General features: G+C 42.2%; 3 protein-coding genes across 7 annotated transcripts; 2 read left to right on the top strand and 1 right to left on the bottom strand.

The window, feature by feature from the left end:
- The first annotated feature begins 60,526 nt into the window (after positions 1–60,526).
- On the top strand, positions 60,527–92,851 carry col17a1a (collagen, type XVII, alpha 1a). Its single transcript, XM_034129472.1, has 50 exons — positions 60,527–60,628; positions 63,680–63,768; positions 64,092–64,133; positions 65,353–66,138; positions 66,288–66,335; positions 66,709–66,762; positions 66,905–66,952; positions 67,117–67,287; positions 67,530–67,628; positions 67,855–67,920; positions 68,018–68,098; positions 68,965–69,015; positions 69,276–69,437; positions 69,534–69,614; positions 69,718–69,762; positions 72,648–72,770; positions 73,311–73,613; positions 73,737–73,787; positions 73,870–73,896; positions 73,989–74,015; positions 74,116–74,178; positions 74,277–74,381; positions 74,462–74,524; positions 74,634–74,669; positions 74,757–74,810; positions 74,971–75,042; positions 76,022–76,084; positions 76,285–76,356; positions 76,675–76,710; positions 76,820–76,936; positions 77,070–77,186; positions 77,309–77,389; positions 77,493–77,543; positions 77,657–77,719; positions 77,841–77,891; positions 78,134–78,193; positions 78,443–78,514; positions 78,692–78,778; positions 78,984–79,100; positions 79,191–79,304; positions 79,403–79,498; positions 82,384–82,509; positions 82,603–82,668; positions 82,761–82,862; positions 82,962–83,102; positions 83,284–83,445; positions 83,576–83,722; positions 88,651–88,800; positions 88,885–88,965; positions 91,722–92,851. Exons 2-50 carry the CDS (start codon positions 63,690–63,692, stop codon positions 91,769–91,771), a joined length of 4,959 nt encoding a protein of 1,652 aa, XP_033985363.1. The 5' UTR covers positions 60,527–60,628; positions 63,680–63,689; the 3' UTR covers positions 91,772–92,851.
- On the bottom strand, positions 92,116–127,167 carry slkb (STE20-like kinase b). The gene is made up of 18 exons (XM_034129487.1): positions 126,395–127,167; positions 123,117–123,281; positions 120,479–120,527; positions 119,881–120,030; positions 111,622–111,694; positions 110,803–110,997; positions 109,358–109,439; positions 107,840–107,971; positions 105,110–105,823; positions 104,412–104,542; positions 104,132–104,255; positions 100,752–100,931; positions 98,162–98,291; positions 97,436–97,560; positions 96,102–96,293; positions 95,888–96,013; positions 95,625–95,738; positions 92,116–93,960 (listed from the first exon to the last, which is right to left on the bottom strand). Exons 1-18 carry the CDS (start codon positions 126,542–126,544, stop codon positions 93,814–93,816), a joined length of 2,979 nt encoding a protein of 992 aa, XP_033985378.1. The 5' UTR covers positions 126,545–127,167; the 3' UTR covers positions 92,116–93,813.
- Positions 125,514–143,557, top strand: stn1 (STN1 subunit of CST complex). 5 transcript variants are annotated; one of them, XM_034129526.1, is made up of 10 exons: positions 125,514–125,551; positions 128,652–128,778; positions 129,019–129,114; positions 131,842–131,919; positions 132,712–132,876; positions 135,044–135,155; positions 141,673–141,823; positions 142,027–142,149; positions 142,256–142,328; positions 143,298–143,557. In XM_034129526.1, the coding sequence occupies exons 2-10, from the start codon at positions 128,661–128,663 to the stop codon at positions 143,453–143,455; spliced, it is 1,074 nt and encodes a 357-aa protein (XP_033985417.1). In that variant the 5' UTR covers positions 125,514–125,551; positions 128,652–128,660; the 3' UTR covers positions 143,456–143,557. The 5 variants fall into 5 exon arrangements, with proteins under 5 accessions (XP_033985417.1, XP_033985400.1, XP_033985408.1 ...); XM_034129509.1 differs by lacking the exon at positions 125,514–125,551 and adding an exon at positions 128,533–128,547 and having other exon boundaries at positions 132,715–132,876; XM_034129517.1 differs by lacking the exon at positions 125,514–125,551 and adding an exon at positions 128,533–128,547 and having other exon boundaries at positions 135,050–135,155.
- Positions 143,558–144,179: the final 622 nt, after the last annotated feature.

Here is a 144,179-nt window from a genome sequence, read left to right as displayed (position 1 = left end):
AGTATATGTTAGATCCCTAGTTTGACTTAATGTAGCATGCCTCCCCCCTTTACTGGCCTCAGCAGCCCACTTGAGGTTTGGTTTCTTTTTCCCACATACATAAACGTTTAATATTTGATTTTAAGAACATATTTTAAACACACTTTGTAATAAAGAGACATTTAATTGAATATTTCTTGTTGTTTCCTAACTAACAAATGTATCTTTTTTTTTTATCTTATCTTTAATTTAATAAAATGTATATTTTGAATCACGTCTCTGTGTGTACCAAGGGATTTGGTAAATGTTAAAGCATTGCCTTGTTTATTTCCTTGGGTGCAGGTCCCCAGGTCCCTTATATCCTTAAACTAATTTAATATAAATAATATTTAAACACACCACCCTGCCACACTTATTATATATGATTATACATTATGAACTTTTTAAAGAACTTCCATAAACATTCATCTGTTTGCATCTTGCAAATTATTTTCTGTAATATATCGTATTCCATGTACTTGTATATAGACTCTTCTTGCACTATTTCAATTTTATTTGTATTTACTTGCACATCTCAAAACATTCTCTTGCACTATTGTATCTGTTTTATTTGTTCTATGTCCTATATATTCATGTTGCGCTTTGGAGGAGCCTGTGACTTAAAGGGCCCATGTCATGGCCATTTCCACTGATCATAATTCCATTGTTGAGGTATACTAGAATAGATTTATACTGTGCAATTTTCCAAACTCACATTGGTTTCTCATACAGCATCTCTGTAAACTACGTGTATTCACTGAATCTCACTCTCTACCTTTAACGGCTCGTTGTAGCTCCAAAAGCTCCAGCCCCCACCCTCCCTGTGAGCACAGTGTGCTCTGATTGGTCGGGACGTTGTGAATCGCGCTGAGCTCCGTGGAGGTGTTGTTTCCTTGTTTAGGATACACAGCGAAACACAGCCAAACTCATCCTGAGCACACACAAAGTCACAGCCGGATTAAAAACAATAAGTGTGGCTTGATATTGAGTAAGAAAAAGGTTGATAAACGCTGTGAGAATGGGTCTGCAGAGAGAATTTCGCCGCGATCCCAACTGTCTGTTATCAGCAGAGCTGCTGCCTGCACATAGAGTGTGTGTGTGAGGAAGTCCGTGGATTGGTCAATTTGAACCAATCAGCGGGGGCTTAACGTAACGGCTCCGCGGACGTAACGTAACGGCTCCACGGATTGGTCCATTTCGTTCCGGGTACGGCATGACATCATGCCGTACCCGGAACGAAATGGAAGAATCAAATGGACAATGACGTATCTCCAACGAGGCGTTTTGGGGAGGTATTTTCTGTGTTAGAGTTTTACTCGCTACAGGGTGTACTTTGAGGGTTTTGACTCTGCACACCGTTTACATGCATAAAAACCTTCATAACACACAAGGGGACGGGTAATAACCGGAAAAGCATGACATGGGCCCTTTAAGTTTTGCATTGCCATATCTACACTGTAGCTAATGTGCACATGACAATAAAGCCTTGAAGATATTTCAAGGTTGTAATGAAGAGCTGAGGGGTCAGCATATGGGGCCTCTAGGTGCTGCAGTAGTGCCTCCTAGTGGCAGCTGTAGCAGGTCAAGCCAAGGACCCTGACCAAATCAAACTTTATTTATATAGCACTTTTCAAACATTCCTTTACTGGAACAACCTGATGTGCTTATTCTTGAACACTGCTATAGTTAATGTAAAAGAACAAGACAAGAGAAATGTCTTAAAGATATCAGACCCTTTTTATTGTTGCACCATCTCATCTCAGAATACCCATAAATCAATGTGAGACTAACACTGTATCATATCAAAAATATCAAAAGGCACATGGAAAGAATATCCAGTTCAGGAATATTATTCACTGAACTAGAAAGGCTTACTAAAAAAGTATAAATATCATGATTTAAATAAATGAATTGTTTCACTGACTTATCTTAAACACATCAAACATAAACACTTAAAACATTTTTTATATAAGATAAGATAAGATGGACCTTTATTAATCCCGGTGAGGAAATTCAGTAGTTTAACAGCAACAGGCTAAGAATGAAAAACAGGACAGCGCATATTTACACAGATTAGAGATTACAATGACATGGTAATAAATACATTAATAATACATTAAAGGTAATTACTGCTTCAATGATTTCTTAAAGAAGCTATGTTGTTGTCTCTGTGGTGATGTGTAAGTTATCACATTAAAAGTGCTTTGTGTGTTATTGTGATTTATTTATTAAATGTAGCATCCTGGTTCTGGCTGGAGGAGGCAGCTAGTAGAGCAGCTCGAGGGTCCTCATGTTGATCAGAGGCATGTTCCTCTGTGAAAGCTGCCCCCCCACACTGCCACAGTCTGCCTCGCTGCCTCTGAGGAGTAAAGTGCTGTCAGACACTGCTTCTTTGCAGGTGCCGACGCTGTAACAAATAAACACTGATCAGTCTTCTTAAACTTTAAACACTTTGAAAACAAGTTCTTAAATCTGCATTAAACAGAACTTTAGTAAGTATAGTCAATCCAAAGAGTTTTCTGGGATTCATTTTGTAAAGGAACACAATTCAGTCTTTAGTTTAACCCTCGCTCCAGAATATGTTGAACTCGTGTAAATGTCCAATACAAAAGTGTTAAGTTAATTTAACTGTTTGATAAATGCTTACATCTGTTTATGTGTTTGTAAAATCAATGTGATTTTGGAATCAGTGATCTAATCTCGTCACGTGGTCCAGTGTGGTCACATGTCATCTTGTTTTCTTCACATTTCACATAAAAACATTGTCTCCTCTTCCTCATCTTCCTGCCCTAAACACCAATAAAAGCTGTATATATGTGTGAGTTACAGTAGAAGACTTTTTAAAAGCTTGCCTGTTGAAAATATTTAAGTGTATCTGACTTCAAAATATGGAGCAAACACACTTACCCTCATGCCCAGGATTTCATTCACGGCCGCTGCCCCCCGTCCTTGGAGTCAACCTCCGCCTTCACGAGGGCCCTCTGCTCCTTCTTGTACAGCATGAAGGCGTTCAGGGGCTTCCTGACGTACGGCCGGTTGCTGTCCTGCTGCTCATTATGCCTTCTCTTTCTACGGGAAAAACAAAGAGAAAAATGTATGTTAGAAAGGAACTTTAGTATAAATATAGAACATATGTGTTGTTACATGAAACCCCTTTAAAATACATGTATTATAATAAAGTTCATGTAGGCATTTGCTGGATAACACTGATGCTCTCCTCAGGAAGGGACAGAGATGTTCTTCCTGAGGAGGCTCAGGTCATTCAACGTGTGCACGAGGCTGCTGCAGATGTTCTAGCAGTCTGTGGTGGCCAGTGGGCTCTTCTTTGCCGTGGTGTGCTCGAGGGGAAACAAAAACACTAGGGACACTGGCAGGCTGAACAAGCTCGTGAGGAAGGCTAGCTCTGTAGTTGGAGTACAACTGGACAATCTGGAGGAGGGGGCAGAGGGGAGGACGAGGAGGAAGCTGGACTGCATCCTGGAGAACCACTCCCACCCCCTCCATGCAGAGTTAGTGAAGATGAGGAGCACGTTCAGCCACAGACTCATCCCTCCACGACACAGCACCAAGCGCCTCGGACAGTCCTTTGTGCCGGTAGCCATCAGGCTGCACAACAAGGGCCAAACCCTGTAACCCGCAAATAGTAACCAGGACTGTTCAAACATAAAACCTGCACTGTTTTACAAGACTTTAACTTGCAGTCACATCTGACCACTTATGTAAATATATTTAAAGGTCCCATGTCATGGCCATTTCTACTGATCATAATTCCATTGTTGAGGTCTACTAGAATAGATTTATACTGTGCAATTTTCCAAAATCACATTGGTTTCTCATACAGCATCTCTGTATAGTATGTGTATTCACCGGTATTCACTCTCTGTCCTAAACGGCTTGTTGGAGCTCCTGCCCCCCCCTCCCTGTGAGCCCAGTGTGCTCTGATTGGTCGGGAAGTTGCGAGGCTCGTTGCTGCGATCTGCTGCGAGGAGCGGACAGGCTTCCGGGTCGGCGATACAGCGAGAACAAGCGAAACTCATCCTGAGCACACACAAACACTCACAGCCGAAGTAAAAACAATAAGTGTGGCTTGATATTGAGTAAGAAAAAGGTTTACAACGCTGTGAGGATGGGTCTGCGGAGAGCATTTCTCCGCGATCCCAACTTAGCAGCCCGAAAAACGTTTACCCATTTAAACAGTCGTGGTAGATACCTTGTTTGTTTTAAACATCATAAATACACAAACAACAATGCGTACTTACAGGTTGTGTACCCGAATCTCCCGCTGGTCCAAACAAAGTAGGAACAGCATCGTTCTTCAGTGCCCTACGCTGTGCATATCCGGCATGAATCGCTGAAAGGTTTGGGAAGCTTTGTTTCGTGAAAGGCTGGCAGAGGGTGTGGCCTCTGGGTATCCCCACGTCAGAGTACCCAGGAAGTAAACATTGGAAAATGAGAAATCTCCAACGAGGCGTTTTGGGGAGGTCTTTTCTGTGTTAGAGTTTTACTCGCTACAGGGTGTACTTTGAGGGTTTTTGACTCTGCAGACCGTTTACATGCATAAAAACCTTCATAACACACAAGGGGACGGGTAATAACCGGAAAAGCATGACATGGGACCTTTAACATGTTCATACAAATGCTCAACTTTTTACTGTCATATCTTGTTTCAATAGTTACTTTATCACTTTTGCTGTATTATTATTTTAGGATGTGTGAATCCTGTTTTTCATTCTGACACTGTTGCTGCTACAAACGCCTGAATTTCCCCAAGGAGATAAATAAAGTTACATCTCATCTTATCTTATCTCAAATGACTGCTTAAATCAAACAGATAGAGGATTCTGGTTTGAGAATGAGTCTGGCTCATGTACAGTATGGCCACAGATCATAAAAGTTTAAAAAGAAAGAAAACTTACTTTGAGTTGTAGCTTAGTGACGGAGCAGCAGGGACGGGAGGAGGGAAGTAGGGAGGAGGGACCTCTGCAGGTAGCACCTGGTACAACTCCTGTCCATTACTACACAAATACAGGAGGACGGATACACACATTAGATAATAGAAAGAGTGTGTGATGATACAAGCAGACTATCATTGGCACTTTGTTCGTGAACATTATTGTGTGTGTTACTTACATACTCCCTACACACCGAAGGCGCGCGCTGGCCAACGAGCTCCACTGTTGGATCCATATTGATCATATTGGTCTGTTGAGAGATATATATTTTTGATTGCTCTACTGAATATTGTTTTGATTTATCGGTGGTTGCTTTGGTCTTTAAGACATTGGAAAATAGTGAAACATCTTATCTTATGAACCTTTCAGACTAATTTGGATTTTCTCAAGTTACATTTAAAACAAAGTAAGCAGGGTCTTACTGGCTGTGGAGCGGAGGAGGAGGGGCAGGAGGAGGCAGGAGGGGGAGGTCCTCTCCACCCTATGCCTCCTCTTGTCTCCATGAGCGTAGAGAGCATCTCAGCCGGAGACATCTCTGAAAGAATCCACTCCAACTCTGCAGAGCAATCCATCATGTTTACTGTTAAAGAGAGAAACACTATACATTATACTCTTTAAAGGTAAAAGGTTTTTTTTGTTCACCATATTTATCTCAGCTATATTTACTTTGCAGGTATGGATTTCTTAAACAAAATATCTGATCGAATAGGAAAATGCAGATTAATGTCATACACACACAACTATAGCTGTTGAATCTTAAAAGAAAGTGAATAATATTAAGTATAATAGGAGAAATATGTCAGATTTAAACAGCAACATGCTTTAGATTAATATGTATCTAACGTTAGCTGTGTGTATGTTAGCTAATTATCACAGCTAGCATTACCATTGGTGTACTTATCTGTCACTGAATGTACAATTACTTCAGTTTATATTACTTAAAATATAGTAGCTTAAATAGTTACCTATAAGCTACTCCTTAGCTTAGGTTTATTAAAGGTTTGGTTTTTTACTTTGTGTTTCTGCTGCTGTTCTCCTTGAGAGTCTGAAGTGTAATGAAGTGTTTCTGCTCTCAGTCTTAGTTAGGTAGTTTTGACCGTTCTAAATGATGGCTGACCGGCCGTCAGCATCTGGAAGTTTCCCACAGACCACAGATACTGTAGTTCTGTGGAGAGAGAGAGAGGCAAGGTTAAGATAATAATACTCACTCTATTTAATTCTGTATTGACAAAGCTGCAACTAAAAATAAAGCGTTTTATTATTTATTAAACTGCCAGTCTATTAATCTGCCGGTCTTGATAGATTGACTGACGCTTTGGACTTAAAGACATTATTTATTAGTGAAAAATATTCACTAATTAACCTTTCGGACTAATTTAGAGCATTGTAAGGTGTTCTTGGGTTTCCTGAAAGAATATTAAATGCATTATTATTATTGTTGTTGTTGTTTTTTTAATGTGTATTATTATTGTTACTGTAATGCTGCGTTCACACCGGACGCGATGCGACTATTCGCTTCGCTCTAATCGCTCCTATCGCATCGCTCTAAACGCTGGAGGTTCACCGCGGCTGCCAGCTGTGTTTACTCGCATCATTCAAACAAGACGCGCTGGCTCGGGAGCTACAACTACAACAAATGAACATATTTTACCGTGATTAAATTGTAATACACGTTTCTAAATGATGCCGAAGTAACAACATACTGATACCGGTTAGTAACAACCATGAATTAATGCTTTGACAAGTCTGCAGACAAGACGGCAGGCAAAACACCTTTTAAAATGCTTGTTTTCTGAATGAAGATCGGATCGACCAGGCTAAGCTAACGTTGTCTATGCTCATTCCACACTCATAACAACGGCCTACAGACATAAATAAGCAGCGACTGTATTCACCATGACACAGACAGTCTGTGGTTTGTACTTGTTTAACTTTTGTCCAGTTTCTGAACGGATATGAGGAGCTGTGAGCTCTGTGTGCTAACTGCTAACAGCTAACGGTTGATGTTGTGTGGTTGAACGTCAGTGACGGCGGCTGAGATCCTCACCGCTGATTGGCTTCCGCGAGAACGCGTCACGTGAATTTGACGCTCGAGTTGAAAAAATTGAACTCTCGCGTTTAACGCGGCACCGTTCAATCGCCTCAATCGTGTGATTCGCGCTGCGTCCACCGCTTCATGCGCACCGTCGGAGCGAATTCGCGTCTGTCCACGTCTCTGCATTGACTTTACATGTAATCGCGCCGCCCCCAAACGTCGCATCGCGTCCGGTGTGAACACAGCATAATTGTTATTATGTTTTTGTATTATTTAATTTTGTGTATTATTATTTTTACCTTAATTGTCACTTTACTGTTGTTCTGACTTTATTTGAGGGGACAGTAGTACTTGAGTAAATGTACGTACTATGTTCTGACTGTATTTGTGGGGACAGCAGTACTTGAATAAATGTACGTACTATGTTCTGACTGTATTTGTGGGGACAGCAGTACTTGAATAAATGTACGTACTATGTTCTGACTGTATTTGTGGGGACAGCAGTACTTGAATAAATGTACTTAGTTACTGTTGTTCTCACTTCACTGTATTTTGGGGCTTTCACACCAACGCGGTTCCAGGGCCGGTTCGGAGCTAGAACCTGAAAAGCACCGGTTTTTCCTGTTCACACCGCAGCGGAGCCACCTCTAAGCTCCGGAATCCGGTTAGTTTCAAGCACCAACAAATTGTCGGTCTAGTAGAGCATACGTCACGCTTACGTCGGAGGGGGGCGAGATTAACCTGAGCTAACAGTTAAAGGCGAGTACGGCAAATAAAAGTTGTAACAAGCAGTAGTGCTGAGCAAAGTGATTAGAAGGCAACCACACACTTGTAAAAAAAACTTTATAAAGTCAGGCAACACTAACCAGGCTTCGTGTGATTCTGTTTATTTGTACCTTACTTTGACCATCCGTTCGCTGTTATTGATCATTGTGGAGAGCAGGCAGACGTTTTGTTTTGTATTATAGCAGCTATCGGATGGAATCAATACACGGGCTGCACAGGTTGTCATGTCCGACTATCACAAGTAGAATCATAATGAAAAATACGCTGGTAAAATGTGCCTGTAGAAAACGGCTTATGCCACAATAGGATAGCAACAACAAGTAGTCAAGATAGTCAGTTTAGCTTCGGTTGCTATGCTAACATCACCCATTTTATACCAGAGAAACTTTAATAACAGCGTTTGATGCCAAACAGCGTCAATTCAGACTGAAACACATTCACTTATGGGGAATTGGGGATATATATCAGCTGCTTGTGTGACAGTCAGACAGTGAATACTTTACAGCGGCCGCTGCCGTGTGAGCTAACCCGGAGCTAACGGGAGAATAAACTCCCGTGGAAGAGCAGCACTGCAGCGGTCGGTAAATGCTGCTGAAACACATTAATAAACAATGAACCACGGCACTCTGGAGAAAAGTATAAGGTTGGAGAAGTCGTTATTTAATTTAATCTGGCTTCGTATGATTAAAAGCAACACGACCCTTACCAAAAAACACTATAGTATTACTATTAAGAATTACTATAGAAATACCACAAAAAAACTATCAGTATTATTATAGTAATTCTATGTTTTTTTGGAACACACTATAGAGAATTACTTTAGTAAAACTATAGAGTTGGCTATGGTGATCTTATAGTGAAGTTACAGTTATACTATAGTGTTTGTATGGTATGACTATAGTGTTTCCTGTAGTATTTCTATGGTTTTTCGGCCATTATAGGAAATTACTATAGTTATACTATAGAGTTGTATGTCGTATCACTATAGTGTTTTCTATATTATTTCTATGGTTTTTTGGAACACACTATAGAAAATTACTATAGTAACGGAGCGTCCACACAGCAGCGTTAAATTGATTTTTTGCGAGCAACGCGACCAACAACCATGAATCTCCCGCCCCCGACATACAAAGCAAAAAAGGCCGAAGTAAACTGGATATAAACTCCCCAAACAGGCGAAAACCTACCACTGTTTCTGCCACCTCCCTCCATGCCTGGCTCCTCCGGTTTGTATCCCGGTAGGTAAATAGGGACTGGTCATAAAGCACCGGGTGATTCCCTACCGCTAACTAGAAAGACTACAAATCCCAGAGTCGCGTAAGTGATGTCACAATTGTTTTCCTCCACTAAAATAGAGATAGCTAAGATAAGATAACGCCATATAGATAGAATCTATCTATATGGCGCTGGCTAAGATAAGATAACTTTAACAAGATGCCTGTGTGCTTAGTACCAGGTTGTTATCATACCAGCAATGGGTCTTGCTCGTTCTTTCGCTTCCCGTCTGATGAAAGGACCAGGAGTGGCTTGATCAAGTTAGCTAACTAGCTAGTAGCTAGCATGTTAGTTAGCATTACAGCCTTGTCATTTTTATTAGCCTTAACATGAAGTAACATTAAGTAACCCAAAATGTTAAACAGTAAGAGTAGTAGTCATATTTCGTGAACCCTTTGAAGAGTACTGTCACCGGTGTGGTCATTCTATAATACACAATTTAAGCCCGGGGGAGAAATGCTAACGCTAACGCTAGCGATCTTTTCTACTTCATGCTATCTGCACAAATGGTTGACATTAAACATTAAAACGACCAGGCAGTTCAGAGAGAATCAAAGGAAGGCAGGCAGGCAGCTTTGCATGACATTCTTCAGGACGTGTTTCATTGTGGTGATAGTGAGGGTAGTCAATCGTTTTGTTGACAAGACAGTAGTGACGGCCATCTTGGTGACGTGTGTTGTTGACCAGAGATGTAGTTCATTGAGCGTTTCACACAAACAAATGTGTTACTTCACAGTTTTACGACACATTTTTTTTTTTTTGACTTGCAAAATTATCTTTTAAATTGACAAACATCATATGTGTAATTCGTGGCACAATTCAAACGGGATCGAAAGATAATCTTTCTCTCTCCATTGACTTCAATACATAATTTTTCCGAAATAAGGTCCCATGGAGGTCCACCGGAAGGGGAGGGACTTCGCCACTCTATAGTATATCTATAGTTAATTAGCTTTAATAATGATGTAGTCATCCCTATAGTAAGTATGGTATCAACAAATAAAAGTTAGCAAGCAGAGCAGTTTCAATTTGAAAGATAGGGACTTTATGTCACGGCCCAAACTGTGTCCCTGTGTGTCCCTGTTTGTTCCCCTGTGTGTGTGTGGAGGGGGTGTGGTTTCCCTTGCAGGCAGCAGCCTGATTGCACTCACCTGGCCGACCGGCTCAGCTGTCCCTCATCAATCCAATCAAGACACAGCATATCTACTCCAGTCTCCCAGCAACTCACCGCCAGATTGTTTTCTACACCAGTGTACGATCCCTCAGCCATCGGCCACCAGAGCTTCCAGCCAACCTGCCTGCTTCTTCCTTCACCATACCTGCCTGCCCTGTTCTCAGTCCAGCCTGAACTGCCTACCTCCACTCCGGACCTCCATAGTCTCCAAACCCGCCTGAGTCTCAGAACAATAAACCTTTTAAACATCTCCAGTCATTGCCTGCGCCTGGGTCCTGTTTAAAACATAATCCTAACAGAACAATCTGGCCACCATGGACCCAGCAGGCTCGGACCCAATTCGTGAGGCTCTCTCCAACCAAGGCGTCCTCGTGGGCCGGCATGACCAGATGCTCAGAGAGGTTATGGATAACCTTGCATCACTAGCTGCCAACGTAGCACAGATGGGACATCACCTCAACCTGGTTTCAACTCATCTTGCTCCGCCTGCTCCTGAAGATCCAGCTCCCCCACAAGAGTTAGCACCGGTTCCAGCCCAGCCCGCTCTCCCTTCACGTGAGCCTAATATTCCCACTCCAGAGCGGTACGCAGGTGCCTTAGGGACATGTAAGTCTTTCATAATGCAGTGTTCTCTTGTGTTTGAGCAGCAGCCGTCTACTTATGCTAACGACAGAGCTAAGATTTGTTATATGATAGGTTTACTTACAGGTAGCGCCCTAGCCTGGGCATCAGCTGTATGGGAGAGTCAGTCCAACCTTTGTAATTCTTATCCAGAGTTTGTAGAGGAAATGAAGAAAGTATTCCACCACCCCGTCAGCGGTAGGGACGCTACTAAACGCCTCCTCTCACTGCGACAGGGCTCCCGTAGTGTAGCCGAATACTCAGTGGAATTTAGGACCTTAGCTGCAGAGGCGGGTTGGAATGACACAGCGCTTCAAGGGGTTTTTCAAACAGGGCTAACTGATTCGGTTAAGGATGAGTTAGCAGTGAGGGACGAATCAGCTAACTTGGATGAGTTGGTCTCTCTAGCCATAAGACTGGATAATCGCCTTAGGGAGCGCCGTAGGGAAAGAGCCAGCCGATCTCCTGGGTCACTCCGGTCATTTCGTGGACACATGCCCCCAGCGCCCAAAAGAGGGTGCTCGCCAGTAAAGGTGGGGATACTGGTGAGCAAGGCTGTTTCTTCCTCAACCCCCCAGACCCGCAAGCCACTTGAAGCCACACTGTTGTTAAACCAACAGTCTCTCTCTCTGCCTGTCCTACTGGACTCTGGGGCTGATGAGAGCTTTTTGGATGCCCAACTGGTTGCCTCAGCCGGCATCTCAACTCAACCTCTGACAGCTCCTCTCAATGCTCGAGGTCTGAATGGGAAGCTCCTGGCACACGTTACCCATGTCACCGAACCCCTACATCTCGTCCTGTCCGGTAATCACCATGAAATGATTCAGTTCCACGTCATGTCCTCCCCTCACACACCCCTAGTTCTGGGCCAGCCATGGTTAAGACTGCATAACCCCCACATAGACTGGTCGGAGAATCAAGTAAGGAGTTGGAGTACCTTTTGTCACTCTTCATGCCTGCGGTCTGCAATTCCCCCAGCAGAGGTCGGTATTCCCCCAGTTCAGCAGGAGCCACTCAACTTGTCCGCTGTCCCTCCGGTTTATCATAGCCTGGGAGAGGTTTTCAGCAAGCAGCGAGCCCTTTTTCTGCCCCCTCATCGCCCTTACGACTGCACAATAGATCTTCTTCCTGGGGCATCTCTCCCATCCAGTCGCCTGTTTAACTTGTCCCGAACTGAGCGTGAGGCCATGGAGACATACATCAAAGACTCACTCGCTGCTGGCATCATAAGACCCTCTTCTTCCCCCGTCGGAGCAGGCTTCTTCTTTGTATCCAAGAAAGACCGCTCCCTGCGCCCCTGCATTGACTACCGGGGCCTTAACAACATCACCATCAAGAACAAGTATCCACTGCCCCTCATCAATTCAGCCTTCGAACCCCTACAGAAGGCCACCATTTTCTCGAAACTCGACCTCAGGAATGCTTACCACCTGGTCCGCATACGTCAAGGAGACGAGTGGAAGACCGCATTCAACACCCCACTAGGCCATTTCGAGTATCTAGTGATGCCCTTTGGACTCACTAATGCCCCAGCTGTCTTCCAGGCTCTTGTGAACGATGTCCTCCGTGACTTCCTGAACCGTTCAGTATTTGTGTATCTGGATGATATTCTGATATTCTCACAGACCATGGAGGAACACACCCAACATGTGCAGCAGGTTCTACAAAGGCTCCTCGAGAACAAGCTGTTTGTCAAAGTAGAGAAATGCAAATTTCACGTGGATTCAGTGGACTTCCTGGGCTACATCATTGAGCAAGGTCAGGTGAGAACAGACCCAGAGAAGGTACAAGCAGTGGCACAATGGCCCAAACCTTCCACCAGGAAGCAGCTCCAACGTTTTTTGGGCTTTGCAAATTTCTATCGCCGGTTCATCAGAGACTACAGTCGTGTTGCCGGTCCTCTCAACCAACTCACCTCCCCAGCAATCCCCTTCTCATGGACTACTCAGGCTGAGGCTGCCTTCTCTGAGCTGAAGAGACGTTTCACCTCGGCTCCTATTCTTATGAATCCTGACCCATCTCTTCAGTTTATTGTTGAGGTTGATGCATCCAACACCGGTGTGGGGGCTGTTCTATCACAACGCTCAGTCTCCGATCAAAAGCTTCACCCTTGTGCTTTTTTTTCCCGACGACTGACAACCTCTGAGCGCAACTATGATGTTGGCAACAGGGAGCTGCTTGCTGTAAAGCTTGCGCTGGAAGAATGGAGGCACTGGCTGGAAGGCTGTGAACATCCATTCATTGTGTGGACAGACCACAGGAACCTGGTCTACATACAAACTGCCAAACGACTAAACTCCCGTCAGGCACGCTGGGCATTGTTTTTTGGCAGGTTCAACTTCACCCTTACCTACCGACCTGGTTCTAAAAACCTTAAACCTGACGCATTGTCCCGGCAGTTTGCAGTGGATCAGGACCCCATAGTTCCTGACACCATAATCCCTGCTACCAGAGTGGTGGGCGCTGTGACATGGGAGATTGAGAACTCGGTGAGGAATGCACAGAGAGACCAGCCAGATCCAGGAAATGGTCCAGATAACCGTTTGTTTGTACCTGACTCTGTCTGCTCACAGGTTCTCCTATGGACCCATGCTTCCCGCTTTGCCTGCCACCCGGGTGTGAATCGGACCCTGTCCCTCCTGAGACGACACTTCTGGTGGCCTTCCATGGAAGCGGACTCTCGAGCCTTTGTGCTGGCCTGCACTGTCTGCGCCCGTAGCAAGTCTTCACACCAGGCTCCTATCGGTCTACTCCAGCCTCTCCCAGTCCCTAGTCGTCCCTGGAGTCACATCGGCCTAGACTTTGTTACCGGCCTCCCGGTTTCACAGGGTAACTCAACCATTCTCACTATTGTCGATCGCTTTTCCAAAGCGGTTCATTTTGTGCCTCTTCCTAAACTCCCCACAGCCTCTGGAACTGCTGACCTCCTAGTCAATCATGTGGTCCGGCTTCATGGCATTCCAACAGACATTGTTTCCGACCGAGGGCCACAGTTCATATCTCAGGTATGGAAAGCATTCTGTCGAGCACTTGGAGCATCTGTCAGTCTCTCCTCAGGCTATCATCCGCAGACTAACGGGCAGGCCGAAAGAGCCAATCAGGACCTTGGAGCTGCACTTCGCTGTGTCACCTCCCGGAATCCCACCTCCTGGAGTTTACATCTGCCCTGGATTGAATACGCTCATAACTCACTGTCTAGTGCTGCCACCGGTATGTCCCCATTTGAATGTTCTCTTGGATATCAACCCCCTTTGTTCCCAGCCCAAGAGGACGAGATCGCAGTTCCCTCTGTCCAAGCCCATCTCCGTCGTTGTCGGAGGATCTGGAAGGATGCCCGCTCTGCCCTTCTCCGCTCCGCTGAACGCAATCGGCATATTGCAAACCGCTACCGGACCGCAGCTCCCCAGTTCCAACCAGGTCAGAAAGTTTGGCTTTCATCTAAAAATATTTCTTTACAAGCTGAGTCTAAGAAGTTGAAACCACGCTTCATTGGTCCCTATGTGATCGAGCGCATAATCAATCCATCTGCTGTTAGACTCAAGCTGCCTCCCTCCATGAGAATTCACCCTACCTTTCATGTGTCCCAGTTGAAACCAGTGTTTTCCAGCCCTTTGTGCCCTCCAGCCATCTCCCCTCCACCCACCCTTGTTATTGATGACCACCCGGCCTACACGGTCCGGCGGCTGTTGGACATTCGCCGCCGGGGCCGTGGGTACCAGTATCTGGTCGATTGGGAGGGTTATGGTCCTGAGGAGAGGAGCTGGGTGTCCCGCAAGCTCATTCTAGGTCCCTCTCTCATTCGGGACTTTCACAGAGACCACCCAGACAAGCCTGGTGGTTCGCCTGGAGGCTCCCGTTGAGGGGGGGGTACTGTCACGGCCCAAACTGTGTCCCTGTGTGTCCCTGTTTGTTCCCCTGTGTGTGTGTGGAGGGGGTGTGGTTTCCCTTGCAGGCAGCAGCCTGATTGCACTCACCTGGCCGACCGGCTCAGCTGTCCCTCATCAATCCAATCAAGACACAGCATATCTACTCCAGTCTCCCAGCAACTCACCGCCAGATTGTTTTCTACACCAGTGTACGATCCCTCAGCCATCGGCCACCAGAGCTTCCAGCCAACCTGCCTGCTTCTTCCTTCACCATACCTGCCTGCCCTGTTCTCAGTCCAGCCTGAACTGCCTACCTCCACTCCGGACCTCCATAGTCTCCAAACCCGCCTGAGTCTCAGAACAATAAACCTTTTAAACATCTCCAGTCATTGCCTGCGCCTGGGTCCTGTTTAAAACATAATCCTAACACTTTATTAACAAAATAAAATACTTTGTTCACAGAATATGAATAACTTAAATGTCAAAAATTGACAAGAACAATTTCAGGCCCGAAACAGAAATGGTTGGGCAATGAAATTAAGGGAAAAAGTGTCCCAACCCCTATATATAAACACATTTCACATTCATATACTTACAACCCATGCCTCTCTACCAAGTTAGAGATGCAAACTTTGACAAGTTTGAGCCTGGTCTTCTCGGTAAGAATGCCATTAGTTTGCAGTTCATCAAATACTTCTGGAATGTTCTTCGATCAGTTAGGCCATTCAGAAGAGCTGGTTCTTGTGTAGGCTGAACAAAGCAATAAGAGCAAGCACAGCATAAAGTAAAGTTCTGGCCTGTGTGATTTTTTTAAACACAATTTAACAAGCATGGTAAATGTATACCTGAGTTTGACAGACTTCTCTATAGGACAGGCTGAAGATCAGTCAAAGTTACTTATGTTCTCACTTCTATCAATATCTATAAACTCTTGGAAGTCTGTGTTGTATTTTAAAATCCTATCAAAGACAAATCCAAATCCACCTGTTACTTCCAGGAGATGGTTTGTGCTTTGGACACTGTAGATTTTTCTTTTCTTTTAATTTCCTTTCCATTCTTAAATGAAATTGCAAGGACTTTAACAGATTCATGCTGCTCATTCCCGCTTCCTGTAATTATAAGAAAAAGACAAATTCATCCTGATGTTGACTAATCATATTATGCCAGATTAAATGAAATGCCATCATCTACAGTATCATCTTCTAGTTAAACACATTAATACACACCTTATAAGCAGTATGGTAGTTTTAAGTTAATTAACTTCTCCCATAAAGACAACTTCTAGAGAAGCTCCGCCTCCAGTGGCGTTTTCTTCTGGAGGCTGGGTATTTCTTTATATTTTTTATTTGTATTAAAGGAGAGGTGTCATGGCCATTTCCACTGATCATAATTACATTGTTGAGGTATACTAAAATAGATTTATACTGTGCAATTTTCCAAACTCACATTGGTTTCGCATACAGCATCTCTGTAAAGTATGTGTATTCAGCAGTATTCACTCTCTCCACTAAACGGCTCGTTGGAGCTCTTGCCCCCCCCTCCCTGTGAGCCTAGTGTGCTCCGATTGGTCAGCTAGGCCACTCTGTTCTGATTAGTCAACCACCAGAGAGGCTCCGCCCATGTCTAACAGTGCTTTTTTCGGCTCGCTCTCAGCGGAACAACAGTCTTATAATGGCCTCGGTACAGTCGTATATTTTATATGCTAACTAACCGAACTGTACCTACAACTGTTGTTATAGAAGAGTAAGTTATTTTTACCTGTAATAAACTACTACTGTTTGATGAGAAATCAAATCATGGTTTGCTATGAATGATATGTTATAGGAGCAAATAATTCAGGGAAGAAAGGATAGGCCTACCAAGTACCATCAAACTTTATTTTTAGAAATGTACAAAATGAACATGCGTAAATATACATATATACACTGTATATCATCCATTCCTCCCCTTATAGGCGTTTTCGGCATCTTGCCTATCGCAGCTTTGTAAGCGGCTGCCGGGGCTTTTTAGGACGAGGCATCAGAGTGGGTCATCCCGTGTGTGTTGTCCGCCAGATACGCCAGGAGTTTCCTGATCTGGCTGGACGAAATCAAATGCAAATCACAAAATATTAGAGAAACTTAGTTGTTTTAGATTCGTTAGTAGTAGTTGTGGTAGGAGTGTGTATCTATCTAATCTATCTATCTATCTAATCAACACAGTTAGCTTGCCAGCTAATATGCTAAGCTACGTTTGCTAGTTGTTCAGTGTAATATGCTATAGGCTACTATACTATACTATACTATGAACAACAGATAGTGGTTCATATTAGGCTATCAAGAACATGTTTACAATTGCAATCTTATACGGGTAGTCTGCTACATTCATTGTAGCTGGCATAACAACAATGTTTTCCCGAGCAAACTAATGTCTAGCTCCGTTTTTTAGCTCGGTAGCATACACGCTAGGAACGCCAGCTATAATGTAATTACGTTTCGCGACTGACCGTACGGTAAATCACCCGGAGTATACTGTCTATGAGTATTTCGTGTGTGAATGCAGACATTCTCCTGCTATGAGATACATGTATGTAAGGCCATCTGCTGATATTAGAGTTGATATATGGAAACGCTAGCAACTTAGTTAGCACAGTTAGCACTGTGTCAATGGCTTAGCAGTCCGACACACGTTTACACATTTAAACAGTCGTGGTAGATACCTTGTTTGGGAGACATTCCTAACGAAATTAAGTGCCAATCACAAAATATTATTGAAACGTAGTCGTTTTATGTTCGTCAGCTTGCCAGCTGGATTACAATGCTAACCTACGTTTGCTAGTTGTTCAGTGTAATATGCTATAGGCTACTATACTATACTATGAACAACAGATAGTGGTTCATATTAGGCTATCAAGAACATGTTTACAATTGCAATCTTATACGGGTAGTCTGCTACATTCATTGTAGCTGGCATAACAACAATGTTTTCCCGAGCAAACTCATGTCTAGTTCCATTGATTAGCTCGGTAGCATACACGCTAGGAACGCCAGCTATAATGTAATTACGTTTCCCGACTGACCGTACGGTAAATCACCCGGAGTATACTGTCTATGAGTATTTCGTGTGTGAATGCAGACATTCTCCTGCTATGAGATACATGTATGTAAGGCCATCTGCTGATATTAGAGTTGATATATGGAAACGCTAGCAACTTTTAGCACAGTTAGCACTGTGTCAATGGCTTAGCAGTCCGACACACGTTTACACATTTAAACAGTCGTGGTAGATACCTTGTTTGATAAATACACAAATAACAATGCAAACTTACAGGTTGTGTACCCGAATCTTCCCCTGCTCCAAACGGTCCAAACAAACTAGGAATAGCATCGTCCTTCAGTTTCAAATGATGTGCATATCCGACCTCAAACTGGGCAATGTTTTGGAAGCTTTCGTCTGTGAAATGCACACAGTAACGTTCTTCGAGCCTCTGAAGGAACAGTGTTAAACAGAAATTTCAACCACTGACTTCGTCGTGGTTCTTCCGTCGGTAGGACAAACAGCTCAGATTTCTCCTCACATTTCAGGAAACAGGTCCTTGGCATTGGCATGACTGGATCGATTGTGAACTGAACCAGAGCTTCCAACAGTAAATGTTAGGCTGGCAGAGGGTGCGGCCAGCGCCGCTGGGTGTGGCCATAGCTCTTCCGGATTGGTCCATTTTGTTCCGGGTACCGCATGACATCATGCCGTACCCGGAAGAATCAAATGGACAGTGACGTATCTCCAACGAGGCGTTTTGGGGAGGTATTTTCTGTGTTAGAGTTTTACTCGCTACAGGGTGTACTTTGAGGGTTTTGACTCTGCACACCGTTTACATGCATAAAAACCTTCATAACACACAAGGGGACGGGTAATAACCCGAAAAGCATGACACCTCTCCTTTAAAAAACATCTCTCCGCTGTTGTCAGTGAGTATTTTACAAAGACTGAAACAGCGCCCCTCTTAATTAATGTGTGGTGAAACACAATACTCACTATACTACACTCGCAGTGCGCTGTGTCAGGGACATGTCAAGGAAAGCCCGCCGGCCTTCCCTTCCAACGATTTGATTGGTCGGAAGGAAAGCCCGCCGGCCATTCCCCTCCGACCAATCAAATCATCGGAAGGGAAGGCCTGACGTGCCGAGCGTCACGTGACGCTACGTCTCACACAACTGCCGTTACCGTAGCGACAAGAGGCAGATATGAAATCTCCCTTCTACACAATATAATATTTGCAAGTATAGAGTAGTGGCTGATGTTTTTAGTCAGAAACAGGTAAACTGTGTACACTTACTACAAATAAATAACTTTAGTGCTGAGTTACTTATTTGCACTGTAAGAGACTGTATATTACTGCAGCCTCTGTCGGTCTTCTCACTCGCACTTTCCCGCCACATCTGGTCGAACAATGAAACGGTGGGTTACATATTGTAACCCTGGTTATATAAGCACAGGTGGAGCCCTCTACTGGACTCTATGGGTACTACCCTTAACCATGCTATGTGAGCATTCACATACTGAGTTGCATAAACGTAGCCGGCCAATCAGGGCGAGCCTACCTGACTGCGCACGCAGGCACACAGTATATAGTGGGTCAGATGCCTACTGACCCACAGCCCCCCCCCCCCCCCTCTCACCAGTCGTGTGTTGCCCCAGCAAGCACCGAGGATGAGAAGGAGTCAGACATGTCCAAGAGATAAGACCTGGCATAGACCAAGACGCCGCCCTGCATATGTCCTCCACACTCACGCCGTTGAACAAGGCTGTTGACAGGGCCATACCCCGTGTAGAGTGTGCACGGACCCCAGTGGGGAAGGCCCTCCCCGCCTGTCCGTAGGCATGTGAGATGCACTCGCAGAGCCATCCTGTCAGGTGTTTCTTGGACAGAGCTTTACCGGCCACACCCCCCCCAAAGCACAAAAACAGCTGTTCAGTGCGCCTAGTGGCAGCCGTGCGCTCCACATAACATGCCAGCGCACGCACCGGGCAGAGGAGGTGTAATTTAGCCTCCCTGGCCCCAATATGGGGTGGAAGACTAAAGCCGTCTAACTGTATAGCCCTCGACCTGAACGAACTCCTTAGGTTCTTAGGAACAAAGGAGGGGTTCGGTCTGAGTGTTGCCCCGCTATGGTCACCCCGGATCAAAAGGTAACTCGGGTGTACTGACAGAGCGGTCAGCTCGGACAGTCTTTTGGCTGAAGTCAAAGCAAGCAGCAGAGCTGCTTTCAATGACAGAGCTTTCAGGGAGGAGCGCTCCAGAGGCTCAAATGGTTCTGTGACCAGAGCCTTGAGCACCAATGGCAGGTCCCATTGCGGGGAGGAGGTGTGCACCACTGGGAGCTGTCTCCTGACCCCCAGCAAAAACCGCGCCATAAGCGGCTGATTGAAGGCTGACCTGCCTCCAAATCCCTCATGGCAGGATGAAATGGGTGCTGCATACACTTTAATTGTGGAATAAGCAAGCCCCCTGTCCACCAGTAACTGTAAGTAGGACAGAATAGAGCCCAGCGTACAAGACAGAGGCTCTAGACTCCTTTCTTCACACCATCGCTGGAATCCCAACCACTTTGGCCTGTAACAGGCAATGGCGGATTCTGTTATTGCTGCTTGGATAGTCTGAATAACCTCGTCAGACAGTCCCCCTGTCTCATCCTGTCCCTCTCAGGAGCCAAGCCTGGAGAGGTTGGCCCAGATTAGGTAACGCCCCTATTGCACCTGCCTCTTGAGACAGCGCCCCCCAGACCTGAGGCACCGTCCAGGGCTGGCCCACCATCGTCTGTGTCACCTCTGTATACCATGGCGCCAAACAGCCACCTGGGGCCACTAGGATGACTGACAGACGTTCCCGTCTCACCCTCTCCAGGAGGGGGAGAATGAGATGCAGCGGTGGAAAGGTGTAGAGCAGCTTTCTTGGCCATGGAAAATCACAGGGCACAGTGGCTGTTGCGCCGGTTGGCGAACAGGTCCACCTCCGCTCTACCCGAACTGGGCGTGAACACCGTGATTTAGGACATAACTCGCCCCAGTGGAGTTCCCCTCCGCAGATGTTTTGGGGACCCCCAGTATCGGAGGTTGCCCTCCACTGAGGGGGGGATGGTAACCAGACGTCGTTTGTGCCTCTTGGGATCTAAACGAAGACCGGCAAACCACCTCTGCAGGCGACGCATATGCAGTAATCCCAGTGATACCATGGAGTGCGCAGCCGCCATCAGACCCGGAGTCTGCATAATGGTCAAAGCTGACACTGTCGCCCCCTGTCGCAGTCTGCAAACTGCCCCAAGCAGGGATGCCTGTCTGCTCTCTGACAGGGTGGCCCGTAGTCTGCCTGCATCGAGCAGAACCCCCAGATACTGCACCTGCTGGTGAGGAATGGGGCTGCTCTTCTTCCAATTGACCACAATCCACTTGGATCAATTGGGCTGTGTTTGCCCCTTCCCTGGACCTGGCCATGACTATGAGGTCGTATTAGTAAACCCTCATGCCATGGTCGCGAAGCGGCTGAAGCGCTGTGGCCACACATCTGCTCAACGTGCGTGGGGATAGGGGTAGCCAAACGGTAGTCTGTTGTACTCGTAGGCTACCCCCCTGGAAGGCAAAACGCAAATACTTTTCTGTACCTTGGAGCAATTTTCGACAGGAACGTAAGCGTCCTTCAGGTCGACTCACAAGGTGAGCAGCCACCATGAGACCCAGAGTCTGCATAATGGTCAAAGCTGACACTGTCGCCCCCTGTCGCAGTCTGCAAACTGCCTGACGCAGGTGTGACAATAGTCTGTACCGTGGAAGGCAAAACGCAAATACTTTCTGTGCTTTGGAGCAATTTCAACATGAAAGTAAGCGTCCTTCAGGTCGATGGTTGTGAACCAATCGCCCGGCTGCACTAGTTCCAGTAATTGTTTTACATATGGAACTTTTTGCAGGCAATGTGCTGATTCAGGCTGCGAAGATCCAGAATGGGTCTGAACTCTCCTGTCTTCTTGGAAACCAGGAAGTACATGGAGTAAAGCCCCCTTTCTTTGTCCTGAACGCACCGCGGCGCGCCCCGTCATAATGCCGTCTTCACACAGACATTGAAATGCATCAATCGGAGCTATTAAACTAGGCGAGGTGTGTTTTCTGAACAACACGCCGGCCATAATGTCCCTGCACCCGCATAGCACTTTGACAGCACTTCCTGCGGTTTATCACACTCACATGCACGCGCCCACTGGCTGCCTCCTTTACCGGAGTTACAACTGGGGTGGCGAGTGGGGAATTGTGTCTCATAATGGGTGCAACATTGTATGAAACGGACATTATGGGGAAATGTGGAATTGTGGAGAGAGATGACTCTTACTCTGGGATGAATGCAATCGCTTTTATTGAATGCATTTTTCACACACACATCACTCTAGAACTAGGGTTACAATACGTAACCTGAATGGAGGAGGGACGCTGCAAAACTGGAGTGAGTAACCCAGTCTCAGTGTCCTGTCCATCCACTCTGTCAGTACACAGCTGAGCTTCCATTCCCCATAAAACTGTGTTAGGGGACATGCAAGCAGCTGTGGAGCCGCAGCTAAGAAGCTGTAGTACTCTCTGGTGGCCTACTCCGCTGCCAAACCTTCCATAAGAAGTTTGGCCCATGGGGGGCTGACACAGAAAGGGCCAATTTTCTACTGAGGTCCTTGAACGCACCGTCATAATGCCGTCTCTTTGAAACGAACATTATGGGGAAATGTGGAATTGTGGAGAGAGATGACTCTTACTCTGGGATAAATGCAATCGTTTTCACTGAATGCATTTCTCACACACACATCACTCTAGAACTAGGGTTACAATACGTAACCCACCGTTCTTCTGCGGAGGTCCCTGAACGCACCGCGGCCACTCTCACCGCGCGCCCTCGTATTAACGCTGTGTTTCACATTCAACGGTGAAACGCATTAATCTGAGCTATTATACCAGGCAAGGTGTGTTTTCTGACAACAGCACGCCATGCACAGTGCTTTGACAGCACTTTCTGCGGTTTATTCCCCTCACGTGCGCGTGAGCGGAGCAGAGGTTCTCTGCCCAGCCTGCTGCCTGCTGGGAGAAGATGGGTTGCCACGCTCCGCCGCCATGGCCATCACCAGGGGGAAGTCCTGGCGGACAGACCTGGCGGTGGACTTCCATGGACGCCGGACCCGGAAGTGCCCGACAACGATAAGTCCTCGTCATCCCCCTCCCCGGCAAACGGAGCCATCCGCCCCGCTGGAATGGCGAACATGAATGGCGAACATGAATGGCGAACATGAATGGAACCGCCTCGGCCATATTCTGGTCCCCCAAACACTCGAAGCAGAGGTGGTGGGGAACGGCGCCCGCTAATAAGCCAGGGCACGAAGGACCGGCCCGGGTCTCCAGAAGTGGCGACTCCATGAAGGTATGAACTTCTTCTTCTTCTTTCAAACATTTTTACTTTCTCTGCATCAGTTGTTGCTCGCTCGCTGAAGAGAAAAAGGATAACAGGATCAGGAGGCGTGGCCGCCTTATATACTGTGTGCCTGCGCGCGCATTCAGGTAGGCTCGCCCTGATTGGCCGGCTACGTTTATGCAACTCAGTATGTGAATGCTCGCATAGCATGGTTAAGGGTAGTACCCATAGAGTCCAGTAGAGGGCGGAGCCTGTGTGAAATATAACCTAGCCAAAGTAGCTGAATAGCATTAAACATATAGCTGCTAATGCTATCAATATAATGCCGATTGAAAAATGATGGTCACAGAAAAGAGTGTAAGCTACATTAAGTTAAAATAAAATAAAAAAGAAGATGGCCCTAAATGAAAATATTTGTCATCCAGGCAGCTAAACTCAAACAATAGTTAGCTGTTCAACATTGGCAAAACATATTTATTTAAGTTAAAAAATATTTATTTAGACCCCTAGCTTGCTCACATTATGACAATATATCTGCTCACTTTGTTAAAAATGTTTTGTTTCTGTATAACTTACCTAGTGTTAGACTCTCTGACACACGCTGACACATCCATCCTCCACAGCAGCCAGAGGTGAAAAGGGCAGTTTGGACATTTGATGGACTGTTGGACAGTTGAAAAATGATACATTTTAAATAACTCAACCGTGATTAGGCAGGACAGTGGACACACTAATGTGTTGACTATGTGCATTTTTATTTTACACATGTGTGTGTAAAATGGTTCAGAAATTACAGTGAATGTGTTGAATTGCCTTTGACACAGCAGTGTATTCAAAAAATGACACATTACTTCTAAGAGTGTAATACTTTTACAAACACTATAGTAATAATATGCATTCACTACGACAATATCATACTATTACTATAGGAGTGTTCTATAGTGTGTTCAAAAAACAACTACAGAAACACTATATATTATACTATAGTAGTACTATTTAAAATAATATAGGAATAATACGGAAACACCAAAAAAAAACACTATAGTAATACTTTTACAAACATTATAGTAATAATATGCATTCACTATGACAATATCATACTATTACTATAGGAGTGTTCTATAGTGTGTTCAAAAAACAACTACAGAAATACTATATATTATACTATTGTAATACTATTTAAAATAATATAGGAATACTACAAAGATGTAGATACATAGTATTACTATTGAAATATTATAGGGTGTAGTGCCGAGAGACGGGAGTCGGAGCCGGTGTATCGAAAGTACAAGCTAAACTTTTATTAAGCATCAAGACAACATGTAAACACTTCAAGCCCGGGAAGATATGACCGGCGGAAACAGCCAGTCCGGTTAACCCTAATGTCCGTGCGGAACAATACCCCAACCATAGTTCCGTGGGTGAATTATGTCAACCCACCACACAAGCCCCTCCCAGAATTCACCCATAGTCAAAATCCTCGCGTCCTCTTAAACAAGGCCCGGCCCCCCCGCTGATACTTTACCTCTGCCACATTATAGACTATATATGCATTACATTAATTCCTTTCTGCACATATTCTGATTTCACATTTCTTAGTTTATATGCAAAAATTCATTCATAGCATTCTATTTCCATGTAAACTACTGCTTTATTTATCTTATTGCTATTTAACTGTATTTTATTACGGTGTAAAAAAGATTTTGTGTTTTATATTAGATTTCTTCTTTTTTATATTTTATGTATGCACCATGACATCAAGTCAAATTCCTAGTATGTGTGAACCTACAGTACCTGGCAATAAACCTGTTTCTGATTCTGATTCTGATTCTGAAGTACCACCCGACCCCGGCGCGTACGGACCACATGGGCCGAGGAGGGCGGGGCCGCAGGCGAGGATAGGGGCAGGGGCGCCAACAAGGGCGCGGGCAACCCGGGGTGGGGGTCGGGTCATGGGAGGACGGCCCCGACGCGGGGGGCAGAGCCAACTCCAACGACCTGGAAACATCCACATGAGCAGGCTTAATCTGATCGACGGACACAGTCTCAGGCCTGCCACCAACGTCCACCACCAGGCTCTTGTCCACGTGTTGTATGACCCTGAACGGGCCGTCGTAAGGGGGCCGCAGGGGTCCGCGGTGGGCGTCGTGGCGAATGAAAACAAAATCCGCCGACCGTAGTCCGGGGGACACCCGGAAAGCTGGGTTGCTGTGCTGCGACGTGGGGACGGACGTGAATGTCCCGGCGGTCTCCAGCAGGGAGGAGCGCTGCCCGGCCGCAGACCAGGGCACAGTGGCGGCGGGAATGAATTCCCCGGGAAAACTTAAATTAATTTGATTACACACTTAAGTAATAATACTTCATTATACGAGTTAATGTCATAGCTGCCTTCTAATCGTGGCATATAACAGTTTTATAATATGTATACATTATAATATTAGAGTATTATTATTGATGCATTATCATGTTAGCAGCATATTTATGTCGTAGTTGGTCCAGGTGGTCCAACTTGTTGAATTGTTAAATCCAAGAAAAAACCTCACAACTTCTTATCGGATCATATATTTTGTTGTAGAAATCCATATCTGCAAAGTTACTCAAGCTGTTACACAAATGTGGTGAACAAAACAGACACTAATACCCTAAAAGAGTATAATATAACGTGTTACTTTCTTTGACAGTGTCTCCATCATGGAACATTTTACCAAGCTGGAGGAAGTAGTAGCAGGGATGAGTCCAGATGAGTTCCTCTCTACTCTCCTCAAGGCAGTGCAAGCCTGTGTTGGAGGGGCCCTCCCCCCCCCCCCCCCTGCCTCCTCCTGGGTTTCAGCACACAGCACATTCAGTAGCATGGATGTAGGAGAAGGAAATGCTGGAACAGTCACAGCTTTACAGGACAAACACAAATAAATGCTCTTCCAATTCAAGACTTCATTAGAAAGATGTTGAATTAAAGATGAATTAGATCAGTAAAACTCTAAAATGTAGGAGAATTTGTCGGAATGACTGGATATGAAACTATTCTGATTCAAGTGTTTGAAGGGGAAATCCTGCCACCTTGTGGACGGACAACACCATTGCAGCTTGTCTCATCTCTTTCCTGTGTGTGTTTGTGTCCCCAGATCATTGATGTGAAGTCGGGATGATGTAAGTAACACACACAATAATACTAACAAACACAGTGCCAATGATAGTCTGCTTGTATCATCACACACTCTTTCTATTATCTAATGTGTGTATCCGTCCTCCTGTATTTGTGTAGTAATGGACAGGAGTTGTACCAGGTGCTACCTGCAGAGGTCCCTCCTCCCTACTTCCCTCCTCCCGTCCCTGCTGCTCCGTCACTAAGCTACAACTCAAAGTAAGTTTTCTTTCTTTTTAAACTGTTATGATCTGTGGCCATACTGTACATGAGCCAGACTCATTATCAAACCAGAATCCTCTATTTGTTTGATTTAAGGAGTCATTTATCTAGCAAATGCCTACATGAACATTATTATAATACATGTATTTTAAAGGGTTTTAATGTAATAAGAGAGTGCCCATATGTTCTATATTTATACTAAAGTTTCTTTCTAACGTACATTTCTCTCTTTATTTTTCCCGTAGAAAGAGAAGGCATAATGAGCAGCAGGACAGCAACCGGCCGTACGTCAGGAAGCCTCTGAACGCATTCATGCTGCACATGAAGGCGCAGAGGGCCCTCGTGAAGGCGGAGGTTGACTCCGAGGGGCGAGGGACAGCGGCCGTGAATGAAATCCTGGGCCAGAGGGTAAGTGTGTTTTGCTCCGTATGTTTAAGTCGGATAAATATAAATATTTTCAACAGGCAAGCTTTTAAAAAGCTGTCTAATTGTAACTCATCACCAAAGATTTAGAGCTTTGTGTCTGCTGATGTTTTTATGCTTGTGTTTGTGCCTGTACACTATCTGTAGATGTGTCAGTGTGTGTTGGTGTATGCGAACAGTGTGTTTTCATGTGTCCACAGTGGAAGGCACTGACTGAAGAGGACAAGGAAAAGTACTTCAGTCAGGCGCAAGAGGAGAGACGGCTCCACGCCTAGCAGAATCCTCACTGGTCCACCAAGGACAATTATGTAAGTACACACCTCAAACATGTTTCTAGCAATAACAAGAGCTGATCAAACTCTGCAAAGACTTCATGTTTATTTATTTTGTTGTGTGTAGGGCAGGAAGATGAGGAAGAGGAGACATGCTCCCTTCAGTGATGAAGGTAAGACAATGTGACCACACTGGACCATGTGATCAGATTAGATCAGTGATTCATAAATCACATTGATTTAACAAACTACACATACACAGATGTAATCATTTATCAAACAGTTACATTAAAGGGGACCTATCATGCAAAATGCACTTTTGTACGTCTTTTATACATGAATATGTGTCCCCGGTGTTCCAGGGAACTCACCAAGTGTCAGAAAACACAACCCTCTCTATTTCCCTCCATACCCAAATCTCTAAAAAAGGGGCTGCAACGGATCTGATAAAAACGGATCCAGATTTGAACACTGTCCTGACGTCAGGGCGGTGGCGCTACGGCTATTGGGCCAACTCCACCAATCAGGAGGAGACAGCCACGGCCATTGCCGTTCGAAAGTGCTGGAGACGCTGTAGTACATATGCCAGGCCTGTAGGTGGTGCTGTTCTCACAGAATCAGCCCTTACAAAAACAGGGCTAAAAAAGTGCAAATTGAGCGAAATGATGCATGGCTAAAATGCATGATCTGTTTGGTATTTTGCAAAAAAAAAAGTATAAATATGCCTTATATACAGTAGGTATGGTCCTACACTATATTATTAAAATATAGCATGATAGGTCCACTTTAACTTAACACTTTTGAATTGGACATTTACACGAGTTCAACATATTCTGGAGCGAGGGTTAAACTAAAGACTGAATTGTGTTCCGTTCCAAAATGAATCCCAGAAAACTCTTTGGATTGACTATACTTACTAAAGTTCTGTTTAATGCAGATTTAAGAACTTGTTTTCAAAGTGTTTAAAGTTTAAGAAGACTGATCAGTGTTTATTTGTTACAGCGTCGGCACCTGCAAAGAAGCAGTGTCTGACAGCACTTTACTCCTCAGAGGCAGCGAGGCAGACTGTGGGGGGGCAGCTGCCCCACTCACAGAGGACGGTGACACTGTCTCTGATCACCATGGAGCAGCTGATCTAAACTGCCTCCTCCGGCCATAATCAGGATGCTTAGTTTACAAATCAATAAAATTGTTAAGAGCACTTTTAATGTGTAAAAAAGAATTGAAGCAGTTTTAAAAGCAGTCATGATGTTGGTTAAACTCAGGAAACCAGAATCAACACCAGACAGGTTTAGTTAGGGGAAGCTAATGAACTGGCAGCTGAGTGAATAAGTAACTCATTATTAATCGTTTGAGTCCTCCATGCCTCAGATATTTGAGATGATTTTGTGTCGCCTTATTACCATGTGAATGTTTTTATACTGCATCTTCCATTTGTATCAAATGTAATGTATTATTAATGTTTTTATTACCATGTTGTTGATTTCTTCTTGTTTGAATCTGAGTGTGATGTGTGTTTGTCAGTGATTCCCACAGTGGGGTCTGTGATACAATTAATTTTTTTAATTATCATGATATTTAAAGAATGTTACAAAATACTTTCTCATTCAGTTAATAACATGTCTGAAATACGTGTCTAGAAAGATGCCTTTTCATTAGATGTGCTTTTGGTATTTTGATATGATACAGACATGTACTCTCAGCTAACTGAATTGTATAATGGGTGTTCTGTGATGAGATGGAACAAAATAAAAGGTGTTTTATATCCTTCTATTTGATTTATCTTGTGTTGTTCTTTCACATTAAAGTAAACACTGTAAACAATAAGCGACGTGAAGTTGATCCAATAAAGGAGGGGTCCCGGGTATATTCTGTAGCTTTTGTACACAAAGATGAATGGTCGTCTAAAAACTATAAAATTAGTTGTGGTGTTCCCCAAGGCTCAAGTTTAGGTTGTCCACCTTTTAATATATACAGTACACTGTGTGCACAATTATTAGGCAAGTTGTATTTTGGGGGATTATTTTAATTATTGAACAACTACAGTGCTCTTGGTCAATCCAAAATGTTAATAAACCTCAAACCTGAATATATAAGACAGTAAAAGGGAGGTTTTGGTGTTCTTAGGAGAACATTTATGTGTGCACTATTGTTATGCAACTAAAGGAAAAACGAAAATGTTCCAATCTCTCTTCTTTATTTTCACCTTAAAGTGAGAACAAACAACTTCAAAATGTCTGAAGTAAAAAAAAAAAGACAAAAAGTACCAGGCAATATACCAATATTGCCACCCTTCTGTTCAATAACAGTCACAAGCCTTCCATTGAGTCTGTCCGTTTCTTGATCTGCTGACGATCAACTTTTTGTGCTGGAGCAACCACAGCCTCCCAGACACTGTTCAGAGAGGTCTTACGGTGTAAGAAGGGCCCACAAGTTCTCAATAGGGTTTAGGTCAGGTGAGGAAGGGGGCCATGTCATTATTCTTTCATCTTTAAGGCCTTTACTGGCTACCCAGCTAGCGGGGAACGTTCTCACAACTTTGGCTAACGTTACCTATTGGTTCTAATAAGGTTTTAAAGAAACGTTTTAATCTGATGTTCAAAGAACCTTTTTAGGATGTTTATTTTTTCAAATAATGTTCCTATAAGGTTTAAGGTTAACTAAGACATAACGTGTTAACTGCAACATTCAGAGGATGTTTTGAGGATGTTATTGAGGCCTGAGATGACAGAAAGTTTTTTTATAAAATGCTCCTTTAATGTGATATGTTAACAAAGGTGGAACATTTTGCCTGCAACATTCTAAGGATGTGTTTTGGATGTTGTTGGGTAACACATTAAATATGTTCTTTATAAAACGTTCCCTCAATGTTACATGATAACCAAAGAAGAACATTTTGAAAGCAACATTCTGAAAATGTTTTCAGGATGTTATTGAGGCCTGAGATGACAGAAAGGGTTTTATAAAATGTTCCTTTAATGTTACATGATAACAAATGAAGAACATTCTCCATGTCACAGTCTGCTCCATTATTCACCAGTAGTTTTCCATTCACCTGTCTCACCTGTTAACCACACCCACGTTTTTGCTCACTCTCTTTCTCTTCTGCACCCATTAGCTTTACTGCCAGTATTTAAACCCTCACCAGACACACACCCATTGCCAGATCGTACTTTGCCTTCATGCTAGTCTTTCACGCGTTTGTTACCAGATTGCCCACCCGGTTCCGACCCTGCCTGTCCCTGACCTGCCTGCTCTGCCTGTTCCCTGATCCTGCCTGTCCTTGGACTATCCTGCCTTACCTGCTGTCTGACCCTGCCTGTACCTACGTTGACCGCCTCGCCTGCTCCCTGACCCTCTGCCCGGCCCTGACTCACCTTCTGCCCGCTGTCCTCTGGTTCGTCGGCCTGCACATCATCCGGCTGATACTGTTCTGCTGGTATTCCTCTGCTCTGGTAGTATTACCAATAAAGTACATTACCAATACTCCTTGGTTTCTCGAGTGCTGCATTTGGGTCCTTCATAAGATTGTGACACTCCAAGCAACATTCTGAAAATGTTTTCAGGATGTTATTCTTTTTTTATAAAACGTTCCTGTTATGGCAAATATTAACACGGTCATGGTCAACGTCAGATTTATTTCTAGAGCGCTTTAAAAAACAAACTTGTTGCATTTGTTTGAAAAGGATGTTTTAAAAAAAATCTGATGTCACCATATTTTCCTTTTGAAAAAAACAAACAAGCACGTAATTCACGATAAACTGTAAGCAGATATTGCATGTTTGCGGTGGCATGTGTGAGTTCCCAGCTAGACATTTTTGTTACCATTCGTTGTTCTAGGAATGTTTTCAGCGGGACGTTTTATTTTGGTTCCCAGAATATTCTTCTGAAAGGTAGGATAACGTTCTTTAAAAACATTCTTGAAATGTTTGGTGATAACCTTAAGATGTTTTTGATAACCTTCTTAAGATGTTTTTGATAACATTGTTAGAACATTATGCCCTACTGTTCTTAAAACGTTTTCAGCAGGACGTTTTAGTTTGGTTCCCAGAATGTTCTTCTGAAAGGTAGGATAACGTTCTTTAAAAACATTCTGGAAATGTTTGGTGATAACCTTCTTAACCTGTTAAGCCCGAGAGACCCCGGTACTGGGGCACTGCCGCAACATCTTGCAGGAAACAGTGTCTGAGGGCATGTTCATTTAATAAACTATGAATGTTTTATATCCATGTAACGGGAAGAAACTCATCTAACTGATCATTTTTATTTATTTTTCAAAATAAAACCCACAATGCTAACGCTGAGCCTCTGAATTAGCAACGAGCGAAAAATGCTAACAGATTACTGCACTGAAATTCACTCACAAAACCTTATTATTTATCTTTTCTGCACATCCATGACATCGTTTCACATCGTGAGATGACACAGAATCTAAGGGTACCCTCATTATCACTCAATTATACGAAATCGCGACTTTATAAACAAAAACAGACATCAAAACATGTGGCGCTAGGTAGCTAAAAATGCTAACATGGTTTACCTGTGTCGTAGTCTGGTCAAACGTGGTCTTCAATGGCATTACAACGATAACAACGCTGCTGAAGTTAATCCATAGGTTAATCCAATGTGTCTGTGTCCCTTTGAAATGATTTCTGATAATCCATGAGCAATACAACTGCTTTTCCGTTTCTAGATGTCAGAGCTAGAGTGTAGGTTTGCTCTGATGCAAAACTACATGCGCGAAGCCCCCACCTTTTTGTTGTGCCATGTTAGTGAGAGGGGAGATTCCACTTCTATTCTATTGGCTCTAACGGTCATAAAGAGATGTCAATCACTAAAATCGACCAATGGGTTCCAGAGAAACGGTAAAACCCCCATTTCCACCCAAATCACCTCAGAGGTGGAGTTTATTTGGCTAAACCTCTCTAAAAAGGTCAAATGTCACTTGTTTTGCATCTATCTTGATACAGGGTACTTATTATATGTTGTACTTTGGATTCCTAAAGCTTTTAGTCTACCTTACCATCATCCAAGGGTAGTTTTCACTATAAGTAAAAAAAATATTTTGGACGGACACTATAATTTATTTATTTTTTACTATGTTCAATCTGAATTTTCTTTAAAATAAAAAACATCTATATTGTTCTGACTCTTCTACATCCAACTCACAGGTTTATCATTACTTTCAGGAAAAAGATTATTAATTGAACCCTTTTAGAAGGGAAGATATGGTCATTTGTTCAGGGAATGTCATTTTCGAGCCTGAGACCTGAAAAACAGGCTCAGGGCTAAACAGGTTAAGATGTTTTTGATAACCTTCTTAAGATGTTTTTGATAACCTTCTTAAGATGTTTTTGATAACATTGTTAGAACATTATGCCCTACTGTTCTTAAAACGTTTTCAGCGGGACGTTTTATTTTGGTTCCCAGAATGTTCTTCTGAAAGGTAGGATAACGTTCTCTAAAAACATTCTTAACATTTTTGGTGATAACTTTCTTAAGATGTATGAGCGCATTGAGACAATGAATAGGACGTATAAAAACGAATTTATGCATGCCAATATTCACTCACATGCACTTATAATCACACTAAGGTATGTAGGCCCACAGTATTCATAATATAATATGTGTAAAATATCCGAAAATAATCACACTTTTTTCTGACTATAAAGGTTGTGTCTCGTATGTAGGTTCTAACTGTTTGATAAGCTATCTGGCCGTGTGTGGTTTGTGAGGGCTGCGTATAAACAGTGTCCGCTGTTTATGCATATTGGATAAAAATCGTTATTGCACCCTTTAGATTTGAGACCGACAGACATATAGAGGAACGGACCGACTGTCACTGCCCGTCCCTGAAACCCCTGTTAGTGTTTGTATGTGTTTGTTTCTACTGTGTGTCTCTCTCTCTGCCTGCTGGTCTGCTCAACACGGCTGGGAGCAATCTCCAATCAACCACACCTGCAACCTGCTCATCAGCCACACTATGAAAGCCTGCAGCCTGCACTCATTCCCTGCCGGATTGTTGCCGTGAACGGTTTGTTGCGTGCCGCTCTAGCTTTTTACCAGCATATTCTTTGACAACTTTGCCTGCTTTTGCCTCACACTCATTTTATGTCTCTCCCAGGAGGAATCCAAGGCCTTCCACACTCCCAAGACCAGCCAGGCCTCTCCACCCACCCTGGAACAACTGTTTCCCACTGCTGCCATAACCAACCTCCACTCCCAGCTCCCCTTTTCTAATAAACAAATGTTACTTTCACCAGCTGATTCCGATTCATCCTTTTACGTGTTAATAGTCCAATTCCAAGAGTTAAGTAAACTATCAAAATCATCCTAATGACCACAGTGGTCAGTCCACTTACCCAGGAATTTTGAGTTGAACAATTACAGAAATATTATGTCTTTATGTTCTAATAATGTAAACATATTTTAGTAAATTGTTACCACAGAACATTTGCATAATGTTGTAAACATAAAGCATGTTATCCTTCTCTAAAATAATAACATTCTGGCAACATAAACAAATCTAACTTGCAGCTGAAAACATTTTAAGAACAGTAGGGCATAATGTTCTAACAATGTTATCAAAAACATTTTAGGAAGGTTATCACCAAACATTTTAAGAATGTTTTTAAAGAACGTTATCCTACCTTTCAGAAGAACATGCTGGAAACCAAAAAAAAAGCTTCTGCTGAAAACGTTTTGAGAATAGTAGGGCATAATGTTCTAACAATGTTATCAAAAACATTTTAGGAAGGTTATCACCAAACATTTTAAGAATGTTTTTAAAGAACGTTATCCTACCTTTCAGAAGAACATGCTGGGAACCAAAAAAAAAGCTTCTGCTGAAAACGTTTTAAGAATAGTAGGGCATAATGTTCTAACAATGTTATCAAAAACATTTTAGGAAGGTTATCACCAAACATTTTAAGAATGTTTTTAAAGAATGTTATGGTACCTTTCAGAAGAACATTCTGGGAACCAAAATAAAAGCTTCTGCTGAAAACGTTATAAGAATAGTAGGGCATAATGTTCTAACAATGTTATCAAAAACATTTTAAGAAGGTTATCACCAAACATTTTAAGAATGTTTTTAGAGAACTGAAGTTACCTACTGTAACTCCAGTTTATATGAGTATTGGCGTAGCCCTCTAAGGCTATCGCTATTGGGTAATCCCCCTGCGCACCCGCGCAGCACTGAAACACTTGCAGTCCACGCCCGCCCGCAAGGTGGGCCCCACCCTCGGGCTCCCTTCCGGTATAAATAGGAAGGAGGCCCGACAATCTGCTCCCACACAAAACAACTTTTCTTCAGCTATTCGTGGAGCCAGTGGGGCCCAGAACTTAGAGGGCTATGCCAATACTCATAGAAGCTGGAGTTACAGTAGGTAACTTCAGTTCTATTTCGTATATGGCTTCGCCCTCTAAGGCTATCGCTATCGGGTTAAGGGCGAAGCAAGATGTAGTCTGCGCCCCACTGGGCTCCCCCGGTACTAAGCACAGACACACCTGCTCAGATAATAACCCATGCCTATTGCACCATGCGAATGGCGCATCACAGTCCCCGGAACATAGCATAACATGAATATTTACCATGAGGGGACGAAGGCTGGGAATAATACATACCTGCCGCTGTGAGAAAGTAGAGACGAAGGTCACACTTTGCCCAGCGACAAAAAGAGGGGGAACAAGGGCAGCTCTCTGCGTGTAGACAGGCAGGAGAGAGGCGCACAGCTGGATCCCTGACGTCACTCACTCTGACAGGACACTCAGCACAGGGTGTGTCAGAGAGGAATGGGAGACATCCCTCAAATAAAATGTAATAAATGAACAGGGGGAAGACCAAGGTGCTGCAGTGCAAATGTCTTCCACTGACATTCCTCCGTGCAAAGCCGTGGAGGAGGAAATTCCTCTGGTGGAGTGCGCATTGATGTTCTCCGGGGGATCCACCCCAGAGGAGACATATGCCTGTGACACAGCCTCACACAGCCAGTGTGACAGCCGCTGTGCAGACAGAGGCTGCCCGATCGAGCGCTCTCTGTAATGCACAAACAGGCGCTGAGAACGGCGCAAGGCAGCCGTGCGCGCCACATAGCAGGACAGCGCGCGCACAGGACAGAGGAGATGAGACGTGGCTTCTTCCTCCGACCTGTGAGGAGGGGGAAAGAAGCCACCCAGGGTGATCACTCTTGACCTAAAAGAGCTTGTGATGACCTTTGGCATAAAAGCCGGGTTAGGGCGTAAAACAGCTGAACTGCCATCTCCTTGGATCCGGAGGCATGACGGAGCCACAGAGAGAGCAGACAAATCACTCACCCTTTTTGCTGATGTTAGAGCCAAAAGTAGTACTACTTTAGCTGAAACAGTTTAAGGGGAACCTGATCTAAAGGTTCAAATGGGGCTTTGCTTAGTGCGCGTAACACCAAAGCCAAATCCCACTTAGGCGCCAGTGCGCGTGACACAGGTCTGAGTCTCCGTACTCCTCGCAGAAAACGTTTCGTCAGGGGATGACTAAACACCGTCCCGACCCCGAAACCCACGTGACAAGATGATATGGCAGCAGCATATACCTTGATTGTGTTGAAAGCCAAATTCCTGTCCAACAACAGCTGGAGGAATGACAGCACGTGAGGCAGGGGGCACGTAATGGGGTCCAGGCATTTTCCTACACACCAACGCTGGAACGCTGTCCACTTGGCTGTGTAGGACGCTCTGGTAGACGCGGCCCTGGCTCCCTGAATGGTACGTACAACATCTTGAGAGAGGCCCAGCCCCTCTTAAGTGTTCCCGTTCAGGGGCCATGCCCATAAGTGCTGGCCTATCACAGGGTGACTGTTGATCGCTCCCTCCACCTGCGAGAGAGCGTCCCCGTGCCACGGAATTTCCCACGGTCTGCCTGACAGCATACGCTGTAGGCATGGAAACCAGGAAGCGCCCGTGCGCTCCGGGGCAATTAGGATCACTGACAGTCGCTCCTCCTGCACTCGGTCCAGGAACCGAGGGATCAGCGGGACTGGTGGGAAAGCGTACAACAGTCCCCTGGGCCACGGTCGATGTGCGAACGCGTCCACAACCAGGGGGGGGTGGTCCTGCGCTTTCAGGGAGAACCAGAGGGCGCATTGCGCGTTCCCACGTGCGTCGAACAGATCCACCTCTGCTCTCCCGAACCGGCTCCATACCTGGGAGACCAGCTCGGGATGGAGGCTCCAGTCCCCCTGGTGAGGACCTCCTCTGGACATGAGGTCTGCCCCTTTGTTCAGTTCGCCGGGAACATACATTGCTCTGATGGAGAGCAAGTGTGCGCGCGCCCAGATCAACAGCGGCCTGGCTGTGTTCAGAAGCTGCGCTGAGCGTACTCCGCCCTGGCGATTGATGTATGCTGCCGCGGCTTTGTTGTCTGTGCGAATCAACACATGCTGATTCCGCAGCAACGGGGCAAAATGCTGGATTACTCTCCGTACGGAGAGCAATTCTAGCACGTTTATGTGGAGGGACATGTGAGTCGGCCACTGTCCCCCCACTGCCTGCGACATACACGTTCCTTCCCACCCTGAGAGAGATGCGTCTGTGAACACCGAGATGTGTGACGTAACTCTGCCCAGGGGCACACCCGCTGACAGGACGTGGGGACTTTTCCAATAGGTTAAGTCTGAACCCACGGAAGGAGGGATGGCCACCATGCGCCTCTTCTGTCGCACGGGGTCGATGCGCAGGCGAATAAACCACCTCTGGAGTCTCCTCATGTGAAGGAGACCCAGGGGAATCACCACGTGACCAGCTGCCATCATGCCAAGCAGCTGCATCACGGAGAGGGCTGTCACCACGCTGCGAGGTGTGACGCGTCGGAGAAGAGCTGTCAGTGCCTCCACTCTCTGCTGTGAGAGTCGCGCTCTCATGAAACCCAGCTTTGACAGAGGTGATACGAGCTGTACCGTCTGTAAAGCAATGATGGGTACGTGGAAGTATGCATCCTTCAGGTCTATCGATGTGAACCAGTCTCCCTGGTGAACACACTCCAGTACCTGTCGGATCGTCAGCATGTGAAAAGGCCTTTTCATTATTGCCTTGTTGAAAACTGACAGATCGAGGATGGGTCTCATTAGGGCTGTGCAATTAATCGTATTTTAATCGCAATTACGATTTTGGCCTGCCGCAATTACGATTTTGGCCTGCCACAATTACGAAAACAACATAATCGGAAAAAACTATTATTTTGTTTTGCTAGGTTGTGACAGTGCACTACAACATATTTGATCTAATTAATTTTGGTCTAATTTATTTGTATTTATCATATTTATATATGTTTAGTAGCTTGTGGAAGTATGCTCCAAAATATTTGTTGATCTTGTTTATTGGTATTTATTATTTTGATATTATTTATTTATTTATTTGTTTTAAAGTTCAATAAATTGATTTTTTCAAAGTCAATGAATAATCGTATTTAATAATCGTGATATCAATTATTGACCCAAATAATCGTGATTATGATTTTTGCCATAATCGCACAGCCCTAGGTCTCATTCCCCCTGTCTTTTTCGGGACAAGAAAATAGCGGGAGTAATACCCCTGATTTTCTTCCCCTTGAGGAACCCTGGAAATAGCCTCTTTCAACAGGAGTTCCCGCAGCTCTGCCTAGAGCGCAAGACACTGTTCCTGGGATGACAGGAGTGTTTCCTGTATCCCATTGAACTGTGGGGGGGGAGAGGCGAACTGCAGGGTGTACCCTCTGCTGATCAGCCTGCTCATCCATCTGTCCATCAGACACACGCGCTGCCACTCTGAGAAATACTCTGAGAGCGGGCGCACATGCTCGAGATGTGTTGTGGTCGTCATGGCGACGAGCCACGTCAGAGCCCTCGCCGCCGCTGCCCGTAAGGCAACCCAAGGTGGGCCTGGAGCGAAAGGGCTGTGAGGGAGCCTCCACACGCTGCGTTTCACTCCGGCTCTCATCATGAGGCGTGTACACGCTCAGGGGATGAGTGGAGATGTATGCAGTGTTGACCACATGAGGCGTTATAACGGCGCTCATGGGTTTATTATGACCGTGTGTAGGAGGCGTATCTCGGACAGAGGAATGCCGCGAGCTCTGCGGTTTATTAACCGATAGGTTAAAACCAGCAGGCTTCTGCAGCGAGCCCTGCTGTCTACTAATCAACAGATTGGTGGCAGCTGGCTTAGTTGGCGAACTCTGCAGTTTATTAACCGATAGATTAAAAACTGCAGGCTTATGCAACGAGCCCTGCTGGCTACTAACCGATAGGTTATAGACAGCTGGTTTACACAGAGTGGAGGATATGTGAGAAACACTTGATACTGATGACTCAGACAAAAAGTTGGAAAATGAACCCATTTTATTTCTCTCACAATCCCCCCCAACACGTCAAAATCGGCTCTGCTTCCTTGGAGGCTCTCGTGGAGCAGACACAGAGCGGGAGTGCCTCACTCCCCGTTGACTCACCGCCGGGAGACCCCTTCGTCTCTGGGGTGGCGGGGGAGCGGAGACGCGGGGCGGAGCCCCTGCCGCCGCCGGGCGCTGACGCCGCGGCTGCGGTTGCTGTGTGTGTCTCTCCGCCTGCCGCTGTGGCCGGGTTGGACGCTGCGGCTGCTGCGGCTGCTGCGGGCGTTGGTGCCGCTGTGGCCGCCCAGCAGGCTGGAGCCAGCTGACGTGCTGGCGGATGTCGTCCTCCTGTTCTGCAGCCGCCTGGACTCCACCATGGCGTGGAACTGGGGTCCGAACAGCCCGTCCGGGCTGATTGGAGCGTCCAGTAGCACCTTCCTGGCCGTCTCCGTAACAGACGCCTGCTGCAGCCAGAGGTGGCGCTGGGTCTGCGTCACCCACGCGGCGATCCTTGCCTGGGAGACAGCGACGGACGCGCACAGTGTGAGCGCCGTGCTGGCCGCCTTGCCGATCTCCTCCGCTTCATCAGCGGCCAAGGTGGTGGACCGCTCCACCAGCGTCACCACCGAGTTGGAGAGCAGCGCGATGTTGTTCGCCGCCGCCGACGCTTGAAAGGCACACTGGTGCACCCGGTCGGCCTGGCGGGCGACATACTGGTCTCTGGGGGAGGCCAACACAAGCTGTTGACACCGTGACGTGTGATTCAAGTGACGTGATTCAAGATGGCGCCTGTGTCGGCTCGCCGCTCGCTAAGCTCTCTAACTTTAGCTGTCCTGTTTTTGTTTTATGTTTGTCAGAATGTCTCTGCTCTGCTCGTTGATGATCGCCAAGCTCTCCTCCACCTCAGACCCTCACTGGAGTTGATATTGCTGCCCAAACCGACATCTGGCAACCATAAATCGTCCCCCCCACCTCTACTGTCGGATATCCCCACTTACCTACGCCGGTCACACTGCATCCTGCCTCGCCGAAAGCGCTTTCGACGACGGGGAAAGCGTGGTGGTGCACTGGTCCATCTGAAGGCATACCTGACGGCTTCTTCTGTGAATTATCCACGCCTCGGATGTCACGGCCCTCCCGCTGCACGCCAAGTGAGAGATCGGTGGATTCGCCCCGTTTTTCCGGAGCTCCGGACTCTGAGGGGCCCGCTGGCAGCTCCTCCTGCCCGACTGACTGCTCCCGGCCCGCGCGGCGTTCATCTTCGTCAGCTGAGACGCACTACACCTTCGGCAAGCCCGGAGCGAAAACTTTGCATGGCTTTGCTAAATGCTAGGTCGATAGCAAACAAAACGTTCCTGCTAAACGACTTCTTCACCTCTCGTGAACTGGATTTTATGTTCCTGACGGAGACCTGGGCTCACGCTGGCGAGTATACACCGTTCTCTGAACTTCTTCCTCCTGACTGTACATTCTTCAGCTCCCCCGTGCCACTGGCCATGGTGGGGGCATAGCATCAGTGTTTAGAGCTAACCTCCAATGCCGATTGCTTCACCCTGTAGCTTTGAGTTGCAGCTTTTTGAACTGAACCCGGCCTCGCCTATACTCTGCGCAGTCGTGTATCGTCCGCCAAAGTGTAATAAGGATTTCATAAATGACTTTTCTGACTTTCTGTCCGGGATCATGGTGAAATATGATCGTGTTTTGATCTCCGGAGACTTCAATGTCCATGTGTGTTGCGAGTCCAAACCTCTGGTTAGGGACTTTTTAAATCTCCTTGATTCCTTTGGTCTCGTTCAGTCCGTGGCTGGCCCAACACATGAAAAAGGACACACTTTGGACTTAGTATTATCGTTTGGACTGTCTGTATCTGTGGATGAAATATGTGCAGCAACGCGTATCTCAGACCATTTACCGGTTCTGTTTACAACCTCCATCCCTTCCGCAGGAGTCGAATCACGTGCCCCTGCGCGTCGTCTGCGTTCGATTAACCCCTTGACTGCCTCACTGTTCTCTGATGCTTTTAATGCTTCTCCGATCTGTAAATTAGATGTGAACTGTGCTTTTAATGCTGATGAGCTTATCTCCATGTTTGATTTGACATGTACACTAATACTGGATTCTGTTGCTCCTTTTACGCTTAGACGCACCAAAGTTCTATCAGAGCCGTGGCTCAATGACTGTACTCGTGATCTCAGACGCGCTTGCAGGCGTGCAGAGAGAAAATGGAAAAAGGATAAACTCCATGTCTCCCTAGAAATCCTTCGTGCTTGCCTTTCTGACTACCAGACGGCAGTCAAAGCAGCCAAAACAGAGCACATTTCTCTGTTAATCTCCAAAAACAGCCATAAACCTCAGGTTCTTTTTAATGTCCTCAACTCTATCATTAATCCCTGTGATGTTTCTTCTATTGTCCCATCGACTACTCTCTGTGATAAGTTTCTTACATTTTTTATTGAAAAGGTATCTGCTCTTAGGCTAGCCCACACTAGTGCTACCCCAGATCCTGCTCCTTTTCTGTGCCCTGCTGTCCTCGACCACTTTGACCCTGTATCCCTCTCTTCTCTCTCGGATGTAGTCAAGCACCTGCGGCCGACAAACTGCACCTCAGACAGCATTCCCTCTCGCCTTCTCAGAGATGTTTTAGAATCAGTTGGAGCAAGTATTTTATTACTTTTAAACACCTCTCTTACCTCAGGATGTGTCCCAGCTGCCTTCAAACATGCCGTGGTTAAGCCACTCCTTAAAAAGAAAAATCTCGACCCCTCCAATCTCGCAAATTTTAGGCCCATCTCCCAGCTACCTTTTTTATCAAAAGCCCTGGAGCGAGTAGTCTACGCCCAGCTGCAGTCTTTTTTAACCACGCATGGAATCCATGAAAAGTTCCAGTCTGGCTTCAAACCCATGCACAGCACTGAAACAGCCCTTTTAAGAGTTTTTAATGATCTGCTCCTAGCCGCCGACTCAGGTAGCCCAGCTGTCTTGGTGCTGTTAGACCTGACAGCTGCCTTTGACACTGTGGACCATAGCATCCTGTTGTCACGGCTTGAACAGTCCGCTGGCATCACAGGCTCTGCCCTTGCATGGTTCAGGTCCTACCTGACAGACCGTAGCTTCTCAGTACAGCTAGGTGCCTTCTCCTCTGCCAAAGCCCCTCTTACCTGTGGGGTTCCCCAAGGCTCGATTCTGGGCCCCATCCTTTTTCTACTGTACATACTGCCCCTAGGTTCAATACTCACAAAACATAACATTCCCTTCCACTGCTACGCCGACGATGTACAGATATATCTGCCTCTCAAAGCAAATGTCAAACGCTCACTACAGCAGCTGATGGACTGCTTAGCAGAGATAAAATCCTGGCTGAGCAAAAACTTCCTCAACCTCAACGAGAGCAAGACCGAGGTCATCTTTTTTGGACCGCAACCTCCAGCCTCTACGGTTGATATTCTGGGCTCTATCAAAAAAAACATCCTCCCCTCGGTCATGAACCTTGGAGTGACATTCACCAGCACTTTTAAATTTGACAAGCAGGTCAGCGCCGTAGTAAAATCCTGCTTTTTTAAAATAAGACTATTGGCCAAAACCAAGTCGTATTTATCTTTTAAAGACTTAGAAAGGGTTATTAACGCCTTTGTAACCTCGAGACTGGACTATTGTAACGCTCTGTATGTGGGTATGGACCAGGCCTCAATCAAACGCTTACAGCTAGTCCAAAACGCTGCTGCACGTTTGCTGACTGGTCACAAAAAGCGCGACCACATCACCCCTATTCTGGCCTCACTACTGGCTTCCAGTTCGGTTCAGAATTGATTTTAAAATCCTTTTATTTGTTTTTAAAGCCCTAAATGGGCTGGCTCCGGCCTATATAACTGAACTGCTCCAGCGCTACACCCCAGCCAGAGCTTTAAGGTCTGCTGACCAGCTGCTGCTGGTAGTGCCCAAGACCAGGCTAAAAACCCGAGGGCACCGAGCATTCGCAGCAGCTGGCCCTAGGCTCTGGAACACTCTGCCCCTCCATGTGAGGTCGACCCAGACCCTAGGGGTTTTTAAATCAAAACTAAAAACACACTTCTTCTCTCTGGCTTTCTAGTTAGAGCGGAGCACGACTCCTGACTATTCCGTGTGTTTTATTCTTATTTTGTTTTTTAAGTTATATCTGTTGTAATTTATTGTCGTTTATTGTGTTTTGTAGTAATGTGTTTTTATTACATGTACAGCACTTTGGCTCGACCAAAAATCGCTTTTAAATGTGCTTTATAAATAAAACCTGATTTGATTTGATTTGATTTGAACGTAGGGCACAGTCCGGCGATCATGTTGGCCTGCCTTACCCCAAAAAACGCCGTCAGGCTCGGCTCCAGAGAAGGGGTGGCTGGGAATCCAGCATCTGTGAATCCCTCCACCTTGGTGAGGGGAACAAATGTGGCCACTGGAGCCTTCAGGGTCCTCGGGTTCGCCGCCGCCCCCTCCTGGTACCTCCTGATGGCGGGGAAGCGTGGCCAGATCGGATCACTCCTGACCGTCTGCACCCACGAAAAAACTCCGGCCATGTCGTCCGGAGCACACCTCTCCTGAGCTAGGGGAACGGGGAAACCTCTGCAGGCGGCCACCTTGCATATGATCCCCGGCAGTTCCCCCAAGATGCCACCTATCGCCGGCAGCGCCGTGGTGACGGAGAAGGGGACCGCGTGCTCGGCTGCCAAGCCGGCACCCTGCTCCGACTCTGTCTCCCCCGTTCGGGGGAGAGGAGGGAGGGGAGAACCGTACGGTGAACCGTGGAGGGAGGCGGGGTAGGAGTCGTCCGACTCCTGCCCGGCACTCGGCTCCAGGGACACGAGGCTGCCGTCCACGGGCTCGAAAGCCTGGACGGGCCAATCGTCCTCCTCGGCCGCAGCAGCGAGAGCGTCCACTCTTCGCTTCCTGTCGTCTGAGGGGAGACGGGCACGGTGTGTGCATGCGACCTGCTGGCTGAGAGCCGCGTACACGTGCTCTGACTCCAGGCAGGATTCGCATACCGTGTGCTGGTCGTAGCTCATGATATAACCAGATCCACATGAGGGACAATCTCTCACACAATTGTTGCTCATGTTCTCTGTTTTATCGAAGTGTCTCTTGTGCTTCAGTAACGGGGTGCTGAAGAAAAAGAGGGAGCAGATTGTCGGGCCTCCTTCCTATTTATACCGGAAGGGAGCCCGAGGGTGGGGCCCACCTTGCGGGCGGGCGTGGACTACAAGTGTTTCAGTGCTGCGCGGGTGCGCAGGGGGATTACCCAATAGCGATAGCCTTAGAGGACGAAGCCATATACGAAATAGAACGTTATCCTACCTTTCAGAAGAACATTCTGGGAACCAAACAAAAACTTCCCGCTGAAAACGTTTTAAGAATAGGAGGGCATAATGTTCTAACAATGTTATCACCAAACATTTTAAGAATGTTTTTAGAGAACGTTATCCTACCTTTCAGAAGAACGTTCTGGGAACCAAAAGAAAACTTCCCGCTGAAAACATTCCTAGAACAATGAATGTAACATTCTCAGAATGTTTTTAGAACCAAACATTTCTAGCTGGGTAACCACGCAGAGGTCCGATGGATCCGATGGAGCATTGTCCTTCATAAAATCAGTGTTCTTGAAAGATGCAGACTTTTTCCTGTACCACTAATGGAAAAGAGTCTTCTAAGAACTGGCAGTAGGTTCTGGAGTTGATTTTTAGTCCATCTCCAACCCGAAAAGGTCCAACTATGATGACAATTTACACATTAAATCTATTGCACGTCTGTCCGTCCGGTGAGAGGGATCCCTCCTCTGTTGCTCTCCCCTTGGTTTCTTCCATTTTCCCCCATTAACTGTGGGGTTTCTTTGGAAGTTTTTCCTTGTCCGATGCATTCATATTCTGTACAAACTGTTCCACTGAGACAAATGTCAAATGTGTGATATTGGGCTATATAAATACCAGAGGTGGGGACTCGAGTCACATGACTTGACTCGAGTCAGACTCGAGTCGCATATTTTTTGACTTGAGACTTGCTTGACTAACATTGATAAAAGACTTGACTTGACTTTGACTTGGTATTCATGACTTGAGACTTGACTTAAGCTTGAGACAGATGACTTGAAAGGACTTGACTGTTTAAAATTAAATATTTGCGTTTGTTTTTGTAGTGAGATATTACGTTTAGTTTTTTCGAAAAACGTGATTGGGTGATTATAGCGCCGTGCGCGCAAACCTGGCAACCCACTAGACGGCAGGAGTGTCAGTTAACATGGCAGCGGCTAGCGTTACTCCACAAATAATCAAGTTTGGATTCAAGGATTATGTTGTCGATGACGCTAATAAGAAGAGAACAGCGGTATGCAGGGTCTGCAGCATAAAGATCAGTGACACGACCACCACAACATCCAACTTCATTCGTCACTACAAAAAACCCCACAGAGAAAGGTGCGTGAATGTGTTGTGTTAGCTAGAAAGCTAACGTTAAGTTTAAGCTACGTTAGACTTGGTTTCAAATCGATTAAGCATTGCAAAGAGAAGACAAAACGGTAAATGAACACTAGAACCGCCAAGGGATTCATTTGTACTAACCCTGATACTGACGGGCTGTCAGGAGAGGGAGAGGGAGAGAGAGAGAGAGAGGAAAAGAGATGCCTCGTTTATTTCCCCTGTGTTATTATCAGAAGTTACTGTAAACTGTTGAATAATGTAGTTCATCTACTTTTAGTAGTTTGTTTAAATGTTTTAATTATGTTGTTTTTGTTTGTAGAAGTGCATCATTCCTTGATTTATTGTAAAATGAATCTGAACTTTTTTATCCGTTATGATGATAAACTGAAGCAATTTCTAAATTAACCCAATTAAGTGAGTTTTAAATCGTCCTACTTAGTTTATAAGGAAATGATGAAGAGGAACAAATTAAATGATTTGAAAATGATATCTATGTAGGTGCTGACGCTGTTGGCGGTTCTAGTGTTAACAGAAATTTAAATTAAATATGTGTAATGGCAAATGCCATATACGATTTTCTTACCTGGAATTCTGCCTTTTTGAACAGACTTTTTGATTGAGTCCTAGCTATATTGTCTGCAGTTCTAGGGTTAATATTGATCTAATATGATTGTCATTGGTCTAAATTAGATTTCAAATGATTAACTGTGTATTTAATGAAGATCATAGTGTGGGTTCAATCCATTTTCATAACCACTGTCTTTTAACTGATTTAAATGCGGAAACTGGGCTTATTCATCAGAATTTTGTATGACTTGACTTGACTTGACTTGACCTGAGCAATGACTTGACTTGACTTGCTTGACTCTCACCACAGTGACTTGGGACTTGCTTGATACTTGTAGGTCAAGACTTGAGACTTGCTCATGACTTGCACATGTAGGACTTACTCCCACCTCTGATAAATACACTTTGATTGATTCATTGAACTAGCTCATCTTTAATACTACCAACCAGAGTACTGATCCAGCCACGGGCCCATCAATCTTCTGGTCCCTCAACTCCTGTCAGCATTTTCATTTCAACGCTGGCCTGGGTCTTTTTATGACATTTATCGACAATAAGAAATATATAGAATTACACAATCCATTCAAAACAGTTCTGGAAAATGTCATTTGGAGACACCTGTATGACCTGCGGAACATTAAAAAAAGATTGTGTGGGAGGATTTATAGCACTGAGAAACCTGTCAAAATATGTCATAGAAAATATGTTTCAGGGGCACAGCTGCTATCAAACACCTTAGGCTGACTGCTGCCTGTACAAGAAAAAGAAGAAGAAGAAAGGATTCCTTAATATAAAATATGTGAAACTTTTAGTACTTTTGGCGCTATTTATTTATTACCAACCAATGTTAAAATGTTGACCGTATTAAATAGGTGAAATGGCGTCATCAAATTCTCATGAAGTGCTCGTGTTTGCAGTGTTTGTAGCAACATGTGTACTCCTTGTTGAAGCATTGCTATATCATGCTATTATTGCAGATGGCACATGTCCACAATATTTCATAGATAAAGTCATACACCTTTGATTTCATTTGAAAGTTTAAGCTGTTATTTTTGTACCCTGGAGCATGTAGGTCTAGAATCTTTTTTGGGTGCACTGACACATGCCTGACAAATAGCATTTAGCCGCCAGGAGTGCAGTTTTAAGTGTCACTCATTCATTTCTCCCTGAACTATGCCTTTTTAAGCAGTCTGAGGGTGGAAAACATGGCTGACTCAATATATCTTTATGCCAAAATCTCACATATAAACTTTCTTTGCCAATATAAAGAAAAAGACTGCGCCTAAAGTTGGAAGTGTCCATGAACAACATAGCACACACATCATGTAAGAGACAGAAAGAAGAACACAATGTGGTGCTTTTCATTTGATGGCTGTTAAATCAGACTTCTAACATGTCATTACCATGTCACTTAAGAATTTATTCTGGATTAGTTTTATTCAAGATCGTTTCAGACTTGTCCAAGCATCAGATTACATCCTATCTCACACCTCCATCACACCATCAGAACGAATGTTTCAAGCTATAGTTTCATGTTGTTTAAGGTGTCTCTCTCTATGAGGTGGGTCCTGTTTCTGTGTCCCTTGGTAACACTTAATATCAAACTTATGTTGACTGACATTTGCTCAAGATTCAGGCTCCAGAATACGTGTTTACCAATATAGAGTAAGTATGGGTCAGTCTCATCAACATTAAAACACCGTGCTGATAATTAAATACAAATAATTGTAATTAGAAAAATGTGTTATTGCACTCCTAAAGTGCAGAGGTGTAAGAAGTACACAGATCTTGTACTCGAGTAAAAGTAGAAGTATCAGAGTGTAGGAATACTCTGTAAGTAAAAGTCCTGCAGTCATAATGTTACTCAAATTAAAAGAACAAAATAAGCATCAAAATATACTTAAAGTATCAAAAGTAAAAGTAGTCATTGTGCAGATTGGTCCATTTCAGAATAATATATATGATATGTTTTATAATGATTGATCATTAGAGTGTTATCAAAGCTGGTAAAGTATGAAGGTAGATATGGTGCAAAATGCGAGAGCGTGTAAAACCTGACTTGCAGAAAAAAAATCTGAGCTTGTGTGCATACATTTACATTTGTATAAAATATCCACGTATCTGTGAACCACATTTGAAGTCACAGAAGAAAAAAAAAAGTTTTGTAGCTTGTAGAAAAAAAATGAACTTAGTGATGAAATGTTCACTTGCAGAAAAATATATTTTTTTTAAATATATTTTCCATTACAACTGCAACTTGGTTATTACAACCTCTCAAATCAGTCATTACAACTTCACGAATCTGCTCTGTGGCAGTATAAATCGACAAATCTGCGGCCTTGACTTTTGCTACACTTCTTGCGATGAATGTGTCGCAAAAGTAATTTTCACCTGTAGATGTGGGGGGAGGGAGGGGGGTTGGAGCAAAGGGGCGGAGCTATCACAACGACGAGGCTCGGGTCAGTCACACAGTCACAGCAGTCAGGTCGAACCAGATGACTGCGGGGCTAACGGTCCGTGTCGCTACCAGTCCGCTGACATGGCGCGTCAATCAACGGTAAATGTTGCCCATTACTTCCCCAGTATTACTTTGAATATTATTATTGTGATTGAGGATTAAATCCGCTATGAAGACCACCGTTTTATATCGTGCAGTTTAGCGGCAAAATAACGTCAGTTAGCCAGCTAATGCTAGCTTTGTTGAATTTATGCTAGCTAAACAAGTAGTGGTTGTACTGTAGTCTATACAGCAGTATAGTATATAATATATATATATAATAATAATATAATATACAATATATTATAGCCTACTGCTTTGGCACTAACGGTTGATAACCGTTTATGAAAATAAAACCAATTGAACTGTACTGAAATAATGACAAGTTTTATAATTGTCTTGGGCTCCTGATGTGTTTTTAAAGCCTTTGTAAATTATCCATGCTATTTTCTATTTAGAACGAAGACTTCAGAATCTTAAAATCTCTTGACGTTTGTATGCAATTGTGCTAAATTCAACACTGGAATCAAGCAAATATGAATATGTTTGCATGACATTAGTTATTTATATTTTGCCATCACTTAATTATACGTTTAATACATTTAAGTCAAGCTTAGGATGTCTCCTCCAAACAGCATAATAACCAGACTGTACCATTAAAACTAGAAGTACCAGTTCTAGATCCTTGACTTTAGACAAACAATTCAAAAGACAAAATGTATTTAGACCAATCTTTATTTGAAGGTGCCTCTTAACCTGGGATATTAGTTATACAGTAATAGTATTGACAATCTAAAAAAACGGAGCAACTCAACGGTTCACTTTTATATTTCTTATTGTCTAAAGCATTTATTATTTTCATTTTCCCCCTCTCATATTCAGTGTGGATGGATTGAGACAGCGTGGTGTCCAGAGAGCTGCAGAGACTTCAGGGAGAAACCTCCGTGTGATGGACGTCCTGTCTGTTGGTTTGGAGAGGACTGAGGGTCTTTCCTCTGCGAGGAGGACCAGGCCTGATGGAGGAGCCCATGCATAGCTGATACCACCTGATCAGGCCTAGTCTGTCACTTTATTTGACTAAATGTGTTTACTTATACATTTAATAGGTTTACACCTTCTGTCCATATGTGCTTTTTATTTAAAACATTTGATGAACTTTTGGTTCACATTTCAATAAATTGAATTTGTATTTGCACTCCTTTTGTCCATTATTCTTACTGAAAATGTTAGATTACACATTCACATCTGACTGAAGATTGGCCCCATTTATTTGTGACGTTGCAAACTCTGCGGTACAAGGTACAGGTGCTGTGAAGCTCATGAAGTGAGGCAAATAGAAATAATCAGCTGATGGAGTGTAGATGTGGAAATAGGTGCATCCGATCAGCTGACTGTGTTTTCACAATAAAAGTAGTTTCTTAGTGAATGTCCTGTACTGGTCTTAAAATCTCATAACATCAGCTTTTAATTTTCCTCTTGGATGTTCTTCTTGACCCTCAGAGAAGGAGAAAATGTTGAGTCGTGTCTTTCAGGCATGTCCTTTCCTAACAAAAATTACAGGAAACATAAAACATATTATTGCAGAACAAGTGTGTTATTTATGAAAGAGGTGTGTTTGTGTTTAGGGGCTGTAGATATAATTATTTTGTAATTGTAATGTTTTATTTTATTTCAACGGTGAGCTACAACAAAGACAATCAGATTATGAATGAACAGTATGAAATTCATCAACATTGAAATATATTTTATTATCAAAATAATATTTAACTGTTATCAAAACTTAGTGCAACTGTAGAAGCTTGCTCTGTTCTCTCACTGAAATCATAACTTTTACCACGTTTTTTAAAGACAATATTGAGAGATAAATAGTAGCAGTTCTCACTATGTGTTAAACAGCTGTGCCTTCAATACCTTAAATTAGAAAGCTGACAAAGTAATATTGCTTGTTAACATGTAACCCTTTGCATGGAAACACCCCTCAACTTCACTGATGTGTAGGTGATCTAGTATTTAGTATTGTTTAATGGAATGTATATCAGTGTATTAAAGTCAATACTTCATTTATTTAAACCAATATCTTTCTTGATTCTTTGTACAGTATGAAAAAAGAGTATTTGTACCTGTGCTGAAGTTCACTGCTGTGAGGAGTCCAGTGCTGTCTCTCACTCTCTGGTCCAGCCTGTCTGCATCACCTGGAAACTTTAAACAAACAGATATATATGTAAAGAACCATGTGTACAAACAATATAACTTATTCTCTTCTGTTGAACATGTTGGATTGTGTATTGCCCGAGTCAGGGTCCTTTTTATTTTACTGTAACTTTGGAAGTTGTGTTACCAATGCTTACTGTTTATTTGATACCAATTTGGTAATGCAATTAATAAAAACAACAAGATTTGGGTTCGTTCTTCAGATATGACTGACGTTAACGTGTAAGCTCAATAATGAACTCCAGCTCAACCAACCATATTGTAATATCCAAGTAATCATCTTGAAATATGACATTAATAATTGTAATATACACACATCTTATTGTGAGGTTGATTTCACATACACTACTTCGACGTTAGCTTGTCTACATACTTGAGCATAGCGGATTTAAATTAACATTAGCGATGCATACAGTTCCTACCTACATAATAAAATATCTCTCTAAGTTACAAGGATGACCTTATTTTATCAACCTCAAACAGAAGCCGTTTGTTCTACAGTATTATCCCACTTAACGCTTAACACTTGTCTATTTCGTTTTAACCTTCATATATATAGTCTATGGTTTTAACTTGCAGGCTACGATTAGCATCGTTAGCACAGATGTAGCTACCACTCGCTTACACGCTAACCCAAGCCTTAACATTCATTACGTAGCTGATTAAAATCATAAACACATAAATAAGTACTCGAATTTCACTTACCGCAAAACCGCATTCATGCACCGTCTGTTTTAACCGCAGAGCGAGTCACAATAGTCCGATATAAGCATGAAGACACGGACCGTTAGCCCCGCAGTCATCCGGTTCGACCTGACTATGGCTGTGACTGTGTGACTGACCCGAGCCTCGTCGTTCTGATAGTTCCGCCCCTTCGCTCCAACCCCCCTCCCTCCCTCCCTCCCCCCACATCTACAGGTGAAAATTACTTTTGCGACACATTCATCGCAAGAAGTGTAGCAAAAGTCAAGGCCGCAGATTCGTCGATGTATACTACCACAGAGCAGATTCGTGAAGTTGTAATGACTGATTTGAGAGGTTGTAATAACCAAGTTGCAGTTGTAATGGAAAATATATTTAAAAAAAATATATTTTTCTGCAAGTGAACATTTCATCACTAAGTTCATTTTTTTTCTACAAGCTACAAAACTTTTTTTTTAATTCTGTGACTTCAAATTTAGTTCACAGATACGTGGATATTTTATACAAGTGTAAATGTATGCACACAAGCTCAGATTTTTTTCTGCAAGTGCTCACATAAGGTTTTACACGCTCTCGCATTTTGCACCATATCTACCTTCATATAAAGGTGCAGCTAGTTTTAATGACTTTGTATACTGCAGGGTAGCTTGTGAATGTTATGTCAGGTTTAAATAAAGTTATTTTTTAATGTGTTGCTTATATTTCATATTATTAATACAAATCTGTAAAGTAACTAAAGGTACAAAATAAATGTGCTGGAGTAGAAGTACAAAGTAGCATCCCTGGAAGGCCCACTGTTGTAATTTTACAACATTATTTTAAGCTATCCTAAAAAAGTCAGTAAATGTTTAGTTTTTTTAAATACTACATTTACATAGTCAAAAGGTCCTTTTGTTCAGCCTCACAATGCTATTGGGTAGTAAATGTGTTTATAGGTCCTGCCCTCTGGCCATACACTCACACAACTTCCGAATCTTCAAACCAGCAACATCTCTTTGTTTTATTGGACTGGATTTGTCAGATTCAAGTAAGTAAAATGCCTCAAATATTTTTTTTGGGATTATTACAATGTCTAGATTAGAACATGTACATATTTAGTTATTGTGGAATACATTCATCAAATTAGATTTTGATCAGCTTATGTCTCTGTTGTAATATTACAACACTGGTCAGTGTGAAATTATATCTGTAGCAATATTTTAAACTCTACTTGTATCTTATCAGTTAATTAGTTACACAAATACATTTAACTCTGGTTCTGGCAGAAACAGTTTCTGAAATGTGTTGGGACACTTGGATGTATCCCTTTTAGTATGATAATTAGCCTGTTATCATTAGCCAGACAACATTGTGTGACTTGTTGAACTGGTTTACCTGCATGTGTCGGTGTAGGTATTCCTTTTATTATGATAATAGGCAGGATTGTGTGACTTGTTTAACTGGTTTACCTGCATGTATGGGTGTAGGTATTCCTTTTATTATGATAATAGGCTAAGCCAGGTAGTATTGCCTGAGTCAAGTGTACTGTACAATGTAAATAGGATTCAGATACTTGTTGCATCGGGACACCTGGAAGGGGGTGGTGCATGCATTCCTTTTAGTATGATAATAGGCTAAGCCAGACAGAATGAACACTTGTCCCACCACCCTATCTATTCCTTCAGGTAATCTATTACAATATAATAAGCATATGTGTTATTGATACATATTTATTAAGTACTTTTTCCATTTCAGAATGCCACCAGCAAAGAGAGGTCCTCGATTCAGTGTGCAGGATGTGATTGCTGCCATCCAAAACGGAGAAAGTGGGTGAGAACTGGAATCTCTGGAATGATCTGTGACTTTGATGTGTACCAAGGCAGTGTCAATGGGATACGAGCCAAGTCTGAACTTGGATTGTCAGGTGATGTTGTGATGAAGCTTGCCTCCACGCTTCCAGAAGGTCAGAACTACAAGATCTACGCAGACAACTACTTCACCTGTGTCCCATTGGTAGTGAAGCTCCTTGATCGTGGGATTCATTATGTGGGAACAGCCAGGCAGGTGCGCTTACCCAACTGTAACCTTGAAGAGGAGAAGAGCTTGAAGAAAAAAGGGAGAGGAAGCTTTGACATCCGAGTGGAGGCCAACCACAACATCTGTGCTGTCAAATGGTATGACAGCAGAGCGGTCACACTTGTGTCATCCTTTGCTGGACCAGACCCATGAAGTCCCATTGGTCCGGCAGTGGCTCAGTCAGTAGGGGCTTGGACTGGGAGCCGTAGGGTCGCTGGTTCAAGTCCCCGACCAGACCTAAATATGGAGTGTGGACTTCTACTTGGAGAGGTCCCAGTTCACCTCCTGCCCTGCCGTGGTGCCCTTGAGCAAGGCACCGGACACCCCCCTTCCCCCCCACTCCCATTGCTCCCCGGGCGCTGTACAATAGCTGCCCACTGCTCCTAGTACTAGACTCCTTGTACTAGGATGGGTTAAAAGCAGAGGCCAAATTTCACTGTGTGTGCTGTGTGCTCTGCATGTGTGACCATTAAAGAGGGTTTCATCCCTCCCTATTCTATTCTATTCTATTCTATTCCCGACGCTGATACGTGTACATCTTCTGGCACACCATCATCCTTGCTGTGATCAAGGCCTGCAAAGCTCTAAAGATGCCAAAGCAGGAGATCCTGACCAGGAGACAGTTTCAGGCAGATCTAGCATCCTCTCTCATCCTGGTAAGAATGCATTTCTGCTATTTGCTGTTTGTAATGTTTTTTTATATTTCACTGTAATATTTTGGACTTGTATCCTAATGTATTTTTTGACATGTATCTTGATTGATTCTGTTCTAATCAGGTGAACACAACTCCTCTGAAAACACCAAAGAGAGGACGACCATCTTCAGGCAACGGGAGCCCAGCACTGACGGTGACATCAAGGAGCCCGTTGAATGCTCAGAAGAGACCATCCTCAGGTGATGGGAGTCCACCAAACGGGGCCCCATCCAAGAGATCACAACCTCCACTGGATGTACGCATGGACCTAATGGAACATTTTCCAGTGAAGACAAAGAGAGGACGATGCAGACAATGCAGTAAAGGGTACACAAACACACAATGCACCAAGTGTGACGTCCGTCTCTGCTTTTCTGACGATAGGAACTGTTTTTGGGACTACCATATTCATATTTAATAAATGACTATTCATAACAAATATGACTGATGTGTGATTATTATTCATGCTATATACTGATATAGGGCTAAGTAAGCAATCAATCCTGCAAATCAACCCTTAGTTGTTCAATATATTTATTCAGACAATGTGAGTGTGATACAGGAATTCTAAGCCCAACGTTGCAATATTACAACATTTCCCTAAAAACGTACCAAAATGTAAAAACTCTTTCATTTCTGCTCCAGAGGCTCCCTACAACAACATCTGAAAGGTCAAAAAAAAAAGTCTAATGTTTTTCTATATTTGGGCTTTACAGGGATAACATTGGAAATACACAAGTAAATTACAAGTATTGCCAAATTGTACTTAAGTTCAGTACTTGAGTAAATGTATTCAGTTACTTTACTATACTAATCCAATCTCAGAGGGAGATATTTTTCTTTTTACTCAACTACATTTGCTGTATGTGAAAACAAGGTTTTTCAAAACTTGATGATAAACTGAAGGATAAAGTGTTTCTTATGTGTGTAGACATTAGAGTGGTGCTTTTGCGAACCTGAGAGTTAGTGTCGCAAGGGCTCCAGTGACCAAAAGCAATGGGACTTTTCCATTGGATTTCGGTACATTTCAAAAGATAAGCGCAAACACACACTTAACACGTTTTGTTCAGCAGGATAACCTCGACATATTACCGCAACTGATTTTGAAAGCATAAATGCAACTGGCATAAAATAACTAACCTGACGCCATAAACAAGTATGGCTGCGATCACATGCTATTTTTAGGCATATATTATGGGTCTCAGATATACAAATATATAAAAAACATGTCTATGATGTGTTTTGCTCAAAATACCAAACACAGATCATGCATTCTAGCATGCCTCATATCCCTCCTTTTCACTTCCTGTTTCAAAAGTGCAGATTTTATGTATAAAGCTTTTTATTTTTTTTAATTGCTAAAAAAGAGGGGCGGAGCTTATGCCTGCTCATGCAGGAGATTCGACCGGCAGATACTGCGGTGATGAAACGCCATATCATGGATTATCAAGGATTATTTCTGAAACAGTATGGAGCTCAAAGGCTTTCTCTCTTGCCTGTTATACCACAAGGTGAGTTCCTTTTTATTTCCTGCTTCTTCACACACATGCTCTCTCCAGTACAGGTTAGCTCTGAGTGTTAGCGATGCTAATGTAAACACCGACCATATTACGTCCAAAACAGTCGGGCATTGTTTCTGATAGCAACGTTTCTGATAGTGCTGTGGGTCCGCATTGCCGATATGACGTCAAATCGCCGCAAATCTGGATCAGCTCCGTTGTACCCCCGTTTTTAGAGATTTGGGTACGGAGGAAAAGAGAGAGGGTTTTATTTTCTGACGCTGCCTGAGTTCCCTGACACACCTGACACACATATTTATGTATAAAAGACACCAAAAAGTGCATTTTGCATGATAGGTCCCCTTTAAGTATTTTGGCCTGGGTGCCAATTCCACGGATATTCCACGTTACAATTTTAAAGGAAACCTATCATGCTATATTTAAATGATATATTGTAGGGCCATACCTATATAAGGTATATTTATACGTTTCTGTTTTCAAAATACCAAACAGATCATGCATTTTAGCCATGCCTCATTTCGCTCTATGTGCTGTTTGCTGTCTACGGGTCTGATTCTGCTGACCACGCCCCCCTGCAGGAGAGGTGAGCCGTGCTCTGATCAGCTGCTGGGCATTAAATAGGCAGTTAACTCCGCGAAGATGGAGCTCCCCACCCGGGTGCTCTGCTGTTGCGGAGCCTGCCTCGGTCGGGCAGCCCTTCCCCGTGACTGCCGGTATGCCGGTGCCACGGGGTGGGCCGTAGAGGTGGAGGGCGCCGCAGCTACGGGACCCCCGTGCCGGCGCCTCTCCCTCCGCTTCACTGTCGCACTACGCTCCCTCCCCTGCATGGCAACGCGAGGGGGGCACGTAGCGGGGCCTGAGGAGGAGCCAGCGATAGCATGCGGCTAAGCTGGACTCTCTCCTCCTCTAGGCGGCTGAAGCGCTGGGTGACCGAGGAGACCGACCCAAAGAGCCCCTCCGTGGACACGGGGGCTCCGAGGAGATCTTCTCGGTCCTTCTTAGATAGGGCCGTGAGCCCTAGCCACACGTGACGAGACGCCACTGTGGCCAGGGAAATCATCCGCCCTGCTGCGGTGGCCACGCCATAAATCAGATTACTCATCTGACTAACAGCGTGGTCCGAATAATCGCTCTCGTCCTGAGACGGGAGGGCGGGGGCGTCTGCCTGAGGGGTGATCAGGAAGACGCCAACATGCCAAGATTATCGCCCGCAGCCGCCATCTGCGTACCGAGCTTGAACAACTTATCCAGATATTCCAGGTGTCTCGGTCCCGGGGCAGCGGGGGCAGAGGACGTTTACCCTCCGCCCAACCAGCCGCGGAAGCAGATCATTGAGGGGGGGGGGCACACCTGGACATGTCCTGTCCGAGCGATCCACCACCTTAACGATACCCGCCATGGCGGCTATCGGGCCTTCGTTTTAAATGGCTGCTGCCATGTCGCCTCCACACACCGCCATACCTCTGGCAGCTGGGGCGAAACGAAGGTCGGCTGCGCCGGATGCACCGGGCCGTAAATCTCAGGCGGTTTACAGGCCTCGGTGGCAGCGGTGGGGGGAGCGGTAAGCCTACACGCTCCGCCGCCAGAGTCATCATCGCCGGGAAATCGATCCACGCAGACCTGAGAGTTGGACCTCTGGTCAGCGAGGCGTCCTCCTCGTCCCCCATCGGAAGAACCGGGACGACGTCACCTCGCTCCCCGAATCGCCTACGTCCACGACGTCGAGCTCCAGATCCACCGACTCCTCCTGCGGGGTAGCCCTCGCCAGGAAGTGCTGCCCACGATGCTCTCGTGTGAGCCGCGGGATCATCTGGCAGTCTGGGCATGTCAGCGTCGGGCCCATATTACCCACCGCGTGGTCAGGCCCCAAGGACGTGAAGCAGAAGGGTAATTAGATTCGGGCATTTCGGGCAGGTCCTACACTTTACTCTCTCTTTCTCAATCGTCTCGAAGCTCGTGGAATCACTTCCGCTGCTGAAGAGAAAAAGGATGATAGTCAGGAGGCGAGGCCTCCTTTTATACGGTGTGATGCGCGCGCATTCAGGTAGGCCCGCCCTGGGCCGGCTACATCTATAGAAGTCTCAGTGGGAGAATGCACGCGGGATAAGGTAGTACCCATAGAGTCCAGTAGAGGGCGGAGCCTGTGAGAGATATAACTGTCCCTGAGTCTGGTGGTTTTAGTCCTGATGCTGCAGTACTGCCTGCCAGACGGCAGCAGACAGAACAGTTTGTGGCTGGGGTGATGGGGGTCTTTTATAATCCTGAGGGCTTTCTTTGAGGTTAACCTGGTATTTTTACTCCACTACATTTATTTTAGTTACTTTACAGATTTGTATTAATGATGTGAAATATAAACAACCCTTGAATCAGACTTTAGTTACACATGAGTAAAATTCAGTGAAGGTGATTGTCAAGTGCCAACAATCAGGCAAGATATTTGATAGTTGGTGCTTGAAAAGACTAAACAAATGTATCTGCAGATCCCTATAAAGCATATTCATTACTCGTTATTTGCTAATCGTTCATTAAAAACTGTATATAATGGCTATTTTGCACATCCCTTTCCAGATTTCCAGATTTTCAAAGGTTTATTGACATATCATATACACAACTACGGTGTAGTTATGCAATGAACGAAAAACTTGTCTCGCAGGCTCCTCAACAGTGCATTACTAGACATCTATCAATATGCGTGTATACCTCCACCATTAAACTGTCGTATTATGCACATTTCTTATTCTATTTACATACATCTTATAAGAGTATAATAAATATGTATACTATCGGTTAAAATAAGTGCTTCAACATAGTTAACATTGCAGGAAAGTTGATTGTCAAGTCCCAAAACAAACCATGCAAGATATTAGACTTTAAGTACTTTGTCAGGCTTAATAATTATCTGTAGGTACCCCCAAAGCTTTTTGCTTACATGTATTTAAAAGAAGACCTTAACCTAAAGTATTATTTAATGTTTTAATAAAGTCTAATTAGTTTCTGTTTTGCACATCTTCCTATTAATATCTTTGTACATCCGGCACTAAACTGTTTTATTCTAGATATCATTTACAGTATCTTCTTGATATTTTTCTATGCTATATTTCTATCATCCCCCTATTTTGTATGTAGTCTTAATATTTAAATGTTTTCATAAAATATAACACATTCAACTAAACATGCAGAAGTTAATAAAAAACAATAATATCAAAACAAAATATGACTACTAACTTTATTGTGAAATTACAGAACGGTAAAAGAATAGTTTCCGGTCTATTCGGAGGCCCGATCTCTGTAGATAAATAAAGAACTACGACAGATGTGTCATATTTAATGCAGCCAAACCATTTATTACAATGCATTCATGTGATGACTTTCAAAGAGTAAAGCAAGCACTGCTGAATAAAGTATGATTTTATCTTTTACGAAACGTTTTTTTTCATATGGAATGCAGTTGGAGGTCAACCAATCGCAGAGCCTGAGGACTAATCACGGGGTTTGTCGAGCAAAGCGGAACGATAGCTGAGGGTTATGGGTAGTGTAGTGTCTTCGGACATCCTAAACTCCGAATCGAAGGGGAAAAACACAAAAGCATTGTACACAATTTAAACCAATCAATGTTGTGTAATTAACAAGGATAATCTGGTGTGTTTGAGTTGATGAGTAGTGCAGATATCACTGTAAAATCAATCGACAGTAAGGAGAATACTTACTTCCGGGTGTAAAATCCTCCGTTATCCAATGGGAATGGACGCTCACATTGCCTTTAACTGCCGCCGACATGGACCGATGCGGTGCTTCCCTGAGCGTCAAATACCGCCGCCGATGGGAATACATTGCAATCAGTTGAAAGCTCTTTGCGTCCGTTTATGAAGCTGAAGGAGACTCGGCGCGTCACAACTGCACGCCAAAGGACCTTGACCAAGCGTCGCTATTGGACTATCAGAGAGTGAGACTGTGTTGTCCCAGCAGCTTCTACTTCAACTGAAGCCTTCCGAGTAAATCGCCAGAAGCGGCGACACCTCCTCATCACTCCACCGCTCCCATGTTTTCTTTTGTGTTTCCATAAGTTAGTCTCTCTCCGTTTGTGCGCTGGGCTAATGCTAATGCTAATAATGCTAATGCGAGCAAATAAAATGGTGGCTTCACAAAACTTTTCGAGTTTTACGGGCCGTGGTTTGCAATTCGCCCAGCCAATCACAAATTGGAACCTTTTCCTCCCCAGGAAAGTACCACCTCTCTAGCAGGGACTGAAAAGGGGTGGAAGGTTCCCGAAAAAAAGTTGTAGTTCCAGATCTTTTTGGTGTGGACGCAAAATCCCAGGAACTATCGGAACTATTCCTGGGAAAAGTACTCCGGTGTGAAAGCGCCTATTGCCAAAAGGCCTGGTTCTCCGAAAACAAACACTCTTCTGCTGTGGAAACCCCACCTCTAATTGGCTAGTGCTCATTGGTCAAGGTCTCCACTGGTTTTTCTCTGCATTGTATTGTTTGTCTTGGTTTTCTATGCTCCTTCTCTGTTTATCTATTTATATGAAAAATAAGGGTATACTTTTTTTTATATATACTTTTAAACAACTCTATTTCAGTCAGTAGAAGTTTTGTTCCTAGGCTGTGACCTTGATAAGAATGCATTTCTTAGCTCTATTGATAATGAAAATAAATCCGCTTTTGGGATGTTTTGCCATGCTCAGCATGCGAGTCAGGCCTCACTGCTACTGTAAAGCTAAAAGCATGCAAATAAAGTCATCACATTCCCAACACAACTCACCCTGCTATAAGAAATGATTCCTGGATCCATTTATTCTGACAGGTAGTTGGCTCAAGTCTGCTGCCTATTAACGCTGACATTTAGATACACAGTGAGGAATCTGCTGCTGAATCATGGTATAAAAACAGGTAGAGGAAAGTGATTTGAACATGCTTCACTTTTGCTTTCAAATGTTATCAGGATCAGAAACAGGTTTATTACCACGTACGAGGAATTTGACTTGATGTCAGTGCCTTCAAAGTCAAGGTCACATTAATTTTATGTGAATGACTCACAAAGCACCTAATGTAATCCTCACACAAGTTGTAATTATAAAACAAAAGTAATTAGTAATGGACTAGTGCAACACATTGTTGAATCACTTTATACCAGGCTTGTACTCTTGCATTAAGAAGCCCAGGGCTATTTTTTTCTCTCCTGTCTGTCAGTGTGTAACGGCCCCTTTCACTCTGTTGGAACTTGTCGGCTGAAGCTATGAGTCAGACAAAGCTAATACATAAAGTCTCGAGGCACATGCAAAGTCCCTGGCACTGCACGATACACTGTGATGTGGTGAAGAACATACAACTGATAAGTGTTTTTCTGCAGGGAGACATACAGAAAAGAGGAGGGGGGATATTTCCGAACAAATTATCTAAAGGTAAGCGATGCTAACTATGGCTCTTTATCCAGGATAGATGTGTTTGGTAAAATTACTAAAAATGCAATAGCTATAGCTGTTATCCATGGTATTATTAAGGCAAGGTATGTATATGGCACATTACAACAACAAATCCATTCAAAGTGCTTTACAGTAAAAGTAAACTGTAAAAGTATTCAGACAAAAACACATTCTAAAAAATACATTTAAATAAGTCTAAAAACATTCATTAGAAAGTCAGGAAAATCCCATTTCTGACACGATAAAATGCAATAAGGCAGGTATAAAATACAAAACTAATAGTTACAGTGCAGTTTAAAGTAATATAATAAAGTAATATAATAATATTTGATTTAGTAAAAGGCAGCAACAAAACATTTGTATATGTAGTGAGAGTTGCAGCAGACCTGCAGTTGTTAACTATGGTTGTTGCTGAAAATAATAACATAAATCATAGTAATAATAGTTGTAACTAACAGTAATAACAATAATATAGTATTAAAAGACATTGCTTGCATAAATGTAGCATGAATAATAGAAACAAAGATTGTCTGTAAAGTGTACTGTAAAAGAATGTAACTTTGACAAAATGGCTTATGTCTTTTCAGATTTAGAGCAACTTTTATACACACAATATGATGATAAAAAATCATGCAACTGGAGGAATGCAAGTGGGTTATGGGTAAAATGTTTGTAGACCGCAGTGTCAGCCGCATGACATACAGTTATTGCATTTGCAGCAAATATTAGATCATCTTTTCACACTACTGTCTCCTCGGTCCAGGTGGGATGTTTGTTCTACAGTTACCTGTAATGCAGTTTAGAAATAAATGTAAACTATGCTCGTAATGCAATGCAAATATTTCCTGTGAAATGTTAAATGTGGGCTGTGTGTTTTTTCCCATTCATCTACCAGATAGCTATTATTGTTTTTTCCTGCTGGTAGCTTCATGTGGGTGCAGGCTGTGTGGGTTGGTTTGTGGGTGTTATTGTACAGAATTGCTGGGGGGCTTCACCCTTTACAGCTAAATACCCCAGACCCCCCCTGTTAGATTAAGCAATTATTTTTCATAAAGACAAGTTCAGGCAAAATATTGCTTTCATAGGAAATGCGACATTTAACAAGGGAACATTCCATAGTTTATCAAAAGGCCTGTGTTTTAGCTTTATGAACTTTGTGAGTGTTTGGGTCACAACATTTAAATAAATCAATATCTGGAAAATTCCTTTTAACAGCAGTAAATAAATATTAAAAATAGGAATACACAATTTCTTACCATTTGAATGGCAAAACAATTCTTAAAACTTAAAAATAAATATTAGATCAGATTACAAACATATAGAAAGTAACCGAAAGTAATAGTAGTCATTGTGAAGAATAATATATCTGATATGTTTTATAATGATTGATCATTAAAGTGTTCTCAAAGCTGGTAAAGGTGCAGCTAGTTTGAATGACTTTGTATACTGCAGGGTAGCTTGTGAATTTACTCCAGGTGGAACTAAAGTCTGATTTAAGAGTTGATTATATTTCACATCATTCATCCACATCTGTAAAGTAACTAAAGGTATTAAATAAATGTAGTGGAGTAAAAGTACATGATTTACCAATGAATTTTAGTGGAGTAACAGTACAAAGTAGCAACAAATATAAATACTCAAGTAAAGTACAAGTAACTCAAAATTGTACTTAATTACAGTACTTGAGTAAATGTACTTACAGTAGTGACTTTACACCACTAGATGTAGTGGTACACTGTGTACACTATATACCTACTCTTAATGTTCATTTTGCCATAGTACTGTAGAATTGCACACAGATATTCATTGGAATTGACAATAACTACCAACTAGTTAGTTAGTTAGTTAGTAAGCTCCAGTTCCTAGTTCTAAACACAACTTTCTGACTGTTATAAATGCACTGCATTGTGCCTGACCTTTCTGTTGAATGCTGTTTTTTAATCAAAACAAAGTAACGGTAAAGACATTAACCAAGGAACAGTGCCATTTTTTAAACAGCCCCTACTGTGGCCAAGGAACCATTATGGGATCCTGCTAAATGCTCAAATGTATTGTAAAGTAGCACAAGTGAAGAAGAGATATACATTCAGAGGAATATTTTCCTAAAGTTTCTTTAGCTCACATTAGCCACCATCATTTACTGGTCGACCAGTTAGGCTGCAGCAGCAATACCCCTGGATGTAATAAACTGAAAAGCTGTGCCTGTTGTTGCTTATAAAAAGGTACAAGTTCTTCTTTTGTGATTATGTTATATGAAAAGTATAATATATATGTATAAGCATTTTTGACGTTTCATGACTTCCTTTTCTTGACCATTGTAGTTTTTTAGCAGAAATGTAAAGCCATCATGTGTAAAATGTCGAGATCTTGAGGAAATACGGTGTCCTCTAGTCTAGAGGCAGTATGAGTAATTACACTGTAGCCCACTGCTGTGCGCCCTAACCCCCGGCCATACACAAACATGGGGGACACTGAGATACATTTAACCCAAAACACGTTAAAACAAGTTATTATCAAATGTTTCATTTTTTTTGTTGCTGTTATCTGACTATACTTGTGAACTCTTTTATATACAATTATTTATTTCTGCTGATCAAAGATTTAAGTTCCATTTCCTGCAGCTACAACTGAAACCTCATACCATTTTAGCTACGGTTCTGTAGTAATCTTCCTTTTTACTGTAGGTCCTTTTTGTTCAAAGGAAAGCCACATTCATCAAGTGAGCACCAACCTACGCCCTTTCTATACAGCACCTGGTGAACCCTTTAAATCAATGGCATGTTGAGTTCTAAAGAGCCCTTTCCACAGGGGACATCGATACAAAGGAAAGAAATATGACCGCATTCATGAAATGATATGACTTAGGGAAGGACTGTGTGTGCATATACTGCCTCAGGGTATGGTTTAATGTCATGTAAAACCACCTTTTCATGCTCATAGTCTTTGATATTAAACACAGCATAACATTCAGTCAAAAAACTTTGTATATAGTGTAAACTATCTTGTTTTTTGTTGTCTTTTTTGCAACAGATAGCGTTGGATGGACAATCTAAAAACATCCACGTCTGTCGGCTCTGGTGGAGGTGGGGTTGGCGGAGGTGTTAGAGGAAGTAGCAAAGGTAAAATCTGAGAGGCCTTCTATGCTGCATAAACTTTCTTTATTTTGTATTTTCAGCAAATGTATTATAACCTAACACAGGCTTAAATTAGCTGTAGAATGTCTTACTGTATGTTATTACAAATGGAGGACCAATAATTACACGCAATGAGGTATGTGTCTCAGAAATTTGGGTAGATAAATATCTTAGAACATGCTGTAGTTTCTCAAAACAAAAGACTATTTCCAATGAGAACTGTTCACAGTGAACACTTGAAATGCCAAATCAAAAACATAACTTTTCGTAAGTATTTATAATTAACCATTCTTTTATTCTTTTTACAGTGGTCACAAAATCAGTGACGACTACTAGACTGACATCGCAAAGTAAGCTGTGCCTTTCTTCGCATCTATCAAACACATCATGATTTATACACATATTGAACATTTAGATTATACACTGAATTGATTATTCATTGTAATGAAAGATAGATTGTACAGTTATAGCTACACTCAACACTTTCTTATATTACGAATTGACCAAAATGACTGTTTCTTTGTTATGTGAAAGGAGGGAAACCAAAAGAAAACGATCACTAAGCAGTGCATCCCAATTAGCTTTATTAGGATTTGAAGTGCCTTTAGGTTATTTTCTTTTAGTTTTTCCGGCTGTTACAGTTCAGTCTCACATCTCTTTTTGGCTTTGTTTCAAGATGCAGCAGGTGACTTTAATCAAGTTTAAAAAAACAAACATATCTATGATACTTTCTAGACAAAATAATCAGCTAGCTTTGGCGGATCCTTTAGCAGCTAGCTTGTTTACATTTTGATGATCTTTTTGCAGAGCTTGTGAACATTTAGCTGAACATTTAGCTGCTACAGTAGCTTGTGAAAATGTGGCTGATCATTTAGCCTGAAATATTTCTTTGTGGTAAATAGAAACTAAATCTGAGCTAAAGGAGATTACAGTTAATACATTTGGTAGCCAAAATCAAAATGTTGAATCTGCAGGATGTGTAAATAACCAATGTATTGCTTCAAGCTATACAGGTTGATCATAATGAAGCTATGTTTACAGATTGTTTTTATCCTTCCTTGTGGCCAAAACACTATAACATGTATGCAGCTTTAAAGTACCTTGTGGTTTGCCACTAGAGAGAGGCCGCCAAGCCTCTTGGCAAACAGCTTATTATTTATATTAGACATTAAATGTCATTACCTGCGGCAGCAGAAAGGATGTTTTATGTGCGTGTCAATCAATCTTATATAAGAGTGGAAGGATGTCATGGTTGAGAGTAATAGGGCATGTTCAGTCATGCCAGGCAAGCAGAGGTTTACTTTAGGAATGTTCTTTTATGAAACCACCAAAAAAAAGTAGAATAGTAGAATTTTCAAATATGGGCTTTGCCTGTGCAGTCTTGTATTTTAAACTGGATTGAGGCAAATAATAAATTAACCATCCTTAGCCCCTGCAGACATCTGAGTGCTTGATGATGCATTTGATAAGATCTAACCTTTTAGAGCTGAGATGAAAACCCAATGTACTATTTATGATGAAGTGGCAAATCATCTCCTCCTATTTTTTTTATTTCCTGTCTTCTCCTAGATGATCTCTCTATGAGCGCAGGAGAGTCAGGTGAGAAAGCTGCATCAGGAAGCTCCGGAGGAATCCTGATCGCATCCAGCAGCTACAACGCCGCTGGCTCAGGTGGATACGGCTCTAGTGGAACAAGCAGCTCAGGCCGGATCACATCCAGCAGCTCCAATGCCACCAGCTCAGGTGGATACGGCTCTGGCGGGACAAGCAACTCAGGGTTAATCACATCCAGCAGCTCCAATGCAGCCAGCACCGGTGGATATGCTTCTGGAGAAACAAGCAGTTCAGTCCTGACCACATCCAGCAGCTCCAGCGCTGCCAGCTCCGGTGGGTACGGCTCGGGAGGAACAAACAGCTCAGGCTTGACCACTTCTACCAGCTCCAATGCCACCAGCTCCGGTGGATACGGAACCAGCAAGGCCGCAGGAGGCATCAGTGTCACTACTCTAGGGGCATCCTGTGCTGTATCCTCAGGGGTTGTAAGTTCAGCAACTTCAGGGGGCTCAGGGGGCTCAGGGGCAGCAACAAAGGGAGCTGCTGGAGCGGTGGGGTTTAGGGCCACTGGAAAGGGATCCTCTGGCATGTCTTCTGGTTTCGTGAGTGGGGGCAGAGATGGAAAAAGAGACGGGGGTCTGGGAGCCGTCACAGTTTCAACAGTGACGAAGAACAGTTACAGTTCAGGAGGGTCTGGGGAGGCAAAGAGAGGATCGTCATCAGCAGTCACTTATTCACCTGTTCCAAAAGAGAAGAAGGGCACTACCACCATGGCAGCAGCTGTCTCAGATGTCTTCTACGGTTAGTCAAAAGTCAAGGGTCAATAAATGAATGCTGCTTTACTGAACCGTTGGGTTGTTTTCACATTGTTTGCTGTTTGAAACAAGGCCCTCACATAACTACTTCTGGAAGAAGGATAATATGGTCAATTCTTTCTCATTATGTTTCAGAAAGTTCAAGCACGAACTCCTCTCCAGAGTACAAAAGGAAGGAGTACGGTAAGATTCACTTAATTAAGCCCCGAGCCTGTTTTTCAGGCCTGAGGCTCGAAAATGACATTCCCAGAACAAATGACTATAACTTCACTTCTAAAAAGGGGTAAATTAATTATCTTTTTTCTCAAAGCAATGATACACCTGTGAGTTGGATGTAGAAAACTCAGAATCAATATAGATTTTTTTTATTTTAAAGTAAATTCAGATTGAACATAGTAAAAAAATGTAAATTATAGTGTCCGTCCAAAAAAAAAACATTACTTAGTGAAAACCACCCTTGAATGATGGGATAGTAGACTAAAAGCTTTAGGAATCCAAACTATAACATATAATAAGTACCCTGTATCAAGATGCTTGATATTTGTTTTTCTTTCAGGCACTTCAAGTCTAACTTCTAGCTCTGCCGCCAGAGGGAGAACTCAGAGCAGAGGTAAACTGGCTGCTCTGGCACATTAGTTCATAAAACATGCATAAAAATACACATTAATACAATTTCGTCCTCCAATTTACAGATTATTAAATTACATTAAAGTGCCAATGATTTTAGATCTACAACTGTTCTCTTTGTCTAGAGAGTGAAATCAGAGCAAGACTTCAGAGTGCTTCTCCTCCAGCAAGTTGTGAGTATGACTCTTTACTGTCATGCATATCCAATTTCTGATTCTAGAGAATGTCTTTATGACAGAACAATGTACTCAAGAAATATAGATTAAATTGTGTGTATAATGAAACTAGGCACAGGGTGGTTGTCTGTTTGAGGCTCACTGTTAGCTCGGCTGTACAGGGACGGAGCTGGATGACGTGAAGCGCCTGCTGAGAGGAAACCGCTCCACCAGCACCAGCCCCAGCCCCACCCGCTCCCCCAACAACACGCTGCCTATCCCCAAGAAGGCCAGCGTTGAAACTAGGACCATGTCTGACAGCGCCACCACAGGTTCAGCCAATCAGATGCCAGGTTTGTTATCTTTGAAGGGCTATTGTGTAGGGTTGAGTGTCATCTAGTGGTCAGGCTGCACGTTGCAACCAAATGAATACCATATTTCTGAAGAGGACCCGCTTACTATGAAGATAGAGAGGCTCCTTCTCAGTTAACAATAATAATGTCAGTTATTTTCAGGTGATTCATTTCACCTTTCATTCATTCATATTCATTTTTAGTACATGTTCTACATTCCTCTTTTTTCTTTTTCCTACCAGAGCACTATGGCAGCGTTTGGTCCGGAGGTGGGAGCAGTGGCTACGGTTACAACACTAACCCCAATAACCTGTCGGCTACCTCCACCCTTTACTCATCAGGTCAGTCTAATTACATCAGCCACCTGTTGCTAGATGTACCACTTTTGCATATCACCATTCACTTTAGCAGAGGTAAACTATGTGATTTATTACATAAATAGACTTGAACTGATGTCCAATATCCATTGGTCTATGTAAGATGGTAGTTATAGGTGAATAAGGCATGCATTTATGCTTTAGGTTTTAGCCAACTGTGATATATGTGTGATGTTTTCTGTCTGTGCAGGAGTTCAGAACAACCTGACCCTCAGCTCCCCATCAATGAACGGTGGACTCTCTGCTGGCAGCACTGGTAATTCTCTTCCTGTCATGTCAAAGCCCACTGTGGTTTCACATCCTGAGCTGGGCACTGACAGTAGATACATATGTTGTTTCTCTCTCTATCTCAGTTCCTATGTATGGTCTTCAGAATAACCTGGCCACTACCAGCCCCATGGTCTTCTCTGCCACTGGAGCCAACACACAAACAGGTAAAGTAGGGATTTCCTTCTAATTGTCATAACTGTTAAGGAATAATTCTTCTAGATATCTAACCTTTTGCTCTGTGACGTTTTATGATCTACTCTGACGTCTGTTATCTCCTTTAAGGAAAGGCCTTGGTGCCATATGTGTTGTTGTTACCAGTTTGTGACCGGTCAACTTGTCTGGCACGAATGGTACTTGTTGTGGGAACGCTGAGGCACTTCTTTATCGGTGTTTGTGGACTCTAAGATGTGAAATCTTTGAGGCCATGAGTGTTGGACGCAGGTGGCTCAGTGTTCCCAGCTGTTTAGTCTACTCCTTCAGAGATGTTGATTACTCTCTGTGAACCAGTTAAAAGGTCTAACATAGAGAGAGGCTCTTCAGAATTGATGTGGCAACTCTACCGTGAAGTCAGAACCTCTGACTCTTTGACTTGTGATGTGAATCCTCCGGCCGATACTCTGAATAAACCCATCAGTGTTTGACATCAAAGCTCCAACTCTCACCGTGTCTCCTTCCTGAGTCGGTGACTCCATGAATTGCTACACAGACGTTTCCTCCACAATAACCAGATAATATTGTACTGCCATGGATGGATTACTGAACAGGCCTACCACCCACAGGCCCAGGGGCCTTCATCTACAAAAACAAACTCAAATAGCCATGTCAATATTGAATCTTTTAATTACATCATGTGAGTTTCATGAAAATACTGTTGTATTAGCAAACAAAATGATTTCACAAAATACCACTCTGATAAGGAAACATAGCAGAGAGTCTCAGAGAAAAACAATGTGTTCTATATGCTTTGTTATTAGAACATTATTGAGCAAACGCGTTTTACTTTATACCGTGCCTGTTTGTCTCCTCACAGTTTATGGTGTCCAGAAAAATGTGTCTGGTACTGTAATCGGCACAACCACAGGTGAGGGATAGATATTAGTGTATTAATGGCTTTGTCTTTATACAACAGAGTTTACCCCTTTTGTTTGACCAAACATGCCCTTAACATATACTGTACATTAAATTCATTCAGAGTATAGTAAATACAATGATTTAGTATTAGGCATAGGAAAGTGACTATAATTGTTTTTTTGTTTGTTTCTAAATCACATGTAATTCAAAATGTCTGCACTCAATACGCCATCATATGAGTTTTAATGGTTGTTTCTTTGTTAATCACAGTGAGACCCAGCAGTCCCATTAATGATGAGAGCCCAGGCAAAGACTTTAAGTTTGTGCTGATAGAGAAGGAGAATGCTCCCGTGAAGAAGGAGACGGAGCGGCTGGTCATGACCAAAGACACAGGGAAGCAGTTCATGTCTACTGCACATGCTACTACTTCTGGTAATACTAAAAACTTAGTACTGATATATTAAAAAATCACCAAAGATGATAATTCTTCCTCTGTATTAAAACTGATAATGGACTGTTGTCTTTTAGCGTTCTTCTCTGGGGACTCCCTACAGAGAGAGAAACAGAAGTTATCATCCAGCACAATGGAGGAAGGAACAGATACTAAATGTAGACAAAAATACTTATTGTCCTTATGATTCATCACATACATTATATCTGTTGCTCGGCATGTAATTGTTTCCAATGTTTTTCATTTGTTTTCTTTTTAAAGCTGCAACCCTAAAAGTGGCCACAAAAGACAAAGCCACCTACGCAGGTACTGTAAAAAGTCCCACTTTAACTTTCCTTCTATATGGAAGATTACCTAATAATATTTTTTAAAGATCAAACATGATGTAGGTTGAATGTTTAGACATGGAAATTAAAAAAAAATAGATTTACATTGTAGAAAATACGAGTTGATGAGAAGATGCAACTCTGACATCTGTAGGCTGCGGTGGCTGAGAGGTGCAATCGACAATTACAAAGCTTGAGACAAATTTACATTTTATAAAACAAATTTACATTTTATAAAACAAATTTACATTTTATAAAACAAAATTACATTAGCGAGACACTTTTACCAAAGAAAAAACAATTTAACAAGATGAGAAACACTTTTACAAAGCTAGAGACTAATTAACCTTTTATAAAACAAATTTACATTTTATAAAACAAAATTACATTAGCTAAACACTTTTACAAGAACTGAGACAACACTTTAACATTTCCCGAAACCCTTTAACATTTCCCGAAACCCTTTAACATTTGCCGAAACACTTAAACAAACTAGAGAATCAAACCGGAAAGGGAATGCCCATCATACCAGAAGTGACGTGCAAGTGATTGACACAAACTTAAGTTTGTTTTGGCGGATAGACCGCCGGTACCTATGGACGGTACGAGTGTGTTTGAGTGTGTTTATGGTCGTTAAACATGTTTTGTCCGTTCTGTGGAAACCACCACCAGGCTGCATCGTTATAGCCACACACACTTCTACAAACACACACACACACACACACACACACACACACACACACACACACACACACACAGGGGCTAGAGGGGGACACTCTGGACCGAACTGCCCGATTATTACGCCTTATTATTCTATTTATGAAGGAGATGTCCAGTCACCAGGGCGTGTGTGTGTGTGTGTGTGACACTGGCATTTGTTTTCAGAAGATATTAAGATAGTGTCGTCCGTTCCGGTAATGCAGTCAACTCAGCCGTCTCTCGCAATTGCTTGGTCAAATCAGCAGCTCTTCATTTTTGAGTGCGCAATTAATCGGGCCTTTACGGTAATCGCCGAGAAGCGGCACTGACGCTACAAGAGTAAAATAATGCATGTTTTTTCTGCTTTATTTGCGATATAAATCATTTGCACCATAAGTTATTAATAAAACTGACACTGTTTGACTCAGTCCTAGTTTGACTGCTACCAACAATAAAATGAAGTACTTTTATTGTGTACTTTTGGGGTAATACTCTCTCAAAGTACCCTCCTGAGAACAAAATCATGTCACTTCTGCTATATTTGATGAGAGATTAAATGATTTTTAGCCATAAATTCTTAATAAAATTGGTACTGTTGGACTCAGTACTTGTTAGACTACTACCACAAATACAATGAGCTACTTTTACTGTGTACTTTTTGAGTAATACTCTGTCAAACTCCCGTCCTGAGTACAATAATTCATGTATTCTGCTATATTTGATGAGGGATAAAAAAAATTTTTTTGCAAAATGTTCTACATGAAATTGATACTGTTGGACTCAGTACTACTTGGACTACTAGTACAAGTACAATCAAGTACTTTTACTGTGTTCTTTTGGATTAATACTCGGTCAAACTCCCGTCCTGAGTACAATAATTCCTGTATTGTATATGAACTATGAATTATTGTACTCAGGACAGGAGTTTATCAAGTATTACTCAAAAAGTACACAGTAAAAGTACTTCATTGTATTGTTGGTAGCAGTCAAACAAGTACTGAGTCCAACAGTGTCAGTTTTATTAAGAACTTATTGTAAAACATATTTTTATCGCAAATATAGCACAAAAACATGCATTATTTTACTCTTGTAGCGTCAGTGCCGCTTCCCGCCGATTAACGTAAAGGCGCGATTAATCGCGCTCTCAAAAATGAAGAGCTGCTGATTTGACCAAGCAAAAGTGAGAGAAGGCTGAGTGTAAAAGGCACAGCTCCACTTCCTACTTGGCGAACCTGTAACTTTCTCATGTGCACGAGAACGTATCTCTTGCGAACGAGAAAGTATATCGTGATGAGCAAAACCATGTCACTTGGCCCAGGTGGTTTCCACAGAACGGACAAAACATGTTTAACGACCATAAACACACTCGTACCGTCCATAGGTACCGGCGGTCTATCCGCCAAAACAAACTTAAGTTTGTGTCAATCACTTGCACGTCACTTCTGGTATGATGGGCATTCCCTTTCCGGTTTGATTCTCTAGTTTGTTCAAGGGTTTCGGCAAATGTTAAAGGGTTTCGGGAAATGTTAAAGTGTTTCGACACTTTGTCTCAGTTTCACTAATGTAATTTTGTTTTTATAAAATGTAATTTTGTTTTTATAAAATGTAATTTTGTTTTATAAAATGTAAATTTGTCTCAAGCTTTGTTAAAGTGTTTCACACTTTGTAATTGTCGATTGCACTTCTCAGCCACCGTAGTAAACGTTCCTGTGTGAAGGAGGCCTCACACGGGTAGTATGAAGCTACAGCCAGGAGAGATGTAGCTTAGCTTAGCCTAACTGGAAACAAATGGGGGAACATCTAGTCTGACTGTGTCCAAAGCTAAGCAGCACCTCAAAAAACTCAATAATTAACATCTTATTTGTATAATATGTGCAGAGACTGAAAGTGTAAAGACAACTATGTCTTGGCTAATGTCTAGCTAATCTGTTCCTGGCTTAGCTTTATATTTAAGTTAATATAAGAGTGTTATTATCGATAATCTCATCTAACTCTCGCAATAAAGCAGAAATGATTTTATGCAAATATAAGATACAATAAGGGACCTACTGTATAAGCTTAGAAAATGTTGATAACTAATCATTACATATTTTTACTAAGGGGTCCTGTCTTCCAGAAACAATACAAAGAGGACAGAAAATGTGAACCTGTGTATCTGTTTCTCAGAGATCAGTGCGAGTGACTCGGTCTTCAGCTTCTGCTCCTGCTGCAGCTGGTGGAAGTGGCTGCTGGGCCTCCTGCTCAGCCTGCTCCTCCTCCTCGGCCTCCTCTTTGGACTCATCGCTTTGGGTAAGACGTGCATTCTCTCTTTGCATGACCTCCATGCATGTCAGTCAAAACCATTTACATATCTGTCGTGGCTTCCTTCCTTATTTTTCTATCAAGCCACTAAACGCCTTAAACAGACATTTTTTACTCGTTTTCTTTCCTTTATATTTGTGTTACTTACAGTTGATGAGTTGCTTGGCCTCCAATGGTGGGATGATATTATACAATGGGTTTGCTCAAAATAAAATAACAAACTTTTACACATTCAACAAAGAAAAGAGGCCTTTACAATAGTCAAAACAAAGAGGCAAAACTCAAATAAAATAACAAACAACTTAGGTATTCTTCTTTCTTTGTTAATGCTTAATAACTTGATAACTGAAAGGGTAATCGAAAAACGGTGTCTCGACGGGGTCTTTCTAACAGGGTTAGAGGAGGCGCTGTGGGAATTGTAGTCTTTTATACTAACGTTGACTATTGACGTGACGATTAGGTGGCTTCTCTTATAAAAAGAAAATACTGGCTCTAACAATATCAATAATCATCTCTCTGGCCTCACAGGTGAACAAGTGAAACGCCTGCAGAACCGTGTCGAAGCTCTGGAAGCCATCACTGGCACGGCCTCAGCCAGGTCCGGCCGCCTCTCGGCCGCCTCTGGCATCAACATCATCGACCCGCTGGACTCCATGTACATCGAGAGGAGTTCTGCTGGGTCTACCCTGACCCGCTCTGACAATGGGATCAACCTGGGGGCAGCTGGGCCTGCAGTAGGCGCTGGGAGTGGGCCAGGGCAGGACAGTGCCGCCCTGCAGAGAACCGTGCAGCATCTGGTCAGGACTGAACTCCGCTCTGATGCTCTGAGAGGTACAGAAATATAACACACTAATCAGTTATATTACCAACAAATCAACCCCTGTGTCAGTGAAACAACTTCTTGTTCATATACTGTATATTGATTCACATTAAAAAATGTTTTTCTATTTTCAGATTCACTTGCATACTCACTAAAAGGGGAGAGAGGAGACCCAGGACCTAAAGGCATGTTTGCACAAATGATTAAGTCATTTGGAAATGTATATTTTGTTGATATCCATCATAAAGGCTGGCTGTTTCTTCACAGGTGATCCAGGGATGCTTGGACAAAAAGGTAAGCTACTGAGAACATGTCATGAATTCTTAACTTCAGCAATAGGTGATATTCATTAAGCTGTATAATGGCTTTAACTCCGGCTTTTGCAGGTGACGGTGGCTTTCCTGGCCTGCCAGGTGAGACTGAAAACTAATGTGCTATTTCCTTGTGACAAACTCACTGCTTGATCCTGTCTACTCATATATCTTGTTCTACTCATATATCTTGTCTCTATAGGCCCTCCTGGGCAGTTAGGGCACCCCGGACAGGATGGACCGAGGGGACCAAAGGGAAGTGCAGGTAGCGTTCACTTCACAGATCGTTGACTTGGTTCTTTGAGAACAAAAAACACTGGCAATAAGAACACATGGGCTGAGTCTCTCCTGATTTGTGACCAGGTGAACAAGGTTCTGAGGGTCCACCAGGCCAGAGGGGCCGGGATGGACCAATGGGCTCCCGCGGAGAGGCTGGACCACCAGGTTTGGGAGAGAAAGGAGACAGAGGTAGGTCATTTTTAGTTGAATTATCGCAAGTTACTCTTTGGGTTCAATCTTTGATAATAACAAGACCTGGGTTTTGGCAGGAACTCAAGGCGAGGCGGGACGTCCCGGTCTTGCTGGCCCTCCTGGTCCTGTGGGGCCAAAAGGTAAGGTCATAAGTCATAGAGGGATCACATTTAAAGACAATAGCACAGTTATTGCATATTTTAGACCATGTACAAATCACTTCAACATTAATTTCTTTGTTTGATTTAGGTTCTACAGGAGAGCAGGGTACCCATGGAATTCCAGGTAAAAACTCTAGTTCCACATGGATATTTATCTGTTAAATCCTAAGAGTGGCAGTCATGTGTTGAATCTGTAATGATTTGTGTGCAGGTGCTCCAGGTCCAAAGGGTTTCCAGGGAGAAGCAGGAGCCCCAGGAGCGCCTGGTACCTTTTAGAGTTACATAAGATGATGAAGTGATGGTGTCTTTGCATGAGACTAATAGATAATGTAACTGCAGTATTAATCAATATTATACTGTATGTAATAATTTAGTTCAGATCGACTTTTTTAGAGCGCCTTTGACACGTATTGTTTTTAATGCAGGTGATCGAGGAACACCGGGTATATCAGGAATCAAAGGTGACCCAGGAGAGAGGGGAGCACGTGGAATATCAGGTGTGTTAATGAATATTCACAATCACGAATAAAGATTCGAACAGCAGCTATTGCTTTTTAAAGAGCCCTCATAACTTCGTTTTCTGATGTTCTATTTAAACTCAAACACAATTGGTTCAAAAGCAATGTATGTGCTTTTTGCACAGAATACAAATGTTATTACACATTTGTTTAGCTTTAAAGTATATTAGTATGTTCCGATTAAAAAAATGTATCTAGTGTCAACAGAATTTGAAACCTATGAATTACTGTATCTTACAAAGGAAATGTTCATTTAAAACGCAATTGAATTAAATCTTCCTTAATACCATGCTACGGTCTAAATCTTGTTATCAATGACACCGGTGGCCAATACACTGTAGACAGCATCCAGTTGCTCACGAATGCTCGCACTCTGTAGGAACAATCCAACCCAGTCTCACGGCATTTCGTGTTATAGTCACGAAATTAATCTATTGATTCGTGTTAACCAACACGATTTCCCCATTTTTTTCGTGTCACAAGGAACGATTTTCAAAGCAATGTAAATAATAACAAATTAGAAAGAAAAAAAGATTTTTAAAAATACAGATTTCAGTATTCTGAGGCTGAGCCCCATTTATTTTCCTAGCGGACGGCAAAAAAAGTCAGACATTATACGATTTAAAATAAAAACAATAATCGTGGCTTAATATTGAGTACGAACATGTTTTTATGAACCGCACAGCTTCCGGTCTTCCAAGACCCGACCGGACAAAAAGACATGGTGCAGGCACGAAACACACTACCAATAGAAATACATTGCTTTTAAAATCGTTCTGTGTGACACGAAAAAAAGGGGGAAATCGTGTTGGTGAACACGAATCAATAGATTAAATGTCGTGACTATAACACGAAATGCTGTGAGACTGGGTTGTAATAGTTACATAAAGTAGGCCTACCTTTAACTGTAACTAAAACTAACATTCTGTATTTGATGTTTTTACATTTATTGTTAAAGGTGAACCAGGACAACCTGGACCACAAGGCCCTGGAGGACCAAAGGGATCTAAAGGAAGTGGAGGTGAGAAGAGGGATTTTCAAATACATTAATGAGATGACAAGATTGGAGGGAAATATATTGTATTATCCTCACCAGCTGAGTTATTCTGTATTCACCAACTACTATGACATTCTATCATGGCTGCCAGAAAGAAGTCCAAGAATATCTAGAGTTGTTCTTGAGGTAGATATTGAGATGTAATCAAGACTCTCCCTATGCAGGTGAAGCAGGCTTAAATGGACTTCCTGGTGCTAGAGGACCACCTGGAATTCCTGGAGATGTTGGTCCCAGAGGTACTACCACACATTTTTATGCACAATTCAACTGAGATCAGAAGGTAAATTGCTGATTTATGACGCACCTAGTTTTTTTATTGGGGTTCAAATGACACCTGTTTATGAGAGTCAAGATAAACACTTAAACTAGCACACGCTCAGGCACGCATTCACAACCTTTTTTTTAATCACCACAAGCATCAAAAAGAAATGGCTGCAAAATGTCCTTGCCAACACTCCCGGGAACTAAGAACCTCATCAAACATCCAACTATTGACACACTGTATCTATAAAAGGAAGTTTCATGATGTGATGGAATATAACACTGTCTTTCAGGTGAACCAGGAGCACCTGGTAAAATCATTGCTTCAGGTAAGAACAGCGCCAAAGCAATACTTACTAATTAGACTGATTAGATTTAAACCTTAGGAAAACTCAAAGTCTTGTAAATTGTAACTGGTCTCTTGCATTTTGTTTCCAGCTGGCTCTAATGCTGTTGCCATCCCAGGACCACCAGGACCTTCCGGGCCTCCAGGTCCTGCTGGAACCCATGGTCTGTCTGGTCCCATCGGCCCCGCTGGTCTCCCAGGACGACCCGGTAAATCCAAACTCTTTGCCGATGTTAAGAGTCAAAATGTTTTTCGATGGGTCAAAAGCTGACAGATGGATGGCAGATACAAAAAACATGTTGACATTTGTTTTTGTGACGGTACATTGATATCATAATTTAGGAACTAAGGGAGATCAAGGAGATCAAGGAGATAAAGGACATAAGGGAGATAAGGGAGAGCAAGGGAAACCTGGCGAGCCTGGGTCTGTCACACGTTCAGAAACCCCCGGAACCGACAGTGAGTACCTTATTACGTCTTTCATTTTTTACCTTGGCACTATTTAGTGGGATTATCAAAAATAACAGTGGGATTGGCAGTAATATGGGCACCTTCACCATCTATGTTTTCATTTCTAACAGAACCTTCCTCAGCTGCTAGCCTGCCTGGCCCACCAGGTCCTCCAGGGCATGTTGGAGCAACTGGTCCTCCAGGTCCTTCTGGTAAGTGAAAGGCTATTTGTAAGATATGAGGGCCTTTCCAAATGATCAGGATTGGTGCTTGGTTGAAATGAATGATTATTCAAATAATGTAACTCTTGTTTAGGTGAGGGTAAACAGGGTCCTCCTGGACGCAGGGGTCCTGCAGGAGAGCCAGGTAAAAAGTGTTTTTCATTATGCAGACACACAAATAGATTACTAGATCTTCAGCATAAAGTACAATTTAAACAGTGTCAACATAAAACGTTTTTTTTTTTGCTTTCTTCCCAGGAGTTGGTCTTCCTGGATCTCCAGGAGATAAAGGAGAGCCGGGCAGTTTTGTTCCTACCTCAGGTTGGTGGAAGAAATCTAATTTCAGATGCTTTATACATCCTAAGACACATGGACATGTGTTTATGTTTAGCCCCTACTTTACTAGCTTAGCCTGTTTGATGTGTTCTTTTGTTTGTCTTAGGAACCTTTTTTGCTGGACCACCAGGAACCCCGGGCCCACTGGGTCCAGCAGGTATGTTGGGTAAATGAAATGCTTTTGAAAACAGAAGTCTCTTACAAACGTGTTGATAGGACGGCATGTATAATGGATTCACACATATGAAAATGTACAAAAGTAATTGGAGAATGAGGCAGGTCTGATATTCTGATTCACAGCAATGTTCTGTTATCGTATTGTTTCTGATAGTAGTATAGTCTCTATAAAGTAAAGACTTTTAAAACAAACATATCTTAATGTACTGGTGATTGTTTCAGGAGAACCAGGTCAACCAGGACTTCCAGGGAGTCCAGGAAGTGCAGGCAAACCAGGTCATGGTATGTGAACAACTTTTGGATCATAGGCTTGTTGAAAAGAAGATGACCAAGAAAGGGTTTGCAAAATAGATGGCAAGCTATAATTCATGCAAAAATGTCCACCTACCATACATTTTCCAGCATTATCAGATACATTGTGTGGCTTTCAACAACCAGGTGGTGTTCAAATGTTATGAAAATATTCTGTCAGTCAACATTCATTGTCAAAGCTGTTTAACCTGATGTTAAAATAGTGTTTTGGTTTTCCAGGTCAGCCTGGACCTAAGGGACCTGAGGGTCCACCAGGCCCCGAGGGGCCAGAGGGGATCGATGGAAATAAAGGTACACTAAGCCAAATATTTTGACTATTTTATACATCATACCTCAAATATATTGATCTATAGCATGACCTTTACATTTTCATACATCATGCAGTCATTTGACCTGGGGTTGCAGTTTCTTTTTTCAATTACAATTTTTTTCTTGACATTTTATTGTGGATTGGTGTTGTCATCCCAGGCCCACCTGGACCACCTGGACTATCTGGACCACCTGGAAGAGATGGAAGCGGACCAACAGATGTGTACCTTGCAGAGTACCTTCAGAGTAAGTTGTCTTGTAAAATAATTGCATTTACTTATCATCTTCATATTGGATGCTTAACTTTTTCACCCCAATTTATCTTGGATGAACTGCATTTTAAAGTTCTTTGAAAGCTACTTTGAATAATTAAACCGTGTTAATGTTAATATTTTTTTCTTCTTCTTTTTTAGTCTGACATTTTATTTGAGTGATTCTGTTGTCATTTCAGGTAGCTCATTCAGTCCAGGCGCCCCAGGGCCACCCGGACCACCAGGTGCTCCTGGAAGAGATGGAACTGGATCTGGATCACCTGATGTGGGCCAGTACATTGCAGAGTACATTCAGAGTAAGATATTTATTCATGTTACACTAAGATTGTATGAAACAGAGTGCAACGTCCATTGATCTACATGTGAAACCTTGTGTTGACATGCAGGTGATAGGATCAGGCAGTACCTGGCAGGACCCCCTGGGCCTCCTGGGCCTCCTGGTTCTACAGGGGACGGGCTGGTGGATGATGTGGCAAACAGAGTGATCGCCTACGTCCAGAGTATGACCAATTACATTAAAATGTGACCTGTATTGTGTGTTAACCTGCGGTATTTCTAACAGTAGTTAAAACGTATGTAACATGGTTCTCCTATCTAGGCCAAGGTAGAGGATATGACAGTAGTCCTGGCCCTCCTGGTCCTCCAGGTCCTCCTGGCTCCATCTCTATCAATGATGTCATCGACGTGTTACAACGTAAGTCTCATTTGAGGGTGGTTTAAATCCCCAATTGTATTGCAGATGGCAAAAATTATTATTTAAATGGCATTCAAGAGGTTTATTGCACTGCATATGTGAAGTGGACGTAGTCACAGTGACTTGACCTATTAGTTATAAGCCATAAACAGGGAGAACACTAGAGACCTGATCTAGTGCAGAAGCCTTTTATCGTATATTTTAATCTGGGACCATTATTGACAAATAAACATGCTCTACAAAAGAATACGTAAAATGTCACCTATTACGCAAAATGCATAATCCGCCCACGGCCCTATCGTCCCCTATCAGAAACGTTGCTATCAGAAACAATGTGCGACGTGTTTTACACGTAATATGGTTTGTTTTTACATAAGCAAGCATCGTTAACACTCAGAGCTAACGCTGTACTGGAGAGAATATGTGTAAAGAAGCAGGATATAAAAAGGTACTCACCTTGTGGTAAACCGACAAGAGAAAAAGCATTTGAGCTCCATACTGTTTCAGAAATAATCCTTGATGTGGTTTGGAACATACTATGGCATTTAATCACGGCAGCGTTTAGCTGAGTTTCAGCCATGGATGTATAATAAGAACTGGATACAGCGTCGGAGGCGGGGTCTCGTTCTTTCCTATGAGAGCTGCTCATTGGCGCATAAGGACAAAATGGCCCAACTTTTGAGAGAGCGAAACGTCACAGATTACCCGTCATGCCTGGCTGTCAGAGCAGAAGAACCCGTATGTGCGCTCACACAGCATGCGCCCCTTAAGCCCCTCCCCCTGAGCTCCCACTCTCGGCTCACTAGAATGAATGGAGAGAGAAAATAAATCTAGATTCGGCTTTTAGTGCATTTTACAACTTTAAAGGTCCCATGTCATGGCCATTTCTACTGATCATAATTCCATTGTTGAGGTATACTAAAATAGATTTATATTGTGCAATATTTCCAAACTCACATTGTTTCTCATACAGCATCTCTGTAAAGTATGTGTATTCACCGGTATTCACTCTCTGTCCTAAACGGCTTGTTCGAGCTCCTGCCCCCCCTCCCTGTGAGCCCAGTGTGCTCTGATTGGGTGGGACGTTGCGAGGCTCGCTGCTCAGTGAGCTGGCTTACTGGTGTGGTTTCCGGGTCGGCGATACAGCGGGACAGCGCGAAACTCATCCTGAGCACACACAAAAACTCATAACCGAAGTAAAAACAATAAGTGTGGCTTGATATTGAGTAAGAAAAAGGTTTATAAACGCTGTGAGAATGGGTCTGCGGAGAGCATTTCTCCGCGATCCCAACTCGTCTATTACCAACCAGGGAGCTCTATGCAAGTCAATGGGACTCCCTGTTAGTTGAAAATGTACGCTAAAGGTCCTGGTGTGTGAGGAGCTCCGCGGATTGGTCCATTTTGGTTCCGGGTACCACATGACGTCATGCGGTTCGCGGAAGAAACAAATGGAAAAAGAGAAATCTCCAACGAGGCGTTCTGGGGCAGCATAGACAGGTATTTTCTGTGTTAGAGTTTTACTCGCTACAGGGTGTACTTTGAGGGTTTTTGACTCTACACAAAGCCGTGGCAGCACATCACTCCCACCCTCATCCACCTACACTGGTTGCCGGTCAAGTCCCGCATATCCTACAAAGTACTCCTCCTTACCTACAAGTCCCTCCATGCCCTTGCCCCCCAGTACCTATCGGACATCCTTCACCCACATGCCCCACCCCGGAACCTGCGGTCCTCAGACTCTGGCCTGCTTACCACCCCCCGCACCAAACTGCGAACCTTCGGGGACAGAGCCTACAGTGTGGCAGCCCCCACCCTCTGGAACGCTCTCCCTGCGGAGATTCGCAACATCCCCACACTCGACGCCTTCAAAAGGGCCCTCAAGTCCCATCTGTTTGCCAAGGCTTTCGGCCCCTAATCGATCTGTTGTTTTGTCTGTCTGACTTTTGTTTTGTTATGTTTGTTTTTGCCCTATTACTTGTAAAGCGACCTTGGGTCCCTTGAAAGGCGCTATATAAAACCAAGCTATTATTATTATTATTTGCAGACCGTTTACACGCATAACAACCTTCATAACACACAAGGGGACGGGTAATAACCGGAAAAGCATGACATGGGACCTTTAAGGACCTAATGATTCTAATAAGGGCTATAAAATAGTTCATACTGGGTAGTTTATTTAGTTTAAAAAATATATATCTGCTGATTTACAGACGTCACATTTACAGACTTTCCCCATGTTAGTCAATGGGAAAAAGTATTTCTGGGCCCAGTGACGTCACGGACTGATACGGAAATGTTAGTACCGCCGTTTGGACACAACAGATTTTTTCGTCAGAGTCCGGAGCACTTCCTGGGGGCTTGGTTTCAGCTGGTAGACAGCCTTCTCTTCACAGAGCTCACTCCTTGCAGGCGCGCTCCAAAGGGGCGTGGCCAGCAGCAGCTCGGTTCCATTTAAAGCTACAGACCCAGAATCAGCACTTTTGTAACAGGTCTGAAATAGAGGGGTATGAGGCATGGCTAGAATGGGTGATCTGTTTGGTATTTTGAGCAAAACACTTCATAGACATGTTTTTTATATATCTGAGACCTGAAATATATGCCTAAAAATAGTTTAGTAGGAGACCTTTAAAACTAGAGATTGAGACCTTAAACTTTAGGTAAGTGTTAACTGAAATTATACATAAAGTGAGAAGTAGTGCCGTTTATTCGTAGACTTCTATAAAATCCAACTTCTATTTTTAAACCTATGGAGTCCCTCCCTGCTGTATATTAGAGATAATACAAGTTAAAGGTTACTCTGCCTTACCCGATCTCACTGAGGAACAATCAGCAGCTCTTTAGAGCGTAGCCTGGAAAATATTTGCCAAAATGTTATTTGTGTCCAGGAGAAGACGTGAGGAGATATGTTGCTGGTACCCCCGGTCCACCAGGACCCCCTGGTGCTCCGGGCCACGGCAGCTACAGAATCAACACCCAGGAGGTGGCTGAACATGTTCTCACCCTACTGAATGGTGAGGGTTTGATGGAACTGCAGGTTTACATTTAAGAGGTGTTATGATGAAAGAACCTGACTTTGATTGAATGTGGATCCTGTCTGTCTCTAGATAGGCAGGTGTTAGGTGTCCCCGGACCCCCTGGAACCCCTGGGCTACCTGGAGACTCATACCCAGGTAAGAAACACAATAAGAACCCATACAGTCATTCCATTTACTAGTTCTCTTAAGCGAATGGGTGTTCATTTTATTTTTTCAACTTCAATCAGTTGTGGGTCCTCAAGGGCCTCCAGGTGTCCCTGGTATCCCTGGTAGAGACGGTCAACCTGGACCACCAGGATTTAGCAACGACATTCGTGACTACCTGCACAGTAAGTCTGAGTAACAACATTAGTTTAAGCTATTTATGGGGGATGCATCGGAGTAATTCACATTTGTTCTGCCTCCACATCTGTACCATTATACCAAAGGTGTGGAGTTTAGAGGTTTACCAGGTCCCCCCGGTCCCCCTGGACCAGAGGGCCCCCCTAGTGGTCTCCACGGACTGGTTTCCTTTGCTGAGTATGCAAACAGAGAACCACCCACAGCAGAACAACAACAATACATCAACAGTGAGTTTAAAAGAATACTTACTCAAAACCTAAATGAGATTAATTAAGAGTACAATCTTTACATAGACCTCAACATAAATGTTACTTCATAAAGCTGTCTTCATCAAAGTCACATATTGTGACCCAATGTTTGCTGAGTCATTGCTCCTTATGCCATCATGTTATACTGTATTGTCTACAGGTGATGGTATGAGAGGAACTATGTTTGGACTTCCTGGTGCACCAGGCCCTCCTGGACCCCCAGGACACAAGGGAGAGCCAGGTGAATCTGGCACAAGGGACAGCATCCTGGATACTGGTGACTACTCCAGCATGGCTGTCAAAGTAACGGATTACATCAAATGTAGGTGATTTAGAGGAAGTTTAGTGTAAACCTCATCACTAAATGGTCAATACCTGAACCTTGCTTTTAATATAATACCATTTTAATAGTTACCTGAGCGCTACTGAACTTTACTGTCCCCTTCATGCAGCCCACGGTCTGCTCCGTGGTGTTGCTGGAAACTCTGAACGTTTTGTTCAAGGACCTCCAGGACCTCCTGGACTTCCTGGAATGCCTGGACAAAGCCAATTGGCTAGCTCCCGTGAAAATATCATGGATGTTGTGGAATACATCAAATGTAAGTCGATATGAGCTTTATGTGCTTTTCTTTTAAAAAGCCAGTAGCTTTTAAGAAATAATTGTACTGAGAAGTACCAAAAAGGTCGCTGAATCTAGCAAGACAATGGCCAAGTTGGCAACACTGTCTACTGCTGTCCACACGACTGTCACAGGATGTATTGAACATTTTAGGTCCCAAACACAGAACATAAGGAAAGCCGGTATATATAACTAAAGGTGTGATTAAGAAGATGTAAAGCTGGCAGGCAAAAACACAAGAGCAGCAGGGTTATTACACACCAACCCAGTCTCACGGCATTTCGTGTTATAGTCACAACATTTAATCTATTGATTCTTGTTCACCAACACGATTTTCCCCTTTTTTTCGTGTCACACAGAACGATTTTAAAAGCAATATATTTCTATTGGTAGTGTGTTTCGTGCCTGCACCACGTCTTTTTGTCCGGTCGGGTCTTGAAAGACCGGAAGCTGTGTGGTTCATAAAAACATGTTCTTACTCAATATCAAGCCACGATTATTGTTTTTATTTTAAATCGTATAATGTCGGACTTTTTTTGCCGTCCGTGAGGTAAAGAAATGGGGCTCAGAGCCTCAGAATACTGAAATCTGTATTTTTAAAATCTTTTTTTCCTTCTAATTTGTTATTCTTTTCTAAATAACACACTGTTATTTACTCAACAATAACACACAATTATCCTTGTTTTTATTTATTTGTTTAATTCTATAATCTCTGGCTTTTTTGGCGTCCGTCAGGAACTGAATTTCAAAATAAAATAACCGGAAACATACACACCCACTGAACTGATTACCCAAGATCCTCAGCTATGGTTTAAGCTCGGTGATTGGATTGTTTAGCCGCAATGCACGTTGGGATATGGTGTTTATGCAATATGAAATCCGAAAAACATACTTTAATCCGAGTGTGCTTGCTTTTCTCTTTGAAAGTCATCACATAACGGCATTGTAATACACGGTTCGGCTGCATTAAATATTACACATCTGCCGTAGTTCTTTATTTATAGAGCCCTGATTAGAAGACCTTTGGACAAACTGGAAGAAATGCCGCCGAAACTGAATACGTGACGTGGATCATAAATATATCAGCAATTAAACAACATCTTCAATTTCTCTTCACACAATACGTCTCCTTGCAGTATCAATACTAATTCGGCTGACTTTTATATTTGATCCAATTGGTAGATAGGTTATATTTACACCATAACGGTGCACAGCTGATATAAAAGGACTTGTCGTTTTTAAAGATATTACTGATTTTCTTTGAATTAAAGAATGTAAATACTGAGTTGAGAGCAGTGGCGTCGCCTGGCCTGGGCATCCGGGGCTTTAGCCCCGAATGTTTTTTCTGTAGCCCCGGACAATTCTCCCTCAATAATATAATACATTAACCGTGCTTTACGTGAACCTCATCATGACACAAGAGAGGATGGCAGGACTGTAATTTCCCGTGTTCAGTGAATGCAACAGAGGCATGACACCAGACCAATCAGAGAGTTGCATGGAAATAAACGTGTGCTTGTGTCATTCAAGCTCGGCTCTGTGTGTGTGTGGCAATAGCGCATTTAGTGTGATAGAGAGAGAGAGAGGGAGAGAGAGAGAGAGAGGGACCGGTGCCGGTGCCAGCAGGGACCGTGTTGTTAGCATCTGGTTAGCTAGCTGATAAACGGACATAAGGAGCTGTTTGTTCCACAACAAGCTGGAGGAGAGTCCTCTGCTGACAGACTGAGAGACTCAGGTGAGCTAAAGGACTCTCTGAGTGTTTAGATAGTTTACTTTAGTCTAAGTTATCTCAGTGGGTCTCAAACGGTTTGGTCACAAATGATTCAAAAGATTATTTCCGCGGCACACGTTTATATGATCATTATAGTTATAAAAAAATTAAAGAGAATAAAGGAAAAACAGTTATGAAATACTATATGGCAGTAAAACAAGAATAGAGTTTAAAAGGGGAGTGATTTGTAAAATATCCATAAAGAAAAAGTAAATCTGTTTACAGTTCTGTTTCAAATGGGTGTTGAGAGAGGTATCCATAGTTCTCTTAATGTTGCTCTCAAAGTGCACCAGATTGATGCTTTTAACTTCAATATTTAAAAAAAAATCTTCCCGGGGGAGCATCCCCACGGACCCCCTAGAGGAGGTTAGGTTCCCCCCCCACTCATAAAAAATAGCACTTTACCCCTGCCTAACTGATTATCGAGCCTTCATTGTAACAGTCGCGGGTATACTGTGTGTGTGCGTGTGGGGAGTGTTGCAGTAGAATATTCCACTGTAGCGCCGCCGCCACTGTGGGCTAAGCCCCGAATGTTTTCAGGTCCAGGCGACGCCCCTGGTTGAGAGAATAGTCAGGGGTTTTGGGTGATGGGAGGCACATCTAAGGATTCAGAATTTCAATAGCTTACCATTAAATGACGGATATACCTTTCTGTCTGTGATGTTTTACAAATCAGATATTAATGTGTAGAAGTAAAACATGTCAAATAATATAGCAATATCCTGTAAAATGATGTGAAAACATGAATAAAACTACACATCTTCAGATGTTATACATACATAAGTGTCCTACACTAATAATAAAAAGTATAATTTGTTGTGTTAACACTTTAAACTTGACAGTTTTTTAACCCTAGTGCTTTAACCTAGTGGTTAAAGCACGTTATTGAATTATTTTTTTAATATGTTATATTTTATGAAAAAAATATTAAGAGTACATACAAAATAGGGGGAAAGTAGTAGGTCAATGATAGAAATATAGAATATAAAAAATCAAGAAGATACTGTAAGTGATCTCTACAATAAAACAGTTTAGTGCCGGATGTATAAAGATATTAATATGAGGATGTGCAAAACAGACAAACTAATTAACCTTTATTAAAACATTAAAGAATAATTTAGGTTAAGGTCTTCTTTTAAATAAGAAAAAAGCTTTGGGGGTATCTACAGATAAATATTAAGCCTGACAAAGTACTTAACGTCTAATATATTGCTTTCCTGCAATGTTAACTATGTTGAAGCACTTATTTTAACTGATATTATACATATTAATTATACTCTTATAAGATGTATGTAGATAGTATAAGAAATGTGCAGAATATGACAGTTTAATGGTGGAGGTATACACACATATTGATAGATGTCTTGTTGAGGAACCTGCGATCAAGTTTTTCATTCATTGCATAACAACACCGTAGTTGTGTATAATATGATGTGTCAATAAACCTTTGAAAATCTTGAAATCTTGAAAGGGATATGCAAAATAGCCATTATATACAGTCTTTAATGAACTATTAGTAGAGAATAACGAGTAATGAATATACTTTATAGGGATCTGCAGATAAATGTTTAGTCTTCTCAAGCACCAACTATCAAATATCTCTCCTGATTGTTGGCACTTGACAATCACCTTCCCTGAATTTTACTCAGGTGTAACTAAAGTCTGATTTAAGGGTTGTTTATATTTCACATCATTAATCAGAATCTGCAAAGTAACTAAAATAAATGTAGTGGAGTAAAAATACCAGGTTAACCTCTGAATTGTAGTGGAGTAGAATTACAAAGTAACAATGAGCTGTCATGTGGGTATATATTAATGCTGCCCAATATGGACACAAGCAATTTTCACCCATGTATTAATTATATGTTTTAAATTTGATAACACCAATGTCTTTAATACTGGCAACTTCTAATTGTGGGAAAAACGAAAACGTTCCCAGTAGAGACGTCCCATAGAACATTTTGCGAAACACAATAGCCAGCATGTGTAGTTCTGTACTCGATTCCCGTTCGAGTCCAGTTTTGGATAGTCTGCCGCGGTTTCGTTCCATTTCAAAGAGCTGTTTGACGCTCGGCATAACCTTGGCGCAACATCCAATCTCAGAGTTTGAAGATTAATCACGGGGACTGTAGTCCCAAACGATAGCTGAGGATTATGGGTAGTGTAGTGTCTTCTGCCATCCTAAACTCCTAAATGTTTTTCGGATTTCATATCGCAATAACACCATATCCCAACGTGCATTGCGGCTAAAACATCCAATCATCGAGCTTAAACCATAGCTGAGGATCTTGGGTAATCAGTTCAGTGGGTGTGTATCGCAATGATGCTCGAAATGTCCCATATAGGCCTACGTCTGTTTCCGGTGACTTTATTTTGAAATTCAGTTCCTGACGGACGCCAAAAAAGCCAGAGATTATAGAATTAAACAAATAAATAAAAACAAGGATAATTGTGTGTTATTGTTGAGTAAATAACAGTGTTTTATTTAGAAAAGAATAACAAATTAGAAGGAAAAAAAGATTTAAAAAATACAGATTTCAGTATTCTGAGGCTCTGAGCCCCATTTCTTTTCCTCGCGGACGGCAAAAAAAGTCAGACATTATACGATTTAAAATAAAAACAATAATCGTGGCTTGATATTGAGTAAGAACATGTTTTTATGAACCACACAGCTTCCGGTCTTCCAAGACCCGACCGGACAAAAAGACGTGGTGCAGGCACGAAACATACTACCAATAGAAATACATTGCTTTTAAAATCGTTCTGTGTGACACGAGAAAAAGGGGAAAATCGTGTTGGTGAACACGAATCAATAGATTAAATGTTGTGACTATAACACGAAATGCCGTGAGACTGGGTTGTACACACAGGTAGAAAGAAGGCGGAGCAGGCAATCACAAAGGCCGGAAACATGAAGACAAGAAGTATAACCGGACAAGACACAAGGAGAGTGTAATACAAAATAAAACAGGAAACACAAAGGACAATATCATGACAGCGATGTTAAAACGTTATACCGCACCTCTGTTTAACTTTGATTGAATATCCAATGTTACAAATCTAAACAAACTACAATAAAACACAAGTAGTAAAAGAAGTGGTTGAAATGATTCCTTACTTTGTCTCTTATCTTCCAGCTCAGGGTCTGCTACGTGACATAGATCAAAACCACAATGAACGTGGCATCCAAGGTCCACAAGGACCACCGGGCCCTCCAGGTCTACCTGGACACAGCCAGTTGTTTGGGTCCCAAGAAAATGTCATTGATTTAGTGGAATACATAAAAAGTAAAGAATTATCTACCTAAAAATTGTAACAATTAGAAAAGCTGCTTAAAGACATAGGTATCCTAACTGAGTTTTCCTCCGCAGAAAATGGAGCCATTGTCGGACCGCCTGGGAGACCAGGACAGAAAGGGGACATTGGGTTCCCGGGGCCCAAAGGAGAGAGAGGTAGGTCTGTTATATCTCACACAGGCTCCGCCCTCTACTGGACTTTATGGGTACTACCTCTCAACCATACTATGCGAGCATTCATCAACTGAAATATCTATAACCGTAGCCGGCCCCCTGGGGCGGGCCTACCTGAATGCGCGCGCAAGCCCACCATATATAAGGCGGCCTCGCCTCCTGGCTGTCATCCTTTTATTTTCAGCGAGCAAGGAAACAACTGAACTAAGACGAGAAAAGACAGAAAGAAGAAGTTTTCCGGCGGTGATGACTATCCGTCTGGGCTTCTACGGCCCGGCTCGTCCGACGCAGCCGGCCTTTGTTTCGCCCCCCTTGCCAGACATCTGGCAGTGTGTGGAGGCGACATGGCGACAGCCACTTAGAACGAAGGCTCCAGTGGCAACGTGGGTGGGAATTCTCAGGGTGCAGGGCCGCTCGGACACGGAGTGTCCCGGTTTGCCCCGGTTTGCCCCCCCCTTGATGAGAGCCTGACGGCCCATCTGCTTCCGCAGGCAGCCGGGTGGGCAGAGGGGAGGAAGCCTCTGCCCCCGCTGCCGTGTGACCGTGAAATCCTAGAATATCTGGATAAGATGTTCAGGCTCGGGGCGTAGATGGCAGCAGCGGCCAGTAATCTCGGCGTGTTGGGTGTCTCGCTGAGTTGGGAGCGATTATTCGGACCGCTGCGTGGGCCAGATGAATAATCTGGTCCACGGTATGGCTACCGCAGCTGGACTTGTGATGTCCCTGGCCACAGTGGCGTCGCGTCACGTGTGGCTGGGTCTGACCGCACGGTCCAAAAAGGACCGGGATGATCTCCTTGGGGCCCCCGTATCCACGGAAGGGCTCTTCGGGTCGATCACCTCGGTCACCCAGCACTTCAGTTGCTTGGAGGAAGTGAGGGCGCAGCTCAGCCGCATGCTGCCGCTGGCTCATCCTCAGGCTCTTCCTCGGGGGAGAGAGCGCCCGGCGGTGGTAAGACGGAGAGAAAGGCGCCGGTATAGAGCCCCCGTGGCACCCGTTGCTCCCTCTGCCTCCGCGGTTCGTCCCGGAGAACCGGCTCAATACCGGCACTCGCGGGGACGGGCTGACCGACCCCGACAGGCTCCCGCTCCGCCTTAGCAAAGGGCTTCTGGGTGGGGTGCACCGTCCTCCAGAAGCTGACTGGCGGTGGGAGGAAGCGTCCCGGCGGAGAGAGTCACTTTCTCCACCCAGGACGCGAGGGCGAATCCCGCCTCCTCCCTGTATGATGCATCTGTTGTTACACGCTCTAATAAAAATGATTGCATGTATACCAGTCTAAGTGTCATTTCTCTCCACAAATCCACACTTCCACATAATGTTAACCATACAGATTCCCCACTCGCTGCCCCAGTTGTAACTCCAGTAAAGGAAGCAGCTAGTGGGCATGCGCATGTGAGAGTGATAAACCGCGCTATGCGGGTACAGGGGCATTATGGCAGGCGTGTTAGGGTTAGGAGACACACATCGCCGAGTGTAAAAACTCTGCTTGATGCATTTCACCGTCTGGGTGAATGCATCATGGCGGAGCGCTCCCTGTGGGTCAGCATGTATTTGACCCCCCCCCTGGACATAGTGCACTTATGTTTTCCCATGCTCCTTAGGGACCTGGGAAACATGGTGCGCAGTAAGCCCCATACAGGGCTGGAGGACTCTCCCTGCCTGCCTATGGGCCTATGGGCAGACAGGGAGAGCCCTCCTCACTGTTTTCCAGGCACACTATTCACGAGGTAAGCGTGTCTGAGTGTGCCCTACCAGCCAGGTAAACTGCGGCCCCCACTTCTCCACGGTCACAAGCGGGGAGAGGGGGTTGCGGTGCAGGGGCTGGTAACCAAAAGCCGGTCAGGGGCAGTGTGGTGACTCGATGTTGTTGGACGACAGGGCGTTTAGGCATCAGGGCTCCACCCACTGTACCCATAGAGTCCAGTAGAGGACGGAGCCTGTGTGAAATATAACGGTGGGTTACGTATTGTAACCCTGTTTATATAAGCACAGGCGGAGTCCTCTACTCGGGGCCCTGTCTTTCCTATGCTGCTTGCTGAAGAGAAGTGTAGGATGATAGCCAGGAGGCGAGGCCGCCTTATATACGGTGGGCTTGCACACGCATTCAGGTAGGCCCGCCCCAGGGGGCCGGCTACGGTTATAGATATTTCAGTTGATGAATGCTCGCATACTATGGTTGAGAGGTAGTACCCATAGAGTCCAGTAGAGGGCTCCGCCTGTGCTTATATAACTAGGGTTACAATACGTAACCCATTGTTCGTAGACCATGGTTTAAGTTAATTTGGGCACCGACCTGGCTAGTATTTAAGAAAAGACAGAAAAAACGGTCCTTCAAGGTGTGCTGCTGTCTGTAGCCGCCGTGTTCAGCCAAGTAATCATAGCTACAGCTCTACGATATAGCTAGCTAACAAGATTTTAGCAAATTATTGAGTGCTTATCTTATTTTTAACACTTAACATGTTGGCTTCATTTCCAGAAAACAAGTTATTCAAGATTACTTTACCTTCAATATGATAAACCAATAGACAGTGTGTGAAAAACAAAGCTAGCAGGATTAGCATGAACAGGCTAATGTTAGCTTGCTAACATGATTTTAGCCTGGATTAGTTTATTTGAAGCTTCAAATACTTTCTACGAATATTTTAGAATGTTTGATTCGACTTGCTTGGACAACTGGAAGGTGAATGTTTAAAGCACGTCACATCAAGCAACACTTTAATCAAACTTTTGTTTCACAGGAGAATCCACACTGACTGTTAAAAGAAGGAAGAGGAACGTTCGAGTGTAACTGTCGACTTGGTTGGTAAACGTTTTATGTGGAGTCTGGTGTGTATAAAGATGATGAATGTACACAGTTACAGTTGTTATGATAGTATTTTTGTATTTCTGAATGTCTTGTGTGTAATCAAAGACTGTATAGCTTTGAATTAGCTTGTTTGATACACTGTATTGAGGGGATATCTTATATTTGTGGGATTTCATGAAGTTGTCTTTCATCTGTTCATACTTTCTTATTCAACTTTTTTTTCTATCAGTGCTTTCTTTTTTTAAATCTACAATTGTTTATAGAAGATTTTTCTCACTGTCAGATAATTACATGTATTAATAGGCAGAAAGACTGGACAACTGTAGTACAGAGGAACATGTTTATTTACAGCAAAATGAAAATCTACATTACACAAGTATTCTAAAAACTATACATTTATTTAAAAAAATGCATAATGCTTTTGATATGGATAACATTGTTTCAGTCAACATTCAGAGTTTATTTTTAATTTTTTTTTGAAGAATAAAACAGACAACAGACCAACTGGTTATTTTGTAATGATATTGTTGTATTCTGCAAACCTCTTCTGAATGAATAAGCTACAGATGCTGCATTGTGGGGGTTGCAGTTTCAGCAGAGAAAGATTCGTAAAAGGTGCACAGCACTTTGATGCAATTTTTGTACATAAGAATTAAAATACCTTACCTCTCAATAGCCAATCATAAGGAAATTAGATGATAGAATGACCCAATCACAAGTTAGGATGGCCTAAACCAGTCAGGTCCATTTTTGTTTGTTTTCACAACCGCATCGAATATTACATTGCTTTGACATCATTCATAATACATCTGCCTTAATAAAAATAAGAAATGCTAAGCGCACCGTTTGTTTCTTTGAATACAGATGCAATCATTCAAAAATGTGCTTCAGAGCTGCACATTAAACCATAAGCCTTACCAAAATCTTTAAAGGCGATCACATCGGGTATACAGTATATCTATACAGCTGTTTTAAAGTATTAAGGCTATTAGCTAGCACGACAATGAAAACAGTATTTCAATAAGAAAAATCCGATATCAAGGACATGCTGGGCAGCAAAAACATTATGATGAGCCATATGAACCAAAGGAAATACACAGGATTCGTCATCATCAGATTATCGTTTAACTGAACAGAAATATGTTGGATTTTGTAAGGCAGGCTTTAGAAACTCTTACAAATGTCTTCACATTTTCTGAAGCGACATCAATGAAAAGTCCCTGAATTATGCTCCAATTTCTGCTTGACAACAATAAAGTGGTGTTACCTAAAAAACATAAAAACCAGAGCAACAAACAGGTACATAAATGCGGCAGTCTTTGTTTCTGCCCCACAGTGGTTTCCTAACAATGACCCTTTGTGTACTGTATGTAAACACCATCTCTACTGTATGCAACGCTAACTTTCTGCTGGATGCTAAAAACTCTCACGCTCGAGACAGGAAGGCATTCTGATAAAAAACCTGTAAAGAAGGAATCATTTCTGCTGGAAAAGATTCTTTGGAAGTTATGCATCATTTAACCTCAAATCAGCCTAGAAGAGATATGCAAGATACAAATATATCACCTTAAGAGAGTTAAATGTGTTTCCTATAGCAGAAGTACATCTATTTTATGATCAATTATAAATGATAAGGTTGCTATTTAGTATTTAGCCATATGAAATGTTAAATAAGTGGTATAAAAAGGCTATCCTTACTGAGAGCAAATGTCTACATGCGAGAAAAAGAGCAGCAAATACTCATTTGAAATTGCTTGGATTTAAAAGCCAAACAGATAACATTCTACAGGCACTGGATTATTTATTATAAAAACAGTTCAATCATGGAAGGAAGGTTGGGCAGAGAGATACTTCACTTTGAGGCGAGGATCGAAACACTGAATCTGAAAATCTCCTTCATATCTCCTGACATCCTCGAACTGTTTTCAGAGGATGAAGGCAAGGCAGCACGGGCTCTTTACTGTCGGTTTGTGTGTGTGTATGCTCATCACGTCCATGTCTGTGCACGTGTGCCAAGGTTTCATCTAGAAACCCGTGGAGTGGACGGAGGGGATGGGGTAGAACTTGGAGATGCGGCTCTGGGAGGAGGGGTTAAGGCACTCGGACTCCCCGCTCATCTTGAAGAACACTTCCTGTTCCTGCAGCTTCCTGGCAAACTCCTCCTCCAGGGCCTACAGGACGCACACAGGAAAACCAAAACGGTTATTCAGCAGTAGCCCTCAATTATGGGTCATTTAAACACTTTGGCAGAAATCCTTTTACGCTACCTGTCTTTTCAGTACTGAAACGTTAGAAAGGCTAACTCCAGTAGGTGACTTCCCATGCAACCAACATTAGTTAGCTAATTTCCTAACATTTCTTCACATGCAAAGCTCAGATCACTGTCTGTACGTTTGTATGCACTAATCTTAGCAGCATTATAAGGTATTAGGCATATTAAGTTAGCAATTTCTGTCTTTGAAGTGCTTCTCCATGAGGGACTACACTTTTTTAAATGATTGTACTTTAGCTGCTGGTGTCAATAGGAAACAGGTCCCAAAGAATTGCTGTTTGTTTAAATATTTGAGTTTTTCCGCTTTGAGAGGTGATCTGAACACGCGTGCGTTGTTAAAGATGGTCTGACAAGGTCCCAGTGTTAGACGCAGTGTTGGAACTGAGTTGGGCCCTCCAGGTTTTCATAATGGTCATGTGAATAAAAACTACAAATTGGACAAATGGCAATCGTGACAGCTAGATGAAAATATGTAGCTTTCATCCTATCACTTTGGGGTAGAGCAGAAAGGCTGTCTGACAGCAAAGGGGGCTATAATATGTTTTGCTGTTGACATACTCTAGCTTCTGTGTCTTTTTCTCCAAACTGCCATTTCCTGTATGTTATACACTGACTATATAGGTGTACTTCAAATAACCACACTTCAAAGTTATCCAAACTATCCTTTTAAAATAGCAATATATTCCGTTTACATCAGTTTGTATTAGTAATGGGGTAAAGTTTTGTGCGAGTACACTGCAGGCTGAGGGAACAGATACTCTACCTCAGGGATGGGCAAATGGCGGCCCGGGGGCGCGTTTGTGTGTATTGTGTTTGTTTCCCGGGGAAACACAAGAAACACCGGCTGTTGTTATGCCTGCTGTGACGTTAAGTTGCCGCTTGTAATTATGCCTTTACAAGCTTACAAGTTGTATTTATCATCTGAATTTGGCGAAACAAGTTTAATATTCTAAAAACCAAGACTTTGTTTATTTGAAATCAGATGAAAACAAACTGTCATGGACCCTGCCGTATATGATTAATAAATGCTATTCATTCATAATTTCAGCGGGAGGGAGGGGGAGCGGCGCTGAGGAACAGCAGAGTGCGGGTTGACAGGTGCCTGTGTTCATTCCCCTTATTGTGGAATAAGGGGAATGCAGAGTCAGGCTACAAGTGTCTTAGGTTCAAGTTAGACAACTAATGTCTGGGTTAGTGTTCATGACTTCATGTTTATGTCATCTTAATGGTTCATCTCAATGCACACACATTTTCCGTGCTTTCCAATAGTTTAAAATAGTTTTATTCCACTGTTAAATAACCTGTTCAATACAAACATGCCACTAGTAAACATTAAATAACATTTCTGTGAACTGATATTTGTTTAGTGAGCTTATTAGAGGATGTTCCTTGAAAGATTGTAAAATGTCAATGAAGATGTCAGACTTAGTATATTTGTTAATAATTACATACAATACATGGAATTTGTGTGTGTGTATTCCAAGTGAATCTGCGGCCCCCTGGTGGCCAGTACATAAATGATGTGGCCCCCACCACCATCCAAGTTGCCCATCCCTGCTCTACCTTCTTCCTGGGTCTTAGCTTCTCCCTCCACTCCTTCAGCTCCATGCTGTGCTCCTCGTCCAGTTCCTTCAGCTTCTGGGTCTCATGTTCGATGAGCAGGTGGCACTTCTCGTTCTGAAACACACATAGGGAGGAAGTATATAAAACAACTTACTGTTCTCTTGGATTCTAAACTGAAACAGTACTGCATGTTAATTGTTGATACAAAAATGACTGAATGATTAATAAAAGTGTGAAGTGAGTGTAGTCCTTTAAATCTCTACCTGCATCTGCTGCAGCTCCCGGATGTTGGCGTCACACTGCAGCTGCAGGTCTCTCATCTGGTTCTCATGCTTCTGATGCTGGTGGAGCCTCTCGTTCTTCTGCCTCTTCTCTTCCTGGGCTGCAAACTGGGAGACAGAGACACATTTGGGGTTTTAAAGGCTACTATTCTTTCTGTTGTATACAAGACAAAAGTCTATTAAATGTGCTGCTCACCTGTTTGACCTTCTCCCTCTCCTGCTCGGGGGTGATGGAGGCGCCGGTGATTCGGAGGCTCTTCTTGAACATGGCCATGCGCGTCTTGGCCTCGCTGCGCTGGATCTTGGGCAGCCGGGTTCTCTCCTGCGTCTGCTTGTTCTTCATCTCCTCGATCAGACGCTGGTTGTAGCGCTGCATCTGCTCCATCTCCTGTACAGGGAAACACACAGGCACACACACACACCATTGAAAGAGCTTCCAGAGCAACTTTTCAAACTTTCACTTTTAATGCTGACATTTGTACAGAAACAAAACTGAGGGGTTGTTTTGGAGGTTGTATGAGTTGTGTAAAAGAGCTACAATCACCGCTTCTCCACTGAAATGAGTTCTGTTCTAGTTCCGTGCTGGGGCTAGTTTGGTTTGCAGTGGAATTAACTTGCAAACCACTTAAGAACCAGTTTGCTTTTCCACTGACTAGAGCCTGAGAGGAACCACGTCAGGACGTCACCGTATACTTTGCTGCAACGCCAGTGTGAATATCCCTTACAACGACAACAACAATGGCAAGACTATGTTGGAGCTGTGCTCATGTTGTGATTTAAAACACAAAGCCATATTGAGTTGCAAGAGTGACTTCTCTTTTTCTCCAGAGTGAAATGGCTAATATTATGCCTCTAGGATTCAGCATTTGCCTTCACCAGCATATATCCTACCGTTTCCCTACTGCTCGAAAGAAGCAATTCAGTGTGACTAACTAACCAGTAGCATCCACTGATGCACATTTCCACATGAATTTAACTTATTTTCAGTTTTATTTGACAATGTTTTGCTACATTGCTCCATAATTAAAGGATTATATAATGTGAAGTGTCTCTCGTCTCACATGGATGATGGTAGCCCAGCCACGAAAGCCTGTCTGACAAATCAATAACAAGATTAAGAATCTAAATATTTGCTTGTTTTTCTTCCATGTTTAATGGCAGAATGCGATCACACATTATATAAAACTCACTTTTGCAGAACATTAAACGCACAGACGTATGGCATATTATTTGTTCGCCATAAATGTTTTGAATTAGGATGTATTCCTTGCTACAACAATGATAGCAAACGGGTTGTAATTCAAAGTCTTGTGAATAATAAATAATATGTCACATGTACGCCTGGTTAATGTTGCGTGACGATTATATATAGGTATGTGGTGTTGTTCTAGACACTTTTCCATCTTGGAGCTATTGCTTCTGCAACAACTTTCTACTGTCGCCATGAACTGCTGTCGCTGGTTAAACCAGTTTTCAGGGCTCTGAAGCGGCCCTGAAGGCGCCTCGGTGTGAAAAAGGTGAATATGGTACCTTCTCGTGTCTCTTCAGCAGCTGGTGCCTCTGCATGAAGTATTGGTCTTTGAGCTGCTGTTTGAACAGCTGGTGCTTCTCCTGCAGGTGGCGCTCCTCCAGCTCCCACATAGCAGCCTCACGAGCTGTACGCAGACACACAAGGGAACAAAAGACAAAGTGATCACACACAAGAGGCATTCACAGGCTTATTGGGGGGGATTTCTTTGCAACATTTCAACCCCGTTCAGTATGACTAGATGGTCTGCTGTGGAGAATAACAGGACGGCGCAGAACACATATGACAGTGGGCTGAAGTTACCTCATTAGAACAGCTGAATGCTTAATCAACAAACTTAAATGACATTCCTATTTTTACTTTCTGTGAAACGTCACTAAAGTAGCAGCCTCACGTTAGATTTCTGAGAAGTGTTGTTTGTGCAGCTCCTGGAATATTGCTAACTGCTAACAGGCTACAGTTGCCTGTGTGTTATTTATTTAATGTTATATTTACATACATTTCAAAATTAAATGATAATTTGTTTAGTTATTTTGTAGATCATCTTAAAATCATTTTGTGAAGCCGAGAAAATATATAGTATTATTAATCATAATATATCATAAACGTGCAACGACTTGTCAACTGATCGCTTAAACTGACGGCTACAGGTCGACTAACAGAGAATCTTTGGGTGAGAGCAGCCCTCGTCTGAACACAGCGACCCCTAACGACAGTAAATGTTTTACCTCGGAGGAGCTGCTGCTTGTGGTTGAGGCAGTCTCTCTCGATGGTGGCCAGCTCGTGTTTGTGCTGCTGGATGATCTTCTTCAGATCGCTGTCCAGATCCTGCTGCTGCTTCTGAAGGAACTCTTGTTCCTGGAAAAAGGGAGACGAGATTACAGGTCCAGGTGATAATCCACCGGGTCTGCAACACACAAGGAACCTGAGGAAGAGAACTCCTTAACCCCCACCCACAACGACCAATGATCTCAGCCTGATGAGCGATCGGCCTTCAGGCTCTCTTACAACTTCACCTCGGCTTGAGCTGACAAACAAGACAGTTACAATTAGTCTCATCAATACGACTAATTGGGTTCAGCTTAAACTGCAGAAGCTGACATTTCAGAATCTGATGAACTACTTAGTGTTATGCAGTATGTACTTTCATAAACGTTTATGAATGTCTACTTAAAGTAGGGCTGTACCGGATTTTTACATTTGAAGCTTCTATTAAGGCTTCCAAATGAAGCTTCAAATGTCCTATCTGCTGTATAGCTCACTGGACCATTGTTGACACGTGTCATCCCCTCTGTCTCCCCTTTCAGCTCTGTCACTTCAATGAAGGCATTGGTGGATCCATAATCTTTAAGAAATGAATTCTGTAATATTTTATAATGTTGTATCAAATATTTTGTGTTTGAAAAAATGTAACTAAATCTGAATATAAATTAAAGCTGCAAAATGTGATAAAATGATGTAGGAGGGATTGATCATTTATTTTCTCCTTATCATTGAAAGATATATTTGAAATGATCATGGTGTGAACATCTGTACCAAATAAAGATATTTAATTTTGTCTGTAGAATAGCTTGTAGGCGGGGACATCTCTGCAACACCACAATCTTTTATTCAGAATAATATAAACACATATTTCAGTTCCTGCAATTTAAGTCCATTCTGCGATATTAGTTCAATTGCAAATAATTGTGGAGCCCTATGAATATGATATTTCTTTTATAAACCAACTTAAATATATCTTCTCATAGCTTGCCTCTTTTTATGTGCAGCAAGTTGGAGAAAACGCCAACAAATATGGTTTGCAGCAAAATATGTAATTATATAAAACATTGTTAATTTGAATATAATTACATCTATCTTTTTTCAAATAATGTTGCCTTTACAATGCTCTGAAGTTATTGGTAATGTTTAGATAACATAAGTGTGAACCATTTCTACACAGCTACCACTGAAATCTACAAATAGTATAATACTAATAATATTTACCTAGTTCTTACCAGCAGGTGGCAGACATGGCTTTTAACACAGTGGATGGACAGGCAAAAACTTCAAGATACAAAGCATTTAAATTATGATTTAAAATTGAAATGTCATCGTTATTCCAGCAGGGGGAAGAAATGGTTGTTGTGTGACCAGAATGAAGCTTTGAGAGGGTCTAGCTGCACTTTACGCTTGCTGTTGGCATGCAACTCATATAGAGAGCTGAGCTCATTTCCAATTTGTCAAAGAATTGACTTCAAAATGCTACTATTAAATTGTAAATTGCTAAAGGGTATAGATGTCTGACATGCTGCTCTGTTAAGAATCGACCAGAACTCTCAGATCATCTGGAACAGGTTTACTCATTGTTCTCCGGATCAGAACCAAACACACAGATTTTAATTTTTTTAAGCTCTGCAGATCTGGAACAAACTTCCTGAACAGGTGATGACGGCTCCATGTTTTATTATTACACTTCTACACTTCTTGAAGCATTATCTGGATTCAGAATGTCTATTATATCTTTTTTTTTTTACCATTTATTTAATTTGTTTGTGAGTTGTGCGTTAATGCCAATGTAAAGCACTTTGAATTGCCTTTGTGTCTGAAATAAACGTATCTAGCCTAGGGTAAAAAACTATAGCGTTTTCTAGTCTAAAGAGTGATGAGTCATGCTTCAAGAGACACAACAAAAGCGCCATATCTGAGGAGGTATCCAGTGACAAACGCATGCACACACGAAAGGACTAAATCACAACAAGGGCTAGTGCCTGAGGATCCCAGTACAAAACCCTGCTAGATATCGCACTAAACACTGCGCACACACCGCAAATTCAGGTATGTGGAAGGTTACAAAAGGGGAAAAAAGTCCTGAAACTGCATCAAAACACTAAGTGAAAAACTGTTAGATGATACCCTCACACAGTCAGAAGTCTGTTCAACAGAGGGAACGAGCTGAAAGTGTGTGTCAAAGTTCAAAACCCACAGCAATCTGATCCCTCATTACCTCCTCAGGCGGGGTTTGGATAATATCCTCTTTAATACGTTTCATGATAGCGTTTGTCACATGCCTTTGAGAAAGTCCAAATTCCTGTTTGTGTCAGCCATGAGAAGAAAATAAAATGAGCTGTGGACAGATTAGCACTGCGTCACAAAATGAATGAGAGGTGGCAGCACTGACTGATTTAGCAGCTGGTTATGTAAACACTTATAGGAAAGATCAGAGAGGCTTGGGTGTGTCAAAGTATTAAAACAACTATAAAAAGAACTGTACAAGCTATGCCACCCTCATAAGAGAGGTGAAGGGGAATTAAAAGAAGACGTGGTTCACACACTGACCTCTTTCTTGCGGTTCTTCAGCATGTTCTGGTACTTGGACAGTTCTTTGTCCTGCTCGGCTTTGATGCGTTTGGCCTCGTCCCGGAGCCGGTTGGTGTGCTCCTGCTCCAGCCGCTCGATGGTCTGCTTCTGCTGCCGCTCCAGGTTCTCCACCTCCTGGTCGTACTGACGCTTCTTACTCTGCAGGACACACACAGTCATGTCAGTGAGAGGAATGATTCTGTTCTATTAGTGTGTCAAATCGGAGAGGCAATACCCTTTGTTATGTACGCTTTCAAAAAGTGCGCAATTTACACTTTTATATAATGCCAAGGCCTCCTTCCTTTGTTTCCTCAAGCCACTTCAGAATCAGAATACCTTTATTCGTCCCACAGAGGGGAAATGTACATTTGTTACATTAGAAAATAGCCAAAGAGAGCTTAATGTTAACTAAGAAGAATGCATAAAACAAATATTAAAGATAAACAAAATATTACACAATTTACAAAATGTACAAAAGATACATTTCTAACACTTTAGCTTTAAATGTATGAGCTCTAGTCATAGTTGTGAGGACTTCTCTGGCCTCTGATGATTGCTTGATGTTATGCAGCTCGTGGTCAATCAAATAAATGAAGTTCTTTCTACAAACACTCAACAAAGAAAATAGGCCTTTACAAAAGTCTTTCTTTGTATCATGTTGTACTTATTATCATTTAACGGTTAAAAACCGGGTCTGGACGGTGTCTTCCACAGAGGGAAGCCATATCTGTTTCTCTTGTAATGCTGCTGCTCATTCGTATTTATTTGATTCTTTTTAACCTTTGATGTGTAACTATTTGATTTAATAACGTGTACTTGCCTCTTTATTTAGTAAAGCTAACCTGGAAGTTAGCATTGCCCTGGTTCCCTTGACAAGCCATGGGATTTTCCATTGGATTATGGATTAATCGGAAAGTGAAAAATGCTGATTCATTGCTGGGTTTTAGGTCCTGCAGAATTCTATAGAAGGCATCAAACAGCTAGAGGCCTATTAAACCCTGCATGAGGAAATAATAAAGTCATCCTTCACACGGCAACATTAGTCATTCACAAACTGTCTGCATTCAGACTAACTCATAATGGCTCAAAACTCAGTAGGACCACCACCCGTAGATCTCTGTGCAGTTGGAGGAAGTATTGTATTGTTTTCTGTGTGTGTCTGGATCTTGAGTCGTGGCTGTCCCTGTCGCTGTGGTCCTGCCTGACGCTCACCTTACTACTTCTTTGATGGCACCCAGAGGATTGTTGACATCCACCTGGACCCATCTTTAACTTCTACTTATTTATAGACACATGCATTTTCAAGCATTTGGACTACCTATGTTGTAAATGTATTATCTTTTTAATTTACACACAACGTCTATTGCCGTCTGTCCGTCCTGGGAGAGGGATCCCTCCTCTGTGGCTCTCCACATTAATTGGGGGTTTCTTTGGAAGTTTTTCATTGTCCAATGTGATGGTCTAAGGACAGAGGGTGTCGTATTCATATTCTGTACAAAGTCCCCTGAGACAATTGTAACATTTGTCATATTAGGCTATATAAATAAACTTTGATTGATTGATTCTGTTTTTCGTACATCTGGATGAGTTTATGTTTGTGGAGGATCATGGCAACCTTCCATTTAACCACCACAGTAAGCTATTTCTATGCACATATTTGTCTTCTGCTTCCTAGTCTCCAAATCTTAAAATGACAGTGTCCTGTTGCACATAATGCAACTTCCAGAACACTTGTGTGGACGTCAGTATGAAGGGAAAAGCGCTGAGCCATCTTAAGAGAAAATAAACATCACTGACACTTTTTTTACCAACTGAAAAGTAAGTAAGCAAATGAGTAAGTGTGTATGTAAGAGAGAAAGTAAGCATGTATGCAAGTTAGGAAGTACGCAAGTAATTAAGTAAGTAAGGAAGTTAGAAACTAAGTAAGTAAATATGAAAGGATGTAAGTACGTAAGTAAGCAAGTAAGTGAGTACCAATCAATCAAATATTGCACATATTTTACATAAATTGCTTTATTTTTGTTCAGAAGTCACGTTTTTGAACTGATCCTTCAAACTTTTTAGGCTATGAATAAAAAAACTAAAATCACAGCTACATTCATTGCCAGGGTAAATTGAGGCCAGTCCTGAAGCTGGCAGTTGTTCCTAAATGGAATGCAGAGTCAAACTAAAGCTACATGCGTCCTTGCACATGAGTTTCCATAAAGAGACAAGGAGCCAGGAAGAGCCGCTGACGGAACAAATGGTCAAATTGTCACCACAGTAGAAACACACGATACTTCCTGCTTTTGGTAAATACATGAAACTAAATCTATGCCAAAAAAAAGTACTTTCTCCTGAAGGAAAAAATACCAATGGGCTTAGTAAGCAATACATAACAGAGTAACAGAATCATATTTTCACAAGATCCTTTTTTTTTTTAACTGCACAGCTAATTCTGGTTAACTGTACACATTTCATTTTTCAAAGTAATTTTTCATACTTGCTTTTTTGAATATATATAAATATATATATATATATATATATATATTTTCTCTTATTTCTTTTTTTATAGTATTAAAATTGTTATTTATTTGCTTCTTTTTATAACTAATTCCCTCTTAGTGTGTTTATGGATACCCGATTGGACACCAAGGAAAATTGCTTGTGTGTGAAAACCTGCTTGGCAGTAAACATGATTCTGATTAAGTTGTAAGGTTACGAGTGTGCTCTTGTACGTCTGTCTTTGTGGGGACTTGTTTTAGACCCTATGAGGTCACTCTTCAGGTCTTTAAGATTTCAGTTAAGGTTAATGTTAATTAAGGGCTGGAGTTACACCATGGACGTATAAGGAGTACTGGATACAGCGTTGAAGACGGGGTCCTGTTCAATCCTATGAAAGCTGCTCAGTGGCACATGAAGCCAAAAAGGACTGTCTCGAGAGCAAATGTAGTGGTATCAGGGCCCATGGAGGAAGCGTTTTCCCTAAGCCCCGCCTTCTATCCGCATGATGAGATGAGTTGAATTTCGCTGTCACCACATTTTCAACCTTCAGACTTTCAGGATTCAAATAAAGGCTATAAAAGTGTTTGTGCTTGGTAGTTGATTCATCTCGAAGAAAATATCTGTTTTTTTTACACACGTCTCTTTCCCAGTGTAAGTCATTGGGGAAGATATCTTTTGGGCCCAATGAGGTCACGGATTGACACGGAAGTTGTAGTACCAACTTTTGGCCACTACGAAAATTAGCTTCAATGCCCGAGGCACTTTCTGGGGTCTTGGATTACACTTGTAGTGGTGATGTAATGTGTAGGGGCGAGGTAATGCGTCATGTCAATGAGGGGTTTGACAACAATCTGAATGCCTGTTGTGGACCTCACCGTGGTCTCCTGCTCGAAGCGGCGATAGATCTGCTCCTTCTGCTGCTGCAGCTTGTTGCTGAGCTGCTGCTGGGCCCTCTGCTCCTCCTTCTGCAGGAAACGCAGCTCCCTCAGCTCCTGGCGCCTGGAGCGGGGGAGGAAGAGAGAGAAAGGGTGTTATCTCTCTGTCTTTCTTCAGCATTAAGCAGGCCACAGTGGTGAGGAAGAGATCAGCTACACACTATCAGGTTGTACACTAGTTTCTGGGCAGAATTGATATTTATTTAAAACTGATGAATACCTGAGGAATCTCATCTCCTCGTTCTTCGTATCATTGTCAGTGATGATCTTCGATGTAGTAACGCTAACTTCCACTCCGTCCACAATGAATTTGCGAGTCTTTTTCAGCGTCTTCTTATGCCGCTTGTTGTCCTTGGAACAAAGACAGAAAAAGTTTATATATACATATAAGAATGAATTAGAATCAGTATACTTTATTCCTCCCCGAAAAAAATGGGTTATTAATATAAACATAGGAAGAAATGATGTGAATTAAAGATGTAATGTAATGCGCAATAAAAAGACAAAATGAAATATTTATATACACATAAAAAAGGTATATATATAAAAAGGAAATATAGAAAAGAACAATTCTTGAATTAAACATAAGAAGTTAAATAATGAGCAATAAAAAGATAAAATGTAATATATACATATTAGTACAATTAAAACTATTTCTATAAACATAACAAACAAACAAATTCTTCGTATGTGTGAACCTACCTGGCAATAAACCCGTTTCTGATTCTGATATGGAGTTTAATAGTGTCAATAAAAATAATAAAGAAAAAAATATATACAAATATTTATAAAAACATAAAAAGTAAAAATGTGTACATTGTACTACAATGTATACAGTGGTGTCTTGGTAATAATAAGATATTAATGCTAAACAGCAAAGTTGAAGTCTCTGAAAGCCTGTAATGCAGCGTGAGTTACCTGTACGGAGACAGATCCAGGCTCTTTAGTTTTGGACAGGAAGCTTGAGATGGACAGATTGAGGTCCCCGCTGCTGTTATCTGCGGCAGATCCAGTCCCAGAGTCTGAATCCCTCTCTTTGTCGTCCTTAGCTCTGTCTGGAACCGTCTTCTCGTCTTCTGCGTTCTCCTTTTCTGAGGGCTTCTCTCCATTCTGTTCTTTTGGGACCACTTTATCTTGCTCTGGTAGTGTCAATGTCACTTTGAGGTTTTTGTACCGCTCCTCGTCGTCCTCCTCCTCTGCTGGTGTGATTGGTTCCTCCATGGTTTCCTCCTGAGGAGCCTCAGTGACCTCTGGACTTTGAGGAACCTCGGCTGTGTCCACTTCCTTCTCGTCCTCAGCGGCGATCTCCAGCTGCTGCATTTCCTTCGCAGGTGCCTCTGGTTCTGGCTCTGGTCCAGGGGAGGCAACATCTTCCTCCACTGCTTTCTCTTCCTCATCTTCAGCTGGAGTTTTTGGAGTCTCCTCCATGGGTTCCTCAGCTGCAGGGGCCGCAGGCTCCTCCACAAAGCTTATGTCCACCACATGGTTTTCCACAGGGAGCTCAGTGGGCCTGGGCAAGGGCACAACTGGCTCTACCTTTTCAGGGACGGATTCCAAGATGGAGGGAGAGAGGGGGATCTTCTCATCCTCCGAGCTGGCCACGCTCACATCCGAGGGGCCGCGTTTGTGGCCCTGAAGGAAGGGCACAAGTCTCAGTTAGATAGTTAAGGCTAAAGCTAGAACACAATGAGGGTGCACTGATGTAATGAGCAGTCACTAGAGTCATTAGAGCTGAAACAATCGACTAATTAATAAAAATAATTATCAGCAATCTGTCTAAATAATAGATGGTCATCATTTTGAGCCTTTTTCGAGCAACAATGTCAATAATTTCCTTTTCTTTGTTTTCCATATGGTATATTGAGTATCGTTTGGTTTGGGATTAGCCAAGAAAATGATTAGCAGTCTAAATCAATAAAAAACGAATTGTTAGCTGAAGCTCCAATTAATATAAATAAAAGACTGAGATGGTAAAACCGCTGGGTCAACAATGCACTAGGGCTGCAGCTAATTCATTGATTAACAATGATAAGAACAATCTGACTATTATTTTCTCAAAGTATGATTATAAAAATAACTATTTGAGTGAAACTAAATAAAAAATATTGTTATGTAAATTGTTTATTTCTATCAGGTTAATATTACTGCTAAGACTTGAAACGTTATTTTGATCTCTTTTAACATTTTATTTTGAAGATGAATTGTTCAAATGTTCAAACTTATTCCTAAATTCTTTTAAAATATATTTTAACATCTGTATAAGTGAGAATGCACTAAACTAAATGTCAGTTTGCTTGAATTGACTCAAATTGTTAATAAGTTATCCAAATAGTGGCTTAATTTACCATTTCATCTCTAGAATAAAGTAATAAGACGCACAAAGCCAAATTATAGCAGTTAGCGGAACAAGTGTAGAGAAAAATAAATAAAACGAGGCCACGTTTTATTAATTCGTGCGCACGAGATGTAATTCGTGGCCTCAATTTAAATAAAACGAGGCCACGCGTTATTAATTTGTGCGCACGATATACTTTCTTACGGTTAGACACATCGAACTGCCCGATTATTACGCCATATTATTAGTTTTATGAAGAAGATGTCCGGTCGCCAGGGCGTGTGTGTGTGCATGTTTGTGTGTGTGTGTATGTGTGGGTATTTGTTTTCAGAAGATATTATGATAGTGGCGTTCGTTCCGGTGCACTCCGACAGCATTTAGCACTAGCCTACATCGAGATTAAGATTAAACGAACTTCTTTCACTTGGGAATACACATAATGGAGTTAGCCAGATGTGTGTAAATTACTGTTCATGGTAATTTGAAAACAAATGCCGGTGTCGGACACACACATACACCGAACACACACACACACACATCATGTAGCATTTCACGTTTCCATAGCAACAACAACTTCCTGTCAACAGCGTAAACTCGCCTTCAAAATAAAAGCATCTCAATAAAACAGAAAGTTAACCTAAATTACATTTAAGACATATACAACTGCAACGAAAGTAACAAAAACAATGTCATATCCTTTTCAGTTTCACAGAACACAAATTGGGTTATTTACACATCAGGCGCCCTGGTGACCGGACATCTCCTTCATAAAACGAGTAATAGGGGGAATAATCGGGCAGTTTGATGTGTGTAGAGGTGTGTGTGTGCGTGTGTGTGTGGCTAAAACGTAGCAGCCTCGATCTTTATTCAGCTGTTCTAATGAAGGTAAACACAGTGAAGGCGCTGCGTAAAAGACACAGCTCTCTGCGCGCAGATAGCAGATACTGTGAGAGTCACGGACATGAATTCATAGATCAAGGCAGACTGGTTCACAGACTCTCCTGTTTTGCGAATCCGGTGCTTAAACAAATAGTTCTACACCCCTGGCCGAAATGTCCCTAAAATGAAGTCTGAGTTTGAAATATATCTCAAATAATGTATGCACTGTCATTTCCCCACATACACATAACAGTCTACAATGAAAGAGAGAGTTGTCTCCTGTGCGCTCCACTTCCTACTTGGCGCACCGGTAACTTTCTCGTGCGCACAAATTAATAAAACGTGGCCTGGTTTTATTTATTTTTCTCTCTATGAACCCTCCAGGGCTCCGTACAAATCCCTTTTGCAAACATATCTTGCATATGGTCACCCACCAGGTGTGCCTCTGGGTATTCCTCCTCCTCTTCCTCCTTGTGGTCTTCGATCTCCTCTGTGACTTCAGCCTTGGCCTCAGCGATGAGCTCCCTCACAGGCCGGCTGTCCTTCACACTGGACACGAATGGATGCTGTGGAGAAGCCAAACAGAAACAGCACGATTAGAAGCTTACAGGAATTCATTTGTGGTAGTAGTCTATTTGCTCATAGGAGAAGTACCCTAATATATATGTTATAAATGTTCCCAGCACATAGAAAACTGCCGGATGCTAATTTGCATATGTTAGGCAATTTGCACAATTAGCATACATTGTGTCAATCAGCAATAATTAGCATTATAGCCTATGTTGACAACAATTAAAACGGACCATTTTGTGGTTTTGGGGGTTATTTAGGATGCTGAGTCAATTTCTGACATGTTCAGGATCCAAAATGGCAGTGATTGTGCTTGGCATGATTTTGAATAACTTTTGGTAGATTTTAAAGTTTTTAAGAGGACTCTCTCCGATCATTTGGATTGGAGAGATTGCTTATCTATTTGAAAACATATTGTCCACAGTAGAGGTAATCATTTTCATCTTGTACTCTCTATATCGAATGGTCGCAACACTACTCATTGTAGTCAAATCAGCCCACCTAAAATACAAATATAGCCACCGCTGAAAATGTCAGAAATGGTTTCAGCATCCTCATTAACCCCCACAATAGTCCAAATCAGCCAAGCCATTTTTCTGAACTAGTATCTGCATAGGATGAAATTTATTTTATTAGTTATTGCTGATTTACGCAACTTATGCTAATTGCTCAACATATGCAAGTTAGCATCCGGCAGTTTCAAGTGCTGGCAACTAGACTATAGTGCAAAGCATTATGTTGTAGAAAGATGTGACCTGTTGCAGTAAAAGTAAGTAGACACCCCACAAACGACTAGTCCCAGAGTTTGATGTGGTCCTCACAGTATGACCATGTTGACAAAAAAGACACAATAAAGTACTTTCCGAAAACTGTGAGATTATTTCAATTCTTTTCCCTGCATCATTCTTTTGTAACTATCCCCACAGTGAAGGAGTTGATCTTTAATGCAAACAAAAGCACAATGCATTTTTTTACAACCTCACCTTCTTCGGGTTAGAAATCTGCTGAACATATTCTATCGCTGGCCTCAGAATGTAAAGCTTCTTCCATATCAAAATCTTCATCGGTGACAGAGCGCTATTTAGTATTGTTAAGCCCATCGAGTCTTCTTACAATACTTTATTTGATCTGTAAGTCCTGTGTTTGTGTATCAATGAGTCCTTACTGCTTCTCCGTAAACAAGTGGCTCTGACTTAGACCTTATGCAAGACGTAAAGCCTGTTCTGCTGACGTCATGAGTGTCAGTCTGGCCAGGTTCACTACCTGTCGTCACAGCGATCAGGTACACAGATGTCTGCTGCTTACACTCTGAATGACAGCTGGCACATGGGACGAGGATTATCGCAGGCTTTAAGTGAGCAGATAGTGAAAGAGAAACGAACCTGCAGCAGCTGTGTCGGAGTCCATCGGTTGTCCACATGCTTGTCCAGACAACGCTTTAAGAAATCACTGAACTCTGGGGACCTTTAAGGGTAGAAGTGGGACAGAAATACGCTTAGATATTGGACGTAATTGCTCTTCTATGTCAAAGACGCCTTCATCGTAAGTGTGCTAAAAACTTACACTCAGAAGTTATACATTTTGCCAAATTACTGCCATTCAAAACAGTGACCTTCTCCATATGAATACTTATATACCACTGTAAATGTTATATACACATTATTCATTTTAGTACAATTAGCCTATTTTTAACTGCTTAATAATTATCTTTATTTTATACTTTTATTGCAAACATTAAACTCTTATGTTTATATAATATTCTTATTACATTTTTTATATTATCTTTTTTATATACACATTTTTCCTATATTTTATTGGACATTTATTTGCTTATGTAATTATGAATATCTTAATTGTATTTAAACGTTGTATTGTACATTACAGTGGTGAACCGTCAGGGCCTTCAAGGTATTCAGAGAATACCCTGGAACACTCGGATAAAACAAACAAAAAATCGAATTAATTATATAAATAAAATGAATAAAATGTAAATAAAATGAATAAATAAGAATCGTATCTGTGTTGTTGATCTGTAATATTACAGTGGTACGTTGATTTGTTTGTCCTTCTCAGTCCATGCACTACGCATTTCAGTGGTTTTGTGTTTGAAAGAAAATGCAACCAATCAGATACTTTTCTGGGTCTCTGTAGCATATCCTTCAACCAAGGTATTCTATATCCTTGATAGAATGCCCTGGCTGTTGCACTGAATGAGAGCGTACCTTTGGATTGACAGTTTGATCAACCAATCATATATTGATTTGTAGCCAATGGGCGTGTTCTTTCAGAGTTCCCCTCGGTTCCAGGGTATTCTAGAAGGCCCGGTAGTTCACTGGCTCGAGACAGAGGATCTAGGTAAGTGCAACGTAGCAATTCATTTGAAGTTTTATTCGTTTTTTACGTCGAAATGGCAACAGGTGAAGATGATGTTGTTGTGGAATTGTTGTTAGTACCCTTTTCAAGACGATCGTTCAGTGAAAAGATGGATATTATAAAAAAAGGCCGTCCAACGCAAAGTGACTGCCGCCGTGACGTCCGTCTAACTAGAACCGCATTTTAGAATCCGGGGGGGGGTGTCTACAGAAGGTCCAGTTGTGATAGACACGGTTCGCCAATGGTACATTATTACTTTAACTTCTTATGTTTGTATACATATTTTATTCTATTTTTTATTGTACATTATAACTTTAACTTCTTCTATATACATTTTTCAATTTGATTTATACTTTACTTTTTCACTCTAAAACAGAGCAACTGTCACAAATCCCATTCCACTCTGGTATAAATAAAGTATTCTGAATCTGATGACCCCCCCGCTGAGCCTCACCAGCGGGACGGCTGCATCAGGGTTGGAGGATCGGCCTTGGCTATTTTCAACAGCACTCTCATGGGGTTCATCTCGTGATTGGGTGGCTCGATCTGTGCCAGCTCGATCAGGGTGACCCCGAGGGACCAGATGTCCGCCTTGTAGTCGTACGGACGGTCCTTGGACGTCTCGCACATCACCACCTCTGGAGCCATCCTGGGAGGAAAGAAGGGAATTCAAGTGAAATTATATAGAAACTACAAATATTTACCATCTTTTGCTGACTATGTTTGCAACTAAATACCAAGTAATCATATTAAGACAATAGTTGTATTTAACTACACTGGGGTATTCCCACAAACAGAATTAGGCAATGATATTCCCTCAATTGAATTTAATTGAAATTGAAAGATGATAAATCAAGTTATATTTAATTATTGCTCAGTCAAGGGATGGGATGATATAGATGTTTTATCGGCGATTACAACAAAAACATTACAATAATACGATTTAAAAAAAATTATTATAAAAAAACATAAATATTATAAATAATAAATAGAGCCTTCTTCAAAAATACAAGAGTTATCATTATAGATGTATTTGTATGGTACTATAGCCATTTCGTACCATTTAAAGAAATGTTGAGCATGTTATGATGATTATCGGGATAAAATCTTGAATCCTAATTATTATGGTAAGAACAATCGTCAAAATACATTTTCATATTTACCCATGGCTAAGATGGAGCATTTTTTACTTTCTTTTATTTATTTCATCGAATAAATTGGCAGGCTTTTTTTGTATTGGCCATGTCCATGCTTTGTTTTATATTCCACTCACCAGTAAGGCGTTCCAATGAAAGAGTCTCTCCTCTGGAAAGTTTTGGTGTTTTTGGCCGACACACCAAAGTCAGCTGGAAGACATGGGACAAGCCAGAAATTAACCAAAGGAAAACCACTGTCACCATTTATTTTTAAAACGCAAAAAAGTACAAAATAAAAATAACTGTCCCTATGTGCAGCACAAGCCCAACACTGCCTGAGAGACCATTTGCTGATGGAACATTCTTCCTACATTTGCATGCTGACATCATGCCTTATCTGTGTCGTGTGTGGGTAACAGCTCATCCGTGAACAGACACCTCTGTGTGTGTTATGTCACCAGACAAAATGCTTGTTGTGTGTTATTTCACTGAGCAGCAGTGACTCACACCCCTTAAGTAAACTACGATACTGAAACTGCTGTGTACACGTTTGTTTACACACCGAGCAGCAGGTCCAAACACTTGCCATAGTGCACAAGAGTCATTAATTTACATTTTGATAATGACAGTAAGACTGTGCAGTATACGAAACGGTGAATTTCCTTTTTACATTTTTTTTTTTTTAAAGGCATTCCACTGATTTGACTCACCAAGTTTAGATTTCTACTCAGCCAGGGAAATAAGTTGTATGTTGGTTTTATCTTATCTTCTTTGGGATGAACTGACAATGTCCCATTGTTCTTCACAGCAACAAATTCCTCTAGCTGTTCAAATACAGATACAGTATGTGTTCTTTACCAGTGGCGACTGGTCATTAGGGGCACCTAGTGTCAGCAGAAAGTATTAAAATAATAATTACAAAAAAGATGCAAACAAAATACATCTTAAAATATATTTTACGATCATGCGGCCCCCGGGCCGCCATTTGCCCATCCCTGGTCTACAGTGTGCCTATTGAGCCATTTTGAGCGACGTGGGTCAAGCCCCGATCAAGCCACTCTCTCTCACTGTCTAAGTCAGGGGTGGGGAACCTCCGGCCCCCGGGCCGTATACGGCCCGCGAGACCATTAGGTACAGCCCTCGAGGTAATTTATAAACACACGCAAAAAAGATACAAATTAAAGAAATCTAGGTCGCAAAAACAATTAAACAAGCGAATGCCTGTTTTTCCTGGCCAAGGTCAGGGTCCTTGAACACAACACGAGCCTAACGTGTCATCACGTGGTATATGTCTCATCTGAAAGGGGTGCAGTTCTGACGGAGAGCACCAGAACGTTGCTCCAGCCAAAAATTGCAGTAGGCCTACCCATAAGGAGCCGTACACATGCCGCAGTTTTTGCGTGGCTGTGTCTTTAGTTGAAAGCCCAGTGGCGATCTGTTCATCTGTCATACTGATCATACAGTCAATAACTTTGTTGTTATTAGCATCTGGTTAGCTAGCAATGCTAACGAATATAAGAAGCTTTTTCTCCAACCAGTGAGGTAAAGGCACATCTTTATATGATCATTATAGTTATAAAAAAACAAGAGAATAAAGTAAACAGGTATAACATACTATATGACAGTAAAAAAAAGTTGTTATTAATAAACAAGAATACAGTTTGAAAGGAGAGTGATTTGTAAAATATCCATAAAGAAAAATAAATCTGCTTACAGTTCTGTTTCATATGGGTGTTGAGAGATGTATCCATAGATCTCCTAATGTTGCTCTCAAAGTGCACCAGATTGATGCTTTTAACTTCAACATTTAAAAAAAAATCTTCCCGGGGGAGCATGCCCCCCGGACCCCCCTAGAGGAGGTTAGGTCCCCCCCCCCCCCACTTAAATCATGTCCACATGGATAGGAAACTAAATACATTTGCACACATCTTGTGTCCATATCTTTCTGTTTTGGTGGTCATGCCACAACCGTGCACGTGAATGCATGCGCGAGTCAAGGTAAGATATCTGGATTAAGAGGTTGCTTTTTCTTTGCACAGCATGAAAGAAAGGCAAAATGAATGGGCTGTGATTTTAGTATTTTTAAGCAGAGGTCAATAATTTGTACGGCCCTCGGAGGATGTTGAAAAAATTGAAATGGCCCTTGAGAGGAAAAAGGTTCCCCACCCCTGGTCTAAGTGAATGGGTGCTGTACAAACTACACTGCGCATGCTCAGAGTGTAGTGTGTGAAGAGGAGACGAGAGAGGTGCAGTGACGTGTCCTAAAACCCGGAAGTAAGCTGCGCATGGGTTCCCTCGACAAAAAAGAAAATATAACAATAATAATTTAGAAAATAGCTCGAAATAAGATCTGTGGGAAACGTACCTGTTAGTTAATGCACGTTTTGTTCAGCCGGATAATATCCACATGTCTACCCTACTTTTATAATTTTCTAATCATAAATCTATCGATCATAAATCTATCGCTGAGATTTATGATTCGACTTTTGAAACTACAAGAAGATAAGGAGGACTTTTACAAAAAAGTTATATAGATTTTTGTCCAGAAGGATAGGCAAATGGACTTAATCTTCAAGTCAAGGTAAAACCACAATTTTATTGAAAATGGGATCTTACTAAGAGAGAACAATCCAATATTTAAATGATAAAATTACATTTTTTGGGTATCCTTTTGTTGAACTGTCTGTTTAAAATTAATCTTTTTTAATATTTTGATTTAGGTCAAAATATAATATTTGTAAACCTGAAGAGTCAGTGCCAGTGCCTCACCAGCCATGAACCTCACTGCAGAAGCTTATATATAAACATATAAAAATACGTACACTTTTGTACGTATAAAAACGCCACTGTTCTTTACTAAAGAACCAATGGAGATATAGACATAAAAAAACCTCTTTAAACCTCTGAGGTAAGATTACCGAGTTGCATTATGGGAAATGGGTTAAGGGTCATCGGATCTGCTGTTTCAATTCTGTATACAAACTATTTTAAAACTATTTATTACATTTGTACCTAATTTTCTATAAGAAATTGGACATACAAGCTGCCACATTTACTTGAAATTATTTCCTCTGATTATTTTGGAAATCTTATGCAATAGAAAACCACATTCATTCTTCTGACTGTTTAACCTGTTAAGCCCTGAGCCTGTTTTTCAGGTCTCAGGCTCGAAAATGACATTCCCAGAACAAATGACCATATCTTCCCTTCTAAAAGGGTTAAATTAATAATCTTTTTTCTCAAAGTAATGATACACCTGTGAGTTGGATGTAGAAAAGTCAGAATCAATATAGATGTTTTTTATTTTAAAGACAATTCAGATTTTACATAGTAAACAAATGTAAATTATAGTGTCCGTCCAAAAATTATTTTGTACTTATAGTGAAAACTACCCTTGGATGATGGTAAGGTAGACTCAAAGCTTTAGGAATCCAAAGTACAACATATAATAAGTACCCTGTATCAGGATTGAAGCAAAACAAGTGACATTTGACCTTTCTAGAGAGATTTAGCAAAAATAAACCACTTCTGGGGTCATTTGGGTGGATTTTCCATATCTCTGGCCCCCCTTGGTCGATTTTGATGGTTGACACCTCTTTCTGACCGTTAGAGCCAATAGAATCGAAGGGGGAGTCCCCAATTTTTCGGTGCAGTAAGGTGTTAGCATTTTTCGCTCGTTGCTAATTCAGAGGCTCAGTGTTAGCATTGTGGGTTTTAAAAAAAAAAAAGATCAGTTAGATGAGTTTCTTCCCGTTACATGGATATAAAACATTCATAGTTTATTAAATGAACATGCCCTCAGACACTGTTTCCTGCAAGATGTTGCGGCAGTGCCCCGGTACCGGGGTCTCTCGGGCTTAACAGGTTAAAGAGCAACTTTACTACCTTTATGCTTAACCTTGCCTGAAAATTACAATTAAAAAAGTTAATGCAGGATTTCATATGTTTTACGAGACACAAGGGCAGGAATTCAGAGGGGAAAGTAGCCGTTTTGAGCTCTGCTACTAAAAACTGTTTTTTTTGTTGACGTCATACGTCAAACGCGTCATATTACGTCACATGGGGGAGCAACTTTCTCTGACTCCTTCTCTGCCCAATCCGCGGTAGTAGTTGGTAGTTGGTTTGAGCGGTTGTGATTTAGTGAGCTGGTATTTTTCCGGTAATTTAGTGGGAATGCTGATACAGCATTCCAACTACTTGTTATGCTACGCACGAAATTCTTTATTATTCCGCCGGGTTATTTTGCGCCTCTTCTTCTCCCACATTCCACATCCGTTCAAACATCAAAACGTTCAGCTCGGTCGGAAATCAATGGCTATTACTTTTCTTATTCATAACTTTCATAATTCCAGAGATACATCCCATAATTCATTACATTTGTTACATTGAAGTCAATGGAGAAACTCTTCAGACTTGAACAATCTTCATGCAACTTCAACTGCTAACTGCTCCTTCATACTTTCACTCAGAAACCTCATTCCAACTTTAAAATGTAACACATCTTTCTGACATTATTCGTGTTACACAACTTTTAAATCTGATTCGTACTTTTAGAGATATTAAACATTGTTCAGACCTTGGTAAAGAGGCCTTATTCAGATTTAGAGTGCGTGATGTCACAGCTAGAGTGGAGGACAGACTGAAATTCGCCTTCATATTTATTTTTAAACCTGCCATAATTCCAAAACCCTACATTCCTGAGACATAATTTTTCATGAGAAACGTAGGAAAACATCTCGTAGCTTGAAAAAATAAATAAAAATAAGCAAAACAAGTAAACAAAATGCCTCTTGAGGGCATGAAGTGACAAAAATGTTCAACATTTCTCCATTAAAGCCCATTGTAAATTCAGGCTTATCTTTCCTCACAGCAGCAGCCGCACACCTTTAGTTAATCTGCCAAAAAGGCCACATTATTAACCCGAAAGTACACAAAAAGCACACTTCAGATGCTCAGGGTTCTTCAGATGCTTCATGCGTTGAAATTTCACCGATATCTGTTATGGTTCTTCAACAAAACGCTCACATGTAAGAGATTTATCTCTCATTCAGAACAATGCAAATGCTCTCCTCTCACTGATTACTCACCATGGAAACTTTGATCTCTGGACACGTTGTTAGCTCAAATATAAACACCTGTGTCATGGAACACGATGATGTCATAACTTCAACTGACATGCTCAGAGCAGCAGACTTCAGATAATGGTTAACACAGCTCTACATCAAATCTGATGTTACGTAATGTGGTGTTACTATGGCAACGCATCCCTCGCCATAAAACAGCAGCAGACTTCAGATAATGGTTAACGGTCCTGCCCTCAACAGCTCTACGCCAAATCTGAGATCTCACCATATGCCGTTTCCATGGAACACCCATAAAACACGCCATAAAACACGATGTCGCTGTAACTCCAATGGACACGGTCCGATCGTCCCCCAAACTTCGCTTGTATATCACCGGTCCATGCCTCAACAGCTCTACGCCAAATCTGAGATCTCGCCATAGGCTGTTGCGATGGAGACGCATCCCTCGCCATAAAACACGATGTTGTCGTGATACCTATGCAAATGGTCTAAAACAGCACCAGACTTCAGATAATGGTTAATGGTCCGGCCCTCAACAGCTCTATGTCAATTATGGGGTGTCATCATATGCCGTTTCCATGGAAACGCATCCCTCGCCATGAAACACGATGTCACTGTAACTCCAATGGACACGGTCCGATCGTCCCCAAACTTCGCTTGTATATCACCGGTCCATGCCTCAACAGCTCTACGCCAAATCTGAGATCTCACCATAGGCTGTTTCCATGGAAACGCATCCCTCGCCAAAAAACACGATGTTGTCATAACTGATATGAAAATGGTCAAAACAACACCAGACTTCAGATGACAGTTAATGGTCCAGCCCTCAACATGTCTATGTGCCATTAGTGAGTTTTCCTCAAAAGCTGTTGCCATGGCAACGCATTCCTTGCAATAAAACACGATATTGCTATAACTCCTATGAAAATTGTCAAAAAGTGCTAAAACTTCACATGTGTGCTAACAGTCCAGCCTACGGGACAGTTTTTAGATTTCTTCAAATGCCGTTGCCATGGCAACACAATGCTCGCCATGAAACACGATTTTTTCATAACTTCAGTGAAAAGGCTCCAAACAGCCCAAAACTTCACAGGTTTGGTAACGATGCAGCCATCAACATATCTAAGCGTATTATGGGGTGTCATCAAATACCGTTGCCATGGCGACAGATCATTCCCCATCAAGTTAGTTCAATAGTTTGCAGTTCAAATATTCTGCTGCTTTTCCAAGCTTTTTTACTTTCTTTTCTTATCAAACATTCAAGCCCCCAGTGTTCATGTATCATTTCAATCTAAATTCTTCACTTTCTTCTTACACATTACATTTCAGCATAGCAATTCAGCGTCAGCTTTTCAGCATAAAGCATTCCCACTAGCAATTTCTTCAGGAATTGCATTCTCTAGTTTTACATTGCATTTCACAATTTTTAATCATGGTGAGCTATTGTGTTTGTGCAGGTTGCACAAACTCCAGCCTGTCAGGACATCGAGTCCACAGTTTCCCTAACAGGAAAAGGACCGGAGCTAGCTTTCGTTCCTGGGTGCGTTGTGCGAGGTGCATCCACCCCCCTGCAGCACATACTCTCTCCAGAGGCCATGGGCTGGCATTTCCCACACAAGCACCTACCAAACAAAACGTTTATCAGGAAACCGTATAACATCTCTCTCCCCCCCTTCGCTGCTCTCTCTCTCTCTCCCCCCCCTTCGCTCCTCTCTCTCTCCCCTCCGGTACACAGCACAGTAAGACGTAGTGTGGAGTTGCATTAGGTAACGCGAGATACGGCTGATACTTGCGCATTAGTTTCTGTTATGGATCAGTATCAACAGTCCTGCCAGTAACGTTACTATATTATCAATACTACTTTAGTTATAGCCCGATATATGACAGCTAACTTTACAATGTTGTGATGTGACCGACGTTAGCTAACATTAACTTAGCTAACGCCGGTCACTCACCAAGACAGCTGCCCAGTTCTCCACTGGTTCTCCTCACACCACAGCTCCATTTCTCTCCGATGGCCGTTATTTCTTCTAATCCTTGGCTGCTCCTGGTCTCTTAGACGCCTAGCAGGCTCATAATTATAAGGTTGTGGTCTGTCATATGCATACGAATATACATTTTCAACCTCTTCTGTGTCAAAACTAGCATTGTGAACCATGTTTATTAATACGTTAGACCGGCCGCTCTCCCTCATGTGACGTCACACACGGGTGGTCTTTTTTTATGCGGAAGTAAAAATGTCTTACAAAAACGCGCCAGATGCCACTGTAGTGTATATTTCTGTATATTTTTTTGAAAATCTAGAGTATACATCATTTTCCTACACATTTATTCACTGGGGTCTCTAACCTGCAAGTTGCTCTTTAATATACAAGGTGTACTAACATTAGAAGAGTCATGTGGATGTGTAAGCTTGCATAAAAAGAGACTGAGACTCGTGTCAGAGTGGCCAATTTCTGATCCATACGACACCACATGACACCTCGGTTTGACACAGTTTTTCTCATAGAGAGACCTGTGTGTGAAAGCCCTTAGGTAACTGAACCTAACCATGTGTTTGGCCTGCATGTGTGAAAAGGGCTATACATGGATGGCATCACTGCACAGTGCATTCCTGTTCAGTTTTCAGCTGTTAAATCTTGAGAAAACACAAGATAAATACATGGGGACTGTGGCCAAAGGCGCATTGCTAGACTGTGAATTCATTAATGATTTTTCCCCTAGAACAGGAAAAATGAATACACAAGTGAACCAGAAAAAATGGACTTCCACATTAGGACAATAGGGGTGCAGGAATGAGTCCTAAAACGGGGAAATTAGTTAGCATTGTAGAACTACCGGTTCCCTCATCTTGAATTCGACATTTTCTATAAACATGTTATAGTCTTATTTTATGCCTGAAATAAGATTTGTGATTAACATGGCAAACCTTAGCCACCTTTAGCTTAGCGGTGGTTATGCGTAAACTGCAGCCATTCCACAGTTATGTTGTTCCTTCATAACCTTCATAACGTTAGCTATTTACTTAATATAAAAGTAGGGTAAAACAGTATGTGTATTTTATCCTCCTGAACAAATTGTGTAAATATCCAAAATGTGTGTTTTGCACATATCTTATTTCTTGCTACATTCCGAAATCCCACTACTTTTAGTCGAGGGAGCCCTTGCGTTTCTAAATTCCGGGTCGGCTTAAAATAAAATAAATGTCATCACTGCACCACCCTATTCAGCCAAGTTTCCTCTACCCTGTCTGTTTTGCATTAATAATGTGTACTTTCTGGTGTTAGCAGCTGGATTTCACTTTGTCCTTACCCAGCTTGACGTCCCCGTCCAGTGTGAGGAGGATGTTGCCGGCCTTCAGGTCTCTGTGGATGATTTTGTTGTCGTGGAGATAGACGAGAGCCTCCAGAGTCTGCTTACACACTACCCGGATCTGCGGCTCTGTCAGGGGTCTCTCCAGCTCTAGAGGGGATCACACAGGCTTAGACATTCTGACCGTGGAGTTCTCTACAACCTGTGTACACCTGGCATTAACATGCGATCACAGGTGGACAGCTCTGAATACAAGTGCAAACAACCACCAAAAAGCATTGTCATCTGATCAGTTATATCCCTGGGAAGCATTCGACCACATACAATCATTTTAGTGTAAACGCTAATGTGTTCTGATATACCCTGACAAGGACACAACAGGATAATACGTCTTCAAATCAGCAGCTCTTGTTTTCTTCCTTCTTTTTCTTATCTCTAGTTGGCTCTAAAGTCTCTTATGGATAAGTTATTAATACAACCACACTTCCCAGAATCAGAAACGTCCCTTTAAATAGACGTTTTTTCATTCGGCTGTTTAATGCAGCTTTGCAGAGTTTCCTTTTTGAAACCTGTATACAAATTGGAAATGCTGACTTACCTAGCATGACTGCATCCACAGCCCCTCCTCCACAGAACTCAATGAGGATCTGCCAAAGAAGGGAAAAACGCAACAGAGTCAATGTGTTTTTCAACACTTGCAACAGGAATACGTACACGTACACATCAAAGCATTTATTGATCTTTATTTTGAGATTTACCTATGCAACAAAATGTTTAAACAGAGGCGCGTGGAGGCTATTCGGGAGGCTGCACCCGGTGACCTGGCAGATGTAGAAGGTCTGGAAGGTTCTCAAAGTCAGAGAAAAATGCTCAGCACCATGTCTTTAGACTGCTGGACATGAATTGTATACATAGGGGACAAAAACTTCTCATCATGTAGCCTTACATCCACCCAGCTTGCGAGGATGAAATGCTCTGAGCCCTTAAAGGCATTTAGGAGCTTTCAGTACGGCTGTTGCTCTAAGAGGATTGGCCCAGTTGGGGCCACATTGTAAAGGAGGTTTCACACAGCTGCTAGGTAGCTAGCTATATTGCCGGACCTCATGCTTATACCGTGAATAGGATTAAAGTTTGTATGGACTTCAGGCAGGGGGCGAGTATGATTAAGGTAAAGCATCTGGGGCAGAGGGTCTCCATAAAGCTTGAGGCTGTACATATAGAAAGATGCTGACTAGCTCCATTGCACTGGGAAAATGTTGGCCAAAAGTCAAACTTTATGAAGAGGAAGTAAAGCCGCAATCCTGCAGTTTTGCAACAATTGAGAACGTGCTTATGGTTGACACTTGGCTTAAGGACCTAGCTTATGTTTCAGGGATCTTTTAAATTGATAAATCATTTAAGACTCTGATTCCTACAAATAAATACTCCTCACTTTACACAGAGGTTCAATGGCATTCCATTATTTGAGTTGAGCTTTTCAAGACTGCTCTACTTACAAACACAAAGCCCTCACAAGACATACAATGGCTGGAGTCTCAGAACACAGTCTTGGCTATTCAACACGCACACCCTTCTAGTGTTCCTCAGTAGGCGTGCTGTTGTTTTAATGGCTCCGCTGTTGTACAATGGCCCTCACAGTGGTTTATCAGAGTGGCAGCAAGCAAAGAGGAACCAGGGGCCAGGGCTGTGGCTTCCTCTCCCACTTGTTTATTTGACACACACAAATACATGGAGAAGTGTGCACCCACATGCTTTCTAATCCATTCATGTGGCAGACAGAGGGAGGATGTGAGAGTGAATATAATCTATATATTTTTTTTTTCGAATATTCGATTAATCATTCCCATCCCTAGTCAATAGGTGACACAATTTAGTGAAAGTAAGTCACCTCCCATGTTGTGGGATAATGTGGAATAGAGCCTTTCATCTCCAGGATGAAATGTCATGGACACTCTTCTCTTTGCACGAACAGGTGCCACACAAGCCCAGATCAAAATCAAGAGACAGCTTCTAACAGGCTGAGGCCATTGTTCAGAGGACAATGGGGAGGAAAGGGGCTGAGCGCTCAATAAAATGCACTGACATTAAATACGTTGGTGATAATGACAGTTTATATTGACCTGTCTTTTTAGGTGATTATGTATAAAGTTGTGCAGCAAAGACGTTTTTTTTTGTTTTGTTTTTCGGGCCGACCGAGGAGTTAGCATATCAGGGGCTTCCTCGACTTAAAGCAATGTCTCCATTGGATTTTGGAATATTGCAGAAAATATAATAATATGATATGAACACATTTTGTTCAGCAGGATTATCCACATATTAACACCACTTTTATATTAGTAGAAACGTAAATGCATGACAGGAGCTTCACATTACATCAACATCGCTAAGCTAAAGGTGGCTAATGTTCCGATTGATCACGTTTAGCATTCTCATTTAGCCACTTGTTAGCAACCGCCGCTATTAAGATAAGTAAAAGCTTCAGACCACCAACAGTGGGGTATTTACTGATATATGTACTAACTCATTTCCAAGTTTAGGACTCATACCTGAACCACTTTATTGACTGACACAAGCATTTACAATTTGTTATTTGGTTGCATCCTGTGATCCACTTCACTCACTTTGTTCCTCACACACACACACAGTTCATCTATTCATAAACACTTCCCTTGTATTTAGGTTCTGCGTAATGAATATCTACTGACACAGGTTATATTAGTACTGTGTTGCAAGGAATAGACACATTTATTAAGGCCGAATATAGCTCATATAAAAAGTGGATGGGTTATGACCTGGTTTTGCTGTTTTGCTGCTCATGTGCACGTTGGCCTTATGACTATTTGATAAGAATACTACAGTAAGGAAGTTGCATTTACTTTAAATCTTACTATAGATAACAGTACAATTACGCAATGTAAAAGGCATTGATATAATTGAGAGGGCCCATTCTACGCACATGCCACATTATTATAACGAAATGTACAGAAAATACTTAATAAAACAGTATTTCTTCCGTGATTTTCAGTATTAGCACTCAATTTTGTACGAGTTTAGCGCACCCTAAGCATCAGGGCTTATGCATTTTTCGGATACTCTATCATACATCAAGATTGGACTCATTTGTATCTCAGAAGGGAGCTTGGCTAAATCAAAATGCAGCATTAGGTCAACATATTCCCCTCCTTCGGTGGTAATTCAGGGGAAACACTGAGGACATTTTCCCTTCCTCTACTTACCCAGAGTTTGCTCTCAAAATAGAAAGCGTCGAGCAGTTGGACGATGTTTTCGTGATCGCAGGAGGCCAGGATGTCGATCTCTACCATGTAGTCCTCCAACTCCTCCTCCGTTTTTGTGTCAATAACTTTGGCTGCGGCGAGAATTCCCGTCTGTTTGTTCTGAGCCTGTCGGATGAGAATGTTATTAGACCGTTGTACGGACGGATGAGTCATGCAGTTATCCGAGTCACTGTCAGAAAATGTGTGATTGTTCTCATTTCCTGCACACTCTATGTTAAAGTCTCATTAGGCCAAACTTACTTCATATTATTTGACTGCAAGCCGTCTTGAGCTCATTATTGCAACACACATCTCCCATAACCATTAAGTGGATGTAAAAACAACATTTAAATAAGGTCCCATTATGTTTTCCCTTCCCTGTAGTGTGTTTTAGGTTTCTGTGCATGTAAATGGTCTGCAAAGGCTAAAATCACTCAGTTCCCTGCAGAGGGAGTTTCTCTCACACACACTCCCCCCCTGCCTGAAACGCCTAGATGGAGTCCTTTGTTTACTTCCGAGCATTGTGACATCACTATGTAACATTCGCGCCGCTATTGGACAGCGCTCCAACCAGCGTTTCTGCCAGGGGGGCGTCTTGCCGTCATTTGACGCCCTTATTCAGCTCGGAACGCCCTGAACTCGAGCCGAGGGCGTCCAAAAAAATAAATAATTCGAGAGAAGATCGAGTTTTTATCGCTTGAAATGACGAAAAGGAAAAAGGACAAGGACATCCCTCTATTGGAGGGGGAAAGGAGTCTGGTGGGATTATTTTCGTCGCCAGCAAAGCGTGTTCCTGTGACGTAAAGTGTACTGCTGGCGAGCCTTGACGGGGGGTGCTAGTGGAGCACGCGCGTGAACTGCGAGCGCCGGAGCCTCGCAGCGGCGAAACTGAGGCTTCGTGGTAAACTGTGGTAAAATGAAGAGCCGTTTCAGAGCTGAAAGAGCCGGCTCTTGAGTGAGCCTTCCCTGCCCTGAAGAAGAAGTGATCCTTCGTTAGCGTGAAGAGTCTGCTTTATGCGCTCCGCAGTAGCCCCGCTGCGAGGCTCCGGTGAGTTCACAGTTCATGAGCGTGCTCCACTAGTCTAGCACCCAGCCCCCACGCCCCCGCTCAACAACTTCAAAATGCTGGCTAAGCCCCGGATCTCATACAATCCTAAATCCGCCTCTGCTAAGGGGCGGGACATTTCAACACATCTCTAAGAGGTTGACCAATCAAAACAGAGCTGGCGAGCTAACCAATCAGAGCAGACTGGGCTCTGGTTTCAGACAGAGGGTGAAAAGGGGTGCTGCAGCACAGGCAGTAGGAGAAAATAAGATCATTAAAGCATGTAAACATGTCAGAGTAGAGGCACACAAAACAAATATGAACCTGAAAATGTACATAATACATCTTCCTAGAAAACACTTATTTTCAGCTGTAGTTAATAGTTAGATTTGTCTTGTTAAAGTGGAAATGTCTCTCCTGTTTGTTTAGGCTTCTCTGCAGGCAGGATGTGCTCAATGAAGTCGCCGCTGCGATATGGGATGCAGCCACTTCCTGATGACCTGCCTGTGTTCCGCCGTCAGTCAAACACCAGTGTGGACCATCCCAGTGAGGCATCAGTGCAGTGGGACATTACAACTAGAATGGCCAAAATCCCATTCATATAAACATAACACTGTAATTTACTATTTGTAGATCTCCAACAGCTTGACTCTGGAATGCCAGTGCCAATTGGACAAACATGAACCGCTTTCATGGAATAACAATATTAAAGGGCGTTTTGATCCTTTTCCTTTCTTATATAATAAGTCTAGTTCACGTGAGCCTCGCTATTGGAATGCCCTGTGACCAAATCATTGTGCAAGAAGATTAGGCTTAATTTAAGTATGACACAAGGTAATACCAGCTTGAAATCTTGGGAAACTATTTCAAGTCCAAAAATAACATTTGGCAACCAAGAACAAAACATAACTGCGTTCATTAGCCACAGACTTCCTGGTATTAGACTTGGTAGAGCCCTCCTGTGTGATAAGATTTACTGTCACTCATGCAAACCAAGGTCCAGCTATGCATTAGGGTCAAAGCACACAATGGCACTTAGGGCTAAACGTGTAATCGATTTTAAATCGAAATCGCGATTTGAAATGATGCGATTATCAAATCGCAAAGCCTGCGATTTTTTTTTTTTTACATTTTTTGTTCTTCTTGTGTGTCAGTCATCCACACCAATCAGAAGTGATGTGCTCCACATGTACCAGCCATTGTTAACCAATCAGAAGTGGCCCATGATAGAAGGTGATAGACAGATTTATCCAATCACCTGCCAAGTATTTTTGAAAGTGCCTGCCCTTTTCCAAATGGCTTCCAATGGAGCTTTCCTAGATGGTTTGGTGAAACAAACCACCTGAGTCAGGTTAGTAATGCTCCATCACATGTTTTACATCTATTACAGGGTGAATCTTAAACTGAAGCTTGACTTTAAAGCAACCCAACGGAAGTTTCATGTACGTTTAGTTCTTTCACTCGTAGCTCCAGCTGCGGGGTGCTAGAGACGGGAGCACGTTGATACGACCTTCCTAGCCAGAGATATGGCCGCATTTTACAATAAACTTCCGTTGGGTCGCTTAAAAACAAATATCGCAAATCGAATCGCAATCGCAATATTTGTCAGAAAAATCGCAATTACATTTTTTCCCAAAATCGTGCAGCCCTAGGCACTATTAAAAAGATGACAAGGGAGTGGCTTTGGCATTCTGACCATGTAAAGGGGGTTTAAATATTTGGCTGCCTTGTTGGAGCCTAAAAACAGCTGATAGGCTAAAAAAACATCCACTCATAATAGTGCTGGTGCCAGCTATTGTTCTGTATCTGTATGTATACATAACAAAGATAGTGTAACTTGGTAAATCATTGTGACAGATTGGTAAAAAAGACAGTTTCCAGCAATGAAAGGATCTGATGAAATGTGGATATCTGTCACATGAACAACCTTCCAGTAAATTGGAGAACAGTGACGAGCAGCAGTCCAATTTGACACTTTGCCCACAGTGCTGGTTCCTTGTTTAATAAAAGGTGGGTGGGTCACGGAAATACACCGAGGTGCCACTGTTGGTACTTGTATTATGCTTTGAAAATAGGATTATTTGGTAAGGAGACTCAAGTTTCGTCTCATTTCATGACAACACAAGTCTGACACACACACTACAGCAAATAGAGGAAAAGCTACTCTCTGCATAAAGCATCTCTTATTTCATACCTTGAACACTTTTCCAAAGGCTCCATCTCCCAATTCGCCGATAATGTCCCATATTTCCTCAGGATTTTCATCCCTGCGCACGTGTTCATACTGTTTCTTCTTCTTCTCTGATCCCAATTTAAATATTTTACGGAAATTAAAAAATGACATATTGAATCCTCGGTCATTCAATTATGAAGATGACAAAGGAACTTTAAAACGCCAAACTAGTGTCGGTTTCCTCGGAGAGTTTACTGTAGCATAAGTATTTGGAGTAGTGTCCCATCAGTTATAAATATCCGCTTGGTCAACACTGAGTAGCTTTCATAATAGTTGGGACCAAAAGCTAGCCTAGCCTTTGACACTGTTTTGGCCAGTCCGGAGAATAGCCCTTTCTCTTTGGGTCATTGTTAACCGCTAAATGAATAGCTAACGGGTAACGTAGACGTGTCCTAGCATCTAATATCCCACTGAACAATACTTTATTTTAATGCAAAGTAGTGAGGGAAGCTCGTCGTTGTTCCAATTCCTAACGACCCACTGGCCCGACAACCCTGTGGGGCGGCTCAGTCTCAACAAAAAGAAAAAATAAGATGAGTAAGGCTTCCTCCCAAATAGTTGTATTCCACAGAATAGTTTAGTTTCCTTGAGACGAAAAGCGGGTAGAATTGGTCCGTGCAATAACATAAGCTAAAACGGTTGAAACCTTCATCTTTCCCTTAGTGTGAGACGGGTTTAGTAATCTAGCGGATTTAGTGTCTGAGCGCGTTCCCGTGTGCGCGCGTCTGCGGTTCTTTCTCTTCGTGCCCCTCGTGTTTGACAGTTGGCGCGGTAATTTCAGTCTTCTGCTGCCCTCGTCTGCATGGGAGACCAAACACAGAAAATGAGCTGGGTCCTCAAACCATCAACGAAGATACTGTAGCAGATTTTCATCCAGACACATAATCAATATGCTTTTTATTACATGTGTGTTGAAGTGTTTCTGTGCCAATCTGCCGCCATCGCCTCTAAAAACAGTCTTGTTCCTTTGTGTGCCTGAAACTACATGTCCCATACACCATTGCGAAACACGAACGCATCATAAAGACTGTAAAATACTTATACAAAGCTTTTAAGTGTGTTTTATTAATATTATGTAATTGAAACCTCCCTAACCTAACGTATGTGCATATTGCTGAACCACCGTAAATAAAGAATACTTATTTTATTAAACTGAGCGTCACGTGACCAATATTTTGGTTCCTGCCAAGACCCATGCAGGAAGCACGCAATAGCTAGCTTCTTCGCCGGTGTAGGCATAGATATATATATCTATGGGTGTAGGCAGCGCCATATAGATAGATTATATTATATGGCTCTGGGTGTAGGTACCAGGAAGGCTTCTCAATACTCTAATTTCCCCTCCTCGACTCCTATCCTCGTGTCTTAGTCCCGCCCACAGGAGATGCGACCGGAGGAGTCGAGGAAGGGAACCGAGGAGAGAGGAGGGGAAGCAGCATGCGTTTAGAGAAATGAGAAATCCTCTCCTCTGAGCGGTCATTTTAAAGAGACGTCCGTTAATGGTGACAGGAGGCACAGCCCTCTGTCTGATGGACAGAACTGTGTTCATGATGACTTATATGTTTACTTTTAATTCATTGACAGTGCGGTATAATGAGACAATACCAGGCTACAGATGCGGACATATACGACAGTACACACGTTCAGAGGATGAAGCTGTTAACGTGCTGCTACCATAAACTGGCTGTAGCCCACAAACTGAAATAGAATGATCAAGTTATAGTAACAAATTACAAATTCCAGTGTTATAATTCCATATTCATAAATAAAATGACACAAGCTCTTACGTTGAGTCTGGAGTTTCAATACATTCTAAATCATCAGTAAAGTCTACGACTGATTGATTGATTGAAAAGTTTATTAACAGCTTGTATATTGGGTACAGTACAGTACAGCTCAAAACACCATATTTCGGAGGGAAATGCTACATATTAACTTTTTATTTTATGCATTTCAGTTCTTCATTAACATTCCTTAATTAACACTTCACTTTCCTGACACAGTTCCACTAAAATACATTCACTGTCGATTGTTATTTTTTAATATTCTTTGCGGAATTTGGCCGTGTAAAATGTCCTCTTGGGCTGCCGTACAGCCAATGCATGACGTCATTGGTAAGCGTAACGGACCCCGAACAGATCTGGTAGGCCGAACACATACCTACACCGGTTCCACATAATAGGTAAATAATCTGTTTTGTTTTCATAATGAAATGCAGGCCCCTACAATGGATCCAGCGGAAGAGCCCCCATCGATGTTATGGGGTTTGGACCCGATCTTTTCTGCTTTCGCCAGGCTGTATGTCAGAGACATCCTGCAGATGACAGAGTCCACACAGGTGCCAGGTAACAACTGCTAACTGTCTCTAACTAACTATAGAAACCCACTGTGTCCTGACTCCTTGGTCTATCTATACATTATACATTTCACACGTAACATTACAGTTCTTAATACTTAACAACTTACAAACTAACGTCAGTTGCTGTAAATATGATATTAGCAAGTAAGCTAACTAATTATCATTCTGTAAGTTCATAGCCAACTTTATTTATTATTTTGATCCTGTATGCACCCATGTCCCACAGGTATTTACTTCTACAACTCCCATCCAATTTACAAGGTTGATGTACTTGGGACAGTGGTTTACCAGAGAGAAAGAGAAGACTTCTTCTGTTATGGAGGTAATCTTGTTATTCCCCTCACCAAAATAAAAATAAAATATATATTCACTGATATTATTATATTTTATTAAACACTATACATTATGTGTGTACTTGTGTATCATTGACATAAATAATTTATGAAGTATTTCAGCAACATTCTTAAATATTGTATTTAGGGATGGGAATTTGAAAGCAAATGTATATTCGAATATTCGACCCCCAAAAAACGGTTAACCGATTAACCGAAATGTATATATCCTATAAAAAATGTGGGAAAAATGTTGACAAAAAAATAAATAAATACATGTTGAAATAAGTATAGAAACCAAGTCGAATTTGTCAAATGTATTGAACTGGTGATCACAGTTTGAACAGTTGACAGCTATAGGCCTACAGCTTTCATGCTTAAAACATAACTTGGTTTTTAAATTAAAGAGGGATCATACACGAACAACATAACGGGTTAGGGTAACGTAACCCTATTACAACAGAGATCAACAACCTGTAACAGGGCCTATGCACAGAATGCAGCTATTCAATACTCATTCTTGGTTAAGAATATGAGCATGTCTACTCAGGGGAGAGGCGGGTGCGGAGACGATTCACAATCAGGCCAGCTGTAGAGAAGACCCTCTCAGCTGGAATTTGGGCATAAGATGAGGTTTGAGTCTGCGTGATCTGCGTGTAGGGAGGGGCAGCAGCCATATCATTAGCTAGAACTAGCTAGATCTGATGGATTTGGACATAAACGCGAGTGAAGTATAACCGGACGCGAGAGAGAGATCAGCACCTGCAGCTCTACCCGCTGTGAGGGACCGGTGAGCGGAGCAAAACACACCTTTATACCTAACACACTTAGCTATGGCACTGTCGTATACATTGAATTATTCCATTTGATAATATGTAATCAACTTAGACACCCTTCCCAAAAAAATATATTTATAACTCATATTCTCATATTCGAATACCTGAATAATTTCGAATATTCGATTAATCGTTCCCATCCCTAATTGTATTCCGCTTTTATCAGTATTATAATTCATAGTCGTTATTTATACTTGGGACGATGGGGACTTGTCACAACCATCTTTTGGAAATGGCCATTTTTCCCCACCACTCATTGGGATCATTAGTTAAAAAGGTTCTGAAAATAGCGTGCACAAAGAATTTCAGTAGGGCCTGGCTCATTTTGTGGCATCTGCAGGCAGTGGCAAGTACTTCCGGCATGTACTTCCGGCATCTGCCACCGATGCCACTACTTGCCGAGGCATCTGCCGCTGCTGAACGGGAGTTGCCACAAGATGCCAGAGTAAGAGAAGGTTTACAGTAGCTGCCACTCGCCTTCCGTGGCAAATGCTGCTATTTAAACCCGTATTTATTGTGTAAAATGTAATTAAACATTTTTATTTCAATTATTTAAATGATAGAAAATCCATTAATAGCGGATACTCATAATTTTGTATTGGCTATACTCTCTTACAGTTTGGCTAATCTGCATCACAAATAGAGTTTTTTGGGAGGGGCAGTATAAGAACTGTATGTGTTTAAATCTGGGATTTTTCATCAGCCTTTATATTTATTTCAGATTTCAAATCCTAACTGTATGGCACAAACAACAATTTCAATTTATTTCCCTCAGGTTTGTCTCAAAATCACAAGTTTTTGACTATTTGAGAAAGACATTAAGAATAACCAAATCCAAAAATAGTAGGCTATGCACGGCAACATTTCTCAATGCTTCAGATGATTCTTATTTGATATTGATATCAGTGAATCTAAACAAACCATGTTATTCCGTTTAGACAATCATGACAGTATAGTAAAAAAGCAAGACACAATTCATGTTTTTTTATCCAACCCTCTTATTGTTTTTCGAAACTGGCGAACAATTTGTTATGCTGGACATCAACTAGTTCTTTGCAGAACGTTTCATAGTCCTTTTTTTGGATTACACTGCATAACTGTATGAATGTCTTGCTTGAATAAACAGATAAAGAAGACCAAATAATTAACATTACGAAATATTAGCAATTAAGTAGTGGCATCTGTGGCAGATGCCGGAAGTACCTGCCACAGATGCCACGGAGTAGTGGCATCTGCAAATACGGGTTTAAACAGCAGCATTTGCCACGGAAGGCGAGTGGCAGCTACCGTAAACCTTCTCTTACTCTGGCATCTTGTGGCAACTCCCGTTCAGTGTGTGTGTGTGTGTGTGTGTGTGTGTGTGTGTGTGTGTGTGGTGTGTGTGTGTGGTGTGTGTTGGTGTGTGTGTGTGTGTGTGTGGTGTGTGTGTGTGTGTGTGTGTGTGTGTGTGGGTGTGTGTGTGTGTGTGTGTGTGTGTGTGTGTGTGTGTGTGTGGTGTGTGTGTGTGTGTGTGTGTGTGTGTGGTGTGTGTGTGTGTGTGTGTGTGTGTGTGGTGTGTGGTGTGTGTGTTGTGTGTGTGTGTGGGTGTGTGTGTGTGTGTGTGTGTGTGTTGTGTGTGTGTGTGTGTGTGTGTGTGTGTGTGTGTGTGTGTGTGTGTGTGTGTGTGTGTGTGTGTGTGTGTGTGTGTGTGTGTACTTAGCAATACAATGATGTTGTTGCATATTTTGGATGAAATGTTGAGATCACTATTCTTTATTTACATCTCACAAACTGACACACACACTCTCCTGTTGTACAATAGCTTACAGATTAAAGGAATTTGGCATCCTTAACTCCTCACAAGCTAAAACAGGTTTTGAGTGTCTCTTCTTCTGTTCACAGTGGATGATGGTACCGGCGTGATAAACTGCCTATGCTGGAAAAATGACCTGTTCAAAGAAGAGGAAAATTCTTCTAAATGTGAGTTTGATTTATGAATCTCAGTAATGCTTGTTTTGCTTTGTATTAGACTTCTAATGAAGCAGAAGTACACTAAAGTTGCCAAATCACTGCACATTGACTTCCAAAATAAAAGGATGAATGTACTGATTTTCATTTACATAATATCTGTAAATGTTGTCTCTATTTTGACCATGCTGCTTATCTCTCCATGAGAGTTAATTACAGATGTACCTCAATGTTGCAAATGACACACACAGAGTATATTGTCTGTAGCCAGTATACCTTTTTTTACTTCGTATTTTTGGTTTTGCCTACAGCTGTTACGTCAGAGCGTGTATTAAACATAGGGCAAATCTTCCATTTAAAAGACAATATAAAAAGCAACACTATGAATATTACTTAACTATTGTCAGTATTAGTAAATGTAGTTTTGTAACTGTATACGAGTTGTCTTAAAGGTACTCTTTAGAGCAGGGCTGTCCATTATAGTTCATGGGTCACAGTCATTGACCAAAGGCTGGACCAGCAAAATCATAGCTTAAAAACATGTAAATATCCCCGACTCCAAATGTTTCCCTTTCTTTTAGTGTCAAGTACATTTGGAAAATGTTCTCATTAAATAAATGTACAAAGCAGATCATTAGCAGTTGGAGATGAATTGAAATGACCTCTTTTACATTACTACCTTTACTTTAACTACATTTCAACTATTCCTTTATAAATTACACTTATTTATTACCACAAACCACCGTGTAATATCCTAATATCCTATACTCATTTCCTGTCATAAATGTCCTGTCGGTCCTCCAGCAGGGGTAAAACCCAGTGACGGGGGCTTTAACCCGGTGAGTGAGCTGAAGAAGCTGAGGCAGGCGCAGCAGAGCCGCTGCCGGCTGGAGATCGGAGAGCTGCTCCGGGTCAGAGGACCGGTGAAGACGTCCAGACAACAGAGAGAAATCATGGCGTCCTGCTTCTGTGAGTGCACAGGACTGCCATCTGCTATTTGCTATCAGAAATGTACTCACCAGCGATAATACTCAAACTTATTATGTTTATATAAATATTTGTATTCATTGGTTTTAATATTATTTTGTATTAGATATTTAACTTTAAATTTATGTTTATATAAATATTTTTATTTTATTTCACATTCTTATTTTAATATATTTTGTTGAATATAAACATCTTCCTTTTTATTTCCAATTTAATAACATATTTTATTCCAGGTTTTTAAAATAAAAATAAAAACCTGGAATTAAACTTTTATGTTTTTATAAATATATACATTTTATTATATTCCACATTCTTACTTTAACTTGTTATGTTTATATAAGTATCTTATTTAATTTATTTTAATCAGAATCAGAATACCTTTATTTGGGCACATTTACAATAGTTACAGCAAAGAGCCAAAGACAGCTTAATATCTCTCAACAAGCATGTATAAGAAAGAAATATGAATATTAAAGAAAAAATAATAATAATTACACAATATACAAAGATTCACATCCAGTAAAAGTTCAGCGATATAGCAGCCAGGTTTGTATGTACACATTCTGATTCTGATTAGAATAAGACTACCAATGACTAGGGATGGGTACCGAGCCCCAGTATTAAACGGGCCCCGGGGCTGAATTATTAAAGACCGTGGTACCGTTAAGCTCCGAAGTTATCGGTCTTTTTATCTGTACTGGAGACATGTAAAATATATGTCATATGTATTATTGTTACACAAACATTATATTGCAGTTTTAGTGTCGTCAACTCCGTTATCTAACATGCAAAAAGACTGCAAAATGCATCTATGATTTATTTTTAGTATTTTAGATCTTTCCAATCCAGACGAGAGATCTCTCTCCCCCGTCTGTGTGCGAGGGGGCGGGGCAGTTTACACACACGCGGCTGCTACATGCATGTAACACACACACACACACACACACACACACACACACACACACACACACACACACACACACACGGCGGAGATGGCGGAGAGAACTTGCTCCAAGGTGTGGTTAAACTTTACTTTACTCCATGTTGACAATGCTCGTTACCAAAAGTGCAATAAGAGTTTAGCATGTCAGGGCGGTAACACGAGCAATTTGTCTAAACATCTTGCAAAAGTGCACCACATTCAGACGGAGAAATGCACCGGGTTCGAATGTCTTTCTAGTTGCTCTGTAGCCCCATCCACAAGTAACGTTTCCACGTCAGGTGTTATGTATGCAAGCAGCAACACACAGAGCTAACTCAATTATATAAACATGGGTTAATGATTCGAGGTAACTGAGTTATTTATTTTGTTAAAGTTTCAGCTACAATGAAACAACCCTGGTGCTGTTTCTTTTGATGTGAAATATTATTTATTTAATTTAAATAAAAAGCAATGTTCATTTTGTTCACAATTTGTTTAGCTAGCTTACTGTACCTTATTTTTCTCTCCAAAAGAACCGATAAGAGTACCGTTAAAGGACCGGATCGATAAGCGGTATCGATAAAAGTAGTAGTACCGTTAAAACCTTAACGATGCCCATCCCTACCAATGACCTTAAATACCAACATTTAACCGTTGTATCAGAAACTACACATGCTGAAACATGAACATGCATTCTCACAGTGACCCACACTCTCTGAAAGTGCCTCGCAAGGACTTTCTTTATCCTATCACTGTGGTCTTGTTTAATGATGCCTTACATGTGTCTCTCTTTCTTACACAAACACACACAGTGCACATTCTTTATTAACACACCATCTATATCCTCTGCCCATTCATCGTGTGTGTGTGTGTGTGTGTGTGTGTGTGTGTGTGTGTGTGTGTGTGTGTGTGTGTGTGTGTGTGTGTGTGTGTGTGTGTGTGTGTGTGTGTGTGTGTGTGTGTGTGTGTGTGTGTGTGTGTGTGTGTGTGTGTGTGTGTGTGTGTGTGTGTGTGTGTGTGTGTGTGTGTGTGTGTGTGTGTGTGTGTGTGTGTGTGTGTGTGTGTGTGTGTGTGTGTGTGTGTGTGTGTGTGTGTGTGTGTGTGTGTGTGTGTGTGTGTGTGTGTGTGTGTGTGTGTGTGTGTGTGTGTGTGTGTGTGTGTGTGTGTGTGTGTGTGTGTGTGTGTGTGTGTGTGTGTGTGTGTGTGTGTGTGTGTGTGTGTTCCCAGATAAAGTGAACGACCCAGTGATGGCGGTCCAGATAGCGTGGATGATGGAGGTTCCTCAGCTCTACAGGCAGTGTTATGACAAACCACTTCAGCTGCAACCTACAGCAACCGGGTACGAACATCCATCCCTTATATCGCACCATCACAGCATATTACATCACTGGTGCCAGGATTCCATTCAATTATTGAACATTTGACCACATTTCTAGAAAAATGTCAAAAGGAATGACTATTACCATGTTTCTATTCACATTTAATGAGAATTAGTTCTCGGTTCAGCAAGAAGGGAAGAAGGGGAGAGTACGATATCTGCTCCTTACACATGTACACACTAAATAAACCAACAAATTGACAGAGAATCTGGTTTTAAAAATGAAGGTATTGCTTCTGCCAAAAAAAACATTGGCTCTTCCGCTCGAACCAATGGCTGGAATTGCAATAACTGCAGCATAACTTAAATGATTGCAGCACTGATGGAGGTTTTCTGTAACTGTCCAAGTCTCTTCACCTTGTTTTAAACACTGACAGAGTCCTCACCATGTTCCTGTTAGTGTTTACTTCCTGCCTCTCTTCTTCTGCTGTTCCTTTTAGTTTTTATTTCTCTGACGTCACTCTACTATTGCGTTTAACAGAAACCTGTTTTAGGTGATTTACTGTAAAAAATCACAACACACTTGGGCTGTGCAATTAATTGAATTATATCAACATTGCAATATGGAATAATGCAGTATTTAAATTGTAGGTATGTGTTAAAATGGTGTTGTGTATATATACAGTATCCCAAATGTGTTTGGTTCATATCCTCTTAAAAAAATCCCTTCATAAATGTTGTAATGAGAGACATAAGAAGAGACATTCTGTTTTTGTTCATGTCTCGAGAATGTCTCTCATAATGACAATTATGATAACAAAATTATCAATCCATCCATTATTGCGAATCATATCGCAATTGCAACACCAGTCAAAATACTAGCAATTCATTGTTTTTTTGAACACACACTGGCTGCTTCATTTAGCATGTAGCGTTTCTTAGATGTAAATTGTGCACACCATTCATACTTACCTTACAACAGAAAAAAGACTAGCAATGACGCACATGTGAAGACACTGAGAGTTTTGTGGGCTTAAACATAATACAAGTGTTGCCCTTTAAAAGGTTGCAAAAGCAAAGCACATTAAATATCCCAACAATAGATTGCACTAAGGTATAATTCATATGTTCATTTTATTAGAAAAACTAAAATAAATCAAATACATACTTTCCTAAAGAAATTGTAACTAGTTGTCGGAGTTTGATTTGACTCGAGGACTATCAGTTATCTGTAGATATACATTTAAGTGTAAGGCCCTGACACACCAAGCCGATTTCGGCCGTAGATAAATGTCTGGCCGCCAATGAGCGTCCTGTCGCCCTACTCAGATTGGTGTGTCCCGCCCCGTCGTGTCTTTTCGGCCGTGCCGACACCTTCCGCTGCCGATTGACCAAGTTGAATCGGCAGCGGAGGCTGTCGGCAAAATAAATCACTCTGATTGGATGTTCAGCTTAGCGAATCAGTGCATCAGAAGCGAAACGGAAGTGAGGTACGCAAACAAACGATTAGGCACACACGGGGGCCTTTCTCATTTCTCTAATTTCCCCTCCTCGAATCCTCGGTCCTCCGGTAGTGACCCGGAAATGGATTTCAGCGCGCCATGTTGAAGGACATCTAATTTCTTTAAATGCACTTCGAGGATCGAGCATCGAGGAGGCTCTCTGGAGGAGCTATAACCGAGTATACACTGATGGGTCCTCCGCAGATGTATTTCCGGCAACAGTGATGTCTAAAAGAGTCATGACGCACGGCCGGACTTATCTCAGCCAATGACAGCTCTGCATGCATCCTCTGGATATTATTTTATTAACTGCTTTAATCGCGACGCGATGTTTACAGTGAGAACAGCTGTGAGGTCCGTGCAGAAAGCAGAGCAGTGTGTATAATATATATCACTCAGTATAACAGGCCTACATTACACTCTTTATTTATAATTAATTTTACATCATAGCGATCTGGAATGAAGAAACCGAAGACCAACTCAGTTGCCACGTAATTTGCTGCCACACTTCCTGCATGAGGTGGACAATAGCTTCTTCAAGTAGTTAACGGACAGGACCCTGGACGATGTGGCTAATTTTCTTTTTATTGTATTACTTACTATTTTTATCTTATTGTATTTTAGTCGATTGTTTACATTGTGCAGTTCTACATTTGATAATAAACCACTTTTTACCGCTATTGCAAAATACAAAACTTTATTTCGTACCTTCATACTTCATACCATTAGATAACACAACATTAGAATGAGGATAAAATTAGCTATATTCAGTGGCGTAACTATCGACGGTGCAGCCGGTGCAATGCACCGGGGCCCAGAGCCGGGCAGGGGCCCATGCAAAAAAAAAAAGATTTATTTTTCATGGGGCCCCAATGGCATTGGCCGGTTCACGCAGACTTCAAAGTAACCAAGCAACCTAAATTAATTTGTAATTCGTCTGGCATCAGCAAGTTCGGCAGCATACAAAATTGAATAGCCTGCATTTATAATCAGGGTTCCCGCGGGGTCTTAAAAAGTCTTACATTTGATAATCAGAATTTAAGGCCTTAAAAAGTCTTAAATATGATCAAAAAAATAAGAAAGGTCTTAAATATGATTTAGAAGGTCTTAAAAATGATGGGATTTGAAAGGTACTTCTGTGTTGCGATCGCGTCTAAATGTGTTTTGGGGGAAATGTCCGGGCTGCAAAGTAACCAGTACGGTAAGAGCCTTCAGTTCCCCCCAACAATTTGTATTGAAATAAATCAACATGGAACCAGTAATCACTAACTTTGTTTCCCCCGGCCCCTTATCGGAGAACACCCAGCTAGTAACCTAGCAACCAACCAAGCTTCAGCTAGGTTCACCAAAACAATATTTGCACCGGGGCCAATCACAACCTTGTTACGCCACTGGCTATACTACAATAAAAGTCAGAAGATACAGATGTACATGATGATACATAATTTGCCTGTCAGTGTTATGATGTTGTATATTAATATAATCTTGGATTATAATTACTGATGCATGGAATGTGGTAGCAGCAGTACTTTAAGGTTGCCAGCCACAATGCTTAAATAGTTTCTTTCTGCGCGTTAACCGAATATTTAACAATGACGGAAAAATCTGAAAGCAGTCCGTCATTTTGACAGATTAAAACAAACTCGGAACAGCGCCAAAGTTTCCCCGCAACGAGGCTCCGGTGTTATGCCGTGTTATGCATGCCCTCAAAAAAAGGAAATGATACCGTTTCCAAACTTAACTTTGCCGTACAAATCATTGAAATGTCTGTGAGTTTTGGCTTTACGCTGCGCGCGCTCCCGCAAGGTGCAGTGGGCATGCATAAAGGCCCCTACACACCAAGCTGACACCAAAGAACACGTCCCGACGGAACACGACTGTTGTGTCGCCTCACGTCTCCTGCGTCTTGGCCAAGCGGCAAACTCTGGGGCAGAGCCGGGAGGCCAATAAGGAAGTGCCTCAAACTGCAGTTCATCTATTGGCCGATAGGCGATGACTGTAGAAAGGATGAATTTCCATAGACCCCCATGTTAAAATGCCCAACTTTACAGCAGAAATAAACATGTTTCTATCCCTGGATGCAATACAAAGTATTCGGGATATAGTTAGATTCCACCTTAATGATTATTAATTGTTGAGTGAATTGTTTTATAACGCAACCCTTTTATTTATATTAGGTCTTAAGGTTTTTGCATAAATTAGGGAGTGGTCACTTTGATGGACAGGTACGTGCCTCACTGTCAGCTAACAGCAACTTGTCCATTCTGCTAGGCTACAACGTTAGCTAGTTGTAGTTACTGTACTTGACCCTTTAGCCGCGTTCGTGGTGATTGTGCCTTTTAGCGAATGTTGTTACAAATACCAGACAATTAAAATGTCGTGCTGTGCGGTTGAATGTACTAACAGAACTTCCAAGAAGTCTAAAATGATAATATTATACATGTTAACCCCGTTAGCAGGTGTTTGTGTGCTTGTTAGCTTAGCTTGTTATATAGCTTATTAGCCAGCTAAGGACGTAACCCTTTATACATGTATATATATTAGGGCTGTCAGTCGATTAAAATATTTAATCGCGATTAATCGCATGATTGTCCATAGTTAATCGCGATTAATCGCAAATTAATCGCACATTTTGTATCTTTTCTAAATGTACCTTAGAGGGATATCTTTCAAGTTTTTAATACTCTTATCAACATATGAGTGGACAAATATGCTTTATATGTTTGTTTATTATCATTTGAACAATGACAAATATTCTCATGAATATTAAACACAACAACCTCTGAACATTACAAATATTCGCCTCAATTCAACCTGGAACCTCTCTCATACAATAATAGTGTGTGTGTGTGTGTGTGTGTGTGTGTGTGTGTGTGTGTGTGTGTGTGTGTGTGTGTGTGTGTGTGTGTGTGTGTGTGTGTGTGTGTGTGTGTGTGTGTGTGTGTGTGTGTGTGTGTGTGTGTGTGTGTGTGTGTGTGTGTGTGTGTGTGTGTGTGTGTGTGTGTGTGTGTGTGTGTGTGTGTGTGTGTGTGTGTGTGTGTGTGTGTGTGTGTGTGTGTGTGTGTGTGTGTGTGTGTGTGTGTGTGTGTGTGTGTGTGTGTGTGTGTGTGTGTGTGTGTGTGTGTGTGTGTGTGTGTGTGTGTGTGTGTGTGTGTGTGCGCTATGTGCAGCTCAAGGCATATATGCTCCAACGGGAGCTGCCTGGACGCTGCAATCATGTTGCGTGTGCTGACTTTTCGTACAATGTCCCACTGTCTGGCTACCTGCATAAAGTCCAGTGCTCGACGAAATGTCATTGAAACAGCTCCTTATATCCGTTAGCGCAGCTAGCTAGCACCAGATGCTAACAACAACACGTAAGGTGTGCCTCGCTCGCGCGAGTCGCGCCACACATACACACTCCCTCCCGGTCCTCCCGATGGCCAGTCCGGGCCTGCCAGTGAGCGTGGAAGTGTGGTCTGCCACAAGCGGGCGGCAGGAGCGGTGCTGTCAGCATCAGCTTGTAGATGGTATTTTACACTCGATGCGCTCTGAAACTACGGCGGCCGAGGACAAAAAATACACATGCGTTAATCGCGTTAAAATAATTAGTGGCGTTAATTTTTTTTTGCGTTAACGCGTTATTAACGCGTTAACTTGACAGCCCTAATATATATATATATACATATACAGTTTAGTTTATGATTCAGCCTTGGGTAAGACTTTTATAGTCTATGGATATGACGCCCATAATGCTAAACGGGAGCAAATATTAAAAGGGGACCCAATTATCCCAGTGGTGGCCGCCGGAGCTAACGGAGCCGCAGGGGGCTAGCTCCAGCCGGCGTCCCGGCGGCCGGAGCTAGCCCCCTACGGCTCCGTTAGCTACAATTGTTCTGCTATGTATCGGCACTTATTTTATTTTATTAACGTGTGAATGACGACCATTAAGAATAACAAAAAATTGCTAATTCTCTTGCAGATTGTCTCGTTTGATTAGGAATGTAACGTTTATATAGTGGAACTACACTGTTTTAACAAAACCAAAGTGCCACGCAGTAACTTGGTATGCATGTATTTCATGTTAGCTTAGCTTCTTAGCTTGAGCTAGCTCTGGAACTTCCAGCTCGGTGGCAGCAGGTCCCGCCTCGGCTCCGCCTCTTTGCCCTTATTTGGATCAGGCTGGAGCAGGCGGGAGTTAGACTCTGACGTCACTGTCGAGACTAAGGGCTTCTCTAACTCTGCAGAATCCTATGGGTGACGTCACGGACACTACGTCCATTTATATATACAGTCTATGGTCTTGGCCAACAGTCGCACTGGAACACACCGCAAAGACTTCAGCCGATGGCCAAGTAGCACATACGAACTGCGCATGCGTGAGTGGCAATAACTCTCCTTACCAGCAGGCGGCGGTAGTGTGTATTCGTCATTCAAAAGAGGCAACCGGAAGACAGACTGCGTGATACAAACAACAAATAGCGTGTGCGTTCCATTTTCACTCTCGTCCATCGAAAACATGTTTAGTGCAGTACTGGCGGTATCAGCCCTTGGACTGTTGCTAGTGGAAGCAGATAGATGAAAATGAAAAATAATAGCCGTCTGTGTGTGCCTTCTTAATCGTTTGTTTGCGTACCTCGCTTCTCATGCACTGATTCGCTAAGCTGAACAGCCAATCAGAGTGATTTCTTTTGCCGACAGCCTTTTGCCGACAGCTCAGCGGAAGGTGTCGGCACGGCCGAAAAGACACGACGGTGCGGGACACACCAATCTGAGTAGGGCGACAGGATGCTCATCGACGGCCAGACATCTATCGACACCTATCGACGGCCAAAATCGGCTTGGTGTGTAGGGGCCTTAACACGGCGCTAACAGTTCACGAGCGTGCGCCCCCCATCTTTGCGGTGTGTTCCAGTGCGACTTTTTGGCCAAGACGCAGGAGACATGAGGCGACACAACAGTCGGGTCCGTCGGGACGTGTTCTTTGGTGTCAGTTTGGTTTGTCGGGGCCTTAAGTATGAATTGTATGAAGGCCATTTTCTCTCTGTGTTGTTCAGTGAATCAGCTGTCAGTTCCATCGGCAAGGCAACCAATATCATCAAGGATTTCTTTAAGCAGAAGTCGGTGAGCAGGTTCAGGCCGTATGATGTTGAGGACCTCCTGCAGCCTCTGATCCCTAGACAGCCTCAAACTGCACCAGCAGACCAGGTACGCCCGATTATAATATTGGATCAGTTTATTTTTGAAGATGTGTGGAGGTGGGATGAAAGGAAAATCAAACGTCAGACTGTATTTGAAGTGTCCTTCAATATAATAAAGTATATCCTTCAAAAAGATAGAAGAAAATGCCATTTGAAATGTAATTTCATTTTAGCACTGCTGTATTACCATGCTTCTCTGTTGCTACGAAGGAGCCAGTGGCGGGTCCATCTGCATGCCAGCAGCTCCGGCAGCTCCTCAAGGAGGCCCTGAAAATTCTTCAGGATGAGGGTATTGTTTACCGCAAGGTCAAATCCCAGGATGAGCTTTATCATGTAAGAAACATCAGAGAGTCCTTCAATTATTCTTAACACCTCAGCAGGCTGTTAAAGCGAGGATGCCTTATGGACGTGTGTGTTCGATGTTGTTGTCCATCACCAGGTGACTGCACAGGACAAAGATCTACTCATAGCCGTCAAAGATATCATCAGGGAGGACTGCAAGAGAGAGAAGTGTAAGTACTCTTCAAGTATCAAGATTTTGATAATTTTTCTAATTCACCTTTGTGGCAATGTTTTGTGTAAAGCAGTAATTAATAGTTAAATAGGACATATTATGCTAATGTTAAGGTTGATATTAGTCTTTTGTGTCTCTACTGTGATATGTCGCCATGCTTTAATGTTCAAAAAGCTCTTTATTTTTCTCATACTGCCTGTGCTGCAGCACCTCTTTTCACCCTCTGTCTGAAACCAGAGCACAGTCTGCTCTGATTGGTTAGCTGGCCGCCTCTGTTGCGATTGGTCAAGCGCTTAGAGATGTCCGTCCCTTAGCCTATCACTTACAATGTAATGGCGCGCTAACCAATAGAAGCGTCAGTGTTACATAGTGATGTCACTATGTAACTGAAGTAAACAAAGGTGTCGAATGGAGGTGTTTGGAGGTGTTTGAGGCAGTGCAACAAAGTACCTACTTACTCATCTCTGCTTTAATACAGTGGTGTAAGAATGATTCTTTAACCCGTAAATTAGTTGGCATTTTATCACTTCCGGGTTCACTCGTCTAAATGTGAAAATTAGTTTTTGCTTAGATTCCTGAAATAAGGTCTATAGTAAATACAACTGACCAGATGTTCACACTTTGTTTTATGACATAAAAAATGTCAGTAAACACCCCACTGGTGAATGTTTGAAGCTTTTAAAAACGGTGGTTGCTAACAAATGACTTAAAAAGACTATTAAAGGTGGGGTAGGTAAGTTTGAGAAACCGGCTCGAGATACACTTTTTGTTATATTCCATGGAATGCTCTTAACATCCCGATAGCAATGAATATCTTAAGTGCTTTGACGGAAAATCCATACAAAAATTCATCTGTGGAAGCCGTAGTACTGTAAAAAGCACGACCAATCATCTGAGCCTCCATCTAACGTTGGTTTCCATGGCCACATGCCTGTGTGTTGACAGTGTCTTCCTCCTGTGCCCGCAGATGCGGAGAAGGGTTGCCACATCCTGCACATCCTGTCTGCAGTCAGGCAGCGCTACAGCCTGAATGTGAGCAGAGCGGCACTGGAGCTGGTCCTCAAATCACTGGAGTGCAACAGTGACGTCGTCAGCACCAGCGACAGCCATTACACTGTGTTTTAACTTAGGCACAGTTTGGCTGTATATATATATATATACTATGTGTAGTATGGCCTATTACTCCAAAATGCGAGCATCCAATTGAAATAAATCATGTCATTTGTATTCCTTTGTTCATCGTGACTATTGTCAAGAACATCTCTTTTACAAAACCACTATTTTGGGATCCATTTAAAGGTGGGGTAGGTAAGTTTGAGAAACCGGCTCGAGATACACTTTTTGTTATATTCCATGGAATGCTCTTAACATCCCGATAGCAATGAATATCTTAAGTGCTTTGACAAAAGATCCATAAAAAAATGTCATCTGTGGAAGCCGTAATACTGTAAAAAGCACGACCAATCATTTTAGCCGGCCCGGCTAAAATAACTGGATGGCCTACCTGCCTGTCAGCCTTCCATCTGTGCACAAACTTATCTCGTGCCCTCATTGGTCATGTGCGCGTTCGTGTGTGTCGGAGGAGGGGCTCTATAAGGAAGTGGCAGATTTTCTCCGGTTGTGTATTTTCAAATTCTAGCGATCTCGAGCCGGTTTCTCAAACTTACCTACCCTACCTTTAAGTCCATTTTTTAACCATGCTGATACAATTTTGCAATCCACTGTTGTAATTAATAATGATAGCATACATTTCATTGCTGTAAATGGCTGCATTAAAATGCATGGCACCTCTTGGTCCCCATCCCTCTCAATTGATGTCCGCCCATAAAATATTTATATTGCATCCCTT

This window comes from Trematomus bernacchii, unplaced genomic scaffold, assembly GCF_902827165.1.
Source record: "Trematomus bernacchii unplaced genomic scaffold, fTreBer1.1, whole genome shotgun sequence".
NCBI classification, from domain to species: Eukaryota; Metazoa; Chordata; class Actinopteri; order Perciformes; family Nototheniidae; genus Trematomus; species Trematomus bernacchii.
The sequence above is the reverse complement of the archived record's forward strand: the minus strand, read 5'-3'. Positions and strand labels throughout refer to the sequence as shown.

Coding starts and splice junctions, on each gene's coding strand:
- col17a1a (XM_034129472.1), top strand. CDS start 63,690: ATGGACAATCTAAAAACATCCACGTCTGTCGGCTCTGGTGGAGGTGGG. Junction 63,769..64,091: donor TGTTAGAGGAAGTAGCAAAG/GTAAAATCTGAG, acceptor TTCTTTTTACAG/TGGTCACAAAATCAGTGACG. Junction 69,763..72,647: donor AGACAAAGCCACCTACGCAG/GTACTGTAAAAA, acceptor TCTGTTTCTCAG/AGATCAGTGCGAGTGACTCG.
- slkb (XM_034129487.1), bottom strand. CDS start 126,544: ATGTCATTTTTTAATTTCCGTAAAATATTTAAATTGGGATCAGAGAAG. Junction 96,294..97,435: donor TGCTGAAGAGACACGAGAAG/GTACCATATTCA, acceptor TTCCCTGTACAG/GAGATGGAGCAGATGCAGCG. Junction 96,014..96,101: donor AGAGGGAGAAGGTCAAACAG/GTGAGCAGCACA, acceptor TCTGTCTCCCAG/TTTGCAGCCCAGGAAGAGAA.
- stn1 (XM_034129500.1), top strand. Junction 132,877..135,043: donor AATCATGGCGTCCTGCTTCT/GTGAGTGCACAG, acceptor GTGTGTTCCCAG/ATAAAGTGAACGACCCAGTG. Junction 135,156..141,672: donor CTGCAACCTACAGCAACCGG/GTACGAACATCC, acceptor TGTGTTGTTCAG/TGAATCAGCTGTCAGTTCCA.